This window comes from Medicago truncatula, chromosome 2 (genome assembly GCF_003473485.1).
Source record: "Medicago truncatula cultivar Jemalong A17 chromosome 2, MtrunA17r5.0-ANR, whole genome shotgun sequence".
NCBI lineage: Eukaryota > Viridiplantae > Streptophyta > Magnoliopsida > Fabales > Fabaceae > Medicago > Medicago truncatula.
In genome coordinates, this window is record NC_053043.1 from 39,045,983 (window position 1) to 39,152,487 (window position 106,505).

Sequence of the window (106,505 nt, forward strand, 5' to 3'; positions counted from 1 at the left end):
TTACCGGTACTTTTGCATGTAAAATCCTCTAGGAAAAATGGTCATGTATTCAAATAATTTTATTTTATACAACGTTTTCCACACTTGTTGATCAATATCATTCCTTGGTTTATGGGACATTGCTACTTAACCCCTTACTTTTAAGAAATGACATGAGCTCTTCATAGAAAGAAAAAAAAAACAGTAGATCATGAAGCACTCCATACAAACTCATCTTGTAACCGGGATAAAGATAGTGGATATCATGATGCATGAGATCTGAGATAGACATAATATCACATTTTGGAGGCTTAGGAGACCAAGTCTTATAGTTATTTTAATAAAGAACGCAATTGTCATCAATTACATTAATTAGATGACCATTCTCGGCTCTCTAAATTCTAATTTTCTCAATAACATCCAAGCGAACTTGCAAAGTACTTCTCAAAGTATAACTTCGGCACTAACCATTTGAAGATCTCAATAAATTGCTCCTAAGAAAATACTTTGCTTTCAAACATTGTTAGATCAACAAATTGTCATTATACATGACATCCCACTGTCGTTTAGACAACTTTGCAAGGTTAAAGTCATAGAATGATCTAAAGCTCATCACCCATTTACTCCATATTATATGTTCATCTTGTTTGCTACACAACCAAAACTTACTAATCATGCTTTTAGTATGTTCACATAAACTCATGGAAGTAGAAAACAATTCATCACACACGTAGAAAATGTTTGAACCACCAATTTGATCATAGTTAGATAAAATAGTATATATATTTCTATACAGTATTCTTTCTTTATTTACGGGACATTATAAACGAAAATAGTATTATAAAGGAAAAAGAATTAATGACAAAAACAAAGAAACCTATTTTTTTTGTTGAAAACAAAGAAACATTGTTAGGAACATGTGGTTGGATTCACCACCAAAAAAAGGCACATGTGGGTTGGTTAGGAGAACTTCTTATCCCACCTTTCAATCCTCTCATGCTCCCTCCAAAATCCTCATTTTATCTCTGTATTGATTATATAATTTGATGTGTGTTTTGGATTTTTTTCTTCAGATTATAGAATACAATTTTTTCATAACATAGAAAACAAAAACTACCATTAAATCACATTCAACCCCAATAGCAACAACAACATACTCCAGCCAGACCAACATAATTCAACAACTTAATACAACAACAATAATAATTGCAACAACATAATTAAATACAAACAAAATCATGGATAAACAAAACTAATTTCTTCATCGGGTTCATCCATGCACATCATGATATGTTCACAAGTATTGAGTCGATCAAACTTTCCCGAATAGCATGAACAAATCTCGTCAAGGTAGCGTCTAACTCGGCTAGTCCCTTCGAACTATAATGACCAATATAAAGATTATGGTTCTCACGTCGTCGTCATTCTGGAGTTTCATATGAGTGAACTAAACACACTCATATGTGTCGATCGACGTAAAAGGATATTTAACATTGTCCACCCTTCTTGTGTAGCCATGGTTGAGACGATAATCTATTTGCTCAAGTTGATCCTTCAAGTAATATCCATATGAATCCTAAACATATTGGGTCTCCCCTTGTAGTAAACTGCAACTATGTTAGTGTTTACTTCTAATGAATAAATGATCATGCTTTTGTGGTGTGGATGGTAAATAAACTAACACACCAATTTATAGTATTTGTGCATTGTGGACCATGAAAATTTTATGTGCATTGTAGGCCACGAAAAACTTATATTTGACTGGTTTTGATTACATTATCTGAATTGTATTGAACCCTCAATCCACAAGTTTTTACTCATATTGGGTATTACTATGTTGACAAGTTTCACATTTTATAAAGTGAATGGATAAGCTATTGTTATGATTTGTATAATCCGAACAAGGGATTCACAAGATTTTGCAACATACACACTTTCTAAACATAATATAACAAAAAAGAATAAAATGTCAAAAAATAGAACATCATATAACATATAATATTATCCAAAACGTAATACAGTAGCATTATCACATAATGTCGTAATAACATAATACAACTGAGTTAAGATTAAGAAAAACAATAACCACAAAACCAACTATCTGATCAATTCAACAAAAGCAAAAAGAAAATCAAATGCATGATGTGCATGACGGAGAAAACCCACACTAAGGTATGCCTTCTGGCAGCATTGCATCTTTATTTTCATCTGGATGAGTCGAAACGCCAAAGGAAAGACGGGCAATGTAGGGGGTGGTCCCACACCACATGGATAATTACCTTTATTAGACGAGGCATTCGGGAAATATCCCTTAAATCTCGTACTTTCCTTTTTTTCATCTAATCTCTCTATACAACGTAATGATGAGTTCTTCTTCACCGAATAAGGCAAAAGATGACGGGTAGCAAACTTTGTTTTCTTTTTCATAATAATGGAATCTTTGTCATATCATATAACTTGAAGACATACATACTAAAACATGAAAAGCAGGGAAAAATAGCAGCTTTGATCCTATTTTAAATTATATAAATTGACTTGATGAATTCATTTTAAATTATATATGATGAGAAACATCGGTAAACCACAAAAATTTTCAATCAAACCACAAATATTTGATAAAATGTATATTCATGTTCAATTTCGAAAATGTGAAGTCAGAGAAAGTGGTTGAGCACTACATATATAATTGTACAATTTGGGTTATATAATTAAAAGCGTATTTTTTATTTGGATTATATAATATAAAAGAGGAGGAAATTGAAAATGTGGAGGGTGTGCGAGAAGTATGAAGAGAGAAAAAGAAATTATCATTGGTTAGTTTGCTAATGAGTGCTTAGCTTAGAATTGCAAGTTGGGCTCCAGGGTCCACTAATAAACCAACAAGAATGAAGATACACATTCTTCAATCCAACATGTATCTTTCTTTGTATATTTACTTAGTGGTGAAATTAACATTCTTCAATTTTTAGGTCACATTATTTATTTGCTAATTCTTCAACATGTATCTTAATTCTTCAATTGTGGTTAACTAGCTAGCTCTCAAACTAATTTTCAATTATGTTTGATGGTCAAAAGAAAAGAGACACAATAGAGTAAACTATTGTATTTTTTCTCAATTCAATACTCAATGAGCTAATAAAATATGATAAGTTATTTATCCCACATTATTGTATCATGAACATACAATGATAGTAAAAGCAACCACAAAAATTATAACTTGAGGGTTGAAATAACTATAACAATATGTAAACCAACTTCATTTGAAAAAGAGTCCCACCCTTGTCTCTGCACGGTGGAATTTTAGAGGGGAAACACCACTAAAGAAAGTAAAAGAAAAAATATATATACAATGAAATAAATTACCCAAAAAAATCCAGCATCAAATTAATGACCAAATTATACTTGATTGAGCACTAGCAAAAAATTAAACATGAACAATCTCAATCAACAGCAAACATTAGCTCCACAATCAACCATGCTGATTTTCATTTAGCATTTGATAAAAAATAAAAGAGAAGAAACCGGAAGAAATTAGGGTGTCTATCTCATTTAAGATTGGAGATTTTAAAATACATAAGACACGTTCTTATCTTTCATTTTAGTCCCTGAAGCCACATCATCAAGCCATTTTTCCTTAAAAAGTGTTACATAAGCTCTTTTTACAAGTTAATGTTTCAAATTAACGTCAGAGACAAAAACGACCAACAGATTGAAGAGTCAAAAATTATTTTATGTTTTCGTATGAATCAGGGACTAATGACCACTACGACGTTACACTTCTAAAAACCAAAATGATGGTTTACACTAAAATAAAGTTAGAGTTGTTTCAGCTAGCCAGTCTAAAATTCTAAATACGTCACTATGAAGAAATAAACTCATCCTATATAGTAGTCAAGACGTGAACAATTATCACAAAAGTAATAATAAACTTATTTGTATAGATATTATAGTGGCTATATATATAAACATGAAACGTCCAGAAAAATCATCTATAGATACTTTAAGAAAATTGAATAAGAAAGAACAACAATAGATAAAAATGGAGTGACATCACGTACTTGAGGAATTTTGTAGAGTTAATTAATTTCAAACTACTTTTTCTGTTTTGACAAAATCTAATAATCTATTGCGCCGCATTCTCTCAAACTACAGTGTCATTAACTTAATTATGCATGTATGAATCATATGCACAGTCTTGTGAAGAAATTAATTAAGGCACATGCATTATACAAGTTCAAAAGAGGGATCAAAACTTTGAATTCATGAATTCATAATGAATCAACTCTCTTTCTTTTCTTCCAAAAGTCAGATATAATTAATTGAATAATTTCAGTTTTTGGTGATCATCAAATAGTGATTATTGTTGATTATATGTCAACATAGCTACATCTAGTAATTACAGTGCATATAAACAGTTAAACAGCTAGCACAGGCTTTGCCGGATATGCATGCAGAAATTAAGAGATGTCAAATCTTTATTATTCGATGTTGAAAGTATAGGGTTATATATATGCAATGATTCATGGTGAATAACAGTTCAAATTTGGCTGTAAAATAAAAAAAACAGTTCAAATTTGGTTAAACATTAGCCATTAGGTATACTTTCTAATTAGACTTTCTACATTGGTAAGCCAATTTGAATTTTAGTCTTTTATGTTTATTTAATTTTGGTGTCAAAAAATATTTTTTTTATGTATTCTTATTTTATGGTTAGAGATGAAAAATGGACCAGTCTGCCTCATTTGGATCAACCCCGCGACTAATGCGTCTAATTACGAGACACGCTAATTTGTTATCTCGATCCTTTTTTACATAAAATTTGTTAGATTGAAAAATGTACCGGTCCTTTAATACATATATATTCACATAAAAATTGTTATATAGCTCAGTTGGTAGGACAATGCATTATTATATGCAGAGGCTGGGGTTCGAATTTCGGACACCCCACTTATTCACCTTATAAAGTAAATTTTAGCCACTAGACTACCTGACAAAAAAATTGTTTGCAATCCACTGTGAAATTCTAATATAAAACCTAGCAAAGACTTGGTGATAATTTGAGAGAGGGTAGCAAGTTATTTGAGGTGCACAATTTTGTATTTGTCTATGAAATTCTAATATAAAATTGTATGAGGGAAGAAAGGAGTTGGGCCATGCAGTGATAGAGGGATGCATACCCTAATACAATTTTATTTTTTTATAAAGTTGATATTAAATAATGAGTGGGACAAACCGAACATACAAGTAACTATAATTGAGACAACCGCAAAATTCAATAATGTATGAATGACCAAACTTCAGAGCACAAACAAATACTTTGACTCGTCTCGTGAGGTAATGCATATGCATATGAGTTGCTGAATTTGTCCTATTAAGAGAAGTTAGCGTAAAGACAAGATATAAATGAAAATCTATGAAGATTTAGTTCAGGAATACTATGCATTAAACAACATTAGCTTCTTCTCACATTGCTTGTATCATATATTCTCAAAACTAAGGACTAACAATGACTCATTTTCTTTGTTTGGACTATATACATATCTCCGCACAAGTGCAGATAAATCACTTGAATCAGATAGAACTGTAAGGGTAATCCCGTAAACATAGCTCAGTTGGCATGGACATGCATTATTATATGCAGGAATCGGAGTTCAAACTCCGAACACCTCACTTATTCACCTTGAAAAAAGTGAATTCTAATCATTAAATTACTTGACAAAAAGAAAAAAAAAACGGTAAGGGTGACTAAATAATTTTCTCAACATACTTAACTTGTTATAGTTGAATAAAAAAAATGAGCGACTACAATGAGCAGTGGGTGATCAATTGATCAAACTGTAATATGATTGACAAATTATGCTTTACTTGTTTTGTTTTTTACTACAAAATATGTTTTACTCTTAGTTTGTCTTTTGATATTTTATTTGAGCAATCATATTTGAATAACCATTTCTTGTGATAACCTTTTGGACAATTAAATTATATAAAAAAATTTAGGTAGTGACACAAAAATCAAAGCAATAGAGAGAAAAAGTAAAAGGAGAATGTGACTATGAGAGAGAAAGTTGTCACAAAAGTTATCACAGTGGTTGTTCAAATATCATTTCTCATTTCATTTATATTTATAGGTTACCCTTGAGATGTTTGATTTTTCTCAGATAAAAATAACTTTGCTTCTAAAATTGAACTTGAAGTTTTTAATTTTAAAATTGAATTTTATATTCAAATTTATAATTCAATTTAATTTTACACAAATATCTTTAAACACAAATCATTTAACTGACAACCCAGTTTTTGCTGGTGTAAATTTTACATAATTAATTCATTAAAAATCAACCTTTATCACTGTGTAACCTAATGCAGTGTTAGAGTATTAGTGTGTGTTTGGTCTAACAAATTTTTTGTCAAAATCACAGTAAGTTATTTTAATTTTATAAAAGTTATAAGTGTAGCTTTTATAAAATCACATATTGATTGTGGTACCAAACATATATTTTGATACACATTGTGAAAATGTTTTTTTTATTTTTTAAATACTAACAAATGAAGATATTGTTTAAACAATCAAAATAGATGTCCTCATAAGTTTTACTTAGTTCGTATGGACAATACATAGTAAATATAAGGTTTGGAGTTCAAATTCCGGCAAAAAAAAATCAAAAGATTTGACTTTTGAATAAAAAATTGTGTAATTATTCATTTTACAATTTGACTTGTATATTGAAACAGTTGTGTAATTATTCCTTTTTTATTTTTGACCAAAATACAATAATTCATCGCTTTATATTCGGGAGTAGCAATATATCTTTCAATGGAAATGAATGACCTTTTAGATCTCAATACCCTTGGAACATTTGTTAGCATGATTTATTTATTCTTATGGATCATGCTAACCGATGCTTCAGACATTGGTTAGAAGTCAAATAACATAATTTATATTAAATGCTAAAATAATGACCCAAAAAGAAAAATATTTACCTTCAAAGTTGTGTAATCAATATATTAAATACTTTCTCTTTTGTCTTAAAATTTCTTATTTTGCATTGCTTAACCAGTGTCCCAGAGCACCGATTAGCTTTACCCTGTTTTTATTTAGAAGGGCTTTTGCATAAATGTAGATGACTTAATGCAGTAAATTAGTTTTTTTGGGTTAAATAGGTAAATAGTCCCCCAAAATATACCAACATTTGATTTTAGTCCCCATAAAATATTATTTAGATTTTTGATCCCTCTAAAATTTTTATTTATGAAATTAATCTCTACTCTACATTGAGTATTATACTAGAGCAGAGACTAATTTCATAAATTAAAAAATTTGAGAGAGATAAAAAACCTAGAGAATATTTTATGGAAATTAAAATCAAATTTTGGTATATTTAGGAATTATTTACTTATTTAACCCTACCTTTTTCAATTCTTTATTAAGAAAAAGGATTAAGTGATTTGAGTGTATGACCCACCAAAGATACGGTCCAGGGGACCAGACCGATGCCTGAGCCGCCCAATGCGGAGGGGAGAGAGACCAAGATTTAGACTAATCCATCCACTCCATCACCCCACGCGCTATAAACAATAGTGTTTAACACTCCGTTAGATCAAGTTCAAGTTTTATAAGATCGCGCCAGGTGGACTCATATGAAGTACGTGAAGATAAAGAGCGTGGGAATATTTTGCGCAGCAACCCCGCAATTCGTGCGGTACATTGTTGTTTATGTTAAACGATGCACCGACTCACTGCAACGGCACGTGTGCACGTGACACCTTAATCTCATACTTTTATTATTTTTATTTTTCATCATCTACTTTGCTTTCTTGATTACTTGCACCACTAATTAAAATAGTATAATGTCTGTGTTTTCTCACTGACTCGTGTTGCATCTCGATGATGACTTTTTTGGGGCAACTCCTTTCTTTGGTTTTGGGTTTTGATGATCAATAATGTTAAATTACTATATTGCACTTATGCAGGTATACCACTTTTAAATGTCTAAAGAGTATATTTTGGATAAATATGTGTGTGTTTGATCGTTTTTTTAGATGAGTTAAAATTCATTTTTAAGATGTAGAATTGATTTTAAAAGTTTGAACAAACTATGTGTGTGTTTGATTATTTTTAAGATTGGCTAAAGATTATTTTTAAGATTTATAATTGATGTTAAATGTTTAATTGTTTAGTATAATTGAGAGTAAATAGTCAATTATCCCTCTGAAATTGTAGCTTTTGTCAAAATCTTATTGAATTTTGCAAAACTTCAAAAAACCCCTTGAAATTGTCAAACGTCAGTCAAATACCCCCCTCTGTTAATTTCCTCCATCCAACATGCTGACATGGCTGTTAACTGCCACGTGGCACTGCCATATGATAAAAAAAAGTATGTCACGTCACCAGGAGTAATTGACTATATTTTTTATTTTATTTTTTAAATCTGATTTTTTTTATTTTTAAATATGACTTTTTTTTCTTTTCAAAATTAACATTTGTGACACTCCATCTGTTTTTAAGTGTAATTGCATTGATGTTTCATATTGAGGAATCATTATATTAACCTTTTACAATAAAAACTACATTGGTCTTTCATATTAGTTAGTTTAATTGTTCATATGGATAATCTCATATTTATAAAGGTTTATTAAATCAAGTATAATGCTACTGTGACTGTATTTCGCACCTTATGTCATGCCAATGTGAAATTCTAATTTGTTGTTGATATCATACATGCATACATAATTTATTCTAAGTTTTATTATACCTTCATAATGAGAATTAGTTATGACATTGTACTCTATGAAGCAAATATAATGATAAACATAGATCCATGCCTAGGCAAACCATGCTTCAATAAAGGTTGTGCCAATCTAAGCATTTAGATATACGTGTATGAACCCTTATGGAAAGCTGAAGATATTAATGTATTATCTGGAAGAATGTTTATCTTTTTTATGAAGCTGAAGATATTATCGTCGCAAACTATGTTTTTTAAATTTTTTATAAGTTGTTCAAGACAAAAATTTATTCAATTCAATTGCTATCTTTTCCATATGCGTTTATTCTCACAATTTGCGACTTCTAATGTATATGCATTAAGAAATACCTTAAGTTTTATACTTGCAATCTCCCACGGATAGCGTTCATAAACACAACCTAAATTCAAAATTAAATTCAAAATTAAGTCATATTTTTAAAATAAAAAAAAAACAGATTTAATTTTTTTTTTAAAAATATAATCAATTACCCCTCTGTGACGTGGCATGACTTTTTTGATCATGTGGCAGTGCCACGTGGCAGTTAACAGTCATGTTAGTATGTTCGATGGAGGAAATTAACGGAAATTGTCACGTGAAATTGTCACGTGTCATTGAATCCATATTAGCATATTATAATGTAGTTTTTTCAGCGTTACATATTATAATGTGTTATTTTTTCAGCGTTAAATATTAAAATGTAAGTTAAAAATGGATTATCACGTGTTATTTTTTCAGCGTTACATATTATAATGTAAGTTAAAAATGTAGTTTTTACCTTCAATAACTTTTTTCAGCATTGAATCCATATTTTCATATATGTTAGTAAAATATTAGCATGTTTTATAGATGTATTTTGTCTTTTTTTTTTAACACTTTTGATATCTTAAGAGCTATTTATTTTTTTTATTTTTTATCAAGTAACCTAGTGACCAGAGCTCACACAATTAAATGTGGAGGAGTGGGATGTCCGAGATTTGAACCCTGAACCCTGTATATAATATGTTTTAATTAAGAGCTTTACTAGTTGTAACTGTAAAAATTATAAAAAAAAAAATACTTAATATGTTTTTCATCTTATTTCTTTATATTTAACCCTCTTATATAAAGATGATTAGTTTCGTCGCTGATTAGATGGACCTCAATGTGTGTCTATGTATATATTAATTAATCTTCATCTTCTACCACTTATGGACACTCCCAAAATATACATAAAAGTCAAATAACATTGTATTCAAGTTTTTTCTAGATTACCTTTAAAGAATGGTGGGTAATTTACCCACCAACCAATGAAAATGAGCAATTTGTTGGTGGGGTCAAGAAGTTCATGGATACCACTTAAAAATGTGCTTATGTGACTAATGTGTATTGGTTGAGGTAAATTACCCATCATTCTTCTATGGGTACTCTAGTTGTCACCATATTTTGATGTCAAACAGTTATTTCTATATAGAGTACATGTGTATGCTATTGCATATCACAACCATGTTACGAGATATTTTCCAAGTGAAACTTTTTAAAACCCTATCAAACTGAAAAAGCTAAGCTATATGCCACAAAAAAATCTTTTAAAACAATCTACTTAAGTAAATATAGTATCCAAAAATGAGTTATAAACCAAAAGTGCTCGAAGGAGAAGCTTATCTTTTACATGGTTGACGTAAGAAATGCATAATTCCAGCCTTTATTGAGTGTTTTACATTCGTGACATCCAAGAATTCTTTGGAAACACAATGAACACATTGATCCAAAATATACATTTCATATTTTTTCAGTCACTAGCTACTTCTTTAATTATCCAAAAGTGGCAGAAATAAACAATAAGCATTAAGCAGATATTAAGAATAACCACTTACCCTAAGGATAGTATAGGGTTTTCATTTGCCTTAGTTGGGAAGATATATATTGTTTTGGCAACGCACAAGATGGAAGAAATGGTGACAATCTTTTAATCTTTTCAGTTCCAACCGTACAATAATACTTCAATAATAAAAACCTAAAGTTGGTCCCCATAAGCTATATACCTGTGTTGTCACTAATGTGGTCTTAAAATAATGATGTTGCAAACCAAAGCTTCCGAGTCCACTCTATCACTTTTGACCAGTAAACAAGATTCTCTGCATTGCAAACTTAATTTGTCATAGTTATCCTTTCCATTTGCCATTTGGTATTAGAAAAATCTTAAAGGTGTGTTGTTGTCTTTTATAAAATCAAGTATCTCATTGTTCACAACAATGTCTTCATTTATTATAAAGGGTTATGTTAACAAGTGTTACAGGGACATCAGTTAAAAGTAGTATTAGGTTTTTATGAAATTTAACAATATTTTAATTTTTAAAAAGTCAAATTCATCATTTTTGCTATTTTTCAATACTATATTTCTATTTGTATCTTCTTAAACCAATGCCCTAATGACACTCTTTAATATTTCTCTATTATTAATGGTTAAAATTTATTAACCTAAAGCAACGAGTCATTTTATCTTTAGTGTGATACGTGACAAATGAACATCTGAATGTTGTTCAACTATAATCGTACAACAAAATTATGGTTCCATATTCACAAAATATAACATAAAAGACTACAATGTAAAGAGAAAATAACTAAAAGCTAATGGTGTAAACAAAATGTATCATAAAGGGTCAATTCGATAAAAATAAAACTTAAAGGAACAATCTAAAATAAAAGTGAAACTTAAAGGATCATATGTATAATTATGCCCATTTTTTAAAACAGATTTGTGTAAGAAAATTATATTATTAATAACAACAACACTATTTTCGAAGTTGTTGATAAATCAAGTATGAGTAAAAATCTTATATTGGATGAAAAAATGGATCTGGATAATATATAAGTATCTTTAAATTTAATATCTTAAGATGTTTGATAAAGATGTGATGTTAAATTCTCTTTGAATAGTTTATCTTGATCTAATATGATGGTCACTAATCTCAAATGCTCAATAACCCAACAATGATACCATAGTGTGGATGGTTCAACAAACTGCTACTTCTACCGAAAGTCTTCTTGATCATGGTGTACAGGTGACATGTTTCGTTGAGAGCAAGCAACAACGGTTCAAATGTACGTGAATGATTTTTTTTTTTTAAGAGAGATTGTTGGTATATCAATTGCATGTAATTAAGAATTTCACATTTGATAAAAAATAAATGTTGAACAATATAAGCAAAATGACTCATAAATATAATGTTTTAAAGTTTTTTGTAAAAATGTGTTTCTGACTCAATGTAATGATTTCTGAACTTTCCTTATAGTTTGACATAAATTACAATGTCAAACTGTTATTTCTGAGCTAACATCTCATTAACAATAAGAGATGATCCTAATAAAATAATGTTAATTTTTTTTTTAATATTTTATCGATGGACTATATCAATTTGAATCAATGAATATCATTTATTGTTGTAAAAAAAAGATTTATTGCACTTTTTCTAACTTCGATATTAGCAAAATCATCACATGTATTTGGACAAATTTGCTATAAATACACTTTTTATGTCATATTTACGGCTGGAAGAAATACGATAAGGCTTTGTTTCTGAGTTTTGAGGGGAAGGAGGGAGGAGTTTAAAAAAAAAAAAACAAGTGAAAGAAATAGATGACAATGAGAGAAGAAGATTTTGAGGGATTAATTTTTCTTAATAATACAAAATCATTTTCATTTGGGGACTCAAAAATTGTATTAGAGGAGGATTTTAGGGGTTTTTGGATGGCTTACATGAATTCTTCAAATTTAATTTATGTATTTATAATATTTTTAGAGTTAAAAATATATTAATCATAAATATTAATTTATCATTCTCTAAAAAAGTTACTCTTTTAAAAGATGTGAAAGATTTTACAACTTTGCTCTATATTTCCAACTCTTCAAAGCCTACCTTTCCTCTCTCTTGCATATCAGAGAAAGCCTAGTAGAATTGTAAAAAAAAGAATATAAATTCAATGATAAATGAATATACGATATATAAATATGGTGTAAATTATTTTTCATCTGGTTTGAAAGACAATTAATTCACAAAGCTACAGTGGGAGTCGACCTATGTTATTAGTGCAAAAAAGTTTGATAATGTCCAATCAGAACTCATAAAATTGTGACGTAAATCTATGTTTTTTAACCACAATTTTAAAAAAAATACTAGATTTGATCGAACATCAATGTAAATTATATTACGCGCCAATCAAACATTAAAGGTAGCCCTCAACCATAATATCTTGGGTCAAGGATTACAAGTCAAAGAATTAGTTTAAACTTCAATTTTAAGAATCAACGTACGAAGATATACAAATCTATTGCTCTATATATTCAAACAATGATATCAAATGATAAACCATAAAGGAACTTTGTATTATTCTTTTCAAACGAGTGAATTCTGTAACATGTAATGAGTAAGTATATCTTAGAGCAATGTTATTTGAAAAGACCATAAAGGTGTGAACCCTTTTATTGTGGTTTCTAATTAACGGATTCATCAAAGATTTCAATTAATAAAGAGATTAAAGAAGTTTTTTTTAAGCAAAGTGATGCAACAACACCACCAATAGTCAATATACAAAAAAAAAAAAAAAAAGTACATGAAAAAAAAGAGCAGACGAAAACCTCTTTAAAAAGTAACTAATTTAAAGTTAGGTAATCCCAACTTATTCATAATGTACTTAGGTCTAAAAACTATAGGAAGTTCATTCCAAATATCTACGGTCTAAGGGGTCATAGAAAGGTCAATAAAAACTAATCTATCTGCACAAAAATTCCTCTCTGTAGATCTGTGTAACCATAAAGTGCAGCAGTTGAACCATCTGTTTCTTATAGCCCAAGAAACCATAGATGAATTAGAAAAAGCTAATAGGACAAGCTTTGAGTCAGTTTTTGGAATCACTAGATTCAAACTTTTATTGAATTACAAGATGGTCTAATGCCTAATGTGAAGGAAACCTTACGAAGTTGTTTAGGTTGGAGATGCATTAGGTGAGATTAATGCAGAGCTAAAAGAGAAATTATATAAGTTTTGACCTAAAATATTCGAAATCATGACTATTTATTTACCAAAATCACTTTGACTTATCACAATTTTGCAAAACTAACCATAATTTTGTTAAAATCAGTGAGTATCTAAATGTGTATTGAGATACCGATTTCATTTTTATCAATTTGGTACAAAAATGTGGAATCCCCTCTATGCAAAAGATCAAAGGAAAACAAGTGTATTTATCATGGCTCAATTTAAAATATTTTCAAATATCTTTTAACTCGAACCATAAAACATTACTACTACAAAAGAAACTATGAAACTAAATTTAAATAATGATGAGAAAATCAATTGATTATGTAATTCATCAATAGTAAAAATAATATCCTAAGTTAGCATCTGAGATGAATTATGAATTATTCACTTTTAGGCAATCAAATACTTTTTTTTACAGCAATCAAGTAATTTTAAAACATCTATTAAATTTTGATTTTAAATCGGTAGTGTATCCTTGTCCAAAATTGATTCACTTTTGAGAATTGCTGTTCCCACATTTGATAAGGCTGTGGCGCAAGAGTAATTTACTTTTTTGACCTCGGTGGTTAACTGCCGAGGAAAACAAGCAGACAGTGAGCTCTGCATGGTTCTTTCTAAATCATTTTCAAGCCATTTTTCGGTCAGTTTTTACCTGTAATTAAAGCAGAGCATTTCGAAAGGCAAAATAATTCATACAACATTGAAACTCAGACATCAACAAGAAAAATACAATATTTTTTACAATTGTCCATAATTAAATTAAACCGACATTTGGTTCAAATTACACAAACGTTTGAAATTCATCATAACGGTTCAAATCACAAAAAAATATTGGCGCAAATGCACAACTTAATTAAACCAACATTTTTATACATTAAACAAAGTAAAAAATCTCATAGAATTAAAAGTAATGTCATCAAAGTACAAATATACAAATCAATGTCATGAAAACACCAAAACTAAAAAACGAGTCCTAAAAAACAAAATACTACTACTGGTCCTGGTCTTGGTCCTGCTGATGGTGCCTCCTCCTCGACCTCTGGCCTCGCCTCCTGGTCAAAATCGGCGCGATCTGCTCCCTCATATGGCTCATGGCCTGAAACCACTGCTGAGGGGTCATGCTCATGACCTCTTCCTGGCCTAACTGCGCATCAGCGCCACAAACCATGTCATAGGTGTCAGGCGAGCTTCTCGCCTCATACCACTCCTAGTGCTCTGCAATGATCTGCTCTTCATTTGCTGGCATCAGAAGATCTCCTGGAATAGTTGGCAAGATCTGAGGGTGAGACACCCTAGTGTACCATATCACATAGCCATCCGCCATGTCTGCTCTCCTGCCTGCTCACCCCAATCGTCCGCCTTAAGCGTGTGAGTGCAGAAGTCGACGAACGCTTTGCACAATGTAAGGCGGTGGCAGGTCTACAACATCCGTCGGATGTCTGTGGATGGTCTGGACGTATCCGTACTGCCTCAAAACCCTATCAGGCAAGTGACGGTACACCCTACGAACACCGCACATAATCCAGCCAGAATACCGGAAAACCTCCTCAAAGTCCTAGATCTCCCTGTGCTTTTCGTACGGCCTCCAGCATACGTCATCAAACTGTATACGATCAAGCAGTGTCCGATACGTGACCCCATCCCCGTGACCCTTCTGAAGCTTCCACCTCGCTGCAACTGGATAGTTTTCCATGTAGTCAGTGTTGGGATCAACACTGTAAAAGTCAGGAAAATGCGCCAAAACCATGCCTGCACAAACCAAACAAATCACATTTATAAATTATTACGCATTGAAAATATAACAAAAAAAATAAAAGTTAACAAAAAAAAAAATATAAGTTTTTTTTACAGTGAGTAGTGTCACGCCCCCCCCCCCCCCAAGAGCTCTGTCTCCAGGCCTACACGCCTCAGCTAACTCGCCGTATAGGTACGCGAGTGTCATCCCTCCCCAGGAATAATTACACATCCCTGCGTAGCCGTCCTCCATGGTCGTCAGATAGACCAACTCGATGCGCTTGTTGCTTCTATCGCCAAACAACAAGCATCCGACCAAGTAGAGAAGGTAACACCGCACACAATAAGTCCTAACCCTCACCAGCTCCTGTGGATCCTCCGTATCAGCCAATAAGTTGGCCCTACCAAGGTACCTCGTATAAAAGTCCCTGAGCCTCGGGTAGCTAATGTACCCACTGTACTCTTGCCCACAAATTTTTTCCGCCTCCTGTTGCGACACACCCAAGTGCCTCATAAGTAGTGCCGCTCCTTCATGTTTCAGCATCTTCTTCCCATGGCTCAACATCCGCCCCTCAATCGGAAGATGCGTCAGACATGCGACATCATCCAATGTCACAGTCATCTCCCCCAAGGGCATGGGAAAGGTGTTGATCTCGGGATGCCACCTCTCGCATAGAGTCATCAGCAGGGCATGAGGCACGGTGGCGTAGCCCAGGTAAACCAAGTCATGTAACCCGCTCTGCCTAAGCGGATCCCAAAACCAATCCTAATTCCCGTTTGGGCGTCCGAGACTCAAGATCTTAGCCCCATGATTAATCGGTTTTACCACACGGAGCTTACGAACCTGAAATAATAGAAAAATAAACATAGTTTAAACAAACACACATATAAAGAAAACAATTAAACATAAAGAAAAGAATTAAAAAAACACATATAAAAGTGCATATAATAATTAAACAAACACACATTTAAAGAAAATAATTAAACATAAAGAAAAAGAACTAAAAAAAACACATATAAAAGTGGATATAATAATTAAACAAACACACATTTAAAGAAAATAATTAAACATAAAGAAAAAGAATTAAAAAAAAACACAAATAAAAGTGGATATAATAATTAAACAAACACACATTTAAAGAAAATAATTAAACATAAAGAAAAAGAACTAAAAAAAACACATATAAAAGTGGATATAATAATTAAACAAACACACATTTAAAGAAAATAATTAAACATAAAGAAAAAGAATTAAAAAACCACATATAAAAGTGGATATAATAATTAAACAAACACACATATAAAGAAAATAATTAAACATAAAGAAAAAGCATTTTAAAAAATTACACTTACGTTATCTGAATTATACCAAAGTGGCAACGCCACATGACTGGCATAAGAGTGGAGCAAAGATAAGTCTCCCGGTCCTCCAGGAAAGGGAGGGTCCACAGGTAACACCTCCGGGGCAGCAGCTGCTGCAATGTCATCATCGTCTCCTACATGCTGCTGCTGTGGTACATGATCCTGGTCATACCCACCATCAGTCACATCGTGGTGTACCTGATCCTGATAATTCAGGTACTCTACCCCAGACTGGTCAACAAGCTGTGACGGGTCAACAACCTGTGACCATCTCCCCTCCGACCTCTACCCGTCTTTGGGATGTGGCCGCTCTGCCTCTCCCTCCGGTGGCTCTGAGTCATCGCACGCCTACCACCAATCATCTTAGATGGATCAATGGGGTCCTGATCGGCCATATCTACACAAAAAATAATAAAATTAACATCATTTCCATAACCTAATCAAACACATTAAACCTAAACTAAACATAAACATAATCAAACTCATTAAAAGTACAACAATGAACATCATTTCCATAACCTAAAATCATTCAATATAATCATCATTACAATAAAATTTATGTCCATCATTTCCATAATAACCTAAACATCATTCAATAATTAACATACACTTAATCATTTCTATACAACTAAATCATTTGTGTCCATCATAATTCTCGTAACCTAAACTAACTAAAAAATCAATATACACTTACCAAACTATAATTAACATCATTTCTATCATTTCCATAACCTAAACTAACTAAATAATCAAATTGTCATTGAGGCATTTTATCAAACACTTTGCGTGCAAAGTATAAAACATATTCAAATTGTGTTCATTTGCCACCATTCAAAGCCACATTATAATTTAAACAACATAGGCAACAAGTACATTCATTTATCAATTCCTAAACTACACATGCAATCATCAAATTGTCAATTTTAAAATCAACCCAAACCACATACAAACTACTCTAATTTTTTTTAAAAAAATCAACCTAAACAAATTAACATTAACATTAAAATGATTGGCACAACTTACTTGTGATAATGTGCAGTTGATTTGCTTGCTATTTGTGAAAATGGATTCTAGAGAAATTCTGAATTTTGAAAAAGTTTTGGAAATGGGAAGTTCTGGTTCTGCGAATGATTAAGTCCAGATTTCCTCGGCAGTTGACTACCGAGATTTTCCTCGGCAGTTAACTACAGCCGGATTTCTAATTTATCGGCAGTTTTCGGCAATTAACTACCGAGGGGACAAAAACGTCAATTACTCGTGTGCCAGAGCCGTATCTAACGTGGGAACAACAATTTTCTTTACTTTTTTGCTTTTCACTTTTTCTTCTTTGCTTTGCAGTTTGTAAGAAAAATAAAAACCATAGAAAAAGACACAAAAAGAAGATAAAAGCTGCCCCCACAGTTTTTCATGGTTAAAAACGTACCAAACTATTCCAATTTTGTTTTTATATGAAAAAACTCTTTAGTAAAGCACTTCTTCTTCACTCTTTTTACTATCTTCTCTCAAAGTAAACAAACAAACCTCTTTTGATTCAAACAAATGGCAGAGAGAGAGAAAGAGAGTAAGTCTAGTAGCCAAACAAATAAATAAAGATGAAGTTTTATTGTTCATCTATCCATCATCCAATTGTTATGTTATATTTTAATATTTAATCATTTTGAATTTAATTTAAATTTTGAATTTACTTTGTCCACATAATTTACTCCATATCCAACAAAATTTCAAGATATCAGCAAAAAAATTCACAAATAAAAGGTTGGTTATGACTCACTTCTCAATATTGACTATCTTGTGTGAAATACATATGATTTCATCATTTAAGGGAGTTCATTTTTAAAATAACGAGACGGACATATGTTTAAGACAATATTAAAATAGATTGTTACACCTTCTCAATAAAAGATATATAGCTTTGTAAGACTCGATACCTATTAAGTTCTAAATTGAAAAAAAAATTAAAGTAGTGTTTGTGAGAAGTGCTACTTTAAGCACTCTCTAGCTTGTAGGTCTCATTTCTTTTAATGCTAAAATAATTCATTCGATCCTTATTATAACAAACAATTTATTTTTAAAATTTATTGAATAACTGATATATTTAGTCTATAATATAAGTCAGATATATCAATTTTTCAACAAATTTAAAAAATAAATTATTTTTTATAATAGTGATCATAAAAGTATAATGATATAAAATTATTGATAAGTGGTGTGAAGTTACAAGAGAGAGTCATTTATCAAATTTTTAGAGATGTTAGAGTTGAAAAAAAATCCACTAACTATTAAATACTATTATTAAAAAATTATAAATAAATAATCCACTAACTATTCATTTTTTTTGTGGTGGCCGAGGTTTAAACCCCAAACCTTACATATATTATGCATTGTTCATACCAACCGAGCTAAACTCACGATGACTACTTATGATTCATTTAAGGGTTATGCTAACTACCCCGAGATACTAATTAAGGAAACATAAAAGGAAAATTTACATTAAATTGAATATTTTTTATACTGTAAAAGTTTGACTAACATCTTTCAATTTTTTTTAACATATTTACTTTCTTAATTAATGTCTCACGACAACATTTTCCTTGGTTTAAACATGGATGCTCTTATTCTCGTAAATTTAACTCAGTTGATAGGAGTATTACATATTATATGCAGAAGTCGGGATTCAGATCTCATGCACCTAACTTCTTAATATTTAAAATATGTGAGCTCTAATCGTTAAGCTACTTGATTAAATTTTTTTTGGATGCTCTTAGAGTGAGTATCGTCACCTCTACTAAATAAATAAATAAACAAATAAATTAGCAACTTTGAGAAGGATGAAGAACTGGTCTACTATGTGGTGGTTAAGCATTTTAGAGTAGCTAAGATAGAAAAAGAGAAAAAAAAAGACAAATATAAAAAAGAGCGTAAATAAAAAGAGTTGAGACAAAGATAGATAGATAGATACACATACACACTGTAGAAGAAAGAAAGAAAGAAGAGTGGAAAAAAAAAAGGTATATAGTGTAGTGAGAAAGAAATTAGAGAAAGAGAAATAGCAGAAAGAAAGAGATGGTGGGCTCAGGAGCAACATCAGATAGGAGCAAAGAAGCTGTTGGGATGATGGCCCTTCATGAGGCCCTCAGAACCGTCTGTCTTAACTCAGACTGGACTTACTCTGTCTTCTGGACTATTCGTCCTCGCCCGTATACCTCTCTCTCTCTCTCTCTCTCTACATGTTTCTATATATTTTCTTATCTTTGTGTTTATGTGTCTGTTTTTTCAACCGGGTCTTGTCCATTTCTTGCAGAAGAGTTAGAGGTGGTAATGGCTGCAAGGTTGGTGATGATAACGGCAGCTTGTAAGTGTTTGTGTATTACTCCCTCCTTCTCAAATATAAGCAAAAAAAAAAAAAAAAGTAAAACAAAAACGACCGAATACATCAACTTTAAGTTTGACTCTGTTTCTTATATTTAAGACCGGAGTAGTATCTATGTTTTTGTATTTTTGTGCATAAATGATGTTAATTTGATGTATATGAGTATTTTATGATAATGGGTTGTTGTATTGGTTTTAGTTTATAGTAATTTTTGATGATGATTTAATACTTAACATGCATTTTTTGTTTTTGTTAAGGATGTTGATGTGGGAAGATGGATTTTGCCGAGGAAGAAGTGGTGTTGAAGAAATTGATGGAGAAGATCCTGTGAGAAAAGCTTTCAGCAAAATGTCCATTCAGCTGTATAATTATGGAGAAGGGTGGGTACTGGGTAGGTGTTTGTTTGTTTGTTTGTTTGTTTGTTTTGTTACTATGTTGTGCTTTTATTCTCTCTCCTTCTCTTTCTATCTATCTGATTCTTGTTGTCTCCAATAGCATGTGAAGAGAGTTACTGTTTAAATCTTAACTGTATACACAACAACAAGCACAAACACAACCTCAAACACAAACTCTTGTTCTTTGTACTATGTTATGATTGGGTGTATTTTGTTTTGGAACAGGTTGATGGGGAAAGTTGCATCTGATAAGTGTCACAAGTGGGTCTTTAAAGAACCAACAGAATGTGAACCCAATATCTCTAACTACTGGCAGAGTTCATTTGATGCTGTATGCTTTTTTCAACTCTCTTCTACATCCAATCACACTTCTACTTCTCTCTCATCTTTCACTTGTCTATGTCTAAGTACTTGATAAGAATCACCGCGAGTTTTGCAAAATCACGGTGTTACCGTTCATTTATTGAAGTTTGAAAGTTTAATTTTTATCTAAATTACGACGACTCACTGTGATTCTGATTCTGATTCTGATTCTGACCGACTCAACATATATAGATGGAGACTTTACATTATTATTACATTCCAATCAAGTATTAAATTGTTTTTTTGTTTTGTTTTTCTATTGATTATTATGATGATGATTGATTTCATCCTCTTTTGGTATTAATTGCAGCTTCCTCCTGAATGGACTGACCAGTTTGAATCAGGCATTCAGGTCAGAAAACAGAATCATTATTACAAGCTTTGGTTTTATTTTTTTATTTTTTTGCTATTATTATTGGTCTCACAAGGATTAATTGATTTCTTAAGATTTTTCAACTCATTTTATTTGTTTCCATGAGCAGACCATAGCTGTAATTCAAGCTGGACATGGTCTTCTTCAACTTGGTTCATGCAAGATTGTAAGTACATTTCTATCATATTTTTTCTCCTTCTTTTCACTCATTTGTAGTTTTCTCATATTTCAAAATCCGGCTCCTGTGTACATCTACTCTTAACCCTATCTCGCGCAAGTCTCGTTTACTAGTCCGCCCTTTTAATCTCCTTATATGTAATTTTTAAATGAAAATGGATTTGCTAAAGTTGGGATGTCCCGGCCTTCACGCAGTCAAAGTACCCGTGACGGTTGGATTCAGATTAGACACTTCACAATCTATACAAATTTTAACGAATATCCAAAATCTGAACTTAAAATCCAAACCGTTTAATCTTGATCTGACACTCACTGATGTGTTGACTGCGCTGCAAGGAATCTTGATGCAATTTGTATTGGTTTCACTATTCATTAGGTCAAAGAATCTCATAAAAGATGAAACAATTAATGTTTGATATTTTTTGATTCTATTTTTCAGATTCCTGAAGATCTTCATTTTGTCCTAAGAATGAGACACACATTTGAATCATTAGGTTACCAATCTGGTTTCTACCTCTCACAACTCTTCTCTTCAACAAGGAACACATCCTCATCAACTTCACTTCCTTCAAAACCATCTTCCACCATTCCAATTAGGCCACCTCCACCACTCTTCAACTGGGGTCAGAGACCACTATCTTCTCCTTCCTCAATGCTATCCTCACCCAATTTTCAACAACATGCAGCTAGGCTTGGTTTTCCACAAACCAAAGATGAAACACACATGTTTCTCATGCCTCATGCATCATCACATGAAACTCCAAGAATTGAAGACATGATGGGAGAACATCATGAAAGTGATATTAAATGGCCAAATGGTTTGTCTTTCTTTAATGCTTTAACTGGAAGAGCTGATGATGCTAAACTTTTGTTTAATCCGGATAGCTTAGGAGGAAAACAAGGTGATCATGATCATAATCAACATCATCACACTCTTAATCAAAATCCTAATTCAGATGGTTCGAACCCAAATGAGTTTTTGAGCTTGGATAGTCACCATGAAGGTGGAAGAAAAATGGACAAGTTTAAGAGAAGCTTCACTTTACCTACAAGAGTGGCTTCATCATCTTCATCTACTTCAATGGATCATCATCAACAACAACAAGGTGTGGAGTATAGGAATTCAGAAGGAGGAGGTATGTACTCAGATGTTATGGAGACCTTTATGGAGTAAATGTTTGGAAGAAAAATTAGAATTTGTATCTAGGAAGAAAAGCTAGCTATGTTCCTTTTTCATGTGTTTGTTTTTTTCACTATTGTATCTTTGTGTTTTCTTCTGTATTCCTCTTAATGAGACTTTATTAATGATCATTTGTTTCTTTCTTTTACTTCAATTAGACATAAAGTTTACATGATGTTTTACTTTCTATAGCATTTTTATTGGGTCATCATTGTGTGTGTTTGTTCTTCTATGGTTCAGCCTACAATGCAAGTTTTAACAAGTTATATTTTGCATGTATTAATTTTATAAATCATCAAGATAATACTGGAGTCGTCATTCACATTCGTGATAGTTTAGAGATCAAGTTGACGGTTCATTCACATTAATTCGACATGTTTTTCTTTTTAAGTTTTTTCATAGACTAACATTAGTGAGACTTTATTTGCAGTAGATGGAACTCTGAATCTCTTTCAATGTCTTAACTCTTTGTTGGGAAATTAAACTCTCATGCTATGACACTTTAATAAGTAAAGTCACTATTTTCAATGAATTTTTAGTCATCAAAACTGCAATATAACTCAGTAGGGTAATATGGCATTTCTTAAGTTAAAAAATAATAATCATTTTTTGAAAAGAAATAAATTAATTTATCTGATTTTGATACACTAATAAAACTAAGCAAACTGCCCAACTCAATCCACTAAATCAAGGGTCAAATCCATTTTGTCGCATTGCATCTCTCCTACCAAGTTATTGATTTTATGGAAAAAAAAATGATAATGTAATGGCTATTGATAATAATTTAAAGAGAGAATTGATTATGGTCTCATGTTATTGCTTGTGTGACAAGCAACCTAAGTCTTCTAACCTTATTTTCCTTCGGTGTGATTTTGTAGGTGCTTTATAGTATTGGTTTACAAATGTTCTATAGTTGCAACCAAATTTGAGCTTCATTAATAGATTCTCACTATTTGTAACTAGAATTAGATCAATCTTTTCTTCTTTTACACCAACATTCTTTACATAATTTGGAAGTTTAGGAATCTTATTAGATTTGAAGACACGGTTATTTCCATGCAACAAGTGAGTAACATCATAAGAGGTGGTGTATCTTTCTCACCTAATCATTCTAAAAGTAACATGCATGTATTCACCAATTCGTGGGTTTAAAATTCTCAAGGCTTTTGAGAATTGGTCATGAGAAATGAATGGTCTTCTACACATTAATTAACTACTATAAACTTGGGTATTTTTCCATGTTTAGGAGGTAGATGTATAATTTGGATGAATGCGTCAATTTAGTAAAAGTATATTGAATGATAATTTTTCATAAATGCAAGACACATTTAAAAATCTTCATGCAAGTTGTTAATTAATTGTTTGTTTGATTAATCTTTTTTTATTCCAAGTACATCGAATCAAACAATGATCTTAATCAACTTGCTTTTTTTTATTATAGTAAAGGACAGAGTCCCAAATATACCCACCATGGGTATATATAAACAAAGTAAAAAAAGGTAGAAAGAGGGACAAAATAATAAAGTAGGAAGAGAGAAGACCAAGCATGCAGTAGCAAGGATAAATAGTACTGCAGCCTTCCCTCAGTAAGACCAAGCAATTGTGGGATCAGAGATATCTTGTACCTTTCTTTTGTAAAAGGAAATAATGCCAATGGTACAACCAGAACTTTTTTTGGGGGTCCAAACATAGTACAAGAAGAACTTGGAATTTGGAAACATAATTTTGATGAAAATTCTTCCTAAAGAGATTTGTTATTGTTGTATTTTCGGTGCTTGATTCCAATTCATGACTTCTGGTTAAGTTGGAAGAGATTCTTTATTATCTCATCCAAGATCACTAAAATGGAAAATTGCGATCAACATAAATACATGTGATGAAAATTGCCAAAGTAAAAGTATGCATGCTAAAACACGCAACTGCGAGACTAATATCTTGAGCCGGATAGAACCGTAATGGTTAAAGTTCTTCCTAAAGAGATTTATTATTCCTGCATTTTCAGTGCTTTATTCGAATTCATGACTTCTGGTTAAGTTGAAAGAGATTCTTTATCATCTCATCCATGATTACTAGTTATTTACTGTCCAAGTTTAAAACATATTGCATTTATTAACAACTATTTAAGGTGCATGAATGGTCATATTAACGGTAATGAATGTCAAAATTAAAATTAGGAAGTAACTAAAAAAGGAAAAGTGAGAAGTATGAAAGACAAAACTAAAAATGTGAGGGTGTATTTTTAATTGTCAAGTATACCCATCAAAATTCTTGAAAAAATCCATATTACGTGGTTTGGGATTTTGTGGCATGACGAATGGGCCAAATTCAGCTAATTGTGTCTGAAATTTGTTGTTTAGGCCCCCATTTTACTCACAGGGTCCCCTAAAAATACTAAAAGTGTCCCTTTTTATATGTATGAGAGGATATTTTGTTGATCATCTAGAAAAAATAACTTCCTCTCCTTAACTTTCGGAATGTAATTTTTGCTAGGTTCTTAGAAAACAACTTTTGTTATACTTTTCTTCTTCCACACTCCACCTTCAAAACCTTGCAAAAGTTCAATTTTTTTTTTCTTTTTTCAAAAAATGTGTGCCTCATATGGCTATCCTTTCATTTATAATCTCTATCTACACTAACTTGGTATAAGAAAATGTAATGCATCTTTTGAACCATCCACATTTTCATTTTGCCTTTATTTTTTAAAATGTACTGAAAGGTATTGGAACCTTATCTTTCGATGTATGTGTGTGTTTTTTTATTTTATTTTATGTAATGTTTAGTTGTTTGTGTTTTAATTTTTTGCTTTAATTTTATCTTGTTATTATTTGTAGTTATGGTTGGACCTCTCTTTGATTCGAAATCAAATATTGTTAATATGAGGTACATGTAGTTGATTGTGGGAATTTTTTCTTCATAGATAAGAAATATAGTTTCCATGATGATTTAATTAATTGGGTTCATTGTGAATTAGCAAAAATAAAATTTAATGTGGTTATAGAGAAATCAGATCATGGTTCCGATCAAAGAAAACAATATTTTATATTGGGTTGTGAAAGGGGTGGTGTCTAAGAGGAACCAATAAAAAATTGAAACAAGAAGACACGAGATCGAGGAAACATGGATGTCCATTTAAGCTGCATGGTTACTTTTTGGCATCCAAAGAATCAAATTTATTGTTGCCTAATTATCGTTTTCATTAACTTTGATTTGTGGGTTTTGTTCATGCCCTTGTTTTTTCTTCTCTTTTTAGTATCAATAATACTCTTGGAGGTGCTATAAAGGATTGATGATTTGATTGGATGTCAACGTAGTTGTGATGTCATTGAAGATGCAATATCATTTTCAATTTTGCATTAAAAAAATATCACATCTATAGTCACATAAATGATAATTCACGTTGGTACGCTGTACTTGAAATAAGAATTCAGTAAGGGTATAGAGCTTTGGTATGCACTGATTCGTAGTACTGGTACTACCTAATTAAGTATTGCAAGCTATCTTAATATTGTAAAAAAGTAGAAGAAGTATAGTAGCCCGCTGCAACAAACTAGTGTCCACTTTTCAAAATTTGCGAAAGACGTTCTCTTTCTCAAGTTTCAAAGAGGTTTTCTAGAAAATTTATTTGATACACCACATGTTTTTCTTTTTTCTTTTAGCTCCTACTCAACCTCTTCTTCATCTTTATTCGATTTTCACTCACTTGTCTCGGTTCATCCAGTTCGTTAGTTTCCATGAATCACAGGGAATTTGTAATTTGTGCCAACCAATTCGCAAAAGTATAGTACCAATTCACGATTCGCAACATGCTAAGAGAATTACGTGACTATTCGTACCATTATGAGTGTACCTAGACCATTTTTCAAAGTTATAGTTTTGGTTTTGGAGACTATTTTAACAGAATTCACAGTGATTTTGACCAAATAACCGGAAAACCAAACATGTCTTTAGTAGTAGGTAACGCGTGAAAGTGGTGTAAAAGTAAACATGAAAACGTTATAGTAAGTTGACATAAAAAAGAAAGAAACACGGTAGATATGTCTTTTCAAGCTGGCAAAGATAATCTACGTACCATAAATAATTATTGTCCACCATCATCTTCATCATTCATCATTCATCACTCTCAAGTCAAGTCAACTACCTTTCTTAATTTCCTCCTCAAACCAAACCAAACCACTCATTCACTCATGGCTGCTAGAGATATTCTTCATAAGATGAAGGTATATTTTCATATAGATCCTTCATTTCATTATACTTTTTTGTTAAGTTGAATAAATTCCAATATTAGACCATACACACTTTACTTGATGAAAAAAAAAAATATATGCTGAGATGTTACTTTTATTTTTTTGCTGCCAATTTTCATTATTTTGATTCAATGAGCTTTTTTAATATGCTTAATTAATGAACCCCTTTAATTTTCATTTGGTTTGCTTAATTCAGTTTGACTTGTATTTGACTAAAGATAGAACCTTTCAAATAGCCCTGATCTGTAGGGAAATATATCAATTAAATTGTGTTTGTGTATCTTTGTTTCTGGGTCAGGAAATTATACTATGCTTAATTATATTCAAAGTGAAGGCTTATCCTAGAACTGACCAGCTGTCACTTTCTTTACCACGGCTTACGGTTTACTCCCTCTAGTCACATCTATTGTATCCGGTCTATATATAGGCCAAATACATTAGTTATTCAATGAAATCTAAAAAGTTGGTTTTTACTTATAAATGTGACTAAAGGGAGTACTATAGTACATGTTTGGTATCATGGTGAGTTTATCGAAATCACGGTGAGACATATATAGTGATTTTGCTGTCAAACTCACCATGATACCAAACATGAACTTATTATTATGTTTTTGTGGTTTACCGTCTCTTGTTAACTTGTATCATCACCAATTTGGATGGTAGACTTCTGTGGTATGACAAAATTACAAAACAATGATGGTTAACTTGTTAATTTGTCTCATTCTTTCATGACCTAGGGTGTGTATAGTCAAACTATACACCATCAAGAATTTTGCTAAATTGTAAAAGATAATAGTGCTCACCTACTCTCTTCTAGGAAAGATGGACTATTGGAAAAGCTATTTGCTAAAGTTATTGTTAATTTGGTGATGAGGGTGAGAAAGTGTTTGTGGCCACTGACCAACAATATCAGAATTAATTGATTCAATGCACCTCTTTCTTCATAGAGATGAGGCTGTGGGAAGGTCAATCACTGGTTTGAAACGCACTTTCTTGACTATGTGAACCATTGCGAAAGAGTAACGACAATGTCAAATTTATAATGATAGGTTATACCTCCATATGTTGTTTGGATGCATAAGATTTCCTATTGTAGATACCGGAAACAGTTAGTGATATAAGAAATACCAATTTGATGGAATGTTTTTCTTTATTTCAACTTCATTGAAGAATTCACTATTAGAAGTTACCAGTCATGCAAAGATTGAGTTAATTCAATTTGGTTATATAAAGTGCATATTTCTGTGGAGAATATGGTTATCATTATGACCTCCATTAGCTAATAAAAGTATGCAAATCTTTCTGTCAAGACATTTGTCTATACTTTCTGTCAATTTTCCCTTGCTTAGTATTCTAATCATTTTTGTGACAGTAATTTGATACATTAGTATGTTGGTTGCAGGAAAAAGTTGGATTTGGTTTATCAGACCCTGATTCAGGGAAAGGAAAGAGCAAGATGTCGAAACACATAACTCACGGATTTCACTTGGTAAAGGGAAGATCATATCATGAAATGGAGGATTATCTTGTTGCTAGATTTAAGCAAATTGATAACCATGAATTAGGCTTGTTTGCAATATTTGATGGCCATGCTGGTCACAATGTACCTAACTACTTGCAGTCTCATTTGTTTGATAATATCTTAAAAGAGGTAACTTCCCTTTTCTGGTTACTTCTTAACTTGTTTTCTGCTTTCTATGATTCATGAACTGTACTCGAGTTTTCAGACAGATCTGCTTGCAGATCCTAAAAAAATCAACTTGAACAATTCATAATGTTAGTTCAAGTCACATGAATATGATGTCCAATCATCCATTTTTTCCCATGTAGCCTGACTTCTGGACAGAACCTGTAAATGCTGTCAAGGAAGCGTATAGTATAACCGATTCTAGTATTTTAGAGAAGTCAGGTGAATTGGGAAGAGGGGGTTCCACAGCAGTTACCGCAATATTGATTGATGGTCAGAAGTTAGTGGTAGCCAATATCGGGGATTCTCGGGCTGTCTTATCAAAGAAAGGTGTGGCCAAACAACTGTCAGTGGATCATGAACCAACCACAGAACACGAGGATATAAAAAATAGAGGTGGTTTTGTATCAAGATTTCCAGGTATGATACACATTATAATGGTTATAATTTTTCTTGATCTTATTAGAATCTGGCACATTTTTCGCTCAGAGAGCTTATGATTTTCAATGCATTTCTGATATAGATGAATTGCTTAGTAAAAAAGTTCGATAGAACATTATAGACTTTAATCCAGTACTGACGATACATCTTTTTTGTATCTACTCAGGGGACGTTCCACGAGTTGATGGACGGTTGGCAGTGTCGAGGGCATTTGGTGACAAAAGCTTGAAGAAACACTTGAGTTCAGAGCCATATGTGACAGTAGAGAAGATAAGTGAAGATGCAGAATTTGTTATATTAGCCAGTGATGGATTGTGGAAGGTCAGTTTTTGATAAATGAAGCATAATGCAAATACCTTATGGATATATATATTTTTAATACTAAGGAAATAAGGATTAGTGTTGGACCATGTATGCATGCATATTTAACTAGGGTTTAAATCTGTTAATACATATATCATTCCAGGTAATGTCAAATCAAGAAGCAGTTGATTGTATCAAAGATATAAAGGATGCTCGGTCGTCAGCAAAGCGCCTCACTGAAGAAGCAGTTAACAGGAAAAGCAGCGACGATATCTCTGTCATTGTTGTGAAACTTCAGTGATCACAATTCACAAGACTCATTACTTTGATCAATAAACATCCAAGTGTAACATATACCTTATGTAATAATTTATTAAGCTTAATAGCCATAAGATGGTATTATTTTGCTGAGTCCTTCATACAAACCAAGTGAAGAAATGCTTTATTTGAAGACAATGTGAGAAAAGGTGTAAACTACATTTTAACTTTGTGTGTATATTAGGAACTTTGGTCAAAATATCAATGATCTTTGGAAGACCATTTGCAGATACTTTGCTATAAAAGTTTGGTCCATATGAGTGATCTATATGGAGAACTATACCAAAGTTTCTTGTTATCAAGAAAAAATTCCAAAACAAGCTAGGAGGTGTCCTTAATAACATCTTGAAAATTGAAAGGAAGGTGATAATTTTGTAGCAAGATAAGCATATCAACAATAAACATGCTTACACAGAGAAGAGTAGGTTTAATCTACTCTTGTGCAATAGATATTAGATCCAAATGCCCAGCACAGATGCAGAATGCTTAAATGCATTTTTTATCCTTATATGCATTTTTTATCCTTATATTTAAAAAAAAAGAATGAAGTTTTGGTCTCCTATTCTAAAAATCGGATTTTTGTCCCCCAGTTTAACTTTTATAAATTTAGGTCCCTCATTTTATTTTTAGGTCACTTTTTTTATGATGTTGCTTATTCATTTACGATGTGATAACGTTTATTAAGTTATACTGAATATCCCAGTCAACAAAAATATGTCTAATAAATATTGAGGCATCATAAATGAATATGAAACATCGTACAAAAATTACCCGAAAATGAGTGAGGGAGCGAAATTTCAAAAAAAGTTAAATCGTCAGACTAACAATATGGTTTTTAAAATAGGAAAACCAAACTTCAATTTTTTTTGAAAAGAAAGGGATTAAAAGTGAATTTAAGCCTTTATTTAATTAGTTATTCAGTGAAAGAATATTTCTTTTCCTTAAACTTTTTAATTAATTAATAATAATCAATTTCATCTTTCTACAAAAAAAAAAAAAATCAATTTTATCCGATCAACATTAAGAATAATAGATATTTACAATTTCATCTTTTTAATTAAACTTTTTTCCTTAAGTTTCTTTTAAAGTTTTTCCTTAAGTTTCTTTTAAAGTTTTGAAAACTAAAATGTGTATATCTAAAATTTCATATTTATATTTATATTTTAAAAAACAATAAAATAGTAATCATTTACAAATTCCTTAAAAAAAGTAATCATTTACAAATTAAATATTTTATAATTTATGTTTTATTTGCTTATATAAATTAAAAAGTAGTTGTGTCATGTATGATGCAAAATAATCAGTAGAAAAACTCAATTACAATAGATTCTTCCATTTTATTTTATATGTTAATTTTTATTATTTTTAATTATGCTAGTTGTGTATTATTTTAATTTTAAGTTTGCAATTTTGGATTTTACTAGTGTTTCGGGGCGTAATGGTGGGGCCTTAAAAGAGTCAAGCCCAACAAGTCAACAAAATCAAGTAGACTATCCAATAGGTGGGAACAACTTTGTGCACCCCCATATTTGCCACTAATATAGGCTTAATAGCAGTTTTAGCCCCTAAGAAAAAAACTACAAAATCGCCCCCTAAGTTTTTCATTTGTGGCAGTTTTGGCTCCCAAGGCCAATTTTGACTCGGTCTACGCTGACGTGACGCCCTAAGTGTTGGTCATGGGGGCCAAAACTGCTACTGTTGCAAAACTTAGGGGGCGGTTTTGTAAGTTTTTTTTTTTCAGGGGGCTAAAATCGAAACTCCGTGAAAGTTAGGGGGCGAAAACTGCTATTAAGCCTATATATTTTTCTGACTTTGTCCTAGTACTAGACCGAGAGTATAAAATATATTGCAGAACAAATCACTTGACTATTATATGCAAATGGTTTTCTTTGTTTGTCCAATATGATTCAGATTCCATAATAGTGGTTCTGCTCTTACAATGATTCTTCTCACTTCTTTTCTACCAGTTTATTTCTTAAGCCAACGCCTATTCTCCCTAGCACATTGCCCAAACATCTACAAATTATGTCAAAGAGTCGTATACCTTAACAGGCCATAGAACTTGGCATTTATAAAAGAATAAAATGTTATTATACCTTTGTCACCCAAAATTATGTTAATTCAATATTTGAATCTGTAGAGTTTATAAATTCTTGCTTCTTTAGACTGCCAATAGTAATTGATGCTTGAAATAGGAGATTGAGTAACTCAAGTGGTTTGAGTTAAGTGAAAAGAAGTTTGAGGTCCTGAGTTCAAACTCGAACAAAGAAGTAAATATTAAAAAAATAACTGAGGCCTGAAATCAATCAAGATTTTCAATTACTAAAGATAGGTCACCTAAGAAATTTGATTAAGATTAAAAATTCTCTTAGGAACTTATCTTTGAGGCTTTTATCAAGTAATCATTTTTTTTTTAGGCGAATCATCTTTGTTTTCTTTCTTCTATTTTATTTTTGAAAACTCAGAGTATTTGGTCCAAAGATCAACTAAAGGAGTCCAATCTCACCGTTCACTTGCAGGATCCCATTTAACCTCAGAGCAAAGTTTTGTATAGACTGATTCATTGAAATTGACACTAAAAGAATTGAATTTAAAACCTTGAAAGGAACACACTCCAGTATCCCAGTCTAACCCCACTAGGAATCAAACCAATCTATATCACATAATTTTAGTTTGTTTGGACTTATTTTTGTTTAAAAGATTAAAAAAACTAAGGGATCAAAACCACAAATTAGATAAAATATGAAGATAAAAAGTACAAATAAACAACTAAAATTGTTCTGCTATTGATTTCGTAATATGTCTTTCTTAAAACAAATCAAAATTTCTCTCTTCAATTTTGTGGTTAAATTTGAGAATCGAGAACCATCGTACAATCATCAAATCCAATACAAAATTTTAAGGGTCTATTTGGTGGGATTTATAAAGGGATGACTTTGGAGGTTGAGTCTATATTTTAAAATATATTTATAATATTATAGACAAAATTTAAGAACAACATGATATATTCAAGCAATAAGAGCCTCGTCATGACTATGGACCAGAATTTTAGAGGTGGGCAAAAAAAATAAAAAAATCGAACCGAACAAAATATTGAACCATTATTAATAGTTCTGAAACTGAACCGTAACAGTTCGGTTCAGTTTAAAATAATTCGATTCGATACGAAACAGTTTGGTAACTAAAATTCGATTTCGTTTGTTTTTTTTTAATATATTTTCAACGGTAAAAATAATAACAATTCGATCGGTTCAGAACAGTTTGGTTCACTTTGAAAAAGTTTGATCCTATTTGAAATGCAAACAATTCAATTATTTTAAATTTACCAAACAGCTCAGTTCAACTCAGTTTAGTTTTCATCCCGAACAAAACCACGCCCGATTCCATGCAATCTCATGTGATTGAAGATCATGTATTTAGTGCAAACATGCTAAAAAAAGAGATTGGAGGGATCAATATTGTAGGTGGTAATGACAAAATTAACCCCAAAATTAAATATGGAGAATCCTATTCCCATGTCTACATATTTGTAAAAGAAGTAATGCAATTTATTATGGTCATAGAGTACCAAATAGGACATTTGAGGTATATACACATTATATACAACATTTGAGGATGCTATAATATGATATATGCCACCTTAGATATATTGAAAATTTTTCTTTCCTCATCTGGTTTATTATTTTCCTCATCCTTATATTCTGGTAAAATAGAAAAGGTCTTTATTATTTTCCTTGGCATGTAAGGAACCAATGACAGAAGGGAGTAAGCGTGCTGAAAAAAATATGAATTTTCATCTGAAATTCAGAAAATCATGACCAGAACTACTTGTTATGTTCATATGAATTTGTCTCCAATCACCATCATTGTTTTTTTGGCCAGTACTGCTTCCTTCAGTGCAAGTTCCAGCAGTGCTTTTACGACGCCGTTCATTGTGTCGCGCTAAGCGTCTTCGGCAGCTTCGTTTTGATTCATCAAACTCTGCAAGCTCATGGAACCTGACACAATAATCAAAAGTTTCTAATAAGGTGAATGCATGGAAACATTTCTTTGTTTTGGGTGCCTAATATAGTGAAAAGATCAAAGCAATAATGTGACGAATTTCTTAATATGTGATTTTTGTATATGCATATTCAACATTTAAAGTGTTTAGGTTTACTTTAAAATAGTATTGTGTCGAGTTTCAAAACTAATAATCCTTACTATGAGTGAGAATTTCTTTTCTCTCAAAATGTAAAAATTAAATGTTTTAAAAAACGTATTTTAATTTGTTTAAAGACGTGTTAACAAAATCTATATAAAAAAAAAAGACAAACACTTAACTCATTTAGAGTATCTGAATTCATAACGTTATAGAGATCTCTAAAACTTAGAATTTTAGTTGGTTTATCGTTACAAAATCAACTTGTAAAGTGAAAATTATCACCACTTATAAACATATATTCGGACCTTAATATATCTAATGTGAGAACTCTTCCCACTTATAATCCAACCGGTTCAAACCGATAATAAATGGTCCAACAAATCTTAGATAAACCTTGATATCATGTTAAAATATTGGTTGAACCTAACTCAATTCTTAACTTTGTAATTGTTGACTTAAGTTAAAGTGAAACTCTATGAAACAACCCATAGTGACATCACTAACTTCTCCAACTAATAAAACAGATTTTTGACTATCCTAACCAACTTCATTTGACTTTTCATTGGTGTGAAGGCACACAAAGTTTTCATGATTTTTTTAGGAGGAGTGTTATTTGAACAACCATTTTGTAGGACAACTTGTGGGACAACCAAAATATAGTAAGAAATGTGAGTCTTGGCACAAAAACCAAAGCAATAGAGAGAGAGAAAATGAGAATATGATGTGAGTATGAGAGAGAAAGTTGTCACAAAATGGATGTTCAAATATCATTTATCTTTTTTTAGTATAATATACATGTTTTTATACCATGAAAATGAAGGCCCTGCCCTGACACCCTTCGGACAACCTTTCTTTGTTGATTCAACCAATTACACAAGATAAACTCTATAAGTTGCTTCCCAATATAAAAAATGCCTATTTAAACTCTAAACTATCACTTTTTTTTTTTAATTTAGTCCTTAAACTATATAAGTATAATAAATTGTCTCTAGAGTATATAATATTTATCAAATCAATCCATGCTATTAAAATGTTAAAGACTAAAGTGGTGAATTTTCATGTACTTCAGTAGTTAAATTGACGAGTTTCATAGAATTTAAGGACCACCTAATATAATAAAGTAGTTTATGGACAAAACTGATTTTTTTTTTTATGGTGATTTATTTATTAAAAAAATAAAAACAAAACAAAACACAAGAGTCTACAAAGCACAAAGCACACACGCATGCTAATTTATATAGCTGCAGGGCTGGTCCTGTGCAAGTGCATCAAGGCCTTAAACTTAAAGGGCCTCAAAGTTTGGAAAAAATGGAAAAAAAATAAAATTTATGTCTGCGGACAACATTCGTCACTAAATGTCATTTTTCTGTAGCTAAAAGTCTAAAATTCTACTATTTTATTCTCAATTATACATTTTTCGTTGGTAAATGTCTATTTGCCTATGGGTAAAAGTTTTGTTTGAACCATTGCTTATATATTTAACTAGAACATAGATGTTTGTCACTCTAAGTGGTGTTGAATTTTTTTCATACTTTTTAAATTTAAATTGTCAGGATTATAATGGGGCCTCTGAATTTTTGGAAACGCCCCTGTATAAATGGTGTCCCAATATTCAAAATTCTTGGATCCGTCCGTGGTGACAAGACTCCAATTTAAACTTTAAAACAATGGGAATAATTGAAAAATCAAGTTTACCATCTACACTATACTACTAGTGAAAAGTGCTTACGGAAAAACCTATTCAAACCAACAAAAAAAAGTTCAGATGATAGTGGAGGATGGAGATTGATCACACCTGCTACATTGTTGGCAAAACCTTTGCCTCATCCCTGCAACCACCACAACAGATGCTTTGGAATGAACCTCACAAACCTTATGGCGACGATGATATCTCTTTGAAAAAGTTAAATCAGCTCCACAACTTTCTACTTGACAAATAGGTGAAGAAAATCTTCCACCTCTACTTGGCTCTTTTCTCCCACTCACACAAACACCTTTCTTCTTCTCATCATCTTCAACACCACCTTCCTCCTCTTCTTCAACTTCTATTTCTTCAAATATGATGTCTTTCCAAACCTTCTCAACTGATGTTTGCTTCCCTTCCATTGTACTACTTGCTTCCAATGAGAGTAACATGAAGAGTTTATAGAAAACAAAAAGTAAAGAAAATGTTATGAAGTTCGGATATGTAGTACGGTATGATAGATACGGATACGCGAATACAATCATTTTCTTTTGTTCAATCTATTTTTTACCGTTAATTTGATATTAATTAATTTATAAAAAATAGAAGATAAATGAGCAACAAATTGTATCGTTCATCTTTTATGAATGGTAAAACCAATTCAAGATCTAAAGTTTGAACTATAATTGTTCTTCGTTAATATATAACTATAATGATAACAATTTTAAAAAATAATACTTCGTCCTTTACAAAATATATGTAAAAATGAGTCAAAAAAAGTTTATGTATTTGGACCCAATTTTGTAGTAGCGCAACTTATTCGTGACATATATCATTATATCCAGTTAAATATTTTTAAATTAAAATATATATATATATATATATATATATATATATATATATATATTATTATGATATTGATATTTTTAAGACACATATCTAAGTTTATCATAGAAGTATGGTATCATATTAGCATCCAACATAGATACATGCTATTTTAATGTATCAGAACTTCATAAAAAGTGGATGGCATGTGGACCGAAGGGTCAATTTTTGTTAATTGTGTGCTTTTCCTAATAAGTATAGACAGAGAAGTATTGAAGTTGTGCATGGATAATGATTTTGTCTTCAATTGACATATAAGCAAATTATTATTATTATTATTTTTGGAAAAGCAGTTAAGTTAAGTATGAAGAAATGATATTTTGACAATTATTTTGTGACAATTTTATCTCTCATACTCACATTAATTTTTTACTTTCTCTCTATTACTTTGTTTTCCGTGTCACTATTTACTTTCTTTTGTAAATTAATGGTTGTCACTCAAATGGTTGTTCAAATAACACATCTCTTAAAGTATGCATTATTGGAAAAAAAATTCATGTCCCACATTGAATAGATAAGACTCTTGAGAAGAATTTATAAAGAGGAAACAATCCTCACCTTACAAGCCAGTTTTGTAAGGATGAGTTTGGTCCCAAATTTCAACATGCATCGGTCTTGATTCTTAGTAAATTGGAATTGGGAATATAGATTGGGGTGTTGAAAGTGATAATGCTATCGGATAACTCCAGCCTCTTTGTGGTGTATGCTTAACTAATCATGGATTACATATTGGAAGAGGAGGATTTGTCCATTTGTTGCTCTCTCTCTATTTTTTCTTACGTGACTTATGATCATTTAATCCTAAATGTAGATGAAGGAAGCATGTCACATGCATAGCCAGTTAGTCACATCATACCTTCAAGGCTTCAACCATTGATGATTAGTTAAAAGTGAGAGAAGTTAAGTTTCCAAAAAAGTGCTAAGGAGGGAGTACAAAACTAGAAAACCGGCATCATTAACTTGAATATGCTTAAAACAATAAAATCAATCTGGTCCATATGCCTGTTATGTTTCATGCTCTTTTTCAATATTTGGATACTCCTCTTTCTTCTTGCCCTTCCCTTTTTCTTTGCAGGATTTACTCTATTTTGTATACATAAATCATCACCATTATGTGCTTAAACGTTTGAAAATTTAAACTTCAGTGCTTAGAAATACGAAAATTATGAAAAATATCCCTCTCTTATTAATTCACTCCTTAGTTCTATTGTTGAAAGGGAAATGATAGATACATCGACAATATGTATCAAGAAAATTTCAAAACAGTGTATTTACTAACACCTTTTCTTAATTACATACCATTTTACCTTCTTTGATTTCCGACAAATAACAAATTTAATTGGTTGAGACATTTTCTTGATCAATTCTTGATAAAATCTCTCTAGATAAATAGCATTGCTCTTGTTGAAATGTTTCAATATCTGATTCAAACAAAAGTGCCGTAATTTGTTCCATAGTTTTTGGCCATAACTATTGTAACTGTTTAGTCTCGAGGGAAGTCGGAGGGATCATTTCATTTGCCAAAAACAACCACCACATTTTTACTCACAATCTTAAGAAATTAAGTATATTAGTCAAACTTATATATTGTGCAACATTCACTTTCTCATGCAAACACGAGACTTTCAACTCATGTTTGATACATCAACCACATAAACTATTGATGTTCTTATTGTTGGGTCATGAGGGTAACTCAATGGATTATCACATTAGACCAAGAACAACCATACGAGTGAGTTTAGATATCATATCTTAACCATGAACTTAAGTGTATTGTGGTAGACTTATATAAGTCCTCTCACTTATATGTTGTTCAACATTAAGTTTTTATCCAATGCAGGATTTCTAACTCACACTTGACACAATCTATTCTCCCCCTCAGGTTTTTCATTCACATATACTTGCACTGCCGTTGGCGTCCACCATATCAACGAGACACCTCGTCTGACCACCATTGTCAGGAAGACTATCCACAAAAGGAGCTAGATATTTTAGCGACCAACCACTCTGATACCACTGTTGAATCATGAAAGACTCCTAAAGGATAATCGCGTTAGGTCAAGAACAATTACACAAAAATTTAGACACTACATCTTAACAAATTATTTTAAGGCATTAAATATATATGTCATCTCTCTTTGACTTTATTCAACATTCAATTTTCCATCTAATTTAAAACTTCTAACTTAAACCTTACACAGAACCTTTATTTCTCTACTATCTTTTTTTAATTGCATTACTGCTGATCAATTGTTTTCTGGTTTTGTTCAATGCCCGGTTGGATTCTAGTTTGTTGTATTTTGTGAATCTACCTGCTTCTTTTATGTTTAATTGGTTTCATGCCATTAAATGAACTAACACCTACCTTAATCATCAACTCAACCTTATATTCCCAAAGAAAGCTACTACCACAACAACTAATTACGTGGCGTTGACATGACCAAGCACACTAGCACCATGGTTTCAAGTGATGCCATGATGCCTATGTCACTGACGTTAGACTAAGCAGTTAAGAAAATAAAAAATATAATGTTTTTAATTAAAAACAACAATTTTTTGACGATAAAAAAATTGAACATTCCACTTTTTAATAAAAAAAAAAATATATATATTAATTTTCTTAAGAAATATGATCCATTAGAGTTGTTTTTTTGCGCATATTCATGCAGTTAAGACATTGTTAACTGTCTGAACTTAATCCGTCAATTCATAAATTCATATTTAATATTTAATGTTTAATTCTTAAAATATTGAGCTCTAATCAGATCGAACAGTCGTCGAAACATGACTGTGTTGTTTTGCCGACTGCAACAAAGCGGTCCTTTTCTTAAATAGTGTCACATGAATACTAGTTAGCATTTCCCTTAATTAAATTCTTTTGTTTGCAATATGTATGTTAGCCCTCAACCCACTTGGGTTGAACTGGTGGTATTGGTTAGCGACCTTGCAGTGTGCTCTTTCACAAGATCCAAGGTTCAATTATCTTCAATATTAATTTAGATGAATTAATTTAGCTTCTTAAAAAAAAAATTGAATGTTATCCCTCTCAAACCAAATTCTTTAGTAGGTAACAAGCACATCCTCAAAAGTATCCTTTAAATAATGCAATGTAGTTTGCAATATTATTCGGTATGTGATCTATGTATGTAAGGTGCAATTGTAAGCACGTCATGACTATTAATATATCAAAGCTAAAAATTAAATAAAACAAAACAATTCTCATATGTGTAAATGATGTTTGGCCAAAGATGTAAATGGTGTCCAATATATATAACTTTGTAGTTATTGCCTTATCTTCTCTCCTTTGTGGCCATGAGAATCAGAATGTCACACCCTCCACAACTTCTCATGATGTTTATTATGGAGGTCAAGCATGAAGTTGAAACAAAGCCTAACTGGCCCAATTCAAATACAAGGGTTTTTGAAAAGTGTGCATTTGATGTGGTACCATGTCTAAATGGTCCTGGTCTTTTTAGTTCTTTGATGTATATAACGTAGGGGGATTCTATAGAAAGGACAAAGTAAGAAGGAATCAAGTATTGTTCTTTGCAAAGAAGGGATAGTGCAGAAACAACTGCATATGGTTGGTGATCATAACTATAAGATGCAATATAAGTTTATTTTTTTTCCCTTCTGATTAATCATTGAGGTAACATAGAATTTGTTGTTGCTATGGGGCTGCTGAGCTTTGGTGCTTATGAATAATAACGTTAATGTTAGAAAAACAACTAAAAAACACAAACAAATACATATTTGATTTGATCATAAATTTCGGTCGAACGTGCATTCGTCTCCATCTATAGAGTAGCTGCAATATGTTTATATATATCATTCAAGTTTAATTACATTTTACAACTTGTGTTGAAATACTATGATACAGTCCAATTTACAAAAATACACATGTACCGTCTATCGCAACCCAACATACATATACGAGGCATACCTCCGTAAAAAAAATAAAAATAATTTTTTTTTTTTGACAAAAAAAAAAAATATAAATTGTTTTCATGGCACACTTTTTGTTGCGTATTATATTAGAAATCTCTAAAGTTAGTACTACCTTCATTCTTAAATATAGGACCCTTCTGACTAAATTAAGAGAATTAATAAAGTTGATAGTAGTATTAAATTTGTTTGTAATTACTATTATTTTTTTTTAATTTTATTAGAGTTAGTCGGTTAGTTTATGCTTTCAATATAATATTTAGAAAATTGTTGTTCCCACATCATAGGTTGCTAGGAAACACCACAAAATTATCAATATAAACTCATTGGTAGTTAACTGCCGATGAATTTTAATCGACAGTAGTTAATTGTTGAAGGAATTTGGGGTTAAATTTATCATTTTATGATGTTTCTTAGCATTTTGTGAAGTATAAAATACAATTTTCTAGTATTTATTGTTGGTTGAAGAAAAAGATGTAAAATAAATATGACATATTTGTAAAAATTAATTACGTAGCTACAAATACTAAAGAGATCTTATAAGATAGGATGCAAAAGTTTCTCAAAATGGTCATAACATTAAGGATGGAGTTAGTAATTTTTTTTCGTGTTAACCCTCCGATTCCAAAGAAAAAGGGTTAGAGTACTTTGGAATTTGGTTGTGAGTTAAGTATCTGAACAAAAATTGTTCTACACACAAATCAAACTTGAATTCTCCTAAATGTTTCGTGCTTTAGTGGATTTTATTAACTACTTAAACTCAATTATTTGGTTGAACTTAATAAGTTTTAAATCAACTTGGTACTCCAGAGGTCATTATAGCTCATAGTTTTGGATAGGTAGGTAGAGTTATTACTCTAAACAAATTTTAAATACTTGATGGTAGGAGAGGTAATTCATTTTTTTTGTCAAGAAAAATAACTAAAACTAGGACGTAATTCATTTATCTACCAGAAAACTAAAAAAATGAATTTTTCAAAAAGAAAATTCCAGAAAAGTGAAAATTATAAATTTTCTAAACATATTTGGTTTTGGAAAAAGAAAAAAAAGTTTTTCAGCAAACTCAAATTTTGAGCTTTCTTGAGTAATTTTCATTTCTAAAAACTCAAATTTGAGTTTGCAAGTAAAAATGTGTTATGTAAAACTTAGATGTTGAGTTTATTTAGAAAAAAAAATAATATAGGAAAAATTTAAAATTTGGAATTTTAAAAATTAATTAATCAACAAAAATAGTTACCGCAATTGATATTTAGGGATTATAAATATGTTTCTTTAGAAAAATATGGATCAGAAATAGGGTGTACAAAGGACGAGTAAAGCGAATTTTATGTGATCAGAATCCAACCCTAATATTATGGTGGACTATTTTTAGATTTGAATCCTACCTAAAATCTGATCGAACCTGGGTCAAATAAGGACAAGACTCTATCAAGATTAGACTGAGTTGATTCCGAAATAAGTGACCAATACATAATATTCTTTAAAAAAAAAAAAATAGAATTAATCATCAATATTAACTCCAATAGTTATGTAATGTTCTAGTAGCTATAATTTCATCCTAAAAAATCACACATAATCATAATTCTAGGAATCACAAGTAATCATAATGTTCCAATAGTAGGGGTGGGAATGAGCCGGGCTGAGCTAGGCTTTGCTTAAATAGGTCTGGACTAGTTTAAAAAAACTAAGGCCTAAGCCTTGGGATTTGAAAAATGCTCTTCCCAACAAAAAAAACTCCCTCGTAACAGGATGGACGAAAGTACCTCCGCGTGACTTAACTCATGCTTCTTTGGTCGATGGCGTGACTTAACTCACGCTGCTTTGGCCGGTGGTCTGAGCATATAAAACACATTTTTTGGACGATGACTACTTATTCAAACTTGATTTTACACGTTTTTTTATTTGCATTTAGTGTACTTATAACCTATGTAACCATCCCCCCTATAAATATCCTTCCAAACTTCACCATTTCTCACACAACATCTCACACCCTCTCCTCCTCTTCCTTCTACAACAATGTTTTTCCATCGTTGGTCTTTCATAGAAAGAGGCCTCTTCAATTGATGTTAATACATCAAATTATAATTGTTTTCGTTGAAACTTTAATACATTTCGTCTTAGATCAGTAGCTTGTTGTTCCTTCTGACACTTCTTTGTACTTTTAAACAAGTAGTATTGAGCTCTAGTTCGGCTTGGATCTACTGTAAGTGGTTAGTTCCATGTAAAAAATGAATGAATTTAATATTATATATAAGATATGACTCTTGTTCTCAATGCCTTCAGATTTTGGGTGGAGATGTGATGCTAATTCACCTGGTGTCCTTGAATCTTTAGTCAATCGTAACTCCTGACACTTTCAAACTCCCCTAAAGTGATATCAACCAGTGGTTAGGCTTAATGAGCAACATGGAGTGGATACTGTTGTTGGATCAAATATATGATGTGAGAGATCACAGTAAAGGGATATATTGTTGAAATTTTTGTGTGAGTAAATTGCACATCGACTATGAATGCATTTAATGTTGGATAAATAAAAAATATCCCTATTATTCTTGATATTAAAAGATATTCATCGGAGACGTGGTATCCAATATACCAGCCGTCATGGATCATTAATCAAAGAGTGGTATAAGAACATTGGTTCGACTTGATCGAGGAGAGGGAGCTGATCCTTGTGTTGGATGAAGTATAAGATGTGAAAGATATTCACTTAAGAGTTAGTTTGTTAAAATTCAAGTGTGAATAATTAGTCTCACATCAATTATGAATGAATTGTTTTAAAAATTTGAACGGAGATATGTCATCCAATCTCTTGGTGGTCCTAAAATTATTAGTTTGTTGCTCTAGACGTTCATTCAAACTCCCCCAACGAATAGTATCATCACTTTGATTTTGACACTAATGACACTAAGATAGATGAGTGAATCTTGATATTGGATCAAGTATAAGATTTTATACATTTATACTTGATGGAAAGATTGTTATAATAAAAATAATTAAGAGTGAATAATAGGGTGATGTAACTTGTTAAAGAAATTTTTTTCTTTTTTAAGGAATTAAAAATAGTAAAATTATTTTGAAATTTGTGTGATTAACCTTTAAAAGTGTAAACATTACTTTTTTCATAACCTTTAAAAGTGTCCCACGGACATTGTTAATATGACCCTACATAATATAGGTGATCAAACATTCTTAATGAATCACGATTTTGGGTGGAGTCGTGGAGATGTGTACAATCTCCCTTTGTAGATTGATTAATTATTCGTTGTTGCTCTCAATACTTCGCCCAAAATATCAATCATAGCAGAACATGTTGATTCTTATGATCAATATTGATCATACATAGGTTTTGATGATTAGTATGTTAATTTTGTTTAAATACTTTGAGCTAGTTCAATCCAGAAATTGGAAGTTGGAGAGGATCCAAACATTGTTTTAGTGTTAAATTTTCTTCTACCACGTAATTTCTCAAGATAATTCAATTGGCTCTCTATCTCCAAACAAACAAAGACAAGAAAAAGCATATCCAACAATTATAGATAAAATTCAAAACAAAACAAAAAAAAAAAGCATAGGAGATATGGGATGGGATTACCCTCTTATTAATTCCTATATGTATTAATTATAACTGAATCTTATCACAGCCATCTCCAAGTTGCCCTGATAAATCTTCACTACTTCTATACTCCACAGTGTCCACAACATTCATATCAGCCTCAGCTGTGGTTGTCTCAGTCACCAATTGTACAGTTTTCTTTGTTGCATCCCATGCAGTTTCCACATTTTCCTTACCAACTTCTTCAAGTACCTCTCTTGCATTCTCTGACCCTTGATTTATTGCTCCTAATGGATCACCACCCTGAATTAAAAAAAATACACAATATTTATGAGCATATTTTCAAAATTTAAAAAAAATTAAAGATAAATATTTGTGAAAGAAAAAAAATTGAGGTATACTTGAGTATGAATGTGAGATTGTTTTGCGATTGAGAAGTTGATAACTTTAGCAGCATTAGGAGTGGTTTTGACCAATTCTTTACACTGCGCAAGAAAGGTAAACGTTTTTGCCATTTTTCAGTGTGATGATATGTGACAATACAATTACTAATATCTTATATGTCTTGATGCCTAAGTATGTGAATGAATTAATCTAGCTCTTATATATATATATAGTATGAGTAAGAAAATATCTAAATGAAGGGGATAAAAAAGTGGAAATAGATTGTGTTGTATGACACGTGGTGGAAGGTAAGACATGAGTCATGAATATTGGATTTTGTAACACAACACGTTCGTACGTTGTCACTATGGCAGGCAGAGCCTATTGGTTGCGTGACACTTGTTAGGCCCTGCATAGGTGTGGATGAATTAAAATGAGACAAAAACTATGAAACATAAAGGATTTGTACCATGAATCTTCTACTACAACTATAGAATCTTTTTGATTTGTGCATGCATGGAAAACGGTGTTAGATTGGCCACTCACCAAGTAATCTGATTCGGTGTAGAATGGTTCTCATTGCTTGGATCAACATCAATAATATCTTCCAATTAAAATTATTATCTCCGTTACTAATTACAAAACTTTTTAAGAATTTTATTTTTGATTTAATAAAGAATAGTGTCTTTTTCGGAGTTCAATTAAAATTTCAAAGAATATCATGTCCTTATTTCAGGGCTATGAGTCATTAGATGTGTACATCTTAATTTTACGGTTCAAGTCCCTCCAGTGGTGAATTTTGATTTATTTTTTTGGTACCAAACAGTTATGAAATATATATTAAAATGATTCAACAAATAGCAGTAGAACTCAAGTGCTATGTATTGCTGCAAACATACCTGGCTGGTGCAGGTTCAAGTCCCATGTTGGACGTTTTTTTTTGGATAAAAAGATTAAAAATATCAGAATATATAAAAAAGACACCTAAAAAGGGGCGAACATGCGACCTTCATTATATAGAGGCACCCCCTTACCACTGCAACCACTAAAAATTTATTGAAAGTATGGACATAATACTATAAATATAGTAAGTTCAGGGGTTGCCATGACACCTTCCTGCCCTTGAGAAGATCCACCCCTGAGTCTCTCTGCGCCTTTTTTTTTTGAATAAAAAGTCATTAATTTAATAAAAAATACAAAAAAAATGATGGTGCCAATTTGACAGTTTAAGAGCGCATCAATCCATTGCACCACCAATGTAACATATGAAATGATTTGCATAATATGATATTTATAGAAAACTTTGGGGATATAGTGGCTTCTATGAGTCTCCAAGGAGATCCGCCACTGAGACTGAGTATGGGTTGAACCCGGGAGCGTGCCCAAGCTAACTGGGTGGTAAATCCGCCCCTGATCATGTTACATACTCTTGGCCAGCAGTAGTATGCGACAAGGAAGGCAGTATATATATTAATTGCTTACAAACCTAGAATACACGCTATGATTATTAGCATATCCATTTAGAAAATATTATGTATAAATATTTCTTTTTTTTAATTCATGTATTTAGACTATAATATAGTTTACGTAAATCAAATCAGTCATTTAATGAATCTGAAAAATGAATAATTATTTATAAATTTAACTAGAGAAGTAAATGAGATGATCACAGATTTCTTTCATAACATTTTAGAAATTTTGATGTGATTTGCATAAACACAACACAAATTTCTTTTTAATGGTAATTTATGGAAGAAAAAAAACTGTACTTACTCTTATGCTTAGAGAGTAGAATGATGATATATATTTTTTATTTCAAATAAGAGAATAGACTGATGATGTAAGTAAGAAATTGGATGAAAATGACACTATACATATGCAAATTTTGTGTTTTTCTGACGTATATATGCAACATCTCTTTATAGAACAACAAGGCACACTAATTCATAAGTTCTTTAAAAAAAAAACAAGGCACGCTAATTCATAAGTGAAAAGTAACGTTTCGCTACCAATCATCACATATGCAATTAGAGTCTTTAATCCAAGAGTTGTGTTTATTCTTTTACAACATCTAATAGTAATTTGCTCAACAAAAAAAAAATATATATAATAGTAATGAAATAATACATTTTAATCAAATTCTGAAGAGATACAACAATCTTTTTTTTTTTTTGGAAGAAAATGAAAAGATACAACGTTGAAATCCAAAGAAACGGTAGTTATTTTTGCAATTGAAAGTGGTTGCTGAATAGACACTTTATACCCTTGAGGGTACCCAACATTGCTGGCTAGCTCATGGTGGGCTAAGGCGCCTAGCGCCATAGGGTAGTATGAGCAATTTGAAGGTTGTGAGTATTCTATTGACAAATCACTTTAAGCCTTTATTGGATCAGTGTCAGAAGACAAATGCAGAAGTTGAATATTTGTCCAAGGTTCCTTATGTCAGTGTTGTTGGCTGTTTAATGCATGTCATGGTCTGCCCTAGACTAGATTTGGTATGCGGTCAAGTGAATTTTCAGGTACTTGAAGGGAACAACGGATCATGGTATAATGTTTAGTTGTGGATAGGGTGATCCTTCAATTGTATGATATGTTGATTCAAACTATGTTGGTGATATGGATGATAGAAAGTCTACAACAGATATGTTTTTACTTTAGCAGGTGGACCTATTTGTTGAAAATTATCGGTTCAATCCATAGTTGTCATTTCGACAACTGAAGCTGAGTACATAGCAGCAACTAAAGTTGCCAAAGAAGCCTTATGGCTTACAGGTATGATCAGATAATTGGGTGTTGAGCAAGGTGGAGTCTGGTTGCATTGTGATAGTCAGAGTGTCATTTATTTGACAAACAATCAAGTGTATCATGCCAATATCAAGCATATTGATGTAAGGTTTCACAAGATCAGATAGACTGGATATATATTACCTGAGAATGTTGACACTTCAAAAAATGCAATCGATATGTTGACCAAGCTAGTCATCAGTGACAAGTTCAAGCATTGTTAGGACTTGTTGCATTTTTCTCAATGTTAAGCAGAATGAGTACCCCCCTATTGCCTGGATGTGATCGTCATGCATGAAGTCTTCGTAAGGATTTGATATTCGTCAAAGTGGAGATTGTTGAAGTAGGACTCATATATAAAAGACATCGAATGATAGTAGTACTATAAATACAACTTGTAACAATTGAAACCCTGCTCTTATCACATTAATCAAAACGGAAATATAAATTGGCCGAACTACGTTAACAAATAACGTGTGTTCATCTTTCTCTTTTCGTTCCTCTTATTTAATTTTTTTTAAGGATTTATTTAATCTTTTGTTACTAAGTGTTCTGACAGTTATATGTTTGGATGTCCTCTTGAGTTTAACTCAGTTGATATGAAAAATGAATAATATATACAAGATCCGGAATTCAAACCCCAACCACCATCTAAAAATAGTTATATATTTGAATGTTTATGCATCAATACACATGATAGTAAATTAAAAAATGTTAGTTTTTTGCGATAGCTAATCAATTTGAATTTCTATTCTAACCGGTTAGGAATAAGCTATTAGGATTCTTGGCTAATTGATTATCCCAATGAGTCAGCTACAATCTTGTTTCTACTCTACTAATCAATTAGGAATCTTCACTAATCGATTAGACCACGATCTAACTAAAAGTAAATTGTTGTTTCTATTTAGAGTATAACTGATCTTTTAACATACACATCCTTATGACCAATACTATTGAGCTTGATTCATAGACATAAACGGTGGATGGGTCTGATAGCAAAAACCAAATAGTAAAGCTTTGATATCTTGTTGAATTTGGAACATAATTCATCCTTACAAAACTGATGATGATTGTCTCCATTTATAAACACACCATATTTTATCTAATATATCACTCTTTAACTTGAGATTGGATTGAGCCAAATCTCTATATTATTATCAGGAGTTCAAACATTTAGTCTATAGACTGCATCAAACGTGAGATTTGAATACCTTAGAAATATGGGATAAATTCTCAATCAATTTTAGTGTCGTTTGTTTGTTGCTACACAATTGTTGCACTCTAGAAGGTACAGAGAAACTATTATTATAAAATGATTTTGTTGCATATATGAACTGACTTAACACTAACTACTAGCTCTAATGCATTCCTCCTTAATTATCAGTTCCTTTCACCTTGAATTTCCTTTTTCAATTCATTCCCCTACGATCTCTATCACTACCCTTATGTTTGGCATCTTGAGCTGCCATCCAAGCTCCATCCATGCTATCCTTAGCAGTGTCCCTCACCATGTCTCCTTCTTCTTCTGCTTTTATTGGACCCTCTCTTGCTGGATCACTAGTCATAGCCCTATCTTCTTCCTTCCCTTTGTATATACCCTCCATCGTCATCCTATCATCACTATTTGCTTCTGCCACCGCATTACTACCCTGTGACATTTTTCAATAATTATGTTAGCAATCATATTTATAATTAACATTTAATTAAACATAATTTGATCTATCTATAGTTATCAATTTTTTTTCATGACAATCAACTATAAACTACCAAAATATTAAAAAAATAAAAATAAACGTGAATCAACTATAAACAACCAATTTCTTCAACAAAAAAACAACCAAAATATTTAAAAAATAAACTTAACCATGTATACCTAGCTTAAAAAAAAACTAAGCTTAATAAGAAACGTGACATATAATGTATCAAAATTAAACTTTATAATAATTACCTTTTTTAAATATAATGATTCATTGATTAAATTAAGAAAATTAAAGTTTATAATTGTAATTCATTGATCAAATTAAGAAAATTAAAGTTTATAGTTGATTTGAAATTTTTAATATTGAAATAATGCTTTGAGTAGATTTTATTGATAATATAATTAGATTTAAATTCATAAAAATGTTATTACAACTTGAAAGAAATTTTGTTTAGACAACAAGAAAAATTCACAAAAAAATTGTTATATTAATGACCAATTCTATGGTGCACAAGTGAGGTAAATCTTTCCTTCAAAAAAGTAAGATAAATCTTGTATCATGTACAAACTAATTTTCATCATTTAATTAATCAATCTCATCATTAAATTAAATAAAATATGATATAACTTTTTAATTCAATGACAAAAATACCTTTATACATGGTGCAAACCAACCTATCTATATTAATACTATAATACTTTTTTCTGGTAGATAAAAAATGTATGTAGAGATTAAAAAAATGTGTGAAGTTATATAATTGTCAAAATTTCCATAAGTTGAAGAGAAGAACATATACTTCAGCACGTTCATAAGCAGTAGAGAATGAAGCTGTGGAAAGTCGATAAAAAGACATAGATTTGTTGACCATGTGGATTGTTTTCTTAGTTAGCATGATGGCAAATTTGTAACCTTAAAACTACACTACACCTCGTATTCTTTAGCTTCTTTTGGTTGGCTCACTGTTATGATATGCTAGTAGGTTGATATTTTGATTGATATTTATGGAAGATATAAACGGTGAAAGCAACATTGTCTTTCAGGTTTGGACGACACGTTAAAAGGGTCCAGTTTGACACGTTTCGGATACGTGTTGCTAAGTAAGAACATATTTGAACTGAGTTGAAGACATGGAATTTTTTTTTTTTTTTAAGGAGACATGGAAATTGTTATTAAGTGTTAATCCACTTCGATAATTTGGTTTTTTTGTTTTTTTCCCGTGAGCATAGCTCAGTTGGTAAGACAATGCATTATTATACGCAGGGGCTGGGGTTCGAACATCGAACACCCCACTTATTCTCTTTATAAAGTGAATTCTAGTCACTAGACTACTTGACCTAAAAAAAAAATTGGTTATTTTTTTATGGAAAATGCTTAAGTGCACGATAATATTTTTCGTGCCAAATGCACGACAATGCCAAACTGCTTTTCTTTTAATTTTTATGTACCTTAAAATGATTCATTTAGTGTGTAAATAATTGATTTGTTTATGAGGAATCACATTAAGGCTCATTTTTTTGCCATTTCACCAAACCACTCAAGTATGGCCTTCATGTTGTCTTATCTCTGTTTTGTCTTATTAACTATAGAACTTTAGTAATCGATGCAGGATAAGTCCCAACATTGAATACTTGTTGTTGTTAAATTGTTATGTGAGTTGAATCTTGCCATGTGAAGTGTTATATATGTTATTGCCCAGCAAATTGCGTGTTGTTCCATCTGTCGTGTGTATTCGTGTCTAAGGTTTGTCGTGCTATATAGCATGACTCAAATGTAATTATTGTTCCGTTACACTTTGGAGCACGCCATGTTGCGTCTAAACTATTGTCTGTTGTGGATGCAAGTTTTTCACGATTTTGTCCTTTATAAAAGGTGTCTCGTTGGTTTAAAGAGTGCGAGTGTTGTATATAAACTACATTTAGCTTTGACTTTTAAGCGATAGAGACTTTTAAGGTGTACATCAACAATTGCCCCCCCGTCGAGGTTAAGGGAGAGTTTCCAAACTTGATCCCTTGTGAAGTTGCCAATGTTATGTTCCACCCTCAAGTACATCACACCGCATTTTGAGGCCTTGTCTGCTTTGAGTGTATGCCCTTCACAGTTTTGTCCTTTATAAAAGGTGCCTCATTAGTTTAACGAGTATGATGTTGTATACAAACTACTTTTGGCGTTAATTTGTTTATGATAAAACAACTTGTCGACACTACTCTTTCATATGTATCTTCATATTGTAATCAGTAGCATTAAGTCAGGTCTGCATATTGTATCGTGATGTGTCAGGATAATGGAAAAAACATGAATATGCATTTTGTTGTGTTACTAGGACATTTTGTATTTTATAATCTCAAACATGTTTAATGCAGTTCGACATTTAAAATCTGAAATCCCCTCAAAACCACACATGATAAAGACAATGAGATACAACAAAGGGAGTGGGTACGTAATTATCTGGTTTAAATTATATAATCTGAATATGTTTTACGCTCATTTTATATTATCGAAAATGCCCGAGTAATTGAACATAATTCAAAAATACATAATTACATATAAAAAGTGTTTCTTGATACGTTTCTAACCAACTATGACCATAAGACATTTCGTTTGAATATTTGTTTCAATAAAATCATGCTCTTCTGAAACGAAGCTTGTATCTGAGTATGCTGCAATTTTGTCATGTTGTTAATCGAAACTCAATTTTTACATATGTCACCCATATTATTATCCATAAACTTTTATAACTCACTGTGAGCAGAGTCGACTCTATTTGTCATTGTATTTCAATATGCATGATAGTGTCGGTCTAATTAATATATTACAATTTCCTCCTCCAACATCCCCAAAATAGTACTTTCCATATATTACAAAAAAATTGAGAAATTTGTAGATACAATTTTGAACAAATGACAAGAATCAACATACATTTTCTCTGTCTTAAACTCCATTATTGATTCCCATATATCCATGACTCTTTTACATACATCTTTTAATTTGATCTATTTCCCATCTTTATATGTAAGCCCCTTTACTTTTGCTATTTATCTTATATCTTTGCTCGAAGTAGTTATTTCCTAAAATAAAAAAAATAAAAAAAAGGATAATTGGCAATGGATTTGATCAGGGGAAAAAGATATGTTTTGGATTACATTTTTGGTAAACCCTAAAATCAACTTCAGATTATATAATCCATGCGGGGTCAAGTTGTTCGTGAGAGATTTGGAGGGTGGGAAAAGAAAACCAAACTCCCACAAAAAGGGTATGCGCCTCGTTTGGACTGGTACCAGACAGAAAACAACAAAGTTCAATCACCAAAAAATTATTGTGTTAAGAAAACCGCTCTTTAGACTTTATTATTTGCTTTCCGACACTTCAAAATAACCATATTACTCCTACCAACAATTAACCACCGTTCGCAGGTCTATGGTAGTTAACTATTATTTCATATCCAAACCTGCGTATGCAAAAGAAAGAAAAACAGTCCTATAACAATTAAGCGTTGTGGGAACCAGCAACCAAATTTATAAATTAAATATCACCGTTTACTTCTAAAAAGTGTTGTTAACTGGAGCTTTATGTATAAATTAATGAAAGACTTAAAAGTCTTTAATTTCATGAATTGTATCACCTTCAATTTTATTATCACATGTTGCTTGCTCAAAGTATATAGATCATTCTTAACAATATCATTGTATTTATTCATTTGTTGGCTATGAGAGCCGCGCTGCATCTCTTTGCAGCGATGTCGGGTTTAAACGTAAATTTCCATAAAAGTGAGTTTGTTGGACAATGAGGTTGGTGGATTGGGGGTAAGGAGAATTAGAGAATTTAATTTGTCACTATTGGGTAAATGGCGTTGGAGATTGTTGGAGGATAGGGAAGGGCTGTGGTTTAGATTGTTGGCCGCTAGATATGGCCTAGTTGGTGGGCGGTTGCAGGTTGGTGGTCGGGAGAGGTCGGTGTGGTGGAGGACGATAGTTAACATTCGAGATGGAGATGGCTTGGTGTCAAGTAGTTTGTTTCCTGACAATTTACGTCTCAATGTTGGTAATGGTGCTAGCTCTCTTTTTTGGTTGGATAGGTGGGTAGGTGTGGTTCCTTTGAATGTTAGGTTTCGCCGTTTGTATGAGTTATCAAAAAATAAAATGGCGACCGTTGCTCAAACGTTGCTTGGGGTTAGGATGAGGAAGGGGAGGCTTGGAAGTGGCGAAGGGGATTGTGGGTGTGGGAGGAGGCGTTGGTAGAGGAGTGTAGGAATATGTTGTTACATGTTGTGTTGCAGATTGTTGTTGAGGATTCCTGGAGATGGTCTCCTGATACGGTTGTCGTGTACACTGTCAGTGGTGCTTATAGTGTGCTCACATCAGGGCCGCACACTACTACTCTGGTCCCTGTGACTTTATTATGGAGGAAGAATGTCCCTTTGAAGGTTTCCGTGTTCGCTTGGAGGCTTTTTCGAAACGGGTTGCCCACTAAGACAAATCTATTCCGGAGAGACATTATTTCTCCTGAGGCTCAATTGTGTGTTTCTGGTTGTGGACAACAGGAATCGGAGATCCATTTATTTTTGTCTTGTCCTCTTTTTGGTACGCTTTTGCAGTTGGTTAGGTGCTGGCTCGATGTTTATTCAGTGGATCCTTCCAACATTGTTGATCATTTTCATCAGTTTGGTTCATCATCAGGTTTTGGCAAATCACGATGCTCTCTATTGCATTTGATTTGGTTTGCTTCCTCATGGGTGATATGGAAGGAAAGAAATGACAGACTATTTTGCAACAAAGAATATTCTCCGAATCAACTATTGTAAAATGTTAAAATTCTATCCTTATGGTGGTTTAAAGCTAAATCTGTATTTTTTTTATCATAGCTTTTATAATTGGTGCCAAAACTCATTCTTATGTGCGGGTATTGACTAATTTGTTTTGCTTTTTGTGAACTCTTGGTGTAAATTTCGGTTGGCTTATTGTGGTACATTTTATGCCATAAAGATAGTACGTTCTTTTTAATATGTCATTTTGATTTCTTAAAAAAAAACAATATCTTTCAAGTTATTATATATATATATATATATATATATATATATATATATATTTCAAGTTGAACATTCATCTCTGTGTCTAAAATTCTTGCACAACCCATGGTTATTTTATAAGGATGGGGGAATTCATCTAGAGAAGAAGACTAGTCCCCCTTTATGTGCTCTTGGTGGTTAAGATTGTCTCTTGAACTAGAGGGAAGGTTGACAATATAATACTACATAAGCTAATTATTTTTGCTCCGTAACTTTAAACTTAATTTGTCGTTTTTTTTTTTTTAATGAATCACGTGTTTAGTTCTTGTAATCTTGTAGATTAAACAATTTAGACCTTAACAAAATTTTAAAATACTTCATAAAATTCAAAATCTTCTATCATAGTTGTCTCTCTAGAACAATTTCATAGACTGATTGACTAAGTCAGAGGACTAGTATGATCAAATATTATATAAAAATTGGATTATTTTAAACTTTTGTTAATTTAAAAAAATGGATTTGATGATCAATATGCAATTGTTGATGTAAATATATATACTTTACATTGTAACCCAGTCATAAATTATCGCGTTATTATTTTCCTTCAAATAAATAAATTATCGCGTTATCACAAATATTTAACTTAAATCCTAATTACTGAAAATCATACTTAAGATTATTTGTGCTTGTTTGATTCGTTGAAATTTAATATATTTCATTTTAAACTAACATCAGATTAAATTTAAATTCAAAACGTTGAAGGAGATTGATCAAGTTAATAAAGAGTTGGTTCATGCTCTGGAATTCGTAAGTATGTGTGTTCAACTTTCGTTGTCAATGTAAAGACTTTGTTGGTGGATAATATGTATGTATCTACATTAGCGTTCTTTATGTATTCAGATTTATCACGACTTTGATGACCACACGCGTCATAGTTTTTGACCTCCACCATTTGATATCAAAACAACAATCAAGATCGTTTTAATCTTGTTTTGTTATCTTGTAATTTGGACCGTTGGATTCCATATAACAACCATTTCGCATCTACGTTTAACTGAATGGTTTTTTTTACTGCAGTAAATCCCGGTCCCTTTTCCATACACCATTTTTCCTCCATCTTGAATCATTATGTTCCTTTTCCATTATTTTCTTCCATACCCCTCAATTTTCAACATGATATCAAGCCAAAGGAGGAAATTTCCTGATTCCGTAGCAAGCATCATTCAATGTAGCTGAAAAATAATAATGACTTCACCACCAATATCATTTATTATTTGTTTGTGTCTAAAGTACATGTTTGTAAAATACACTATACGTGAAAAAAGAAGATTAGTTGGATATGTTTATTACCACACAATTTGTACTGGCTAGTGCATTAGGTGAGTTCACGTCAAGTTGTCATAGAAACATGAAGAAAAACCTCAACTGCCCCAAAAGTCTCAATCATATATTTAAATGTGTTATATTATATTGCATGCAACTTGTTGTTTCATGGGATTTAGGATTGAAGAATTGCACTTGCATCAGCTAAGATATCTTTAACTAGTGTCCACACATTCTCCCGCCTTTTTATTTTTTAAATTAAGCCAAAGTATATGGGACTAGTGCTTTTGCATTAATGCAAAAAAATAAAAACTATAATGGATTTTCCTCTAAAGAAAATTAAGGAAATTAGTATCGATGACAATCATTTTACAATTATTTTCTTATGAACTCCGTCCGTTAAATTTGTAGAGTTAAACTTTTATTATTGAACTCACAATTTGATGATAGAATGTGTTGCGCAACATAACACAAATAAGCGACATTTTATGAACAATATGATAAAGAAAAATATTTCATGGACACTCAATATCTATTTTACTCTTTGAAAGATAAAAGAATAGAAAATATGATATGATATGTTAGTGATGTGGTGAGAAAAGAGATATAGTGAAAGCAAATCATATAAATAATAGTATTTTTTTTTTTTTTGAAGAAATAAATAATAGTATGTTTTATAAGCGTATTTTTTAGAGAATGTTTTATAAGTGTATGTGATTTAAAGATGTACAAATATCATTGTGGTGTGATTTCCTCAACAAAAAAAAAATCATTCTAGTGTGATAAACTCTAAACATACCTTATTTGACAAGAAAGTTACACACTCTTGATCAATTTTTCTATATATATATATATATGAAAATAAAAAAAAAATGCACCTCTATTATTTACATGTTAGAGGGAAATTTTTTTTTTTTTTTTTCTGTTTTTTTGGTCAATAGGGAAAATTTATTTTTATGGTTACGTAAGGGTAAGTGTGTAAATGAAAGTAAGTCAAACATCTTTTATAAAGAAAAATGAATACATATATTTTTTTTAAATGATGAATTTCATTGAATTTTAAGAAGGTCAACTAAAAATATTCCTTCCATTAATTCATTCTCATATGAAAGCCACTTTAGGTGTTTGTGTTCCGCAGCCAGATCTTGGCAATTAAATAAAGTAAATGACCGATTCCTAAGTGCTTATTCCACTCATCTTATATTGGACAATGATGCCCCGCGTTTTAAGAATTTTCAGGTCAATTATCTCCCTTAAACCATATGATTGTTTGAAATCGGATTTCGTCCGGTCACGCGAGTGACCGCACACAATGTCTTACTGATTGTCGTTCGATCAAGTTTAAATAGTACGTATTTTAATATAAATTTTAGTCTTTTCTATGATACAAATTGAAATCTAAATCGTACAATCTTTATCATATGGTCGCCTGATGTAATTGACCGTACAATCACGAGATTGTAATTTCAAACAACCCAAATCCTAAACCTTTTGAGTGAAGGACATGAATACGCTACAATGACAAATTTTGATGAAATAAAGTGATTAATGTATCATTTTTCTCCACCCTCTAACAAATTATTTGACCTGACTCTATATCGAAATCTACCAAATGGTTTTCAACCCTCACTTTCCATAGAAAAATATAGCATAGGTTTATTCCCTAATTTAGTCTCTGAATATATTGTTTCTTCTAGATAGTCTTTGTTTGAAATGAAATAGGGTAGGAATCCACTTTTGATAGGAAGAAAGATTTCAATGTCAACATTATGCAGCAGATTTTTGGAAGTCAAACAAGGCAGCCATAGAGAAGAAAGAAGATGACACATATACTACATAACATCCTTAATCCACAAGAGGCATAAAAAGTAACATGTTTTCCTTTTAATAATTTCCAAATTTATGAATCAAAACTTGGTAAAACACAAAATTTACCAAGTTTTGATTCATATATTAAGTGCTCTTAAACAAACCCGAGATTGAAATTTATAATGGCCCCACTAAATTTACATGAAACTTATATGATTTAATAAAAATCATTTTAATTTCAACCAATAGAATAGTATATGGTGTTACATATTCCTCTAACAGAAAATAGAAGTGTGAATTTCTGTCATGTGTCATTAAGGAAAAAGATTTATTTTAGATAAATAGAAAAGAAATACTCTATGCATGCTTTTTAGATGCAAGCACAGTCCACAAATTTCAGCCACATATAATGGATCTTACAAACAATCAAGAATGGAGACAAAAAAAAAATCCAAAACTGAGTGATTAATAAAAGTCTTAGACAAGACAGAGAAATCAGCCTGAAGAATAAAGACAAACAAATACAAATCTGTAAGGATTAGAAATCATTTGTCATACTCACCATGCATCACATGCACATCATAACAAGTGCATGGCACAGTAGAAGACTCATACTACAACATAGCATTAAAATCACATATATAATGAGCCTTCAAGTCATAAACAGCAAAAGATTACATTTTTATATTGCTTTTGCAAGATTTCATTACAAAAAATTATTGTTTTATACATGTTACAACAACTATCAGTATAATGTAGTAAAAGACTTGTATAAAGAACAAAATAAGAGAGTGTAGCCATAACAATAACATGAACATTCCTGACGATTTGATAACTCAACTGGTTTGAACTAAGGGTTAAAGGAGCTACATAATAAGTAATATACTAACATTTGCCTATCCAAAAAACAAAAATAACAAGAAAATTTCATTCCACCTTCATATAACAAACTTGCTTTACAACCTATAATGTTATTTGTCAATGATACACCAACCAAAGCAAGAACTAAGATCATTGTTGAAAGCCATCAACTTTTACACTATCAAGCCATGAAACAACCATTTCAATAGAAGGTCTTTGCCTTGGATCTTGATCAAGACATTTACAAGCAATGGAAAGTACTTCCAATAGTTGTTTCTCCCTTTCCTTTTCCCAAATGGTTTGATCAAATATTTCCTGCTCCTTATTTTCATATTTCATCTGATAAACCCAAGACACAAGATTCCTGCAGTTTTTCCCCTTGATGACTTCAACAGGCCTTCTAGCTGTAAGAAGCTCAAGAAGAACAACGCCGAAACTATAGACATCGCCGCGGAATGTTGCTGTCAGTGTCTGACTATATTCTGGAGGAATATACCCTAAAGTTCCTACCAAGTCCGTTGTGACATGAGTATCGTATGGTGAAAGTAGTCTTGAGAGACCAAAATCAGCCAAATGAGCTTCAAACTTATCATTCAAAAGTATGTTGCTAGATTTGATGTCGCGGTGCACAATGTACGGTTCACAATCCTTATGCAAGTAAGCTAATCCATGAGCCGCGCCTTGAGCAATCTTGAGTCGTACATCCCATTTCAGAGCTGAATTTCCATCCACACACTCGTGAAGCCAATAATCCAAGCTACCGTTCTCCATATATGAGTAAATTAGCAACCGGTCGTTGCCATGCCGACAATAGCCTTTAAGAGAAACAAGGTTCTTGTGTTGAGCTCTCGAGAGGGCTTCGACTTCGGCTTGAAATTCACGTTCCATCTGACCGCAGTCGCCAGAAAGCCTCTTGACAGCTGCTTTCATGCCGTTTGGAAGATACGCCTTGTAAACAAGACCGAAGCCACCGCAACCGACAATATTCGCCTGGTTGAAATTGCTTGTTGCTTTTAACAAATCCGAAACTGTGAGATCCTTACAATCTGAATTCTGAAAAAGCACCAATTTTGAAGCAACAAACCCTTCAGATGATAACCTGCGTGGCCTTCCACTCATCTCCTCATCAAAGCTATCAATTGGCTTATCTTCTTCCCTCTTTGACATTCTTAGCACAATAACTGCAAGCAACAAAGCAAGCGCTATCCCTATGCTGATTGTTATGCCAAGAACATTGCTTCTACTAAATTTTCTGGATGAACCAGAAGACATATTTGGCCTCATATTGTTAACAACTTTGCAAGGAGTATTATCAACATCAAAATCCCTGCAAAGTCCCAAATTTCCCTCAAAGCTTGAATTAGGGAAGCTTAAAAACTGCCCTCCACTTGGAATCGGTCCTTGCAAGCGATTATACGCCACACTGAACTTCGACAAGAATGTGAGGTTGTTAAATGAAGGAGGGATTGTACCAGAGAGATCATTATAAGATAAATCTAATGTTTCCAAATTCTCCATCTCTGAAATAGTGCTAGGAATTGTACCACTGATGTTGTTCCTGCTGAAATCCAACACATGCAGTGCCTTCATCTTACCAATTTCAGGCCATATACTTCCACTTAATATGTTATTGCTCAACAAAATGGAAGGAGGGAAACTTGAAGCTTGATTATATTGCAAACCACTAGCACTAGTATTTCTCTTAACAAAGAGTGGAATGAAAGCATAAGAAGCAAAATTTGGTCTTCCACAATTTGAACATACAAGTCCCGTCAACTCTGTCAAACTTTTCGGTATTTCACCTGAGAGAGAATTGTTTGAGAAATCCAAATAGAACAATTTGTCCATTTGACCAATCCACGAAGGCATACTGCCATTCAAAGAGTTCCAAGACAAATCAAGTACAGCCAATTTCTTGCATTTTAACAGCCAAGAAGGAATATGACTCTTCAGACCGCAGTTTCCGAGTGCTAACACCATAAGACTCTCAAATCCTCCAGGCAGATTTTGTGGAATTTCTTCACCGTGGAAATTCTTAGTGAGGATAAGAGTTGTGAGGTTTTTGCACTTCTGAAGAACAGAAAGTGCACCAGATAAATTATCTAAGCTGTTGTTTGAAAAAGATACAAACAAAAGGGAAGACAATTTGGCATAGCTTTCAGGTATAGAACCATTTAAACCATTCCTAGCAAGGCTTAAAACTTTCAATTCATGACAATAGGACAATGAACTAGGAAGTGGTCCAGTAAAATGATTACTAGCAAGATCAAGTGAACAAAGATTTGACAAACCAGTGAAATTAAGATCAATTGAACCTGACAATGAATTGTTTTTAAGATCAAGCACTTTAAGCTTAGAGCATAAAGCCAAAGTGGAAGGTAATGGTCCAGAAAATGAATTAGCATGTGCTACAAATTGTTCTAACTGCAAAATGTTCCCAAACACATTCGGGATTTCGCCTGAAAAATGGTTTGCAGAAACCACAAGAGATTTTAGGCTAGTAAGCTTACTTAACTCCTTGCTTAACTTGCCAGAAAAATTGTTGGCAGAGAGTGATAATCTCTCCAATGATAACATTGAATACAATGACTCAGGAAAAGGGCCAGAAAATGAATTGGAATCTAAATGTAACCTTTGGAGAGAAACAGTGCAGTTGTTCAAACCTTCAAGATCACCACTAAACTGATTTAAAGATAAATCAAGTGTGTGAAGATCTCTTGAAGAATTGCAAATTTGAGAACTGAATCCACCAGAGAATGAATTGTTACTCACATTGAGTGCAAGTAGATGAGGAAATTCACCAAGGTGGAAAACTTTATCAGAAAATGAATTGCTTGAAATATTCAACACTTCAATGGACTTCAAACCAGAAAGTGATTCATTCACACCTCCTAACAACATGTTATAGCTCAAATCAAGAAACTTCAACATCTTCAACTTTGACAATTCCAAAGGCAATCTACCATGAAGATGATTGAATGAAAGATTCAGCACAGTGAGATGATCTAGTTTTGCTAAAGAGGGTGAAATTGTTCCATTGAGACTCATTTCAGAAAGGCTCAACTTGGTCACTCTATCAACAGCTTCTCCATTATTATCACCGCACACAACTCCAATCCAATTGCAACAAACACTATCATTGGACCATGACTTGATAATTGAACCATTTGTAAGGTTGCCTGCAAACTCCTTCAGAGCTAATAAATCACTAGGATTACATGATTTTGTTCCATTGTCAAGACTCAAAGACAAACCAAAAAAGCAAGACAAGACACAACATTCAAACAGTGACAACCAGAAACATCTGAGTAACACCATTCCTGAAACCAAAACAACAAAGTTTAGGTCAAAAAGAAAGGCTAAGCTCACATAGACACACACACCAAAACAGAACCTACTATACTGACAAGAACCGCAAATGAAGCAACTTTTTTAATCACAACTTGAAGAAAAAACACCAATTTCAAGGTTATGACTTAAAATCACCAATCCCAATAACAAATAGATCTATGAAAACTCCAACAAGTCAATCTTAAAGGAAATTAAAATTAAAAAACTAACCTTGAAGAAAGAGATAGGATACCCCTCTAAACAGAAAAGGAAGTAGAACATGGACCATATGACAACAGCTTGTGAATGAAGCAATCAACAGTGGCCATTAAAAAAAACAAAAAAGTGAGACAACAATCAATACAACACAAAACAAGTAGAAGTAGTGAGATCCCTTATTAGTCCCCACATGAAAGTTTAGAACTTTGACTCAAAAAACAAAAACCCATGATACTCAATATAGATAAACTCAACAGTGACCCTTTTAGCTTAACATGAAAGAATGATATAAAATCACTTCTAGAGATAACCCTTTTGCTTAAAAATCAAATCTTTACTGACTTGAGATGTTAGAAACAATTAAAGGTTTGAAATTTATGGTGAATAAAGAAAAAGGGTGGTGGAAAATTGGACATAAACAGTGACCCTTTGAACCTAACCTCAACAAACCCTCATGAAAATAGATCTGTTTCAGATTTTTCAAAACCAAACCACTTTTTTGTAAGCTTTTTTCAAAGACAAAGATAGCAGAAATTTGAAATCAAAGGAAGGGTTAATGTAGGAGAGATAAAAAGAGCACAAGTCTTATCAAAGATGAAGACAAGAAAGGAAAGTTCTTTATCTTTCCTAAGAATCTATAAAATATAAATATAAATTTGATAATAAATTTGGTTAGATTTGAAATGAGGAAAGAGGTGCTGCTGACTTATGTGTGTATGTGATGAATTTTGTATTTAAGAGTTTTGGATTTGATCACATCATAGTGGACAAGAAAGGAAACAGGAGTTAACAACAAAAGTCTAACTAGCTGACTTACAAACAAACACAACAGTTTCTCTCTCTGATTGTCAATGAGGGTCACCTAATCTTTGTCTGTTTCTTTGAAATCTTGTGAATTTGTGAAGGTGGGTGGGTGGGGCAGAAGTAAAGGTGTACAATTATGAAGAGTTCTTTTTTATTTACTACTCTTTTAAGAAAAATGATTTTTTTTAGCGTTAATTATGTATAGGTCCTATAAATAGGCGCGTTTCCAACGTTAGTTCCTACTTAAATTTTATTAAATTTTTGGTCCCCAATGTTTTTTTCCGTTAGCAAAATAGGTCCTCGCGGTTAATTGTTGCTGATTGAGTAAACGGTGAAACACACGTGGATGTCACATCTGACTTTTTTTGTTGGATTTAATATGTTTTTAGTCCATACTTAATTTTAATAGTTGCTTTAGTCATTTTTTGTGACAAGTTTAGAACAATATGAAATGTTCAATTACTAAAATTTAGAATTTTTTTAACATGAAACGAATTAAATATGAATTTTTGAAAACGATAAAAGTTAAAGAGAAAAGTATTAAATCTGGACATATAATCAAATTTTGCGATAATTTTTTGCGGAGTAACTTTTAGTAATGTTCTTAACACGTCTACAAAAAATTGTTAAAAAACTTAAGAGTTTGTATAAATTAAAGAAATTTGAAATTGAACAAGGACTAATACTGAGTGCATAATATTTTTTGTAAGGACTAAAATAACTATTAAAATTAAGTAAGGAATGAACTTAAAAAGCCTCAATTTTATAGGGACTAAAAACATAGTTAACCCAACAAAAAAAATCAGATGTGGCATCCACGTGTGCTTCACCGTTTGCTCAATCAGCAACAATTAACAGCGATGACCTATTTTGCTAACGGAAAAAAACGTTGGGGATCAAAAATTTAATAAAATTTAAGCAGGGACTAATGTTGGAAACACGTCTATTTATAGGGACCTAAAACATAATTAACCTTTTTTTTTATTAGACGAAGTGATAAATATTACGTAAAAGCTTATATGCATAACTCTTTTTTTTTTTTTTTTTTCAGGTAGCCTAGTAGCTAGAATTCACCTTATAAGATGAATAAGTGGGGTGTCCGGGATTCAAACCCCGGCCCTTGCATATAATAACGCATTGTCCTACCAACTGAGTTATGCTCACGGGACAGCTTATATGTGTAACTCTAATACTACATGTTTAAATTTATGTAAGGATGTATAGAGGTCCTAACTCAACTGGCAAATGTTGAAATTGTAAGACTGAACGTTGTGACTGGGTTCGAACACAGGACCTCACAGTTATATGTGAGTTTAATTTCAGTGGATTACCATTTCATCTAAGACAAAAAAAAAAAATGTGTAAAGATTTTTCTAAAAAAAATTAAGTAAAAATGTTTAATTTAACAATATCATCATTTGTTGTTAATTGTTTTTTAAAAATTGTTGTCGACACATATGCATTGGCTGAGAAACACGAGTAATTTACCCAAATGCACCTTGGCAGTTAACTGTCGAATTATGGAACCGGCTGCAGTTAACTACCGAGGAAAACTGAAAATTTCGGCAGTTAACTGCCGAGGAAACCACAAACTTTTTTTTTTTGACAAAAACCATAAATTATCATTAATAATATTTATTGACTTTAAATGTTTCAATCATTATTTTGTACGTTTCAAACAATTGCAGTATAATACTGCAATAGTTTGAAACATACCAAAATAATGATTGAAACATTCAAAATCAATAAATATTATTAATGACAATTTATGGTTTTTGGAAAAAAGAAAAAAAAAAAAAAACAAGTTTGAGGTTTCCTCGGCAGTTAACTGCCGAAGTTTTCAGTTTTCCTCGGTAGTTAACTACACCCAGTTCCATAATTCGGCAGTTAACTACCGAAGGACATTTCGATAAATTACTCGTGTGATAGAGTCTTATGTAATGTGTCAACAACAATTTTATTTTTTTTTTCCTTTTTAAAAAGATCACCGATGAAACTCGCATGTATTAAGTATTGAAAAGGGGAAAATTCAATTTTGGATCTCAACAAATTAAATATACTTAATATGTCAAAAGAATATTTTTGTAGTTTTTTTATCATATGAGGTCTATTTTGTTAATCTAGAAAGCGGTTTTTTTATGATAGAGAGGTTCGTATTATATTGACAAAGCAATTTTGTAAGCATCCACCAAATTCAACATTAGTTTTACAAACTAATAACTCGGATTTATTTGTCCCCTAAAAAAAAAACCTGAACAATTTGGATTTATATTATAAGAATTTATAGATTGTGTTTGATATGTTAAAAAATAAGTAGTAGATAGAATAATACAAGAGAAATGATATTTATACAACCATTTAGTGACAATTTTTCAATAATTTTTTCTCGAGTGAATAAGCAAAAAAAAAAACTCCGAAATTGTAACTTTCATAAAAAAAACCCCTTGATTTTTAAGAAACTTCAAAAACTCGATGAAATTGTCAAACGTTAGTTAATTACCCCCTCCGTTTGTTTTGGATGTTAAATGATTTTTTTTTTTTGCTTTCTTCATCTTCTTCCTTCCACTTTTTCATCATAATCTACACCACCTTCATCAATATTCATAAAAAAAAATCCAAAAAAAATAAATTAAGAAACAACAACCATTAACAACATCATCATCATCTCATTACTACATCTCCACCACCATCAACAACAATAACACCACCTAAGTTAATGCTAGAAATTAAAGTTGTTTTCTCGTAAAAAGCTTGTTTTCTCAAAGACATTAAAGCTGAATGCAAGGGATATGTTCACTTCTAAGAACTTCACAATTTTCATTGAAAGACTATTTTTAAAGTTACCATATATCAAATTAGGAGTATTCCTTAAATTAGAGTTGGAATGTGACCCTAGTCCAGTGTTAGATATAGAAGCAAATTTAATTTTTGCAGAAATAACATAATCACCACTAGCAATTTCCTCCCGTGAAACTTGGGCTGCATCTAAGTTACAGTTCTAGTGTAAACTTCAATTCTTAACAAGAATCCATTGTCTTTCAATTTTTGTTGATTAACTTAGGTGGTGTTATTGTTGTTGATGGTGGTGAATGTATAGTAATGAGATGATGATGATGATGATGATGTTGATAATGATTGTTGTTTCTTAATATTTTTTTAGATTTTTTATGAATATTGATGTAGATAATGAAAAAAGTGGAAGGAAGAAGATGAAGAAAACAAAAAAAAATTGTCATATAACGGGCAAAATAAGCGGAGGGGGGTAATTGACCAACGTTTGACAATTTCAAGGGAATTTTTTAAGTTTCTTAAAAATCAGCGGTTTTTTTTACGAAAGTTACAATTTCGGGTTTTTTTTTCTTCTTTTTTTGCATATTCATTCATTTTTTCTCTCATACTCATATGATGTTATTATTCTCTCTTTTCCTTTTCCTCTCTCCATTGTTTTTTATCAATAAAAACAGAGGAAAAAAAGGTTATCACCAAAGTTGTCATTAAAAGGATGTACAAATATCATTGCTCTAATACAAAATAGAACAACACAAAATAGAACAATATATGTTAAACTTTTAAGTTATTGAACAAAAAAAATTGGAATATGGAAGAGTGTTTGTTGGGTGAAAATGGGGAGTGAGTTTGCGATTTCTCAAAAGGATCAGGGGGTTGTGATGTGTATCTAGGTGAACTTTGGGGTACGTTTGAAGGTTTAAAGTTAACCAAAGATTGTGGCTATAATAGAGTGAAGCTTCATGTTGATTCTTGGGTAGTGGCCACTACTCTCTACACACTCTTCCTCGAAAGTGGGAATGACAATATGTTAAAGTTTATTGCAACATATTAAACGGTTGTTAGACATGAATTGGGAGGTCCAGATTTGTCATTTTTACAAAGAAGTTAATGTATGTGTCGATGCTCTTGCAAATATAGCTTGTGACGGATGTTTCATTTTGATCTTATATGAGCATTGACCTGCTCAGATTAGTATGATATTTTTAGCTGATTTAGCTTGCGTTTTTACTCTGCGTCTTGCAATGGCGGAGCCAGGAAATTTGCAGAGCCTGAGCAAAATATTTTCAGAATAAATATTAAATAGTTTTAAGATAATTTTGAAATTATGAATTGGTGCAGTGGTTTGTTTTGTTGAAACTAACATGGAGAACAGCGGTTCAAGTCCTACAAGAACTCTTTTTTTGAATAAAAATATTTTTAATACAATAGAAAATAGGCTTAATTGCACTTTTGGACCCCTATCTTTTCAAAAGTTGCAGTTATGGACCTCTAACTAATTTAAATACAAAACAGCCCCCTATGTTTTGATTCTTTGGCAGTTTTGGACCCCCAAGGCAAAAAAAAAAAAAAATGACACGTGGCACCTCACGTATGGTGCCACGTCAGCGTTGACCGAGTCAACAATGGACTGCCAAAGAATCAAAACATAGGGGGCTGTTTTGTATTTAAATTAGTTAGGGGTCCATAACCGCAACTTTTGAAAAGATAGGGGATCCAAAAGTGCAATTAAGCCTAGAAAATAAAAAAGGAGGGTTAACATGGATCAAACCACCTAGGGGAGTTATGGAGTGCGCCTATCCACTGCAACACCATGTAACAACTAATATATTATGGATAATATGATAATTATAGATGAGTGGAGGACTACAGTGGCATCTATGGGTCTCCTACGAGATCCGGGACTGAGCCAGGGCGAATGTCCAAGCTAGCTGGGTGGTAAAATCGCCCCTGGCGTGTTGTTAGGCAATAGTTTTTTTTTTCATTGTTGGGCTTTGGCCTTCTTGTTATAAAAAAAAAAAAGTCAATTTTTGTTTCGTCTCATACCCCAATTTGTTAAGTCTCTAAAAATAATTTACAATCAATCAAACGGAATATAATTGAAATTGTCATGTTGGATCTCTTATTATAAAATTTTAAATGATTCTATGGATTCATGAATTTGTTTAAGTTTTACTTGTTACCAAATAGCACTTCTGCTCGTCTAGCGAATTGTTTGAACTTGATCTTCTTTTACTTTTTACTTTGCTTTTCATTCATGGTCCTCCGATACTACAAAAATGAATTAGTAAAAGATCATAATACATTAAATAACACTAATGGTCTGGATATCTAATATATCTACATTAAATTAGAGGATTATTGTTAGGTTTCTTCTCGATAAGTGCCTTAAATTATTATATAGGCGAAAATAGGTCATTTTAAACCAAATTGCTTGGGCTCCAGTGGCAAGGAGCTCATTTCTAGGACGTACCCGTGGAATACCGGGTTCTGTTCCCAGGGGAACAACACTTGGCCAGTGCGCATGCCTCTACGCATGAGGCAGATTAATCGCTCACCTTTAGTGGGTCGGAAACCGATGCGAAAGAAAAAAAAAAAAAAAAAAAAGGTCATTTTACACTCACCGTGAGTTCATCAGGTTGGCTATTCGGACACGAAAAGGTTTATTACTTCGTGTATCCATGTTTATAATAAAGCTTTCTTTGTGCTGATTTAACTAAGTATTTGCTCATAATCACGTAAAATAGGAAATATGGTCATATATGATCAAAAACTTTGAACGGCTTCACATATTCAATGTTAGGAAAATGATTAGCATCATGAATTGAACAAACTATAATTATTAAGTTTCTTTTTCATTTATGTTCAATTATAGTTTTTGTAGCTCTATTTTCACTATTCACGAAACAGATCATCCAATTTTTGGACTAAAAAATAGTGTCAAATGAAATTAGTTTAAAAATTGTTAAATATAATCTAGTAAATATTATAATTGTTTTTGTTTATATTTATGTCTAAATGCAAAAATTAATAATTATTTCCTTAAATAAAATTGTATATATTTTCTTGGTTACAAATTAAAATTGTTGTTTGATTTGATTTGCTTGCTTTATCAGGTCAACTACTCAACCTACTCGTACTACGGCTGTCTTAATATCACGTGATTACCTTCAATCTTTTTTTTTTTTGTGAAAGAAGTGATTACCTTCAATCTATTAACAACTCTTTCATCATTTTATATTTAGCCATTAACCACTCCCTCCCATTGTCACACACACTCTATTTTCAAAGCTATGGCCTATTGGTCGAATGAAAAGGAAAATACAAAAACAAGGGAGACATCAATAGGATTGCATCGTGTACTATTTTGTTATCCATTCCGTTTCAAGGAGAATCGAACCTGATTTTATTTTTTTAACAAATCAAAATAAAATATATTACTCAAAAGTAAAGTGATTCACCTCGTACAAGGTGTCCTAAAGTGATGAATCACCTAATATCTCTTACAACACCACGACACCTAATAAAGATGCCACCACCTAAAAATAAAGTATCAAACAATTTACATGCCACCCATACAAAGGAGTGGATGTCTCCACCAATCGTGAAAACCAAAAACAATAGGCTCAAAGTTCGAAGAAAGCCATAAATAAGAATTTAATTTTAAGAATGAATACACTTTCATGTCCCAAACGAATATATTAGGTCAACCCAAGTGAGTTTTGAATTTTTTTAAACTTTTATTAAATCAAACCTGAAACTTTTTGAATTTTATATTATTATTTCTTTTGAATCTTTTTGTCAAACAAAAAATGTTAATTTTAAGCCTTATTTATATGTTTAGTCCCCGTAAATAGTGGTCACTTGAGGGTTTTCGTCAAAGTAATTACTAATACTTTCAATTTTGCCCTTCAAATATTAACCATTTGAATTTTGGTCCCTAAATCCATTTAATTTGTGTCATGTCACTAATTTGTTGAGTTGTCACAGCTCATTGGGGTAAGTCAGCTGCTGAGTCATCAAAAAATAGGGTGGATTGAGAAAAAAAAAACTCCTTGAGGTATTAGGCAAGTGGGAAATGACGAAACTACCCTCAACGTCACTAATAAATGATGCATTGATATTGTAAAAGTAAATTATTTTTTTTAACAAGCTAAAATGATGTATATATTAACAATGGATCACTCCACACAAGGTGTGCAAAGGATGAAGCAAACAAAAGTATTTACAGAGTCAGAGAGCCTAAAAAAGGAGCACTAACAAAACACACAAAACTAATGGACACCCATACATTGTAAAGGGTGTTTCCACCAGTCATGATGACAGTAAGAGAAAGCAACCTGTTTTGACTTTATCCACAAAAAAGAATTTAGTTTAACTTTTTCTAGGAGCACAGACGGATTCAAAGCCACATTGTTGAAAACACGGTTGTTTCTTTCCTTCCAAATCACCCAAACAGATGCAAACCAAATTAACCGTAAATAAATATAAGAGAATCTAGGCAAACCAGCCATATGAATAAACTGCACAAAATGATGACGAAGCTCTCCATGAAAAACCGATGAAATTCCTAACCAATGCAACACAAGTAACCAAAGAGAATTGTACATGTCACAGCCTAAGAACAAGTGGGAAGCAGTTTCCAATTCTCCGCAACCTTCTGAGCAAGCCGTGTCTGTTGCTTGAATAACTCTCCTCCGTGCCAAATTATTTTTAGTAGGCAATCTGTCACGAAGGAGGCGCCACACAAACAAGGACACCTTTAAGGGAATATACATGTGCCAAACATCATCAACTCGCAATCTGTCAAGACCAGCCCCTGAAGTAGTAAGAAAGTGATATGTTCCTCGAACAGTGTAACCATGTATTGGGTCAAGTAACCACCGCCAAGTATCTGATGATGTTTCCTGCAAAACAACATTATGAAGCATAACAGAGCACTCCCCCACACTCTCCTCCTCCCATGCCAGTAACTAACGGAAAAACTATGGGAAAAGCAAACAGGTACAAGCCTATTTTGATGTATATATGTAGTTTTACCAAACTCCAACATTAATAGTCACCTTTAATATTTAACTGTTAATTGTTTGTCTTTAAGAAAAAAATAATATAATTTTTCAAGTTCGAGGGCATTTTGCACATAAGTGCAAAACTTCAGGGGAGTATTTGCAAAACGTCATGTTCACTAACAGAAAAATTTGATGGAGGGGGTAAATTGATTAACGTTGTACAATTTCAGGGGGGTAATTGAAGTTTTATTAATTTCAAGGAGTAATTGATAAAATTTACAATTTCAGGGGATAATTGCCTATATACTCTTACTTTAAATATAAAGTCATTCTAATACGTTACACACAAAATGAAAGATTAACAGTTTTGTACGAGAAAGAGTAAAATTGAATTACTTTGACAAAATTACTCTTTATTAATGGTAGGAAAAAAATAAATACTACTAATAAAAATTATAAAATGAAATTGTACTTGTTTCAGATTAGGCCAATACCCATTTTCTTTATGTACCGGATCACCTCAAGCCACTAACGGAAGCGTAAACCACCACATGGATTTATCGTAAATCCATTGAATCATGGCCAGATAACCTAATCTTGATCATTCATATTGAATCCAACGCTAACTTATCCTAATCAATTCACATGGGTCCTCCCAAGATAGCTATTTAGATAAATGTTAGAGGTCTCAAAACCCTAATCACTCACTATAAATTAGGCTATCTCATGTCCTAAATATGTCTCATATTCGGGGCATTCTGATTTGGTTGTCAGAGTACTCTCAGATACACGTCATGAAGAAGGAGATTGAATCTAAACGTGGGGCATCACAACCCCACGAGCAAGGGAGGTTTTTCATGTACAACTAGCAAAATTAATAGATCCAAAACTTGTCACTATATAGGTCATGTTGTTTGGTTAATAGGCACATTTTTTGCTACAAACACACAGTTCATGCACTATAATTAAAATATATAATCAATCAAACAATTTTATTTATCATTTTTTTATCTCCTTACATTTATGACTTTCTCTATATTTTTATGCATTTCTTAGTGCAGTCAAAAACCCTAAAACAATTGTACCCAACACGCTACTAGAGAGAAGATATGAAATTTCCGACCGAGAGACAAAGTTATTTCCTCCGTGTCAATCGTTTGAAGCAAAGGAAATCACACTAGAAGACATTCTGTCAAATCTCGACTAAATCTTGTCAACAATTTCTAATTAATTAATATCTAGATCGTTCTTAAAAATTATTAATTGATCAATACCAAAATAAATAAGTTAGAGTTGCCTTACACTTTTAAATGAGTTTATTGGGTTAGGTGTTCGCCTCAGACGTGGCGGAGCCATGATTATTGTAAAGTTCGGGCAAAAAAATTTTGCAACACGTTTATATGGGTTTACATAAAAAATTGCAAGCAAATAATAATAAAAATCTAAAGAAATTGTCCAATTTATAAGGATTTATATAACAAATTCATAGGGATTTATATAAGAAATTGTAAAAAATTTAATCCGGAACCTGGGGTCGCCGGGCCATAGAACCGCCCATGGCCTAGTCTTTTATATTTCTCTTCTATTTAATCTATTTTTTTTTTCGCTTAAAAAAATACTCAATGTGCAATCAAACTATTAATGAAAAAAAGTCTCTCTCATATATAGGTTACACATTCAAAATGTAAAATAATTTTACATTATCACTCAATAGTAAATGTGTATTCCGTCAAATTATCTCTCTGATCTCATATATGTCGATGCAAAATTAATTTACACTAAAAAAACATATCCATTAAACTCATTTAAAAAATGATTTTACATCCATGCACCGATTTAGGACAAATTAATTTAAGTTTTGTAGTATATTGCAATGTTCACATTCATGCAGCGTAACTTTAACGGGACCATCTTTGACAAATAATAACGTAATGTTGGGTTTATCTTAAAAAAGTAAAAAGACTTCGCCTTGGAATCCAAGAGTGTGACAAAAATGGATGAATTGTAGGGATCATAGTGGATCGGTCAAATAAACTTCAAAATAATTCTTTATTTAAAATATTTATTAAATATTTATTTAATTGTCTAAATTTCATATAAATTATTTATTATTAATTTTAACAAATGTCTGATAGATTGGATTTAATCTGTTAATAATTTTATTATATAGTGGATAAACTAGATGAATTTGTAGTTGGGTGGATTGTCATTCATGGAACATATAAAAAAGAAGTTAGTAAAAAAAGAACTATCAAGAAATAAGGCTTTGCATGTTCATTTTTAGAGTGTAAAAATTAGCCTAATTTGCACAGAAGCTAAATATTGGGAATTAATTAAAACAATGAGAACTTTCTTCGAAATAAAATAAAGGAAACTCTAACTAATATTTTGGTTTATAACTTTTTCTTCTGTTTCATTTTACAACCTTTTTGAAGGAATAAGGGAGTTATAGTTATGATAAACCTTGGCAAGCAAGCTTATAAAAAAGTAGATTTTACTTTTTTATATAAATTTTTGGGTTAATAGTGTTTTTCACCCCTGTAATATATGTCATTTCTGATTTTCGTCCCTCTAAAATTTTTGGTTTGATTTGCATCCTTGTAAAACTTTTTTTTTTCTTCGGAAAACACCCCGCCCCCATATGACTGTGCATATTTGCTGACGTGGTACACTGTGTGGCATGCTGACTGTGCATTTATGCTTATGTGGCGTGTTGACGGTATAATTAATTTTATTTTTTTAAGGGTACACGTGACATTTGTGCCTATTATTTTAAAAAAATTTATAATATAAATTCATTTATATTAATTTAGAAATAAAAATAACTTTAAAAAATTTAAAATTAATTTTTGAAAATAAAAAATTCAGGAAATTTTGTAAAAAAAAATAATTTTTTTCTAAAATTTTAATTTAAAATTTTTTTATAAAAATCTGGAATAAAATTTTCAAAAAAAAATCTGAATTATTTCAAGAATTTTTTTTATAGAAATAATTTTTAAAATAATTTTTTTTTCGAAAAAAATATGACTTTTTTTTTTAAAATTTCAAATTTGTTGTTTCTATTTTGAAAATTAAACTCCAACATCTTTAAAAAAAATTAATTTCGAAAAATTCTTATTGATTTTTTAATGTTTGAATTTTTTTTTCGATTTTTTTTTATTTTTTGGAAAAAGAATCTGAATATTTTTTTGGATTTTTTATTTTTGGAAATTAATTTTCAGATATTTTAAAAAATAAAATTCGAAGTGGACAATTAAAAATAAATAAGTTTTTTTTTTTTTTTTTATAAAAAAAGCTAAGTCAGCGTCACATATGCGCATTTGATGAGTTGGATGGAGGAGGGGTGTTTTCCGATTTTTTTTTTTTTTACAAGGATGCAAACCAAATCGAAAATTTTATAGGGGCGAAAACCGAAAATAGCCTATATTACAGGGGTGAAAAGTACTATTAACCATAAATTTGTTCACTAAAGATAAACTTATTCGAGAAGTGTTCGATACTAAATGTGGATATCTCCCTCATTTGTGATTTATAATTTGGTTCTCAGTATTGTGAGAGGATAACCTTTCGTTGGAAAAAACGGGTACTCACGTGTACATCGGTTGTCATACCAATTTTTTTTTAAAGATATGATGATATAAATAAAGAATGATATCATTATGTTATTTTGGTTTATAACTTGATAACTTTTTCATACCATAATTTTTTTTTCCTTCTCTCCTTCTCAAACCCTACCTACCCGTCACCCCTTTCTTCTTCTTCTTCTTCTTTTCAGACGGGTGATTTAGGGTCAATTTTGACCCAAAAATCACTCATCCGAATTGTTTTTCCTTCTATTCTAATTGAATAAGTGATTTCACATATTTTCAGTTTTGTTTCGTTTGTTTTTGTGATTTCGTCGTCTCTGAACAACTCTGTTTGTTTTGATTTCCCGTCTTAGTGCGGTGTTTATTTAATTCAGGTTGAAAGATTAGCTTTGATCAAGTGCAAATCCGATCAACGACAATGATTTTGGCGTCGTCAACGTTGCATATCCGGAGATATGAGTATTCCGGAGACATAAATATAGTCATATTAGTCATATTTGAAGGCATATGTACTTTGCCGTTTTATGCTATTAACATGGATGTTGTGAGTTTGTTCACAAATTCATCCTTTTTGTTTTTAGCGAATTTAAATTTGTATTGTATCGATGTACTCTATCAATTTGAATGAATGAATATCGTTTATTTTTGTTAAAAAAAAAAAAAAAAACTTGATCACTTTTTCTTCTGTTTTATTTTACAACCTTTTTGAAGGGAAAAGGAAGTTAGTTATTTATGATAAATCTTAGCAAGCAAAAATATAAAAGGCCAGATATCATACTTGCACATGATGGTACCATCCACAATAGACACATCCATCATTTCTCTTTTTCACACGCTCTTCTCTTTATATATCGTTGACATATCAAAGTAATTAATACACCACATTTTTCCACGGGTACAGTATATTTAGTTTTCAATATAACTTTACATTGGTATGAAATATTATCATTGATTATTGTAAAGTAGTATAAAATTAACATATTCTTTTGCTTTTGCATATGAGGTTAAGTGACTTGGAAGAGATGCCCCTTAAAATGCGCTATTATGATTTTGTGAAGGCTTTGCAAGTTCAAGACAGAGTGCATATGAAAATATGATAATGGGGTTTGGCTGTCCTCAAACAAAGAACTGTATCTCAATTTTATTATATTTTTGTAAAAAGAAGGGGCTAATCTAGAAATAGAATAGAGGAGGTATTGCCAACATGGAATTGAAATGTTTAAAACTCCAACAACTTGTTATAAACATCTAACTTAAAGGATCGTATGAGCTATTTGGCCTTTTAAACATAATGATTTGAGTTAAGGATTAAAGGAATTGAATCTAATGTGTTCAAGCCCAAACAATTGAAGAAAACAATGTTGAACCAAAATGAGTTTTGTATAATGCCCCTCAAGTTTTTATGATAATAAAGTACGAAAAGAACAATTCAATATGTTAATGTGTGTTCAAGAATGCAAGACCACATAATTAAATTATAATTCTCCAATTAAGAGTGCATCTGAAGTAAGTGAGAAGTTGAAGACTTGAAGAAATGTCAACCAGAAAGCAACATTCTAACAAGAATTTTCATCAGACTCTGAAGGACCCTAGCATCTGAAGACCATGTTAGCAGCTGAAGACTCTGACCAGTTTGTCGTCTTTTGGAAAAAGATCGCTATCAGACTATGAGTAGTATAGTATGTCTTCTTTTGACCACATGCAGAAACAAACAAAGAAATTCAAGAACAACGAGAATGTAACAGATCATTCTATTATAATCAAAGGAATTTCTAATGACTACTCAATAACATAAACCAATTGAGGCAACATCTCAACGTCTCTGATCAAGCTTCTCAAGAACTCATTTTATGCGCTGACATTCTTCAGCAATGACTCTCAGAAATTCTCCTATATAAGGACCTAAGCAATTGAAGAAGCATAAGACAATACTCTGAATTTTACAAGTGCCCTTACTCTATCAAAATCAAGTAGCACACAAAACATTTAGAGAAATTCTTATAAAATCTCATATCTTAGAATTTCTTAAGTCTAAGAGTTCATCTGAACTTTATTAAATTACATGTTTGCTTGTGTATCAACTGTAAAAATCAACAATGTTTTATTTGATTTAAGTTAGATTGTAGAAGTCTCTTTCTTGTGTGATTGTGCAACATAAATCTCTTTCCAGTGTGATTGAGCAAATGAAATATCTTGCCTGTGTGCTTGAGCAATTTGTAATATGTGAGATTATAGTGAAAACCCCTTAAAAGTGCAAGGGGATTGAACTACTCTCGATTTGTGGGAGGAACCAATATAATTGCTTTGTGCCGTCTCTGTCCTCTCTCTCTCTCTCTCTCTCTCTCTCTCTCTCTCGTCTCTCTCTCTCTCTCTCTCTCTATGTGTGTGTGCGCGTGTGTATATATATATATATATGTGTGTGTGTGTGTGTTAATTTCGATGTACTCAACTCTATTTCAGACTCTGAACAAGACTATGTTTTGCTCAAGACTCTTAACTGTTTAACAAACATATTTCTGTTTAACAAATATTTAATATTGTTGTAAGATAAATATTGCCGATTAATACTGTATATATATAATTTTAGTTTTGAAAATTTATATAAATTAATAATTAATACAATTGTTGACTACTATATAAACTATATAAATTATTTTATTAAATATTTTTATTGAAATTTAATAATCTGAAATTATGTTTCAGCCAAAAAATGTTTAAACTCACTTGAATTGATTTGATAGTATTGACTTTATACATTAAAGTGTGTTCCTCTCAAAGATCTCAATTTCGATTCTTCGTATGTCAATTTGAATGAGTTAGCTTACCTTCTTCAAAAACAAAAAAGTTAAAATTTTAAATTTTACAAAAAATCTACTTTAGTTTATTTGGATCAAACTTGAATACTCTCAATCATTTCAAATTTAACATGTAAATCGTATAATAATATCTATGTTAAATTGTTTAGTCCTCTAAAAAAGTTAGATTTTTTAGTAGAATCATTTAATATGATTCTAAGATAAGTATTGCTGACCGTTGATATGGACCTGCTATTTTTTTGGGGATTGATTATCAGACCCGTTCCTAGAGTTTTACGGGTCTTATGCATAATATGAAAAAAGGGCCCTTACATAATGCATCATAATTTTTTTATCTCATGTTGTGTTTTTTTGCTTTTCATTTTGTTTTTTTTTATTTCGCTTTTCACTACAAAATAAATGTTTTTTTAGACAACATCTGAAAATAAATTAAATATTTTATACACACCAAAACAAAATAAAAATACCGTAGAAGTAGAGAAAAATAGCACATGTGAAGTAGACTGAAATTTTAGCACCCTATTTTCAACTAAAATAGAATTTGCTTTGTTATGAAAATTATCCCCATTTATTGGATAATAAATATCGTCGATATTTTTAATATTAATGAAGCACTTTATTAGAAACAAAGGGCCCAAAAAAATATCACCAATTTCTTCGATAATAAATTTTTGAGCATATTATCAAGAACAAGCAAATTTTTTTATAGGAGGGTGTATATAGAAATATTTGTGTTACATGGGATATATATAACAAATCTCACTAAAAGGGCCAAAAATACTAACAGATGTCAGCCCATTTCTTTACCATGTCAAAGTTTGGGCCTTTACTGAGAATTTTTCTATATATATCCCCCGAAATCCAAATATTTCTATATACACCCCCTTACCTTAAAAAAATTTTGGGCCCCCTACCGGCATGGGCCCTAGGCCGTCACACTCGCGGCCTATGCCCTAGGGCCGGCCCTGTTGATTATGTGCTCTGGAGATTTATGTGAGAATATTTTTTTATTGTTCACCAGTTTTCCTTCCTACTAAAGAAACCTAAAATTCCGCCACAAACCACCACCTTGAGCAATGACCTCCACCACCTCAAATGATCCAAACCTCATCATACATTGGCCATGCCAGCTTGTTTCTCAAACCGATCCACCAATTTCCACCAACAATAACACAAAGGTTATCCCTAGCCCTGTCACCGTGACCAAAAAACAACAAAAAAACGTTTGCACAAGCTCTTAGCAATGTTTGTGATGTTCCAATCAGTTAGTTACCTCATCCATGCAAAAAAGGTGATGAATCGCAACAGAAATTCCTGAAGAGGAGTATATTACTGGCTTGGATGAGTGTAAACACAACTTGCATGTAATAATGATATGGCCAAAAGGGTCATCACCTTTTACTATGGATAACTTGCGCTCCAAGCTGATGGTTATAGGGAAATCTCTTGGTAAACGGGGAATCATTTCTATTGGCAAGGTATTCTATGAATTCACCTTCTCTTCCTTGGAGGATCTTAGAAGGGTTAGATATGTTGGATCTTGGTCTTTGAATCCTAGTATTTTGAAGCTTTTATAAATTAAATGTTTTGTTTTGTTAATAAATAAATAAATGTTTTTTTACGATAAAATAAATCATAAATGTTCTGACATTTTATAAGTTACTTTATTTAAAGAAAAAATTAGACCAATTCATCTGGTTTAATTCAGTTTTTGTACATAACATTTATTTTTTAGAGACCGAGTCAATCAGTTTAATCTGATTCAATGACACGGTTCGACCATTGACCCAGTGATCCATCACCTTCACTAGTCTGGTTTTTAAAACTATGATTACAGGGTTGGAATCCAACTTTTTTAACGGGGGTAAATCAAAATTCGCTAATATTTCAAGGGGACAAACACTTATCAACCCTTTTATCAATTTAAGAACTTGCTTCAAAGAAAACGGGTAATTTGGTCAATTTCCTGCGAACTGAGTTAAACTCTTGAAGATAATTTTAGATCAATTTAATCACAAGTAGATGTGAAGTCTGCTTAGATCAACTGTCAAAGATTACATCTTCAATGGTCAATGGTAGCTTTCTCTTCAACTAATTCAAATGTATCCTGTAGTCTCTCAACTTATTCAACAAGTTTCAATCCCTAGATTTTCTCAAAAGGATCAGATGATACTGGTGACTTGTTACTGAAGGAAGCCTATGAATTCAAAAATCAACAATTCCAAGACTTACACTGGGCTAGTTCTATATGGAGCAAAGATATCCCCCAACAAGATCTCTCTTTGTTTGGAGGTTTATGCATAACAAAGTTCCCACCGATGACAACTTAATGCTTAGAGGGTGCAATATTACTTCAATGTTCAGAAACTTCTTTTCACCTCTTTTTTGAATGTCAAATTGCTAACAAGCTTTGGAATTGGTTACTAGCACGTTTAATATGGTCTACCAATTTTCATCCAAAGAAGACATATGTAAGATGGTGATTAAAGCTGCATTGATTCACATTCTCAACATTATCTGGCACGTTAGAAACCAAGCAAGATTCAATGATAATTGTTTTTACTTCTCTCTATGGTAACTTGACTTCCAAAGTGTCAAACAATTCCATTACATATTTCACAATTCTTAAAGCTTTTAAATGCATTATCCATCATCCTAAAGCACCAGTGATCAAAGAAATTCTATGGGATCCTCCTCAATTGAATTGGACTAAATGCAATATTGATGGAGCCTCAAATGGCAATCCAGGTAATTCAACATGTGGAGGGATATTTAGGGATCACAATTCAGATGCAATCTTATGTTTCTCAGAACCTATTGGTATTTGCACATCTTATAATCAGGCTGAGCTATGTGGATTTATGAGAGCTATTGAAATCATTTCCCAAAACCAATGGAACAATATATGAATTGAAACTGATTCTTCTTTAGTAGTTACAATATAATGTTAAGAGTATACAATATAATGTACAATATGTGAAAATATCCTCTACTGTTATTTAGACCTAATCATCTTGTTAAGGAAAATATATTTTAAGTAATTTGAAGTTTGATCGGATAGTAAGAAAAATATAATAAAATATAAATCCAGCAATAATATAAATTTGGACCCTCTTGAATGAATTGTCCATAACTAAAGTTCAATACTACTACTTTGTTATGAGTTTTCATTTTAGGTTTTTTTTTTTTTTTTTTGACAAGAGTACATTTTCATTTTAGGTTCTATTTTCCTCATTTCAATATACAATTGTACATACATAGTTTAAATATAGATTGCATACACAAAAAGGAGTCATTGGAAACTATGGAAAAAAGTATGAGTAATCGTCTTCCAAACTCCCTCCTATACCTAAATCAAACAAAAAAGGGGAAAAAAAAAGACGAAACTAAAAGTGGCATATTCTTTTCCTTTTCACTTTGTTTTTTGTTTCCTAACTTAATTCCTTTGATCCGAACAAATTGAATTTGAACTGCAGGGGAGGCTAGACACCGTATGGTGTAAGAAAGCTGGCCCAATACAAAGCTCTATCTTGTTGGGATTATTTGATTTTTGACAAAATTATACTTGTTGTCTTTTAACTTAATTTCCAATAATGGTTTTGTTCTTTATATTTTTTCATGTCATTTTGATTCGTTTGCATATGAATTTTTATGCATCAAATCTAAAGGAATGAAAGATGAGAGAAAGAGAGCACATACATTAGCATTAGCTTTGGCCAATAAATAAGAAAGACTTGTATATGCAAATAGTCCATGCATATATATAATAATTTTGGGTTTAACCTCCGTAAAAACGCTTTTTTAAGTTTTAGTCCTTGTAAATATTAAATATTTTGTTTTGGGCAAACATCATTTTGATCTCTGATTCGGATAAAAATCCATATAAATCCTCGACTTTTCAATCCGTTAATCACTTTAGTTCTTGACGTTAATCACAAGCATTGTGACATTGTGATTGACCAATATCACCAATGTCACCCAACTCTATGTCATTCAAGTCCGATCCGGCTAATATGAGAGTGACACATGGGTTGCGGATGTGTTTTTTCTTCATATCAAAGTAACATATGGTGATAAAATAATCCAATTATTCAAATTAAATATTTTAATTATATCAATAAAAAATAAAGTCTCAAAACACTTATCACCATTTCCCTCATAGCATTTTTGGGTTTGAGTTTAAAAGCAAAGCAAAACACAAATAATTTCTCCTTCACCATCCTCGACTCTTTAATTGCAAACCAAGCATCATACCACTTAATAAAAAAATAAAATCAAATGCCTCGTTTAAAAAAATAAACAAGATCTTGAATAGAGAAAAAGTGAGAGAGGTGGGGTGGCATTTGTGATTATTTAGCGTGTGTTGGTTCTGCAATAAGGATAATTGATTTTGACAGAATTGTTTTATAGAATTGATTTTGGTTAAAAGTGATTCTGACTAAAAGTGATTTGTGTTTGGATGCATTCATGTAAAAGTGAGTTGAACTATAAATTTATGTGTGAAAATCAATTCTAAAACCAAAAGCTACAAATTCTAGCTTCAAATATAATCAATTCTAGAGGCAGAATCAATTATACTCGACAAGGACCAATGTCATAATTAATTATGATCTCTAGAGTAGCTTCCAGCTTAACAGATTCCTCCCTCATACTCTCTCTCTCTCCCTCCCTCTCCCTCCCCTTTTATCCTCTTCCTTTTTCATCACTCATGGAGGAAACAATCGTAACAAAGACGCATCAACTCACTCTTACCTTCACCGGAACCCTAACAACAACAACTCCGCCACTACCCACTCTTCCATTCGATCTCATCGCTGAAATTCTATGCAGACTCCCGGTAAAAATCCTTATTCAACTTCGATGCCTCTGCAAGTCAGTCAATTCATTAGTTTCTGATCCAAAATTTGCTAAAAAACATCTTTGCATGTCAAACACTCGCCATCGTCTCATGCTAAGCTCTCGCAACGACTTAGACGAGTTAGTTCTCTTTGATTCCCCAATGCCCTCTGATTTTCCAACGTTTACTGTCAAACAAACACAAGTCAGTTACCCTGATTGTCTCAAAATTGAATATGATTCTCCTTTGTACGTGTGCTCTTGTGATGGCATCCTTTGTTTCACAATGTATATTGGTTATGATGTGAGTCCACCTATTTTGTGGAATCCTTCCATTAGAGCGTTTAAGATATTACCTCCATTGGATAACAAAGCTTTCTCCATATATAGCTTCGGGTATGATCACTACATTGATAAGTATAAGATTGTTGCAGTTTCTCTTGTTGTGGACGAAAATCAATATATTGTTGAGGACTGTCTTCAAAAAAAAAATATATTGTTGAGGACGAAACTCAAGTAAGTGTTCATACTTTGGGTACGGATACTTGGAGAAGGATACCAGACTTCCCATGTTTTGGCCCGTGTCGTGGGTATGGAATATTTGTGAGTGGCACAGTTAATTGGTTGGCATTCGAAGATGTGAGTTCTCCGTGTGTCATTGTTTCTCTTGATTTGGAGAAGGAGTCGTATCAAACGTTTTTGCTGCCTGATTTCGAGAAGGATCCTTTGACAAATTTGGGGGTTTTGAGGGATTGCTTGTGCTTCTTTGCAAATAGTGATATGTTTTTTAATGTGTGGATTATGAAGGAATATGGAAATAAAAAGTCTTGGACTAGATTGTACCGTGTTCCTTACATGGAAGATCGGGGTTTGTGTCACTATACAAAGGCTTTATATATTTCTGAGGATGAACAATTGCTGATGGACTTTAAGGAGTTGGAAAGTGGTAAATTGAAGTTGGTTGTTTACGATTCCAAAGATGGTACTTTGAAGATTCCTGAGATTCAAAACATTGGTGGTTGAGATGGAACCAAAAGTCTACATTGAAAGTATATCACCTTGTTCTTAATGTTAGGATGTAGATGGTATGATATGTCACTTGAACCTGGGATTCAACTGCAACAAATATATGTTTTATTTTTGTTTATGTTATTTCTTTTGTCTAGTCTGATAATCAGTGACTTGTTGGATCATTGTTGATTAATGTTTGATAGAAGGGTGAAAAGTTCTTAATTTCAATTTTATGTTAAGTTAAAGTTTTTGGATTTCTCGTCGTGCATTATATTTTAAATAGTTCACAATTATATATTGTATTAGATGGCTTGTCATTTGATTTTCTAAAATCTGAGTTACTTATAATGTCTACTTAGCATACATGTCATTTGATTTTCCCATTGTTGGAATGGTGCCTTTTGTGGTGCTGCAATGGTGCTTGCAACATAAGCTGCTTTCTCTAAATTGCAGAGTTTTATTTTCCTTCTTCTATGTTATGGTCTCATTTCATCGTGGTTACGACATGTGGAATAATGTGATGACAAGGTAAATTGTGGATCTCGGAAACCTCTCTTAATTGATGATTATTAAGAGCCTCTTGTTGTTATATGATTGCCTTCTGTTTCTACATAATTTCATGTATTATGTCAGAGCCTCTTGTTGTCATTCAAAGAATACACAAATAAAGAAAGAAAATTTATCTATAAGAGCCTCTTGATTTGATTGTGTTTTTACTATCAAGTAACGTAAGATTTTATATATTGTTCGTGTGTATATCTGCATCTTAGTGTTGCTTCAAATTACATCTGCTCAAAGTTTTATTTAATATGTTTGATTTAGGATTACAACAAGTGTCAATGTTTTTTTCTTTGCTTTATATTACTCACTTAGGTGAGTTTTTTTATGGCAGCCTTATAATAAGGGTCTAAGCTTCGTTGTGGAGCTTAGAAGCATTCAACATGCACGTTCCAATTTATCTGAAATAGCTTAGATATTAAGGTTACAAATATAAATTAGATTACACAGAGCAAGCCATCCTAAAATTTAAGCAACTTAAACATAAGAATAAAACATTACTACTTCAAGGATTTTAACAAAACATAGTTGAGTCATAATTTGAAAATGATTCATCTTAGTTAGTTTGTTTCAGCTTCATATATATGATAATTAGAGCTATTTCAGTTACAGTTTTGTCAGTAATAGTAAAACAATTTACTAGTGAGTGTGTTATTCAGATTTCATATACTCATTTTTAATTTACTAGACTTGCTTACTCTCGTTCCTTCTAGAATTCATCTTCCAATAACAAATTAAGTCTCCTTTGTTCAAGTTGTACTGTCTTCCATGATGATTACAAGTAAAAAAAATGGCACTTTACATCTTCAGTATGTAATTTCTTTTTTTACATTCCTTGTGGAAACTTCAATATTTGAAAGCATAAATGGTGTTTTTAGTTCTGTCAAAAGGTGATATATATATTGACAAATATATGTGCTTTCGCAGTCGGGTCGGTAGGGTTGTGTTGGATTTGATTGGCAGTTTGCTTTTCTGGCATTGGTGACTTGATTCTATTCTAGGTCTATTGAGATTTGCTGGTGTCAATGCATACAGATTGCTTCTGCTGCTCAGGGGAATTTTGGAATGGTCTTAAATTGGTTTCAATCCTTCGTGATTGAATTCGGACAGATAGGCTAGAAACGACCTTTAACTTGCTGTTGAATAGCGAACTGTCTGTATACAGACACGTTACCATGTTGGCGGTATGGTTCAAGCGCTGTTTTCAAAAGATTCAACTCTGGTGCTTTTCAGCTCACACTCACAGTTTTAATAAATGGACAAATCAATTTGTGAACTTTTTTGAGGTTGTGGAGACGATTTCATGACTAGTTCATTATTTCAGTTTACTCTATGGTTGAAATTTGAAACATCGTTATAACTTCTTTTCTCATCGTCTAATTTGTTTGATTCATGTTGCAGTATCCATATCTGTTGTGTGTGAAAATGGAACAATTTTCCACCAGGACTTTTCAATTGCGCAAAGAATCTTGGTTGAGTCACTATACGGAACTTCCTTGCAAGTGCAGGTACGAAGCCTACCCTTTTTTTTTATTACAACTTTCTATAAGTATGGTTGATAGACCATACGAAAACATGTTGTAATGTAGACTATACCACTCCATAAATATTAGGATGATTTAAACTGTTATTTATTTTGATTTTGATAGAGTGATGGTACCATTTATGTTGTGAAGCTTTCCACACCTTTACTGTTATGTTTTGTGACACAGGTTACTTTTTTAACATAATGAAATTAAGGGGGGTGATCAATCCATCTCTTATCCTATTAGAATCAGAAAGTATGACCATAAAAGAGGTTCAACACTATGATAGGCTTACTTTGAAACGTGGTTCAACAGAAACTATGTGAAAGTGAATGTACAATGAACTAAACATTTTTTAGACACAATTTACCTGAACAATAATTACGTGCGCCGAGTATGGCATCGGTTAAACTGAGCAGTCTCTTACAAATCAAGAGATCTAAACAAGAGAATGTGGTAGTCTTGAATTTAAGTTCCCTAATTTTTTCATGTATGCCAAATTATTCAATCTTGCGACAGATGTAAAGGAAGGAAAGACGAGAGAAAGACATTTGTTAACAGTTTGCGTGTGAGCATTTCCTTCTTCCTTTCACTCATCTCTTCAAGGTTTTGCGACATATCTTTTCATTTTTTTTTATTTCCTTCACTCTTCATTAACAAAATTCAACCTTGTTGCGAAAGAGTTTAAAAAGACCCACCTTCGCTAGAATGGCGTGAGACTGCGATGACGACGATCGAAGCAATGTAGTTTCTTCTCAATCACTCATGGAGGAAACAATCACAACAAAGATACAACAATTCATTCTTACCGAACTCTAACAACATCCGCTCCGCCACTAACAACTCTTCCATTTGATCTCCTTGCTGAAATCCTTTGTAGAATCCCTGTGAAACTCCTCCTTCAACTTCAATGTCTTTGCAAGTCCTTCAATTCGTTAATGTGTGATCCCGTATTCGCAAAGAAACACTTTCGCATGTCAACTATGAGCCACCATCTTATGGTAAGCTCTACCAACGACTTAGGGGAGTTAGTTCTCTATGATTCCCGAAGGCCTTGTGATATTTCAACGTTTACTATCACGCAAACACAGCTCAGTTACCCTAATTGTCTCAAAATTGAATACAATTCTCCTTTGTTCGCGTGCTCATATCCTTTGATTAGAACATTCAAGATATATATTACCTCCTTTGGATGATAAACCTTTCTTAGCGTATAGCTCCGTGTATGATCATTGCATTGATAAGTATAAGATTGTTGCAGTTTCTCTTGTTGAGGACAAAGCTGAAGTTTGCGTTCATACTTTGGATACGAATACATGGTGAAGGATGCCAAACTTCCCATATTTTGGCTCGTTTTGTGGGTTGGGAATATTTGTGAGTCGCAATGTTAATTGGTTGGCATTTTTAACAATGTACTCATATAAATTGGTTGGCACTTGATATTTTCCTTAAGTATTTTAGTGACAAAAAATGTTGATGAAAATTTTTGATAGGGACTAAAAATGTTGATGGAAAATTTTTATAAGGACTAAAAATGCTGTTAGAAAATTTTATAGGGATTAAAAAGTATGATTTTATTTTATAGGGACTAAAAATAAAATTGAATATTAATAGGGACTAAAAACTTAATTAACCCTTAATACTATATATTTGAAAAACTAAAGTTTGTTTTTTTTTTTAACAAAGTTTGTTCTTTTTAAAACAAAGGTTGTTTCTCTTGTTATCTTAAAATTTAACTAATTTTTTTTTAAGGATAAATTTAAACAAAATTTTGTTACCTATAATAATGGTTTCATGAATAGTTAAAATTTTATAAACAAAATGAGTATTAATCGTTAAAAATTTCAAGTGCAAAGTAAAAGAACATATCTGAGAGAAAAATAAAATAAAAGACTTCATATATGTTCAAAAGGAAGAAAGAGTGGAAGGCTCATTGGAACGGCTGATTGGAGGTGAAGAGAGACAAATAGTTGAAGACTCGTTTGACAAGATAGAAGAACAATATTTAGAAAATTGACAATAGTTTATTATTAGAGAGAGTGTGTGTGAAAAAAAAATGAATTTGTTGGAGAAAAAGATAGTAAATAAATGTTTGTTACGATAAAAAGATAACATATTAATTGGAAAGAGGATATAATAGGAAGTAAATATGCAAAATACACTTTGCTATTTTGGTGTAAATTTCTAAAATGATACTTAAAAAGGAATCGAAGGAGTAGTCAATTAAAAAGGAACTAGAACCTTCTCTACTTGTATTTCTTCTAATTTGCTTGCTCAGATATGGTTATTTTTTTGTTATTGAGTTTGATTTTTTTTTTTTTATGTTAATTTGGTGTTCTATTATAAACACTAGCGAGAAGATGGGCACTCACATGTCCGTCTTTTCGCTCTTTTTATTGCACTAAGTTTTCAAAATTATAAATTTTTTTTAATGAAATTTTGATTTTAATTAAAACTAAAAATACAAATATTTATTGTTTTTCAAGTTATAACAAACCAAACTAACCGTGATTATCTATTTGAATAACATCAACAATATAACAAAAATTTGCCCTTAAGGCACAAGTTTAGAAGCAAAATATAGAAATAATATATTAAGATGCGTACATTAAATTTAATCTTTAATGTTTTGATGAATTGAATGCACAAAGTTTAAGGGAATATTTCATTTTTTGGATTTCTTAACATGTGTCAACATTACCCAAAAATATAATCAATTTATTTTTACTGAAACCAACAACAATCTTTATTATTAAAAAAATTATTTAAGGGTATAATTATGATAATCAAAAAGTAATATAAATATATTCATCTAATTTGTTAGACAAAACAAAAAACTAAACATATATATTTTTTTGTCAAAAAAAAAAAAAACTAAACATATATTTTTATTATTAAAATCAATTTTCATCATTAATTTATTTTTATTTAAAAATCATAAATTTTTTTTAATTTCTCAATAGAATAAACGTTATAAATACGTTCAGAGCACGAACCCAAGTAGGTTGCTTGCTACAATAAATACACACTCATCCGAAAGGAGATACCGAGAGAGAGAGAGAGAGAGAGAGTGCCTTGTTAAGTTAGTTTCAAAACCCTGTTGCGAAAAAGGTTCAACAGAGCCGCAATGGCGCCAGACCGCGATAACTTCGATCGAAGTGATGTCGTTTCTTCTCAATCACTCATGGAGGAAACAAGACGCATCAACTCACTCTTACCTCCACCGGAACCCTAACTACAACCGCTCATCCACTACCTACTCTTCCATTCGATCTCATCGCTGAAATTCTATGCAGACTCCCGGTAAAACTCCTCATTCAACTTCGATGCCTATGCAAGTCATTCAATTCGTTAGTTTCTGATCCAAATTCGCTTAAAAACATCTTCGCATGTCAAACACGCACCACCGTCTCATGCTAAGCTCTACCAACGAGTTAGACGAGTTAGTTCTCTTTGATTCCCCGATGCCCTCTGATTTTCCAACGTTTACTATCAACCAAACACAACTCAGTTACCCTGATTGTCTCAAAATTGAATATGATTCTCCTTTTTACGTGTGCTCTTGCGATGGCATCCTTTGTTTCACAATGTATAGCGGTCCTGGTGTGGGTCCACCTGTTTTGTGGAATCCTTCCATTAGAACATTCAAAATATTACCTCCCTTGGATAACAAACCTTTCTCCGCGTATAACTTCGGGTATGATCATTGCAGTGATAAGTATAAGATTGTTGCAGTTTCTCTTGTGGAGGATAGAGAGGAAGTAAGTGTTCATACTTTGGGTACAGATACTTGGAGAAGGATACCAGACTTCCCATATAATGGCCCGTTTGATCGATTTGGAATATTTTTGAGTGGCACTGTTAATTGGATGTCGTTCGACAATGTGAGTTCTTCCTGTGTCATTGTTTCTCTTGATTTGGAGAAGGAGTTGTATCAAACGCTTTCGCTGCCAGATTTTGAGAAGGATCGTTTGATAAGAACTTTGTGGGTTTTGAGGGATTGCTTGTGCATCTTTGTAAGAAATGATATGTTTTTGGATGTTTGGGTTATGAAGCAATATGGAAATAAAAAGTCTTGGACTAGATTGTACCGTGTTCCTCACATGGACAATCGGGGTTTGTTGTGTAACTATACAAGGGTTTTATATATTTCTGAGGATGAAATATTGTTGATGGACTTTGGAAAGTTGGAATGTTACCAATCGAAGTTGGTTGTTTACGATTCCAAAGATGGTACTTTGGAGATTCCTACGATTCAAAACATTGGTGGTTGGATCCACCCAGAAGTCTACATTGAAAGTCTGATATCACCTTGTTCTTAATGTCAGGATATATATGGATAATTTTTGTTTATGTTATTTGTTTTGTCTAGTCTAATAACTAGTGAGTAGTGACTTGTTGGATCATTGTTGGTTAATGATTGATGGAAGGGTGAAAAGTTGTTAATTTCAATTTTATGTTAGTTAGAGTTTTTGGATTTCTCGTCGTGCATTACATTTTAAATAGTTCACAATTATATATTGCATTAGATGGTTTGTCATTTGATTTTCTAAAATTTGAGTTAGTTATAATGTCTGCTTTAGCTCATATGTTGACTTTTGTAAATTGGATTTCTGGTAAATTTCCCATTGATGGAAACGTGCCTTTTGCGGTGTTTGCAATGTAAGATGCATGTCACGTTTCTCTAAATTGCAGAGTTTTATTTTCCTTCTTCTATGTTATGGTCTCATTTGATTGTGGTTACGGCATGAAGAATATGTGATAACAAGGTAAATTATGGATCTCGGAAACCTCTCTTAATTAATGATTATTAAGAGCCTCTTGTTATCATTCAAAGAATACACAAGCAAATAAAGAAAATTTATCTATAAGAGCCTCTTGATTTGATTGTGCTTTTACTATCAAGTAACCTAAGATTCTGTATATTGTTTGTGTATCAGCAATAATAAGGGTCAATGGTTGACCCAGATGTCTTAGGTTAACTTAGTGTTGCTTCAAATTAGATCTGCTCAAAGTTTTATTTGATGTGTTTGATTTAGGATTACAATAAGTGTCAATGTTCTTCAAATTACATGTTATTGTTTTGTGACTTTTTTATGGCAGCATTATAATAAGGGTCTAAGCTTTGTTGTTAGTTCATGTTAACCTTGCATCATTATGGAGCTTAGAAGCATTCAACATGCATGTTCCAACATTTTGGTAATTGATTGAGTGAGATACTGAGATATTGAGGTTACAAATATAAATTAGATTACATAGAGCAAGCCAGGCTACTTCAAAGATCTAGTCATACGTCAAGTCGTCAACGACTTTAACAAAACATAGTTGAGTCATAATTTGAAAATGGTTCAACGTAGTTAGTTTGTTTCAGCTGCATATATATGATAATTAGAGCTCTTGTAAGTCATTCAGTTACAGTTTTATGATAATAGTAAAGCAATTTACTAGTGAGTTTGTGCTATTCAGATTTCATATACTCATTTTTAATGTACTAGAATTCATCTTCCAATAACAAATTAAGTCTCCTTTGTTCAAGTTGTCATGTCTTCCATGATGAGGATTACAAGTCCAAAATATGGCACTTTACATATTCAGTATATCATTTCTTTGGTCACATTCCTTGTGGAAACTTCAATATTTTAAAGCATAAATGGTGTTTCTAGTTCTGTCAATAGTTGGTAGGGTTGTGTTGGATTTGATTGGCGGTTTGCTTTTACGGCATTGGTTAATTGATTCTATTCTAGGTCTGTTGAGATTTGCTGGTGTCGATGCATACAGATTGCTTCTGTCGCTCTGGGGAATTTTGGAATGGTCTTAAATTTGTTTCGATCCTTTGTGATTGGATCCAGACAGATAGGCTAGAAATGACCTTTTATTTGTTGTTGAATAGTGAACTATATATATATATATATATATATATGTATACAAGCATGTTACCGTGTTGATGGTCGGGTTCAATTGCTGTTATCAAAAGATTCAACTCTGGTAGGGTATATTGTTGCAAATTACTTGAAAGATATTGTTGTGATGCAAAGAGGGGAGATGTGATGTTAGTTCTGTTTAATAATAAGTCATGTATACCTTTTGTATCATGTATACTTATTAAACTAAATAATAAGTCATTTAACGGTTTCCATTTTATGTTTCAACTTCTGCATTTCCCGTTTGCACTTTATCCTCCAAATCTGATTGTATAAGGATACATCATACATCAGTTATGTTTCCATTAGCAAATGTCTACTATAGGAACTGCTTCATTTCTTCTGATGGTTTTCCAAAGTAAACCAAGCTCCCTTTCCTGATAAGTATTGTTCTAACAGAAGCATAGAATCAAAAAGCTGAAAAATGGTTTGAAAAATTTGAAGAACCCAAGTCACAATTCTGTCCCTTTATTTGGTTTCCTATTCTGATAGAAGGTTGCTTTACTCGATCAATCCCTCTCTTATCCTATTAGAATCAGAAGGTAAGACCATAAAAGAGGTTCAACACTATGATAAGCTTACTTTGACAGAAACTACATGTAAAAGGATGTACAATGAATTAAGCATTTTTTAGACACAATTTACTTGATGATTGACCTCTGAACAATAATAATTATGCGCGCTGAGAATGGCCATGAATCTGTAGAGTCTTTTGCATTCCTAAATCAATGTTACACACATGACAGGTTTAGGTTGCAAGTTAACCTATGGTAAATGGAGAGTAGATTTTCTCATTTGGGGAATTTTTTTTTTGAAGAAGTAATGTGGAGATGTTGACCATTGATCTCCACATTATCAATGGTTAAGATCTACCCTTAATCTTGACCATTGATTTTGTGAAAATCAATGGTTAAGATCTCCACATCATTTCCTCGATTTTTCTCTCTCAATTGAGACTATCCATTTCCTGGTAAATGATACTACTGAAATAACCATACATATTGTCTTACACATTTTAGTTTGACTCTTATGACTTTTTAGAAATTAGCTATGATTATGTGATAACTTGATAGTATTTTTAAATATTATACATATTTCATAAATATGTATTTTAAATAATAACCATAATTTGGTTTCAAGTTTTGGATTTCGATTTTCAATGTTAAAATATACTATAGAGGTTGTGTTATCGGTAAAGTTTTATATTTCATAAATGTCAATACTATTTATACATACAGGACTGTGATTAAACACATGAGAAACAAGAGCAGCTGCTTCACTAAAACAACATTGCTTTGTTGAAAGGAAAAAAGGTATCTATGACTATGGTGTAAGTTTAATTCATTCCCGTGTAATTTTCTAATATATCAATATACAAAGCCAATTACTCAATAAACTAATAAGAAAGGTATTTATAATTTACTGAGTGTTGAAAAGACATTATTTTTAGAGCAATGATATTTGTACATCTATCTAATGACAACTTTGATGACAACCTTGTTTTTCTCTATTTTTATTGGTTGAAAACAATGGAGAGAGAAAAAGGAAGAGAAAGGATAATAGTATCATATGAGTACGAGAGAGAAAGTTGTCAAAAAATTATCACAAAATGGGTTGTACAAATATCATTTCTTTTATTTTTATCACCTTCAATAGGGGACTTTGAGGCAGTTATTCAAGATTGTTGAACGTGTTTGTCCTATCAAATTTCACACTTTGAGGTAGAGTTCTCTAGTAGATAAGTGACTAGCTACATTTTGGCGACAAAATTTGGGAATATAATACATGAATGTAAAACCGTGTTTAGTCAATTATAAGAAAACTCCAAAGTTTAGATTGTGTGCTTAAGAGTTACCTAACCTTCGCATGATCAACTAGTTTTTATATCTTGGTTAATCCATCAAATTGTATTGAACACATTTTGATTAATGAAATGACATAAATTTTATTTTCACATAAAAAAAAATCAATTTTAATATAAATTATGGTCAATTATGTTAAATACTAATTAGTTGGTGAATATTCTGTGAGAAAAATGATAAATATGTGTGTTGAACTCTATTTTTAAATGGATCGTTTAGTTATTTAAATGTGATCTCATCAAACGATTAAGTATACGATGTTAAAAAAACAACCATGCTATTTAAAGTTGTTTAAATTTTTGTTTCAATATTGACGGTGTATACTTTTGAAGTCAAGACGTATCCAACTATGATTTCCTTGATGTAGCTAATGAATTAATTTCTTTTTTTGTAGCTAATGAATTATGGAATGTTTTTTTTAATGAATGTGCTCAAACACACTCTAGTTTCTTTCACAACCAGAGGCACTACAAGTTTGGCTCAATGAATTATAGGACGTTGGGTTAAATATGTTTTTGATCTCTATAAAATTGGGATCTTTTAAGTTTAGTCTTTATTTAATTTTAATAGTTTTTTTAGTCCTCAATTTTTTTTTCTGCACTCAGTATTAGTCCCTCCTTACTTAATTTTAATAGTTTTTTTAGTCCTTAACTTTTTTTCTGCACTCAGTATTAGTCCCTCCTAAATTCAAATTTGTTTAATTTATGTTTAAACTCTTGAATTTTTAAACAATTTTTTGCAGACGTGTTAAGAACATTACTAATTTTTACGTCCAGATTTTGTTAATTTTATCTTTAACTTTTTCCGTTTTAAAAAATTCATATTAATTCGTTTCATGTTAAAAAAATCTAAATTTTGGTAAATGAACCTTTTATAGTGTTCTAAACTTGTCTTAAAAAAATCGTTCAAAAATTTAAGAATTTAAGGATAATTAAACAAACTTTTTTGTAAGGACTAAAAAACCTATTAAAATTAAGTAATGACTAAACTTAGAAGTTCCTAATTTTATAGGTATCAAAAACATATTTAACCCTAGAATGTTCGACATCTATATTTCTTTTAAAAAAATTAAATTTTGCACAAAAACACTTTTTTAACTAAAATAATATTTCTCTAAATCACATAAAAAATGGAGGAATAAAGTTAAAGATTGAGATTGTTATATTCCTCTAAATCCCATTGAAATATATTGAGTTTTAAGATATCCATCTAAATATTGAAAAGAAAAAAAATATGTTAAATATCTCTATATTATAAGACATACCAAAGTATGTTGAAAATTTGAGGGAACAAGTCTCTCAAATATTTAGAATATATATAAGGTGATATTTGTGAATCAATATATTGATGATATGGATCATTTATATTTTATAGATCTTATCATTTAAATTGATGTATCAACTAAATGACCACAATGATTATCTTCAACCCACTGCCAGAAGGAGATTTTTCTATAAAGGAGATTTTATGGCCCAATGACTATCAATTAATGAATTAGTTTTTCCAATATTTAGGGGAGAGAATAAACGGCTGAAAATATGAACCTGAAGTTCAATTGAATAATATGAAATGAAATATTACCATCTCATCCTCATCCTTGTATGAACTTGAAGTTCAAGATGTAACTCATTTACAAAGTAAAATAACCAAATATCATCTGCTAATTAATACACCAAAGAAAATGGAAGTCTATATCGGATAATATAATATTTTGAATGAGTCTCAATCGTGCATGAAGCGTAGTACACCAATCGATTCAAAATATAAAAATTCTCGAACAATAAAATGAGCTAAAAAGAAAGATGAGTCAAAAGAGGATATAGAAACTCTAAAAGAGTCGTGTGACATAATTGGTTTTTAGTTCCAAAAAAACCGATCATTTACCTGAAAATTATGAAAAATAAAGAGATCACGATAAATTATGTCATGAATGGACAGAGGTGGAACCAATATGAAAGTCAATTTTGACGATGTTTATATATATAACATAGCACTATATGTGATAAGGGGTAATGTGAATCATGGATTAAAGTATGTTAAAGATTATAAATAATAGAAAATATCTGCAAATGAAAGAGATAGTTCTAGTAAAATCAAACTCGTTTCGTAAAGTAAAACTTTTTGGACTTGTAGTCCTCACATTTGAAGATGTAAAGTTAATTAAATATATACAATTTTTTTTGTCCAAAAAGAGAATTAGAATGATAAAATACATATGTATGGAGTTTGATATATTCACTGGAAGTGAATGGTAAATGTCTACAACTTATTTTTAAGAGACACATTCACCTGAAGTGAATTCAAGATTTTATTCTTGCTTGATTAAGTTTAGTAACACATGAAATGCTTAATTTATAAAAAAATATGTGGTACAATGTATTTGCATGACTCACTTGATAGTGATCAGAAGTCGGGGCTACTAAATTTTCCACCTTCGCATTAGGAAATAACTGAAACCAGGATGCATTAGTAAGTGCACGATCCAACCGTTCCTCAACTGCCCATTGGAGTACCTAAACTTTTAAACCATGTGAAGGGATAACCTTCCATAAAAACATCAACCAAACTTGCATCAGATGCAGCATGTCGGAACCCATTGATTAACCAACGAGCCCGTACAGAACCACCTCTCTTTTCTTCGACATCCAGAATATCATTGAAGTCACCTAATATACACCAAGGTAAAGAAATGTCATTAGATAGACTTCGCAAAAAATTCCAAGAGTCACGTCTTCGCCCACTTTCTGGAAAACCATAAAAACCTGTAAGTTGCCAATGTCCACGACTAGAATCATTGACCTCCACATTTATATGATTATTAGAATAGTTCAACACTATACAATTAAAAGAATTTTGCCAAAATAGTGCCAATCCACCACTCCGGCCAATACTACTCACAACAAAGCAATTGTCAAAACCAAGCATATAACGGAATTCATTTGCTTTATTAGAGTGGACTAATGTCTCACTGAAGAATAAAGTGGCTGGCTTATGAGAATTCATTTGTTTTATAATGTTATCTACTAATTTTAAAACACCATTTAAGAAAAAAAAAATCATTTATTTTTAATATAAATGTCAATGATGATTAAATTTAAATATTTGTTATTAATTTTATCACTTAGAATGTACAACTTATCTTTCAAAGAAGGGGAGTGTAAATAGAAAGTAAAAAGGCAAAAATACAATTCCCTAATTTGGTGTTTTTTTTTTTAAGAAATCAAAATGAAATTAAATTACCAAGAGTGATTCATCTCGCACAAGGTGTGCAAAAGTGATGTAGTATTTTTGCATCAAACAATTGTAAGTATTTGTATCATCTCCACAGGGACTGGTGCGATATTCTAGGCCGTTCAACAATTCATATCGTTCTGAGCTAGGGTTGCAAAGTTGTTTTGGTTCATAAGCTATAAAACTACGGAAATGTGAATAGAATGAGAGTTAACAGGGAAAAGATTATGTTGGGATTAAATTTCATCAACCTATTCATACATATTCTCGGATTAGTGTTGCCGATCCTAATTATCAATTGATATTATCACATATTGCTCGACAACATCATTCGTGTCCAAATGATGTCGTGAATTCTATTGAGTCGTTCAATCGTTGATTTCCCAAACTACTAAACGATTCACTAGTCGATTGTATCGTTGTATAGTTGATTTCCCAAACCATTCAATGATACAAAAGCTTTAAGTTCCAATATTCGAAGTGATTACCAAAACCTAATTCCATGTCTAGAACAAGAGATTTGATAGAGAATTATTCTAACCTAGATTCAAAAGGTATTTTTCAATAACAATTCAAATCCATAAGATCAAAATGGAAAACAAGAATAACCTCAACATCAAAAGATAACTAAGAACAAACAACATCATAATCAATGGGAATACATATTAATAGAGTTGATTACATTCAATCTCAACAAAAAGAGTTTAGCTACACATTGTCATGGTAACCTTACAAGGAGAAAAGAAGAGATGAAATGAGCAAGCCATGATGTCTCAATGATCTTGGAGATTCCTTCAATCCTTGTGCTCCTTGCTCCTTAAGTTCTCTCTGGTTTTCCCCTGCTTTTTCTCTCCCTCAAGTGGTCTATGATATGATATGATAAAAATATGAGAGATATCTGCTGATCTGAGTGAATGGCCTTTATATAGTTATGTTCTGACTCAACTCGCCTCGCGAGTAGGTGCTCTCGCCATGGCGAGTTGAGCTTTCTTCCCCTATAGGTTTCTGCCACATCAGCTTCAAGAGGCTTAGGCCGCCTTAGCTCGCCTCGCGAGTAGTTTGGCTCGCCATGGCGAGCTCTTGGACCTCCTTGCTCGCCTTTCACTCGCCATGGCGAGTTGGGGGCGAATGAGAATTGGATTTTCTGCCTCAGCTCGCCATGAACTCGCCTTGGTCTCGCCTGGCGAATTGACCTTTTCATTTCTTCATGTTTTCTTGCTTTTTAAGTATCCAGACATGCATTTTCCTACACAAACAGTTGGCATTAGATGTAAAAAGCATAATTGAATGATTCTTCAATATTTGTGAGCTTTTTAACTAGATAACTTGCAAATCAAGTAATCAAAGTGCCAAAAATGTATGTCTTATTTAACTGTTTTCTGACACTTATCAAAAAGAGAATGACCCACAAATATACAAGGTTCCTGTCTGTTGTCTAAACAAAACACAACACAAAAAAAAAATGAAGAAAGCTAGTCCCTAACACCCATACATAATAAAGGGTGCCGCCACCAATCAGTGTAACTAAAGGCGGTAGTGAGCATTTTAGCTTTGAGCCAAGAAAAAGACAATAGCTTAACATTATCCAATAAATTCACCACGTCCCGTGTCGTATGAGTAAAAACTCTATGGTTTCGTTCCTTCCAAACAACCCAACAGCCGGCGTGCCAGATCACTTGGAGGAAAGAATGAGTAAACCGCGGTAACCCCGCCATATTGCCAAACTGATGAAGATGATCACAAACAGATTCTGAAGGAGTGAAATTGATACCAATCCACTGATACAAAAGATGCCACAAACTGCCAAAAAAATTGCAATGAAAAAAAAGGTGAGTCGTGGTCTCGGGGTAGCCATAACCGCCTGTACAAAGGTTGTCTTCATGGTGAAGGACTCGTCGACGGATAAGATTGTCTTTTGTGGGAAGTCTGCTACGAAGAAGTCTCCAAACGAACACATAAATTTTTAGCGGAACATGTTTCAGCCAGGCTGCATCAAAAAGGCCAATATCATGTACCGTATCAGGCCTCGTAAGATACTGATAAGTCCCCTTAACGGAATAACCATTAATAGGATAAAAAGTCCACCGCCACCTGTCAGAAATAGAAACCTGCAAAAACACATTAGCCAGCAAGGACAAACACTCCATGACGGAGTCCTCTTTCCATGCCAAAAGACGCCTCCTCCACTCCCAAGCTCTACCACCAACCCCCCACCCTCTCGTAGCCATGTCCCTAACCGTCACCCCTTTATTTTCGGCAAGATCAAAAAGGTGAGGGAATTGCACGCGTAACGATACTCCCCCCCACCCAATTATCAAACCAAAAATAAGTGTCAACACCTCCACCAACCACCTTACGCACATTATCCTCAAACCAACTCCCCACCCCCAACCCCACTCCACTACGAACACCACACATCATCCTCCACCATGCCGAGGTGTTCCCCCTCCCTTCCAACAACCACCCACCCTCTTCACCGTATCTCACCTTTAGGACTCGATACCATAACCCCTCCTTATCCACCAACATATGCCAACACCACTTTCGTAACAACGCTACATTAAACTCCCTCAACTTCCTGACGCCTAACCCTCCCTCCTCTTTCGATAACCACACTGTATCCCAATCAACCCAAGCGATTTTCCTAACATCCTCACCTCCCCTCCAAAAAAAAATTTAAATAAAGATTCGATGGAAGAAATTATACCTGTGGGGGCCTTGAAGAAGGAAAGAAAGTAAACCGGAAGAGATGACAGTTAAAGATTCGATTTCCCTAATTTGGTGTTAATATTCCAAAAACGAAAAAAATGAAGGAGGGAGTACTCGTTAGTTTGTTTCAAAACCTTTGTCATAGTTTCAGTGTGACTAGGGGTGTAACGGTCGGGTTTGGATCGATTTTTGGTCAAAAAAATGTCCGAACGGATGAAATCTTCATCGGTTCGGTTTGGTTCGATTTTTACTATTTTTCAAAAAAGAAACCGAACCAAACTAGTCTGTTTGGTTTGGTTTGGATTGGTTTGGATCGGTTCGGTTGATCAGTTTGTTTGAAAATACAATTAAAAATATTCATATTTTCACAAATTTGTATTTTATACATACAACATACTCAAATATTTTATAAAACTTTGTTTTCCATTTTCTTTGCTTTTCAAACTAGTTTGTATAACTAACATGAAAAAACTAACAAAAGATGGACGATCCCAGCAACGGTGAAGAATGATGGGTTAGGTGTGACCAGCGGCTAGTGTTATTTTTTAGTAGAAACAAAATAAAGTGTAAGTGATGAGATGATGATGGGAGAAAGCAAATGAATTATGGAATATTATATGTTGTCCTTTAATTTTGAGCTTAATCATAGATGTGTGTGAGGAGGGATAATATTACTAAAATGGAGAGTGAAGTTAGCATCGATTCAGTTCTTTGAATTTCAAATTTAAAAATCAAGAACCGAACCAAACTAAATCGGTTTAAGTTGGTTCGGTTGAACCAAACCAAAAAGATCAGATACTTTTTCGGTTTGGATTGTTAGTTTCATAGATTTTATCCAAACCATTTACACCCTAGGTGTGAGCCTTTTCTTCTTCCTCTCTCTTGAAATCTATATTTCCCCCTCCTCCCTTCATTAACGAAAATAAACCTTCGGGAGAATGGCGCCAGACTGCTATGGGGACGACGGAAGCTACGTCGTCGATTCTTCTCAGTCACTTGTGGAGGAAACAACATCCGCTCTGCCACTACCCACTCTTCCGTTTGATCTCGTCGCTGAAATTCTATGCAGACTTCCGGTAAAACTCCTCATTCAACTTCGATGTCTCTGTAAGTCTATCAATTCGTTAATTTCTGATCCTAAATTCGCTAAGAAACATCTTCGCATGTCAAACACGCGCCACCATCTCATGTTAAGCTCTAATAACGACTTAGACGAGTTAGTTCTCTTTGATTCCCCAATGCCCTCTGATTTTCCAACGTTTACTGTAAACCAGACACAACTCAGTTACCCTGATTGTCTCAAAATTGAATATGATTCTCCTTTGCACGCGCGCTCTTGCGATGGCATCCTTTGTTTCACAATGTATAACGGTCCTGGTGTGGGTCCACCTGTTTTGTGGAATCCTTCCATTAGAACATTCAAAATATTACCTCCCTTGGATAACAAACCTTTCTCCGCGTATAGCTTCGGTTATGATCATTGCATTGATAAGTATAAGATTGTTGCAATCTCTCTTGTGGAGGACAGAGAGGAAGTAAGTGTTCATACTTTGGGTACGGATACTTGGAGAAGGATACCAGACTTCCCATATTCTGGCCCGTTTTGTGGGTATGGAATATTTGTCGGTGGCACTGTTAATTGGTTGTCGTTAGACGAAGTGAGTTCTTTGTGCGTCATTGTTTCTCTTGATTTGGAGAAGGAATCGTATCAAACGCTTTCGCTGCCTGATATTGAGAATGATCCTTTGACAAATTTGGGGGATTTGGGGGTTTTGAGGGATTGCTTGTGCATCTTTGCAAGTAGTGATATGTTTTTTGATGTTTGGATTATGAAGGAATATGGAAACAAAAAGTCTTGGACTAGATTGTACCGTGTTCCTTACATGGAAGATCGGGGTTTGTGTCGCTATACAAAGGCTTTATATATTTCTGAGGATGAACAATTGCTGATGGACTTTAAGGAGTTGGAAAGTCAAAAATCAGCCTGTTTGCCCCTTCCTGACCTTTCGGATTGAAGTTGTTTGTTTACGATTCCAATGATGGTACTTTGGAGATTCCTGAGATTCAAAACATTGGTGGTTGGATGGACCCAGAAGTCTACATTGAAAGTCTGATATCACCTTGTTCTTAATGTTAGGATGTAGATGCTATGATATGTCACTTGAACATGAGATTAAACTGCAACAAATATATGGTTTATTTTTGTTTATTTTATTTCTTTTGTCTAGTCTGATAATCAGTGACTTGTTGGATCATTGTTGATTAATGTTTGATGGAAGGGTGAAAAGTTCTTAATTTCAATTTTATGTTAGTTAGAGTTTTTGGATTTCTCATTGTGCATTACATTTTAAATAGTTCACAATCATATATTGTATTAGATGGTTTGTCATTTGATTTTCTAAAATCTGAGTTACTTATAATATCTTCTTAGCACACATTTAGACTTTTGAAAATTAGATTACTGGTAAATTTTCCCGCTGTTGGAATGGTGCCTTTTGCGGTGCTGCAATGGTGCTTGCAACATAAGATGCATGTCTTGTTTCTATCAATTGCAGAGTTTTATTTTCTTCTATGTTATGGTCTCATTTCATCGTGGTTACGACATGTGGAATATGTGACCAACAAGGTAAGTTATGGTTCTTGGAAACCTCGCTTAATTGATGATTATTAAGAGCCTCTTGTTGTCATATGATTTCCTTCTGTTTGTACATAATTGCATGTATTATGTTAGAGCCTCTTGTTGTCATTCAAAGAAAACACAAGTAAAGAAAGAAAATTTATCTATAAGAGCCTCTTGATTTGATTGTGTTTTTACTATCAAGTAACCTAAGATTTTGTATAGTGTTTGTGTGTGTATCTGCATCTTAGTGTTGCTTCCAGTTACATCTGCTCAAAGTTTTATTTGATGTGTTTGATTTAGGATTACCTTAAGTGTCAATGTTCTTCTATTTGCTTTTTATTTCTCACTTTGGTGACTTTTTTTATGGCAGCGTTATAATAAGGGTCTAAGCCTTGTTACTAGTGAGTGTGCTATTCAGATTTCTTATACTGATTTTAAATTTTACCAGACTTGCTTACCCTCATTCCTTCTAGAATTCATCTTCTAATAACAAATTTAGTCTCCTTTGTTCAAGTTGTCCTGTCTTCCCTAATGAGGATTACAAGTCCAAAAAAATGGCACTTTACAAATTCAGTATGTCATTTCTTTGGTCACATTCATGTCGCAATATCCATATCTGTTATGTGTGAAAATAGAACAATTTTCAATCAGGACTTTTCGATTGCACGAAGAATCTCGGTTGAGTTACTGTACGGAACTTCTATGCAAGTGCAGGTATGAAGCCTACCCTGTTAACTTTTTGTTTAATTACAACATCCTTGTAGTTAATTACAACTTTCTATAAGTATGGTTGATAGATGATACGAAAACATGGGCCAAAACAAGCTGTAATGTAGCCTTTTTTTGAAGGGCAGAGATTGACTATGCAGTAAGTTATTATGCTGTAGATTTAACTGGAAATTACTACCTATTTATGTGAAGCATATGATTTTGTAGTGTCATAATTTTCATTAGTATGGTTGCCTTGGTTCTTTTCCTACTGTGGAGGATCAAACACATTTATTTATGGGGAGAAATAAAACATGTTAAGTATTGAATGATCATACGGATTAATCTCATGTTATATGGAAACACACTAGTGGCAGTTGGCAGAATGACTGCATATATGTATTTCAGGTCGCAAACTACTTGAAAGATATTGTTGTGATGCAAAGAGGGGAGATGTGATGTTAGTCCTGTTTAATTTTTCAAGAATTCATTAATAATTCACATTTGTTTGCTTTAACTATAACCAGAAGTAACAAAAACCATTATCAGGATTGGTAAATACAGTCAAGTGATTCTCATTAGATTCAACAGATATTAGGATGATTTAAACTGTTATTTATTTTGGCTTTGATAGAGTGATGGTACCATTTATGTTGTGAAACTTGTCCACACCTTTACTGTTATGTTTTGTGACACAAGTTACTTTTTTAACATGATGAAATATGCTCCTTGATTTGCTAACTTAATGAAATTAAGGGGGGTGATCAATCCCTCTCTTGTACTATTAGAATCAGAAGGTAAGACCATAAAAGAGGTTCAACACTATGATAGGCTTACTTTGAAATGAGGTTCAACAAAAACTACGTGAAAGTGAATGTACAATGAACTAAACAGTTTTTAGACACAATTTATTTGAGGATTGAGCTCTGAACAATAATTACGTGCGCCGAGAATGGCCATGAATCTGTAGAGTCTTTTGCATGCCTACACCAATGTTACACATGACAGGTTTAGGTTGCAAGTTAACCTATGGTAAATGATACTACTGAAATTTCAAAATTTTGTTCATGTTAGGTTTTCATGTTGCAAGTTAATAACCAGATTTCTATAGAGTTGGTTTGATGGTCCATCTAATTCTGCTTTGATTTCTTTACTTCCCTTTCAAGAAAGTGGTTAATCGCAGCAGATGAATGATATGTTTTACATTTCAGCACATTGGCATATATTCTGGACCTCCTTCCAATCATAGGAGCTGTAGATTACTCCAAGGATACTGTATCAGTCAGAAATAACCACATATTGTCTTGCACATTTTAGTTTGACACTTATGACTTTTCAGAAATTAGCAATAATTATGTGATAACTTCGGTGAATATGTGCGTTGAACTCTGTTTCTAAATAGACCATGGTGGGTTAGACTATTTAGTTAAAGTCCAATGAGAGATCCTTACCCATAGTTGTTTAGTTATTTAAACATTGTATCAGAAAAAAAAATACTATGTTATCCAAATATGATTTCCTTGAAGTAGCTAATGAATTATGGAATGTTCGCCTTCTACATTTCTTTTAAATATTTGAATTATGTACAAAAACACTTTTTTAACTAAACCAAATTCGTAAATAATACAGTCAAACTGGACTAGTAGTAGTATTATTATTGGCTGATTTATGTGTTATGTCCCCACCGAGACTATTCCACATCGTTATTGAAGAAACTCTTGTGTGGTCGTAAGATTTTGGACACAACATTTAAGTATTTTCACGAAAATATAGATAAAGAAAAGAATTAAATAATGTATATTTTTCAAATAATTAAATGATGTCTAAGTAAAAATTCTTAAAGCAAAAGTCAAGAAGGTCGGCCACTACATGACAATTGCACATTGCTGCAGATTGTAGAAAAAAACAGTAACCAACTTGTGGTCCTATATTAGAGAATGGAGATCAAGGGCGCTAACTATTATCAATTCTGAATTCTTTCAGAATTTGTCAGTAATTTCAGTCAAGAAGATTGTCCTTTGTATTTCTGACCCCATAAAATTGATGTAGGATTACAATGAGACAGTGCATATTTAAACAATTCATGAAACATGTTTAATGTTATTTTGTTAATCAGAAAATGATATTGGTTTTTTTTTTGTCAAGCAGTCTAGTGGTTAGAGCTCACACAATTTAATTGTGAAGAAGTAGGGTGTTCGGGGTTCGAACCCTGGCCTTTGCATATAATATGCAATATCCCTACCAACTGAGTTAAACTCACGGGGATAAAATGATATTGGTTTAACTGTAGTTATTGTTTTAGTAAGCATACCTAACCTATTTGGTAAGCATACCTTTAAGTTCAAATAATTTTAGTGTATTTATTTTGTCGTAGATTTATCAAAATCATATTGAATCATCGTGATTTTGCACTCGTAATTCTGGTAAAAGCACGATGATACAAAACATGTATATAATGGACTTATGAGCTCTTAAACCAATACACATGGGTAGCAAGAATGAGACAAAATACAATGCAAAACATAACATGTATATTGCTGTATACCAAATGCAACAGTATGCTCCATGCTGCATTACCTTTTGGAAGAGTTTGATCATCAAATCCTTTGAACTTAGTCATTAGCCTATCACTACATATGCAAAATCACCTTATAGAAAAGGCACAAGAACTTGAAAAAACAAATACGCAATTTTTTAATTGTGTATAAAATATACTAAACTTTGAAATTGGTTTCAACCCTTAAGAAATTTAACCTAATATTCAAATCTAAAAGGTCCATTAGGCATAGAGTTATAATGCCTCACATGCATAGAGTTACCCTTTTTGTGTACCAAAAACAATGATAGGTGTGCTCTTTTCTCATTAAGCATGGCCAATATGACCCACAAGGAAGCACAATTTGGGGATGGACCTGGATAGCCTACGACAATGTTTTCAGCATTTTCACATCGTAGTCAATCTCGATTGTTAATTTTAGATCGGACGGCTTATATAATAACAAAATATAATGTAAACTATGTCCACCGTTTGTTTGAGATCGGGCGATTGTGATGCAAACTCCGAGGCATAGTAAATGCATCAAATTCTATTCCTATGTGTTTGTAGGATATGGATCTATCGCAAGCTACATATGAAAAGAACACACTTACACATTAATCAATATCGGTCATTGATTTAAAACCGATCACATTACACCTTTACTAAATTATCAATTTATCATCTTTACCATTAATTTCAGATCGGACGATCATAATCAATAATTATGTGATACATTTGGTGTGTCTCATTTTCAACATTGCATAGCTAGCCTATGACCCCACTACCCCATATCATCACTCATGTTGGCATTATTAGACAAGCACATCTACCCTGAAAGTGATTGAAGTGGAATCCAATGAATATCCAGCTTAGTAAAAGAAATATTAGATGGAAAAGTAAATAGCAAAGTGAATTAAATTAAATATATAACATAAACTATTTAGAAAAGAAAGAAGATAAGAAGAGGACACATAAAAGTTGTACATTTGCATTATTTGTTCAGAAAATTGGGATCTGAGCATTTTTTGGATTGGAAATGAAGTTCTTGTTCCAATGTCCTTGCTGCTCATGCTTTTGCTTCATGAAGCCAAAGGCTGGGAAGGCAAAGGTGGCAGGAGTCAAGGAAGTGAAAAAAGCTAAGGAAGTGAAAGAAGCTCCTAAGGAAGTGAAAGAAGCTGCTAAGGAAGAAAAGATTGAAGAAAAGAAAGATCAGTGACATGTAACTCCATTGTAAACTTTCTTTGGTTGTTTAATTTTAATTATATATTTTCCTTTTTGGTTCTTATATCAATAATCTAATTTAAGCATATATGTGTACAATAATTTGTGTCTGCTTTGTGCTTCTCTGGTTGTTTTTTGATAGTGGCCGGGATTTGAACCCCGTATCTTACTTATTTTATGCATTGTCCCAAACAACTGAGCTAAGTTCATGACGACAACTTATGTTGTTTAGCATTCACATGCTTTTATATTATTATTTATTATTTATCTGATTAAAAATGCACATTAATTTCCTTTGTAAGTTAAAGTGGAAAATAAATTACCATTTCAATCATGCATACTTCCTTGTGAATGTGATCTGCTCTATCCTTTTCAGTTTGATATATATGCTCATTTTAATCATGTTTATAATCTCAAATTCACGTAGTCCACGTTCATTTCATATACGTGACATATATGTCAGATTCTTCCTTCAAAAAAAAAATATATATGTCAGATTCTTAGTGATTTGTACTATTTTTAACTTTTAAGATGATGATAGAAAATGAGAGATGGAACCAAATTGTTCACACAATTTTCTTCTAAGAAGTAAGTATATTTCCCCCCTCAAAATCTACCATCTTCTCTTTTGTGGGAAAAATTATATCACATTTTAATACACTAGATCTTTTTATATGATTTCTTAAAAAAATAAAAAAACTTTTTATATGATTATGAGTATCATTAAGACATTTTGTTGAAAAAATATATCAATAAAATAAATTTTTTATCCTTATTATAACTTACAAAATAAAACAAAACAAAAAATACATATTTTAGATAAATTTTTAAAGCTGCCAAAATATGAGTTTTTAGAGTTTCATGTACTCTAAATTAAAATTAAAATTAACAAAAAATTTAATAATTTTTTTTGAAATTATTGAATCTTGCTCATGCAAATATTATTAGTTTTAGAATTAGTATTATAGCACTATTATCACGGACACTATATTTGAGATTTATTAACGTTGAAAAACTTACTAAATCACGAAAAATATTACTATTTATTTAATAACATTGGAACAAACATTATACCATTTGTTGTCTCTAGCAACACTTTCTTGAGGAACGTGTAAAATTGTCCCCTAAAAGTCTCTAAGGCAATGATTTACGAGTGTTGCCAAAAAAAAATTCGCAACCCCTGATAAACGTCCCCTAAAATACTTTTGGGGATGATTTTGGAGCATTGCACTCTTATTTCGTTGTTGACAATCATTAATTGTCTCCTTAGATATTTTTGGGGACAATTTTAGATTGTTGCATAAAAATTTCACCAACATCAAATTTTGTGGCACCTCCAAACTTGTTTACCAAAAAACAAATTTCCCCTCCATGAAAATTGGCATAACAGGAAGTTGAACATACAATCGGTAGGAGTTAGGACAAACAAGGATTCCTCTAGCCAA

The 106,505-nt window shown here is 32.2% G+C and overlaps 8 protein-coding genes and 1 pseudogene across 9 annotated transcripts; 5 read left to right on the forward strand and 4 right to left on the reverse strand.

The window, feature by feature from the left end:
* The first annotated feature begins 19,787 nt into the window (after window positions 1–19,787).
* On the forward strand, window positions 19,788–22,850 carry LOC25487307 (protein RICE SALT SENSITIVE 3). 2 transcript variants are annotated; one of them, XM_013609201.3, is made up of 7 exons: window positions 19,788–20,035; window positions 20,140–20,190; window positions 20,466–20,588; window positions 20,829–20,934; window positions 21,277–21,318; window positions 21,449–21,505; window positions 21,956–22,850. In XM_013609201.3, exons 1-7 carry the CDS (start codon window positions 19,902–19,904, stop codon window positions 22,688–22,690), a joined length of 1,248 nt encoding a protein of 415 aa, XP_013464655.1. In that variant the 5' UTR covers window positions 19,788–19,901; the 3' UTR covers window positions 22,691–22,850. The 2 variants fall into 2 exon arrangements, with proteins under 2 accessions (XP_013464655.1, XP_024632270.1); XM_024776502.2 differs by lacking the exons at window positions 19,788–20,035; window positions 20,140–20,190 and having other exon boundaries at window positions 20,463–20,599.
* Window positions 22,851–26,742: 3,892 nt separating this feature from the next.
* On the forward strand, window positions 26,743–29,957 carry LOC25487308 (probable protein phosphatase 2C 39). Its single transcript, XM_013609204.3, has 5 exons — window positions 26,743–26,913; window positions 28,343–28,591; window positions 28,771–29,047; window positions 29,235–29,389; window positions 29,535–29,957. Exons 1-5 carry the CDS (start codon window positions 26,881–26,883, stop codon window positions 29,670–29,672), a joined length of 852 nt encoding a protein of 283 aa, XP_013464658.2. The 5' UTR covers window positions 26,743–26,880; the 3' UTR covers window positions 29,673–29,957.
* Window positions 29,958–33,269: 3,312 nt separating this feature from the next.
* LOC25487309 (squamosa promoter-binding-like protein 3) lies at window positions 33,270–36,217 on the reverse strand. The gene is made up of 2 exons (XM_013609208.3): window positions 35,629–36,217; window positions 33,270–33,687 (listed from the first exon to the last, which is right to left on the reverse strand). The coding sequence occupies exons 1-2, from the start codon at window positions 36,060–36,062 to the stop codon at window positions 33,483–33,485; spliced, it is 639 nt and encodes a 212-aa protein (XP_013464662.2). The 5' UTR covers window positions 36,063–36,217; the 3' UTR covers window positions 33,270–33,482.
* Window positions 36,218–43,811: 7,594 nt separating this feature from the next.
* LOC25487310 (uncharacterized) lies at window positions 43,812–44,496 on the reverse strand. Its single transcript, XM_013609209.3, has 2 exons — window positions 44,305–44,496; window positions 43,812–44,206 (listed from the first exon to the last, which is right to left on the reverse strand). The coding sequence occupies exons 1-2, from the start codon at window positions 44,416–44,418 to the stop codon at window positions 43,970–43,972; spliced, it is 351 nt and encodes a 116-aa protein (XP_013464663.1). The 5' UTR covers window positions 44,419–44,496; the 3' UTR covers window positions 43,812–43,969.
* Window positions 44,497–48,257: 3,761 nt separating this feature from the next.
* On the reverse strand, window positions 48,258–49,752 carry LOC25487311 (uncharacterized). The gene is made up of 2 exons (XM_013609210.3): window positions 49,568–49,752; window positions 48,258–48,720 (listed from the first exon to the last, which is right to left on the reverse strand). Exons 1-2 carry the CDS (start codon window positions 49,661–49,663, stop codon window positions 48,481–48,483), a joined length of 336 nt encoding a protein of 111 aa, XP_013464664.1. The 5' UTR covers window positions 49,664–49,752; the 3' UTR covers window positions 48,258–48,480.
* Window positions 49,753–57,579: 7,827 nt separating this feature from the next.
* LOC25487312 (phytosulfokine receptor 2) lies at window positions 57,580–62,187 on the reverse strand. Its single transcript, XM_013609212.3, has 2 exons — window positions 61,328–62,187; window positions 57,580–61,086 (listed from the first exon to the last, which is right to left on the reverse strand). The coding sequence occupies exons 1-2, from the start codon at window positions 61,383–61,385 to the stop codon at window positions 57,917–57,919; spliced, it is 3,228 nt and encodes a 1,075-aa protein (XP_013464666.1). The 5' UTR covers window positions 61,386–62,187; the 3' UTR covers window positions 57,580–57,916.
* A 15,501-nt stretch (window positions 62,188–77,688) lies between these two features.
* On the forward strand, window positions 77,689–82,411 carry LOC112419433 (F-box/kelch-repeat protein At3g06240-like; annotated as a pseudogene).
* Window positions 82,412–87,713: 5,302 nt separating this feature from the next.
* Window positions 87,714–88,571, forward strand: LOC25487314 (F-box/kelch-repeat protein At3g23880). Its single transcript, XM_013609214.2, has one exon. The coding sequence runs from the start codon at window positions 87,714–87,716 to the stop codon at window positions 88,569–88,571; it is 858 nt and encodes a 285-aa protein (XP_013464668.2).
* Window positions 88,572–98,793: 10,222 nt separating this feature from the next.
* LOC25487316 (F-box/kelch-repeat protein At3g23880) lies at window positions 98,794–100,298 on the forward strand. The gene is made up of 2 exons (XM_039830712.1): window positions 98,794–99,950; window positions 99,983–100,298. The coding sequence occupies exons 1-2, from the start codon at window positions 98,911–98,913 to the stop codon at window positions 100,101–100,103; spliced, it is 1,161 nt and encodes a 386-aa protein (XP_039686646.1). The 5' UTR covers window positions 98,794–98,910; the 3' UTR covers window positions 100,104–100,298.
* The last annotated feature ends 6,207 nt before the right edge of the window (window positions 100,299–106,505 follow it).

Coding starts and splice junctions, on each gene's coding strand:
- LOC25487307 (XM_013609201.3), top strand. CDS start 19,902: ATGGTGGGCTCAGGAGCAACATCAGATAGGAGCAAAGAAGCTGTTGGG. Junction 20,036..20,139: donor TGGACTATTCGTCCTCGCCC/GTATACCTCTCT, acceptor CATTTCTTGCAG/AAGAGTTAGAGGTGGTAATG. Junction 20,589..20,828: donor CTGTATAATTATGGAGAAGG/GTGGGTACTGGG, acceptor GTTTTGGAACAG/GTTGATGGGGAAAGTTGCAT.
- LOC25487308 (XM_013609204.3), top strand. CDS start 26,881: ATGGCTGCTAGAGATATTCTTCATAAGATGAAG. Junction 28,592..28,770: donor TTGATAATATCTTAAAAGAG/GTAACTTCCCTT, acceptor TTTCCCATGTAG/CCTGACTTCTGGACAGAACC. Junction 29,390..29,534: donor CCAGTGATGGATTGTGGAAG/GTCAGTTTTTGA, acceptor ATATCATTCCAG/GTAATGTCAAATCAAGAAGC.
- LOC25487309 (XM_013609208.3), bottom strand. CDS start 36,062: ATGATTGTATTCGCGTATCCGTATCTATCATACCGTACTACATATCCG. Junction 33,688..35,628: donor TTTTGCCAACAATGTAGCAG/GTGTGATCAATC, acceptor TTATTGTGTCAG/GTTCCATGAGCTTGCAGAGT.
- LOC25487310 (XM_013609209.3), bottom strand. CDS start 44,418: ATGGCAAAAACGTTTACCTTTCTTGCGCAGTGTAAAGAATTGGTCAAA. Junction 44,207..44,304: donor AATCTCACATTCATACTCAA/GTATACCTCAAT, acceptor TTTTTAATTCAG/GGTGGTGATCCATTAGGAGC.
- LOC25487311 (XM_013609210.3), bottom strand. CDS start 49,663: ATGCTAACTAAGAAAACAATCCACATGGTCAACAAATCTATGTCTTTT. Junction 48,721..49,567: donor CTGCTTATGAACGTGCTGAA/GTATATGTTCTT, acceptor AAAATGTCACAG/GGTAGTAATGCGGTGGCAGA.
- LOC25487312 (XM_013609212.3), bottom strand. CDS start 61,385: ATGGTCCATGTTCTACTTCCTTTTCTGTTTAGAGGGGTATCCTATCTC. Junction 61,087..61,327: donor ATCCTATCTCTTTCTTCAAG/GTTAGTTTTTTA, acceptor TTTTGGTTTCAG/GAATGGTGTTACTCAGATGT.
- LOC25487314 (XM_013609214.2), top strand. CDS start 87,714: ATGCCCTCTGATTTTCCAACGTTTACTATCAACCAAACACAACTCAGT.
- LOC25487316 (XM_039830712.1), top strand. CDS start 98,911: ATGGCGCCAGACTGCTATGGGGACGACGGAAGCTACGTCGTCGATTCT. Junction 99,951..99,982: donor AAGGAGTTGGAAAGTCAAAA/ATCAGCCTGTTT, acceptor CTGACCTTTCGG/ATTGAAGTTGTTTGTTTACG.